At 37.9% G+C, this 104,988-nt stretch overlaps 2 protein-coding genes across 2 annotated transcripts; one reads left to right on the top strand and one right to left on the bottom strand.

Annotated features, from left to right (window-relative positions):
* The first annotated feature begins 50,262 nt into the window (after positions 1–50,262).
* On the top strand, positions 50,263–54,225 carry sp8a (sp8 transcription factor a). The gene is made up of 2 exons (XM_007260693.4): positions 50,263–50,490; positions 50,719–54,225. Exons 1-2 carry the CDS (start codon positions 50,470–50,472, stop codon positions 52,075–52,077), a joined length of 1,380 nt encoding a protein of 459 aa, XP_007260755.2. The 5' UTR covers positions 50,263–50,469; the 3' UTR covers positions 52,078–54,225.
* Positions 54,226–58,272: 4,047 nt separating this feature from the next.
* On the bottom strand, positions 58,273–95,572 carry itgb8 (integrin, beta 8). Its single transcript, XM_022668011.2, has 16 exons — positions 95,041–95,572; positions 93,741–93,826; positions 89,361–89,529; positions 88,278–88,524; positions 84,905–85,070; positions 79,222–79,380; positions 78,133–78,228; positions 77,127–77,216; positions 74,626–74,766; positions 71,276–71,471; positions 70,080–70,274; positions 69,075–69,297; positions 68,800–68,903; positions 67,621–67,731; positions 64,343–64,503; positions 58,273–63,010 (listed from the first exon to the last, which is right to left on the bottom strand). The coding sequence occupies exons 1-16, from the start codon at positions 95,264–95,266 to the stop codon at positions 62,885–62,887; spliced, it is 2,496 nt and encodes an 831-aa protein (XP_022523732.2). The 5' UTR covers positions 95,267–95,572; the 3' UTR covers positions 58,273–62,884.
* Positions 95,573–104,988: the final 9,416 nt, after the last annotated feature.

Genomic DNA, 104,988 nt, shown 5'->3' with positions numbered 1-104,988 from the left:
GTCCCCTCTCTCTTTCTTCCTTTACTCTCTCTCTCTCTCTCTCTCTCTCGCTCTTCTTCCTTTACTCTCTTCCTCCCTCTTCATCTTTTAGTGTCCCTCTCTCTTTCTAAGCTTTTCCTTTCCTTTCCTTTTCTTCTTCTTCTTCTCTCTCTCTGTCTCTGTCTTTACTCTCTCTCCATCTTCATCTTTTAGTCCCCGCTCTCTCTCTTCCTTTACTCTCTCTCTCTCCCTCTTCATCTTTCAGTGTCCCTCTCTCTTTCTAAGCTTTTCCTTTCTTATCCTCTCTGTCTCTCTCTCTCGTTTTCTCTGTCTCTTATTCTTTCTTTTCTCTTGAACGTTTTCCTTTACTCTCTCTCTCTCTTGTTTCTCTCTCTTCTTCTCTCTGTCTTGTTCCTTTACTCTCTCCCACCCTCTTCGTCTTTTAGTCTCTTTTTCTCTTTTTTCTTAATTGTGATGAATTCAATTTCACTTGAAATTCAATTTAACATCCTGTAGGGGGGATTCAACTCAAATTCAAATTCAATGATTGAATTGAAAGAAATTCTAAAATTCTGAATTTTGCACAGCCCTGCTATAATTCCACCCTTGGTTTTCTCTTCATCTCTTGTCTTTTGTTCTCTTATTGGCTGTAGTAGTCTCAAGCTGGTCTAGATGTCAAACCTGCTACATACTTTTTGAAGACTTGTGATGCATCAGCCATCACTCGACAAGCTTTCAAATTGTGTTGTTCAGCCTTTCATATATAGCAACTGAGTGAGTGAGAGTGATACATATGATTGCTATAATTGTTTCGAGGATTTTATTGATGATCTCTAAAAACAGTCGGCAATAGGACAATTGTTCTTAAATCGATTTAGAAATAAAAACGTGCGGGTCAGAATCTAAAAGCTCTGCGCTGTTAAGATATCGACACGCCAAAGACGGAGAGCACCTGGCTCTTAACCGGAATGATTTTTTTTTACATTTCACGTTATATATTTACATATTTCCTCATGGAAGAAGAGCAGAAGAAGGAGGTGTGGTAGAATTCTCTATTATGGACCATATCTGGCAAAGTAATAAAATAATATTGCTGTTTCATTAAGTGAGCTGATGGTGTATCTTCACAGCATAAAGATGCAGATAAGTGTCCTCTACTGGGACACAAAAGCCAAATTGCTGCGCTGTTAAAATATCGACACGCCAAAGTCAGAGAGCACCTGGCTCTTAACTGGAATGACAACTGGCACGCTTTTTTTGGGAATTCTTTTATTTTACGTTACATATTTCCATATTTCACTATGACAGAAGAGCAGCAGAAGTAGGAGGCGTGGTAGAATTGTCTATTATGGGCTATTTCTGGCACGTCCCTGTTAGCCTCTCTGACTTTTCCCCCCTCATTGCTAACTAATGTGTTGACCTTTTATAAACAGTAAAAGTGGACCTGAAGCTAAAGTGGATCTACTCCCGGCGTATTATTCGAATGGTTCAAAATGGGCCCAGAAGACACGGTAATTGCCGTCCATCACTATACTCAGCGTTTGTTTTCTGTACCGCGGGCGTCGGAGGCACGAGAGCGTGAACACATTTCAGACGCACTATAAGAGGCATTTTTTTGCCGTTTTTTTTTTGTAAAGCAGTGAAGAAGAAATGGCTGTGTAAATCTGCCCAGGCAGTGCTTTTGTTGCACAGTAGCGGAGGAGCTGCGGTGACAAGCCCGGCGCTGAGTGCTGCCGTGGTGTGGGCTGGGATGGATGGGCGGTGACCCCTGCTCCGCTAACCCATCCGTCTCTGGAGCGGCTGACCGTCGCCCCGGTCCGCGCCCCCAGCTTGATTTATCGTGGAGTGTAGTGTGGTGGTGGGGGGAGCGGAGTGGAAGGTGGTGGGGGGAGTGGAGGGTGGTGGGGGCTGCGGGACCCAATGGGCTTTTGATGAAATTGTTGGAGGGATCCGGAGCGATAAATCCACATCTATACATCCAGGTCACCGGCTGCTTCTGCCATTCTCCAGCCATCAGTAACCCCTCTGACACCACGCTACGGCAAAGTCATAACTTTACACTGCCGGGGGCAGGAGGGAGGAGGTCGGGAGGCATGTGTGTATTTACACCGGCTACACTGAAGAGCCTGATCGATACCAACATTTTGTGATCAGTACTGATGCTGATACCAGTTTTATAAGCTATAAATTAAGGAAAAAAATTAAGAGACCACTTCAGTAAAACCACTTGAGTAAAATGAACTACGAACATAAACATTTCCTCCAAATTCCAACTAAATATTTTGTCATTTAGAGCATTTATTTGCAAAAGATGCAGAGCTTTCAGACCTCAAATAATGCAAAAAAAAAAAACAAGTTCATATTCATAAAGTTTTAGGAGTTTAGAAATCAATATTTGGTGGAATAACCCTGGTTTATAATCACAGTTTTCTTTTTCATGCATCTTGGCGTCATGTTCTCCTCCACCAGTCTTACACACTGCTTTTGGATAACTTTATGCTACCCACTGCTGGTGCAAAACGTCAAGCAGTTCAGCTTGGTTCATCTTTATCTATAGAATATAGTCTGAGATTTAAAGACTGATATTATAAAGACTGAGATTTACTTATATATTTGGTATACTTATACTTATATACTTATATTTACTTTCCTTATATATAGGTATGATAATTTTCCAACATCTGTTTAATTGTTTATAAGAGGTAAATGACAACAACAACAAAAAAGGCTGTCATAACTAAAATGTTGTTGGTTCAATCCCCTCTATTGGCAGGAAATGGCAGTGGAGCCTCACTCCTAATATTCCCCACTGAAGCCCACCGCTCCAGGCGTATGTGCTCACTCTCTTCATAGTCTCTTGTGTATGTTGTGTATCTTGTGTATCACACTGTTGGTGTGCACTGTGCACGCTCAGTGCATGTACACTCCCACTCATTACACACACACATATCTCTGGCATGTTTTTCCTATTTTAATTTCAGAGGCATTTTGCTATTTTATTAGTTCAGTCTGTATTACTGTAAACCTCACATAAGCAGGTGTTTGGGAGGCGTATTTGTTTGTTACAATAAAAAAAGAAGCTGTTAATTATGAGTGCTTTATTGGCACAGTTCTGGCAATATCAATAAATCTATAACACTTTAATTATTGGACAGTTGATATATCAGTCAAGCCCTGGTACCATAAAGAGGAGCTGAGAAAGAAAGTCACCGAAGACAAAAGACAGAAAATATGGGAAATTTATAACAGATACATTAGGACAATTTTGCATGTTATAAGCAATCTGTGTAACAACTGCGAATGTAGTATTACATGTAATAACACCGTAGTGATTATAGCATTATAGTCACTATAAGTTTGATAAGATATTATACAGTATATTACTTGTAATTACTAAGTATTGACTTATTAGATACTGTACTGTAAAGAAATGTGACACACTGTATGTGACGCAATGTGATGTTATATATGCTATATACTGTGATGTGATGCAATGCAGTGTGATGAGGTGTGATGCAATGTGAATGTGAATGTGAGGTTCTCTCACTTTCTCACATTTCTTCTCTCTCTTTTTCTCTCTCTCTCTCTCTCTCTTTCTCTGTTTCTCTGCTTCCTGTAAGAAGTGTGTGTAAAGTTAGGGCACAGTGAGGTGGTGTAGCCCCCCGGCCGAGGGGGTTCAGCGGTCATTAACCCGGCCCAGCTGGGCTCTGGAGCAGACTGGAGTTTCTTTAGTTCAGAGTGAAAGAAGCTGCAGCGCCTCTAATCTGAGCTATTGTGTGTGTGGATCAGTGACAGGGTTAAAGCAGCACTGCACTGAGCCACACACACACACACACACACACAAACACACACAGGATCCACCACTGAGAGGCGCGAAACGCAGGGCTAATTTCTGCAGTGACCGCACACAGTCTCTATCTCTCTCTCTCTCTCTCTCTCTCTCTCTCTCTCTCTCTCTCTCTCTCATTCTCTCTCTCTCTCTCTCTCTCTCTCTCTCTCACACACACACACACATTTTAACCAAATTTTACCAAATTGAAAACCTCTGGAATATAATCAAGAGGAAGATGGATGCACTGCTTAAATTTTTGCACCAGGAGTATAAGCATAAAGTTGTCCAAAAGCAGTGTGTAAGACTGGTGGAGGAGAACATGATGCCAAGATACATAAAAAAAAAACTGTGATTAAAAATCAGGGTTATTTCACCAAATATTGATTTCTGAACTCTTTTTTTTGCATTATTTGAGGTCTGAAAACAATTTTTGCATCTTTTTTGTTATTTCGGCCATTTCTCATTTTCTGCAAATAAATGCTAAATGACAATATTTTTATTATTTTGAATTTGGGAGAAATGTTGTCTGTAATGAAACAACAAACATGAACAATGTTCATTTTACGCAAACATCTATAAATAGCAAAATCAGAGAAACAGCCTTTCTTACTCACTTTCACTCTCTCTCTCTTTCTCTCTCTCTCTCTCTCTCTCTCTTTCTCTCACAGTTCTTTCTCAGACTGGCTCCACCTGCACTCTGCATCTCCCCCTTTCATCTCCACAGCCTCAGTTTAACACACAAAAGAAGCAGCACAGGCCGGATAGAGAAACCATTAAGTGACTTAAGCTTCAAGAATGTCCAACAAATTAACACAATTAACACAATTAACACCAGTGTTCAGCGTTCGCTCGTGTCCTGCAGTTCACAGAGCGTAACACCCTACGTCCATTTTTAAACCATGTTTAAAACACATAAAAAACATAAAAAAAAAAACACATTCAGACATCAAATCATCAAATTCCTTCCTCACAAAATACACGAAAACCAATGAGGGAAAATAAATCACAGCTCCCGTTCCATAGGCTTTCTGGAATTTATTAACAATTAGCCGAGTTTCAATTTGCATAAAATCGCGGTAGCGTTTTTCCAGTCAATTTAACCGAATCACTAAAGCATCTATTAGCTCGAAGCCAACCCAAATGGGCCTAAACTGCAGCAAGACTCTCCACAGCCCTGCCTGGTCTTAGAAAAGAGGAGAAAAAAAACAAGCCTTTTACATTTCATCCCTCCAAAAACACATTCACAACTTTGTTGATGATTTAAACTGTGCTTTTAGTCAGATAGTGGAGAGCTGGCTCTCACAGTTATTTATATATGCAGATGTTCTTCTATAATTCATTAACACACATTATGTATTCTGAGCTCAGCATACAGAAAAAAACACCAGTATATTCAGGTAGTCCGTGCAAGAAATCCTAGTCAAGTTCAGGCTTTACAACATCTAAAATATTTAACATTAATAACTTTTTTTAGAGAAGTTTATTTAAAAACAAAATCTCCCCTATCACTAGTGATGCTCCAACACCATGAGGGTGAAGACTAGGACTCACCTCCTCCGATACATGTGAAGTCAGACTCCACCTCTTTTTGAACTGCTGCATTGTCGAGCATTGCCTAGTAGCATCACAGCGCTAATGCTCAGAGGAAACGCAGAGACTCGGTTCTGATACATCAGCTCACAGACGCAGCCTTGTGCTGATCCACATCACCCTAGGAGTTGAGGGGTACCCACCCAGAGAGAGCAATGACAATTGTGCTCTCTCAGGGCTCTGGTAGCTGATTGCAAGCTGCAAGTCCAGGATTCGAACCTCGGGATCTTCCAATCATAGTGGCAGCACTTAGCCCACTTGACCACTCGAAGGCCCCCGTAAAATTTTGTTTAGAAGTCTGAGAAGTTTTCTTTTTCCAAACTGAGCAAACGTTTACAAATGGAACATTTTTGATAAGTTTATTTGAATGTCTTTGAAACATAATTTTAAACGTCTTTTATTAGTTTAATTTCATGTTTTGACCAGTAAAATGTCAGGCACAACTGTTTAAAACAGTTTTAGCAAACTTTACATACTTTTTTTTCCAGATTTTTACATTTTTGTTCAATGAAATTAAAAACTTTTCTTTAAACCTTAGTTTTCTAAGATCTATTAGTTTAGTAAGTTTGATAGTAATAATGCAAGCTCAGCAAAGTTGGTGAAACTAGATATTTCTTGTTTTTGTTTAGTCGTGGTGTTAATTTTTGTGAAATGCAATTTGCTTTACATTTTTCTTTGCAATTTCCATTGTCATAAAATTTCCAACCTTATTGATTTAAAACTTAAAAAAAAAAATTAAACTAATTTCTTCAGTGTAATCATTATAATTATTACTCAACAATTTTTTTTAATTTCCATTCAGTAAAATCAATAGCTTATAATCAAACTCTGTCTGTAAAACTCTGTAAAAGTTTGATCATGGTTGAGATCATAAAACTGAAACTCCCCTCAGAGGTTTTTGAACTATTTCAACAAAACAAGACATCAATTTTTCAGCCTCGGCTGAGCCGCTGATATCTGGAGTTGAGGTATTTGTGGGGGCTGAAGTTGAGTTTCCAGCTATTCACTCTGGGGTTTTTTTGGGAGCCTATTGGGAAGAAGAGAACGGTCAGATATATCAGTGTCTACTTTCTCGGTGTTGATCACAATGAAACAAATCAATCAGCTTCTTCACTGTTCTGCTCCACAGAAACACTCTTACAGCAGCAGCTCTGAGGGAGAGATAGAGATGGAGGGATGGTTGAGATTGGAGGAGTTGCAATTTACACGTTTTACACGCAAGCACATTACACATCAAAACTCATCCACACAACGGTGAGAAGCAGCAGCCAGTAGAGCACAGCGTACTCTCAACCGGAAACAACCACGTCCACCTGGAGGACTGCGCAGTAGAGACCAGAGGAGGGAGAAAAACTGTGGAGAGACCGCCTAATCATTTAAATAACCCCGCCCCTAAGGGCTGCCTCCACAGAGCTACACACAGTCATTGGTCCCACCCCTAGGGCTAGGTGTAACCCAGCCCTTTTACAATAACCACACCTTTTTGAATAGAGCTGAAAAACGTTTTAAAAAATGAATTCTGTGGAGATAAAAAAAAACTTGACAGTATAAGCAGAGGTTACACTAGCTGTTGCATTTAAATAATGGAGGTACAAGGGTTGGTCAATAAAACTAAAACACCTGGTTTTAGCCCACAATAATTTATTGTGGTGACGGACAGTTCTGGTGGAAACAGGAGAGTTGAGGTGCACGTTGAATTCTGCCGTGATTTGATCAGCCGTGGTTTTATGTTTTTTGGATTCAATCCGGGTTAGCACCCGAACATCCCTTTCAGACAGCTTCCTCTTACAGTGTCCACAGTTAATCCTGTTGGATGTGGTTGGTCCTTCTTGGTGGTATGCTGACATTACCCTGGATACCGTGGCTCTTGATGCATCACAAAGACTTGCTGTCTTGGTCACAGATGCTCCAGCAAGACGTGCACCAACAATTTGTCCTCTTTTGAACAATTTGTCGCCCGTAATGTTGTGTGCAGTGCTATATTTAGAGCAAAACTGTGCTCTTACCCTGCTAATTGAACCTTCACACTCTTCACACTCTTACTGGTGCAATGTGCAATTAATGAAGATTGGCCACCAGACTGCTCCAAATGTGTTTCAGTTTCATTGTTCAACCCCCTGTAGAATTACAGTATTTTGGAACCTATGGGGATGGGTGGAGTTACACAGCTTTCTGCAACCGAACAGCAGGGGGCGCCCGACCTGTGGTGGCTTCACTTTTGAGAGGCGATGCTCTGTCCAGCTATACACAGTCTATGATTTGGCGTGTGGCGGTTGAGTCGATGAGGTAAGTTGGGGGGCAGCCAGGAAGAGATGGGGGTCCCTGACGGAGGAGTTTTTGGACCAGTCAATAATTATCCTCCCTATCCGAGCGCTCTGTGTCATCGGGATGGGGCCTTTGGGTCTCATATAAACCCCATTCAGACCACACAAGGGAGCAACACCCGGGACCCCCTTTATTACCCCCTCTTTGTTGAGCTGCAGTGAAACGAGTCTCTCTCGCCCTCTCGTTTTCTCTCTCTCTTTCTCTCTCTGTCTCTCCCAGTCATTACCATACATATCCATATGAACAGTCAGGCTGCGTCCTAAGCAGCTGTCCTCAGAAGTGCCCGTCCAGAAAGAGTCTCTGAATTCTTAAGTGATGAACAACAGAGGCCTCTTGAAGGGCTCTCTCTCTCTCTCTCTCTCTCTCTCTCTTTCTCTCTCTTTTTCTTTCTCTCTCGCTCTCTCTCTGTCTTAGTCTTTCTCAGTGATATACCTCACCATTTAAACAGTCCTTTCAGATAAAGAGGGCCAGAGGTGGGTGCAGGGCCACAGAAAGGGCCAAGCCCCATTCACCCGCACCATTGAGGACCACAGGGTTCACACTGGCTACAGTTTAAGGGTCACAGGGTGAGTTTTATACACCAATAGAAGCGCTAGCACATATTCATCGAGCTAGCGAGCATGATAACAATTAAGGACAATGCCCTGAAGCCTGTTTATTTGCAAATATATGCATATGTGTAGCGGAGGTTACATCCACTAAAATAGGCATACATGTTCTATAAAAACATTCAGGTATTGATTGGACTTTGTATACTTTTGCTTTGTATTTGTATTTTTAAATATATTGAACTCTTACTTATGGTGCTTTAACACCTATGTATCAATTCTTCTTCAAGTACATGGTAGATGATCACACAGATCGTGTGTGTTTGTGTTTATTTCACTCAATAGAGTTACCAGTTAAGGGGTGGAAATTAAAATTAATAAATAAAACAAATGTTTTTAGACTGTCATGTTTTTAGACTGGAACGATCAACTTCTATAACATTTCTATGTGGGACGGCTTCTGTTTTTGGAAATTATGCCTCAGTTCTATATAAAACTAAGAAGTTCCACTCCAATTCTAGGTAATTTATAATAAAGCCCACGTTTTAGAGGGTAATTACTGTGTACTTACAGAATAAGAATGGTAAAACACTGTACACTACATATTACACCTCGCTCTCTGTAGTTTCTGAGTAGAGTAAGAACAGTAAAAATCAGGTGAGGTGTGGGTTTATTAACCATTAACGTAAAACTGTGTGGTTTCTGTGTATTAATGAATACATTTTCTTTAATATCTCAGCATTCCTGATGGTGTTATTAAATATATATATAAATATTATTGCATTTTAGTCTTGACATTACAAACTATACGATTTCTTCCCACCCCACTTATCTTCTTTTTCAAACTTATAAAATTATTAGAATAAAAATTTATTTTATATTATTTTATATGAAAATTGCACCACAAGTTTAGAGAAATGGCAGGTTCTCCTGTGCTTTACTTGTATATACATTTAAGTACGAGTAGGAACCTATAAGTATTTCGTTTTTATTGATTTATAGAGAACAGTGTTGGGAAAGTACAGGGTAAGTTTCCTAGTTGTTACTCTATTGTTCCTGGTTGTACTTTATTTATCCCTACAGTTTAAGTACCTGTAGAACCCTGTAAGTATTTTATGTGTACTGGTTCATCCAGAGAAGTTACACCGTAAGTAAAAGTGAACTTATCCTCTAAAACACAGGCTGTATTATAAAGTCTATAGTAGCCAATTCTATAGTACACACTAAAAAAAGTAAGTACAGATTTGTACTTAAAAGAGTTCAAAGCTTGTCGCTGAGGCTGTACCTTATATTATTTTGTACCCATGTTTTTGTGCCAGTAATGATTATAAAGATTATAAACATTATCATCAACTGAATATGTGTCAAAAACTTGATAACCCAAAATTGTCTGGCTTTCAAAAAAAAAATGTGCAATTTAAAATATATTTTGTTTATTAGTGCAGTGATACAGAATACTGAATGCACCTTTTGTCTGGTTAAATGGTACAATTTTGTACTTATTGCTGTTAGAAAAGACTTTGTACTTCAGAGGGCTCAAATCTGACCCTGTAAAGACCAATATTGTACCTTTGAGGGTACAATTATGAAGAGTGTACCTTTGAGTACAGAAAAGTACTCATATCGTACCTCTGTTTTTTAGAGTGTAAACTCAGAACTTAATTCAGTTTTTGGGGGATACTCTGCCTACTTTTACTTGAGTACAGAGTTCTTAAGTACAAAGTACTTGAGGGTATTCCACCGCTCACGTCTACTGTGTCGTACAGATCATATCTTAAGGAGTATTAAAGTTATTGGTTAAGAAGGGCCTCGCATTTATATAAATATAAATATATATATATATATATATATATATATATATATATATATATATATATATATATATATATATATATATATATATTTTTTTTTTTTTTTCAAAGCAATGTGAGATCAACATCCTTGTGCTTAAGCTAAGAGCTGTTTGAGCAAATAATGGAGCTTTAGCGTTTTTTTTGTGTTTTTCTCTCGGAAGTCTATTTTGCCCCTCAGAACTGTCACTCCCCCCATTTACCCGTCGCCCTCCTGCTAGTGGACGATAGAAGGCTTTGGGCCGCATTCGGAGGAGATGAATGGGCGAGCCCGGCGGTGCAAAGCAGGCTAGTTTGTCACTTCACGGGCGGCCTTCCTTTCATACGCCCGTGGAAAAAAAAAGCGAAAGAAGGGGGGGGGGGAGTGATTGATAAATTCTCTCACCCCTGGCTCTTTTGCACCTCCTTTTATTGCCCCCCTCTGAGCCTGTGACCCATTACTCGGGGAGCACAATGGCACTTTCCACACTGCCGCTGAGTCAAACAGCACTGGGGGGATCTTGTGTCAATTATAAAGCTGCTGCTGCTGTTGCTGCTCTTTCAGATAGCAGATAGTTATCGCTAGTTGCTCTAGATAGTGGCTAGTGGCTAATGGAGAACTTAGCACTTAGCATTAGTACTTAGCACTTTGACATGCATCCAGCTGCTAACCTGCTAACCTGTCCATCTTTCTGTTCATCTATCCCTATATCCCTATATGTTTCCTTTAGCCCTCTTCCTCTCTTCATCAATGGCTCCTTCCTTTTTTTTCACAGCACCAAAACAGCTCGCTAATCCTTTCCCGTTCCCTCCCACCCCTCTTTGCTTTGTGGCTCTCTCTTTCTCTCGCCATCTCTTATTGTGCAACTCTCTTTCTCTCTTCCCTCTCCTCTGGTCGCACCTCTCCTAATCCCACTTGTTGCTTCCTGTCGCAGGGCGCCTCGGGGCACGCTAGCGCGCTAGCACCCGGAAGCTCCCTCGCGCTCGGCTTCGCTGCGCTACTAGCGCTCTTATGTTGTTACTGGATGATGCGAAGAACTCGAGTGTGAGTGTGTTCTCAAACCCAACTTTTTTTTTTTAACATTCAGTGAACAAGAGTGCAAAGAGACAGAGAAAGAGAAAAAGAGAGAGAGAGAGAGAGAGAGAGAGAGAGAGTGGGGGTGGGAGTGTGTATGGGGAGGTGTGTATAGTAAGAGAGAGAGAGAAAGAGAAAGAGAGAGAGAGAGAGAGAGAGAGAGCTGGGGGGGTGTGAGGGTAAGGGTAGTTGACTTCTTGAGCCTATTTTCCCCATTTTAATACCATTAAAAAAGAGTAGCTAAGCGATTAGCAGAGCGAGAGGGGAAAAGACACCCTCGAGTGTGAACAGGGTTAAAGTGGAGGGGGCACGCCGGGCCAACAATGAAGCAGCTCAGCGGCCTCAGAGTGTTTCTACTCGCTCACGCACACCATGGAGACTCCAGTCAGGGGGAACATTTAAAGTGCCAACTGCAGCCTCTCTCACTCTCTCTCTCTCTCTCTCTCTCTCTTTTTCTCTCTCTCTCTCTCTCTCACATCGACTTGTTCAACCCCCGCCGAACATTTCACATGATAGACAGATGCTCCCACCCAGTGTAGGCATGCGAAGAGAAGGGTATATATATATATATATATATATATATATATATATATATATATATATATATAAATATATCAAAAATGTGTAAATATATATTCTACACACAATCTTATTATTGTTATATAGCTTATAGATTATCTAAATTTACACCTAAACCTAATCTTAACTTGTTTTCTTACTGTTCTATAACATTATCTCTCTGTGCTGTTGTATCAGTTCTTCTTCGAGTACATAGTAGGCAGGTTGTGTGTGTTTGTATGTGTTTATTTTACTCAACAGTTTAGGCTAAGAGGTTCCACTGTGGTTCTATAGTCAACTTAGAACTTAATTCTAAGTTGGCTTGGCTAATTTTATTTTTACAACTGAACTGATCTGAACATGCAGAGAGAAAGATATGTATCGTTGCTGTCCATTGAAAAACAACAATTATTTTGTCGATTTTTAGTTCACTACATGATTTGAACAGACAAACTGGCCCTTACACTTTTCCAAAATGTATTGATAAACTGACCAATACAAATACTTCAAAATTACCTGTTTTTTTTTTTTTTACAATCACTTCCATTAAAAGTTTAAAAGGTTTTTTTTTCTCTCTGTTGTTTTGGAGATTAGTATCTTATCTCATCCTCAAACTTCCCAACTCATTCCAAAAGTATTGGATGGAGCACCATCGTCCCAGAGAACACAGTTATACCCCTCAGTGCTATCCCCTGATGAACCTCTAAACCTGATGAACTGAGATGGTGATTTGAGGTGATTTAATAGGGAGGAGCAGGAGCTTCACAGCGTGAAGGAAAAGCAGCAACTATTGTTCCTCCAGCACCTCCAGGAACTCCTTCCTTCAAGACGCTGAGAAAACTATTCCAGGTGACTCTCCCTCATGAGGACACTGAGATAAAAATCTCACCAAGAGTCTGCAGATCTGTTCTCAAAGATAAATGTGCTACTTAGAAGAATCTAATGAGCTTTGATATTTGATATATCTTTAATATTACTTTTACAACGTAAAAAATCATAAAAAGAGAGAAAAAACACACTGAATGAGAAAAGATGTGTCCAAACTATTGACTGGTACTGTATAACAGGCAAGCATGTACAATTTAAATACAGTAACAGATGAATAAATTGCTTTTAACTAGGTGTAACTCCTTCTTTCACTCTTTATGATTCAAAAAGTGAATTTTAGAGTGAATTATCTAAAGAAATCATGTGAATTTATTAATTTATTAATTGTCAGGTGCTGTCTGTGCATTACAGCTTCAGATGGCTGGAAGGCAATGGTCATTTCCCGTGGGTGTACTTCATCCAATCAGTCTCTATTATGTTAGAAACCTCAATGATCACTACAAACCTAATGCTTTCACACACACACACACACACACACACACACACACACACACACACACACACACACACAAATGCCACAGGTCTCTGAAACCTTATGGTGAGCGCAATAAGCCCATTGACTGGTTTGAGGAGCACTGGGGGAGGGGGTGTTATACCCAGGGGGGGGGGGGGGGGGGGTTCCTCATGGGACACGTATGGTACTAATGACCCCCCACAGGACGGGACAACAGTGCAGCAGGACAGCAGGACAAGATGACAAGATTAAAACAAAGTTCTGGGAAGAAAAATGAACCTTTCAACATTCTGTACCTCTTTTATTAAATCTCTGCAGTCGAGGCGTCTATCTATATACAGCTGTGAAAAAAAATAATAGAGAACTTCATTTTTCCTATCAGTTTCTCTGATTTTGCTATTTATAGGTTTATATTTGAGTAAAATGAACATTGTTGGTTTATTCTATAAACTACAGACAACATTTCTCCCAAATTCCAAATAAAAATATTGTAATTTAGAGCATTTATTTACAGAAAATAACAAAAAAGACGCAGATCTTTCAGACCTCAAATAATGCAAAGAAAACAATTTCATATTCATAAAGTTTTAAGAGTTCAGAAATCAATATTTGTTGGAATAATCCTGGTGGGTTTTAATCACAGTTTTTTTTCATGCATCTTGGCATCATGTTCTCCTCCACCAGTCTTACACACTGCTTTTGGATAACTTTATGCTACTCATCCCTGGAGTAGAATCAAAGAATCTAATTTTTAAGTGGTCTCTTATTTTTTCCAGCACTATATATGTATATACACTTTCAAGGAACATCTATTTTCTGGTCTACTTTTATACATAAGGAACACCGGATTATTAGGTGCACTGACGATTTTTGGTCAAATTAAAGGATTTTAAGTGCACTTTATAATCCGAAAAATACGGTACTTAATTTAATATACAGAATTACTGATAATAAGTATATACATATATATCCAAACCTGTTAAAATGTAAAATTCTGTCTAAATAAGCCACAGATGATAGAAAATTAGTTGAGTAAATTAAGGGGAAGGGGTCATGGAATCCTGAGAACTTCATTTACAAACCCATTAGCATTTCTGTTATTGAGTTTAATTAAGTTTTATTGTTTTGTAAATGTTTGAGTTGTATACTGTGGCAGTGAGGAGGAGGGGGAGATTGAGGGTCCGCCTCCACGGCATATGTTGATGGAATGAAGGTGGAAACCTTTTGATGTTAGCTCTGGGTTTCTATTCAGTAGTATAGTCCATGAATATTTTATTTGTCCCTATTCTGTGTGATAAATGTGATATTAATGTTCATTTTGATTAATAAGGATTGGATTTTTCTGCGGTAATAATATCTTGGCATGAAATTTATATTGCGACCCCCTACAATATACTACCTTTGCCCAGCTAGTGAATTGAGACATAGCCGGGAAAAGACGCCCTTATAAGGAGATCACAGGAGCGCATGAACGGGCAGAAAAACGAGAATGGGCGGAAGGAGACAGGAGAGGGATGTAAACAAAAGCTCTCCAGAGAAGCTTTTTATTTTATTTTTTTTTTCATTATCGTTTATTATAGTTCAAACTTCAAACTTCACAGGCCAGATGTTTCATGCTTGCGCGCCACATTCACGAAAATCTACAAAACTGTAAAACACACACACAAACACACACACACACACACACACACACAGGGGAAGTGAGGGGATCAGATAAAATGTTTCAGGTCAGAGAGTGAAAAATGACTGAGTCTGGACTTTGATTACTCTGATCTATCCAGCAAACACACACTCACTCACACACACACACACACACACACACACACTGTAGCACTGCCTAACAAATGACAAGAGCAAGGTTAAACACAATCACGGGTGAGACACGTATGTGTGTGTGTTTGTGAGTAAGTACGTGTGTGTGTGTGTGTGTGTGTGTGTGTGTGTGTGTGTGTGTTTAGAGGCAGATGAGAGCGGACGTGCAGGGCTCTAACAGAGTGCTTGAGAAAGAGGAGAGGCAGTGAATTAATCTCAGAGCCGGACGGCCGAGTGAAGACGCCTGCAGAAGCATGACCAGCGTTATTCCTCCAAACAAGCCAAAGACAAATGATCCCAACACACTCACACACACACACACACACACACACACACACACACACACACACACTCACACACACACACACACACACACTGCTGATGAAGAACCAGCAAAAGAAGAATACATAGACAACCCAGCTCCATCTCACACTTAATCAGTCAGAGAGAGAGAGAGAGAGAGAGAGAGAGAGAGAGAGAGAAGGGAAAGAGAGAGTGATAAGGGATAGAGAAAGTAAAATAGAAGGTAGATAGGTATAAATTCCTGACTGTAGCAATTGCTGGGCCCACCCTTGTGAAAAGGAAGTGTACTTAAAACCATCAAAAGTATGTTAAAATTAGGTAAAGAATACTAAAAGTGCACTATAAAAATGCATTTACATGAACTGTTGAAACTTTTAAAAACTGGGAATAAACCAAAAATATCTCGAATTCTGGAAAAAACAACAGGAAAATATGTTTTTATAGGATTCTCTGCCATAATTCAAAATTCCTCAATGTGTACACTACAGGGGAGGGCGATAAGGCGATATGGCTAAATGGCGCTAAAATAATATCAGGATATTTCATAGTATTTTTTTTCATAATAACGATATGACAAAGTACTGAATTAAAAAAAATCAAAAATACTCTACTAAAACAAAATGAGGATTACATTTCGAGCATCAAGGCCTTTAGAGGTGCTTTTGTAACCCTTTCCAGCTTCTTGCAAAGTCAACAATTCTTAAAATAATGCTTCTTAAAATCAGCAAACTCAAAACTGGTGTGTGTGGTTTTTTTATAGGTTAGGGCAGCTTTAACCAACTCATCTCAACACAATCTCATCCACTCACATCCTGCCTCCAATTAGCTCTTAGAAAATTCATTAGTCTAGGGGTTCACATACTTTTTTTTACCCTGTACTGTAAATGTTGACATGTTGTGTTTAATAAAACCATGCAAACCTTTTATTGTTTTGTGTGGTATTAGTTAGTTTAAGCAGACTGTGTTTGACTTTGTGTTTGTTGTGATTTAGACGAAGATCAGAACATATTTAATAACCAATTCATGCAGAAATTCTCAAGTAAAGGATCCCAAGGCAAACATACTGTATACATAAACAAACACCAATCAGCCGTAACATTAACACCACCGATTTAAGCCTCCTGTTATGTTACGAGTCAAATTAACCCGTTTTAAGGTTTGAAGATCTAGGAAAAATAGTTAAAAGTGTTTTTTTTTTCAGTTTGAAACTTTTTAATTTTGTTTTATTGATGGAAAATGTTTTAAAACTTTTAAGCTGCAGACTTTCTTTTTTTTAGCCATAAGTCTAATAATTGTACTCTCAAATCTCAATCTACAGGATCTACTGTACAGCAGAATTTCATCTGTTCTCTGATCAACCTTCACGCTCTTTTATAATAAACCCGTGGCCATTAGCAAGACGTTAGAGTTGGACCGTTCGAAACCATTCTAGACCATTCAGCTCAGTGAAAAGAAACACTTTCCATATATTAGATGACAAAACAAAAATATTATCCAGATATGAAAGGAATAAATCCACTGGACAAAAGGGTAATTGGTTGAGCAAGTGCTCACTCTCATTACCAGGCCCCACAATGGGGAGCAGGTCACCAATTAGGCCATTCTGAGGACCATGAAGGCCATTCGGCGGGGAGCCGCGGTGGAAGGAGAGCCGGCCAGGGGTTTCGATAAATTTGCAAGCAATTTACCTTTGCGCCGTGTTGGCAATCTGATGCAATTTGAGTGCAATTTGTCTGCTTTCAGCCTGGCTCTCAGCTGCCTCTGCGCGCGGCAAATGGCAGCGAGTGGAAAATATCAGCCAACTGGGAAACGGGCGACATGTGACCGCAACAATTAGCATAAGTGCTGCAAGAAATCTGCACCTCAAAATGTCAGAGAAAAAGACACAGGATCGCGGCGAGGAGACGAGCGGAGCCGGGAGGAGAGGGGAAAGATGTGCAGGCTGGGGCCGAGAGGTGGGCGCGGCATCCGCTCTGAAATTACCCGGCGTCCCCTCAGACCGAGCGCGTGGCAATTGCTCTGACATTTTCCCAAGTTTGCAGTTTGTGACGTCACTCGCCGAGACAAATAGCTATGCTGAGAGCTCGGAGAGTCCGCACGCGTCCTGCAGCGTTTGCACACTTACACTCATCGTCTAAATATCAACGTAATTTAAAAGTCGTCTGCGCGCAAAAGTGTAAATGGCAGCGCAAACTGGTGGGACTTCATAGAAAAAAAAATGAATTGGTGAGGATGAGATGAAGAGAAGGGCAATAAGTTAGTCTGAAAAAAAAAAACCATACGCATACACCGATCAGCTGTAACATTAAAACCACTGACTTAGTAGAAGTAAAGTGGAAACACTGCTTATCTGTTTACAATGGCACATTCCACTGCCTGGCCAAAAACAAAGTTGCCACCAAAAAGATACATATTTGATTGCGGTTTTACGCATTCACTGTGGCATTGTTTCAATAAACTTCTGCAATGTCACAAGATTCATTTATTTCAATCCAGTGTTGCTGGATTAATTTTTCACCAAGATCTTGCAGCAGCATTGATGATGGTAGAGTCTGACCACTGCTCAAAGCAGCTCTTCTCCATCCAGCACATCCCAAAGATTCTCAATGAGGTTAAGATCTGGATTCTCTTAATGGGCTTATATACAGCTCTGGAAAAAAAATAAGAGATCATTTATAAATAATGAGTTTTTTTTTATCTTACCAAATTGAAAACCTCTGGAATATAATCAAGAGGAAGATGGATGATCACAAGCCATCAAACCACCAAACTGAACTGCTTGAATTTTCGCACCAGGAGTAAAGCAGCATAAAGTTATCCAAAAGCAGTGTGTAAGACTGGTGGAGGAGAACATGATGCCAAGATGCATAAAAAACTATGATTAAAAACCAGGATTATTCCACCTAATATTGATTTCTGAACTCTTAAAACTTTATGAATATGAACTTTGTTTTTGTCTTTGCTTTATTTGAGGTCTGAAAGCTCTGCATCTTTTTTTTTTCATTTTGTTATTTCCTCCATTTCTCATTTTCTGCAAATAAATGTTGTAAATGACAATATTTTGATTTGGAATTTATCAATATTTTTGATTTGAAATGTTGTCAGTAGTTTATAGATATAAAAAGGTTAATTGATTACTAACGTTTTTGACACACCCAATTCATGACGCTACTTCCACCATGCTTCACAGTTAGAATTGTAGTATTGTTGATTCTCTGAGAAGGAATGTAGAAAGTGCAGAAGGTTTTGGGCAAAAAAGGTTTTAGTAAATTTAATTTTATCTGTTATCTTGATTGCATTTCTTTTATATATATATATATATATATATATATATATATATATATATATATATATATATATATATATATATATATATATATATAAAAGAGATAAGACGCAAGATTTCAAAATTATAGCACTGTCCAAATACTTATGGACCTGTCTGTGTACATTTAGAGGATTTTTTTTCCCGCAGTGCTTCAGAAAAAAAATAAATAAATAAAAACTTTGCTGTGACGGATGATGAAGGTGATGAAAGACTTCCATTGAAAATGTCCTGTTCCTCTGGGAAATTACATTACAATGCAATACAAACACATTGTCATATAATCATATAATTATTAAGTGATTCATTTCTCAAACCTGTACATACACTCACACACACTCACACACTCACACTCACACACACACACACACATATATATATATATATATATATATATATATATATATATATATATATATATATATATATATATCCATATATACACATGCTAAACAAAGACAGCTTTTCCACTTTTCCAAAGAGGACATCTCATCGGACATCTAATTTTTCACCGCCCTCCCTCTGTCGATACTTAATTACGCTCTTCAGGTTTATCAATTTCAACCGCTCATAATGTTTATAAGGGACGGGAGGAATTTTTGATTTATTGCCTATTTAGTCATTGTTGACTGTAATCACTCATGCATACCTGATTCATTTCTTTTCTTGTTTCCTGACTTCTTCAGACGGACCCAAGCTCACCGTTGGGGTTTCCGTGTCCCAGGAACCCACAGCAGGCCTCAACCAGTGAGAGGTGTGTGTGTAAGTGTGTGTAAGTGTGTGTGTGTGTGTGTGTTGGGGGGGGGTGGTTGGTTAGTGTGGTGGTGGTGGTGGTGGAGGAGGAGGATTATTGTGGACGGACCAGATGTTCTGTAATGGCTCCAGCTCTGAGAGGAAAAAAGAAGCGCAGCACAGACATTTTCCGCCCAATTTCACCATCTGAAAGGCCTGAAATACTTAACGTATTATAAGGGTTCCCACAGCTGTTTTTCCTAGGGTGGGGAGGGGCGAAAAAAAAAAAAAAGAAAAAAAAAAACATGTCAAAATGCTCCTTTTTTAACCACCATCTTTGCTTTTTTCCCCAGTTTTTTCTCTGCCCATCAAAAACCTGGCATGTTTTATGTAATAGTGTCAGACTGTTTATAATGCACTAATGGCTCTGAGGGAAGTAGCGTGTACCTGCCAAATGCACTTTCCTTGATTTCTGGTCATCTGACCACACGCGAATCGTTTTCATGAATTTAAAAATACATTTAAACTCATTTTTTAAACTTCCTTGTAATTCCTGTAATTGTACAAGCAAGACTTGAAAAATAGTATATATTTCAGACTAATTAAACAATAAACAATAACAAGTTTTTAGATGGAACTGAAAAAAAAAACATTTGACTGTTCTATGACTGTTCTAGTTGAAATGTTGGTTTATGCTTTGGTATTAAATTGAAGAACATTTATATAAACATGAAACAGTTGCAGAAAGAGTTGAGTAAATACTTCGCAATTACCTTTTTTGCATTTTCTTCTCTGATTCCTAATAAAGCATTCTTAAGTTAATTGACTGGTGTGCTTTGGGTCATTGTCTTGTTGCATCACCCAATGTATCTTCAGCTTGAGCTTACAGATTGCTGCCTGTAGCAGGCCAATTCATGATGCTCCCTCCACCATGCTTCACAGTTGGAATGAGGTTGTGTAAGGCGGTCTCTTTCACTGTGTTTCCAAATGATCTTGTGGGACATGATACTAGTTTCCGTCTTGTGTTGTTTTGGATGGCAGTGTATGTTTTATGATAGTTTTATTTTAGTGGTATTTGGTGGAAATAGAAATACATTTTGCCTAAACAATAATGAGCCATAAACTTATTATTAAACCTCCAAATACACTGTATCTACACTGTAGGCCTAGATAAGTACACTGCACAAACTATCTAAGGATATATTTTTTTAAACCACCAGACCTGGTTGCCAGTCTGAGCCTCTGAGCCAGCAATTTCTGTTAAATATATCATAAAGCAGAGAAACACAGGGATATTTGAGAAGTGAAATTAAGTTTATAGGATTTACAAAAATTGTGCAATAATGATTATTAACTAAATCAGGCAGGTGCATAAATTTGGGCACCTTTACAGAAAAAAATTGCATCGATATTTAGTAGATCGTGCTTTTGCAGAAATAACAGCCTCTAAATCCTTCCTATAGCTTCCAATGAGAGTTGAAGGTATTTTGGATTCTTCTTCTTTACAGAATTTCTCCAGTTCAGTGTTTAAAGTTTCGTGTTTGGGGTCGTTGTCTTGTTGAAGTATCCAACCCTGACGCTTTAACTTCAACTTTCTAACTGATTCCTGAAAACTGTTCTGAAGAATCTGCTGATATTGACTGGAATCCATGAGACCCTCTACTTTAACAAGATTCCCAGTACCTGCACTGGTCCCACAGCCCCACAGCATGATGGAACCACCACCAGATTTTACTGTGAGAAGCAGTAAAACGTTTATCTTGCTTTGAAATGCTGTGCTTTCTTTTTCTGTCATCCAATTTTATCCTAATTTATTTAAAGTGTATGACCTCCCACAGACTCAACAGACCAAGACGACTCCAACTCTTCTGCCTGTACAGAAACTCCAGCAGCAGCAGCAGCAGCAGGAGCCACCGGGTTCGCCAAACCAACCGGGGGCTCCAACTTCTCCTGTCAGCTCCTGCCTGCCATTTCCTCGCCGTTTTCTTTTCACGCTTTCATGCACACGCTCCACCGGCAAATAGCACATAATAACAGTTTAGACACCTTTCAATTTTAGCATCCTGCTCGAAGTTGTGTCCTTCCAGGTGCCATGACAACCGTGTGCAGCACGTCACTCTATTAGTCCACTTTTTGTGCTCGGCGGTGACGCTGCCATGGCAACAGCACACCTGCCAGTCAAAAGGTTTATATATATATATAAAAATATATATAAATATATATAATATAGATAGCTCTGAAAAAAAAAATAGAGACCTCTTAAAAATAATGAATTTCTTTTATTTTACCAAATTGAAAACCTCTGCTTAAATTTTTTGCACCAGGAGTAAAGGAATAAAGTTATCCAAAAGCAGTATGTAGGACTGTTGGAGGAAAACATGATGCCAAGATGAATGAAAACTCCAAATATTGATTTCTGAAATTTTAAAACTTTCTCTGAAAGCTCTGCATCTTTTTTTGTTGTTATTTCAGCCTTTTTTCATTTTGTTTGGAATTTGGGAGAAATGTTGTCTGTAGTTTATAGAATACAACAACAATGTTCATTTTACTCAAACATATATCTATAACTATCTATGTGTCCAAACTTTTGACTGGTACTGTATTTCAGTTTGAACAGTTGTAAAAGATACTGTTAGTTTCATGATTTTTCATGAAATCTGACCTGTAGAAATCTCTTATATGTCGATGACAATGGGTAACTGTACCGAGCATGAGGAAGAATCATTTTAAACTGGGTGGGTGTGATGCGGTCTCCTTTCAGAGTGGCTAAATCCGACTAAAACCCACTCCTAAACCTTTGATAACCATTAATAACTACTTTATAAACTATTTATAAACGCTTTATAAATTAGCTATTTTATAAATTAGTTATTTTTATGATTTTAAAATCAGGCCTGTTGAAAATCCCTTACAGTCGGTGACCTGTCTATTCGATGTCTTACGCAACACTGGAATAAATGATAAGAGAGCGTGTGATTGGGTGGTTTGGTCAGTCTGGTCTGAAGAGAGCGTCTCGCCGTCTTTTCCTCTCCAGCAGTGAAGCTCCTTCATGGCTTCTTCAGCAGGACCAGGCAGTGGAGGAGTGAGCCCGGTTTTCATCCCATCTCACGCCTGACAAGTAATCTTTCCAAGACCCCCCCTCCACCCCAAACACCCCCCCCAACCCCTCCAAAGACAGCAGCACACCCACGAACGAGAGAGCAAGAGAGAGAGAGAGAGAGAGAGAGGCAGGAGAGAACAGGCGGTTGATGAAATCTGAGTAGTTATCATGCTAACTATTACCTGTCAACTCTTCCTCGCTCCAATCTGTGGGGGCATCAATTTTGTGGAGTGGAAGTGAAGGGCGCGAGGGTGGCTGCGATGGGTAAACACCCTGCCAAAGGCCTGCCTCGCGCCGGCTCCTTCCTGCTCCTTTATATTTATGAAGGACGCCTGAGAGAGAGAGAGAGAGAGAGGGAGAGAGAGAGAGAGAGAGAGAGAGAGAGAGGCCTTGGGCGGCTGGGAGCCTTATCATAAAGCCGCTCTTGCAAACACACACACATACATGCAGTATATATGTCTATGGTCACAGTAAACCCACAATCTTAAACACACACTCAGGACATGCTAGTTTTTTTTCAGCCTCTCACAACAAGGTGAAGAAAATTTACCACCACTACTACTACAGTAGTACAGACAGGACTTTTTTTACATAAATATATATATATATATATATATATATATATATATATATATATATATATATATATATATATATATATATATATATTTACTGATCAGGAGAGTTAAAATCATTGACGCTTGCCATTGTCGTCAATGAGTGTCAATCTAGATAGATAGATAGATAGATAGATAGATAGATAGATAGATAGATAGATAGATAGATAGATAGATAGATAGATAGATAGATAGATAGATAGATATCTTAAACACACTACTACAGTAGTAGAGTAGTAGAGACAGGATTTCTTTTTACATTAAAACATAAATATATATTTACTGATCAGCTGCAGAGTTAAAATTATTGTCACTTGCCATTGTTGTGTGTCAATCTGGCAACCTGCAGTGTTTGGAAAGATAGATAGATAGAAAGATAGATTCCGAGCATGCACTCACCTTGTACTACCCTGAAACTGCTGATCACATGACGCTACGGTGTTCCCACTCTCCCAGTTACTAATTGTTTGCACCTGGTCCGTTTTGTATAAATACCCCTCTGTTTTTTCTTTCCAGTGCTGATTATTGAATCTAGTTTTGCAAGCTCTTCTATGATGCGTTTCATGGTTTTGCTTCACTTCTGACTCTATTGATTTCGTGTTGCTGACCACTTTTGTATTTTTGGACCTCTCTTTGAGATCTCTGAAAAAATCAAGAATTTTAAGAGCAGATCATCTTCAGGTGCTGTCACTGCAATTACCATCAAAATGCTGTGATGAAACTGGCCCTCATCAGGAATGAAAGGCAAGAAAGGAAGACCAAGAGTTAACACCTCAGATAAGAGCACCTAAACGCTTTACAGCGTATTTTGGTTTGTTTAACCCTCACTTTTTAATGTACTACATGATTCCTTATGTGTTCCTTCATAGTCAGAACAATGATTTAGATTAGTGCAGTTAGTGCAATTAGTGCAATTTGTTAATATCTGTAATAATGATCTGAGTAATATACTAGGTCTCACAGGGGTCTCATTGTGGTCATTTTGATCCACATTGGAGTTCCAGTACAGTGTTCACACCTGATTGACAACTGAATTGCTCAATCTTTTAAAAAATCAATGAAATTACCCTTCAGTATTGAGTAGACTAATTGAAAAAGAAGATATGACCCGTAGCCTGTGAGACTAGAGGCTGTTCTCTAGACTTGGTTCACAGTTTCTGGACAGAACAATTGTACAGTAGACTGAGGAACATCTCTGAAGATCATGATCTCACGAAGAATGCTAATAAAACTTTACGGCTCCGTCTACATGTTCTAAAGTCTGCTGACGACGCCAGTGTGCAGGTTGCATCAGCAGCTCCAATAACAAACACAGCACACACTTCTTCCACACTTCTCCAGAGCTCAGTATATGCAAATTCAGTTTACTGTTAACTCCAGAAATGACTCAATGACTCAACCATTCAGATTTACCCCCCAGAAAAAAAATCCAATTTTTCCACACCAAATCATTTATCTATTAAAGATATGATAAAATCCTGTATTTTGTTTATTGATTGTATTATTACTTGTTATTATACACACTGAGGCAAACATTTCCGCATCGTATTTGCTCAAATGCAATAGATTTATATTTATAATCATAATCAAATGAATTAGTCATGAATATGATTCCTAAATCCAGTGGTGAATAATGCAATTTATTTCAGATGCTGCATATAATTTCTACATATACTGAAGCTAATTTCCAAAATATTGCAATATTATACAGTACTAGACTAATATGTTTTTCTTTTTTCCTACATTTTCCTTCTGCTAAAATCCACTTTTTCATGTTCTTTTTCACTTTGTTTTACAATAGGTCTCAGTTGTATACCTCTGTGTGTAAGTAACTATAGGTTTAAATAGGATCTCCGGTGGATTTGGCTAGGTCAGTGGCTGAACTGCACTTAGCAGGTCATTATTACACATGTTGTAAATTAACATATATAACATTGCAAAAAATGTTATTACTGTAAAAAGTCTTTATTTTAAAACATTTCAAACTGCTGTCCATCTCGCTGGTGGTGTTAGCCAATCAGAGGTGATATGTTTGCATGTATGAATATTCATGAGCAAGAGACAAAATCCTATTGTCCCTCCCCACTCCTCCACCAGACTAAAGCAGCGTTATACTGGATCACTAGAGCACTTTTTTTTTTTTTTTAGTTTAGTTTTTATTTTTAGTTTTGCTCTATTAGTCATTGTAGATGATTAAAAGCATTACAACAAAAAGTGTTCGGCTGTTATAATAATATTTAATTGGAGCACAAATCTTTCAAAACTTAGTATTTAGCTACAATGCCACAATGCCTGAGTAAGATAACTCATGCAGCATGCAAATATAAAACCGGGTATCATTTTGATCCATGTTCCATATTATTATATTATTACCCAATTTTTATTACCTCCACAATTACTGATTTATTAATATTCCCATATTATTACCCACTTATTAGCGATCTGTAAAGTAACTTTCTTGATGTAAAAAAAAAAAATAGACAAATAAATGATCAATGTCTGTAAAACTGAATGCTGTATTTGTATTTTTAGCTTAGGGTTTATTTTTAGTTTTGCTCTAATATATAATAAAGACGTAAAAATGCTTCTGGATCATGTAATGTGTTTGATGACACATCATGTATTTCCTTGTCAGTGTAGATGATTAAAAGCATTACAACAAAAGGTGTACAGCTTTGATAGTAATACTCAATTGGAGCACAAATCTTTCAAAACATAGTATTTAGGTACAATGCCACAATGCCTGAGTACGATAACTCATGCAGCATGCAAATATAAAACCGGGTATCATTTTGATCATTTTGATCCATGTTCGGTTTCAATCTGCGGAACTTGCTCTGCAGTTTGTCAATCATCTCTAATGCTGTTTACTTTAATTGCTTGATGACAGATGCTGTCTGGTATAACAATAAGGCCTGTAAATATGGCGCTATGTTTATTCGACGGTGTGCTGAAATGCAGCCGCTTAACTCCAGAGCGCTGGAGCTCGTGTGGCCAGAGGACCGCGGGAACGCCCAGCGCCCGAAATAAACCCTCGGCGCGGTGAGTGACAGGGGTGATAGCACCCTGCCATGCCCATCTTTGATGCCTCCAATACTCTCAGCCAGCTGTAAGACTTCTCCAGCTCTCTATTCTGAACACTTGGCCAACGAAGCAAGGCTTCTCATTTACTGGTCACCACAGCCGCCCCAGCTCCGGCCTCCAGGCCTGCTTGGCTCTCTTTTTTTTTTGGCGAAGGGGGATATGAACCTGGAAGTGTCCCACTGAGTGAGGTCAAAGGGGACAATGTCCCTCGCTTCCACTCTGCATCTCCAATTGAAATGACAATAGGGCACGGTAGGCCAAAATAAAGGCCCTGTGGAAATGGCTGTGGATATTCTCAATTATTGAGGCTCACAGAGGCAGTGGATCACTACAAAGCAGCCGGTAATGAGGCAGATTCCTCAGGTCAGACTGGAGTCATGAGCCATGACTGGCTGAGAGAGAGAGAGAGAGAGAGAGAGAGAGAGAGAGAGAGCATGAACTAAAGGAAAAGAAACAGCAGAAAGCAACAGTAAGCTTAAAAAAAGAGTGGATCTTCAACTGTGAAGGAATATTTTAGGATTTTAGAGAAAGTTTAGTCTAATAAACTAATAAAATTATGTTATCTAATCAATCGAATTCTGAGCCACAAAGCAATTTAACCCCTTAAACCTCCTGTTAAGTTTATTTATAAGCAACTGCAATGACTGTGTTCCATTGCTGCACGTTTATTTATCTAAAAGATAAACCAAAAAAACATAAAACATCCTTACAAGCAGTGTGAATCTTTTATTAACTACCTCCATTGCTAATTATTCTATCAATATTTAGTGCAATGTTGTTCCTTCTATTACCTCTAACAGGTAATGCTTCATTAGGATAATTCACTCGTTTTTCACTACTTTATCACTTTTATGTTGAAAGACCAACATAAAAAACAGTAGTTTAACATAACATTAAAACATAACATTATGCAATTTTGTTTTAGTTTTAGTTTTTGCAGGGGGTGGTTGTTGCAAATATGTGAAAAGAACCATTTTCATATTATACTTTATGTTAATTACACTAATTAAGGCAAGCAGAAGAAAGTTCATACTTTAAAAAAATTATATATATTTTAACCATTTGTCCTAAATATTCAAACTTAAAAATGGGTCAATTTGACTTGGAACACAACAGGAGGGTTAACTGGCTTTAATGTTTGTCAATGTCTGCATAATACATTCCTAAATATTGAGGATTTCTATTCAAGCATTACAAAAAAAGGTTTCATGTAACTAAAAAATTATAATTGTCAAATAATGTCAAAATACAATGAATAAAATCATAAAATTTGCTTTCCCTGAACTTAATTTTAAAATCAATATTTTCCTGAATACAAATTAACCAGTTCATCTCCTCCAAACCTTTAGTTTCATTATATATTATTTGTCTAAATTCTACGTCTGTTTTCAAACCTCTAGAATTTGGGTTTGATTCCTGTTACTTCCCTGAAATTATTAAGCGAAGTAGAGAAAAAGTGAACAGGCAGAGTGATCTGGTAAATTGAATACTCTAAATTGATCTGGTGTGTAAGGTGTGTGGTATGTATGTAAGTTTTATGTATGTGTGCAAATGTATGTATGACTGTGTGCCCAGATACGGATTGGCACTCTGGGTAAAATGCTGTAGTGCTCTATGCAGTCCTCCAGGTGGACGGTGGTTGTTTCCGGTTGAGAGTACGCTGTGCAATATTGGCTGCCACTTCTCACTGGTGTGTGGATGAGTGTTGATGTGTAATGTGCTTGTGTGTAAAAAAAAACCATGTAAATTGGAAAGCGTCTTTAGGTTTCTAGAATATATATCTGTTACTCAACAACCATTAGTGTGTCTATTTTGCCGTCTTTCTCTTTTTGGCTTAATCTTAAAGAAATCCTGTAGTTTTCCCTTTCGGTTGTAACTTTTATGAAGAATGGACCAATTTAAAATATTTCATTATTTCTTCTTCTTCTTCTAGGTCAACTGACTTAAAAATCACTTTTTTTACAGTCTATTGTATGGTAACAAAAATAATAATATGTTTTTTAGTAAAGGAGGTTCTAATCAAAACATAGCAAGTCCAAACTTCCAACAACAATAACATAAACAACGTGTCATCGCTTTAAATCACTGTAAATAAAAAGAAAAGCTCCAGAAATTCCAGTTATGGCAAAGATGCAGACTAAAGTAATAAGGCTCTAAAAGTTAAGGATAAAGACGACAATGAAAAGCACAGTACGGTGTCACCTGTTGTTTTTGAGCTGTCGGCGAGTATTCACCTGAGAAGTCTGCCTCGCTTACTCACACACTCACACACTCACACACACTTAAAACGGATTACACACAAAGGAGACTAATTCCAGGGTATCAGATGGTGCATTCTTGTTGTTTTTTTTTTGGTGGGAATTGCTTCTATTCATGCACATAATCCTGCATTTCCCTTCACCGCCGCCAACTGGACCAATGCCTCGACCCTGTCTAAGACAAAAGCCCTTCACAAAGAGGTGCCGCCTGACTCAGAGGACGCCTCTTCAAAAAGCACGCCACTCGCTGAGAGCAGACAGACGAGGAAAATGATCCAGCACTCTTTACTCTCTGCTTTACACGTACTTTACTGCAGCTCTGCAGTTTTGAGAACCACTGGGAGAACATTACCGTGCTTTTCTAGTTCTCTCAACTCAAATTTCAGCAGCTGATCAAGAAAAACTTTAAGAAGAACTTTAAAAAGAGCTTCAAGAAGAGCGTTTATGTTGTTTGTTTTGTGCATAATCCCATTATTTCTGAATTATTTCCAAAGCTAATTATTTAATAAACTAAATAAATTTGACTGTTTCATTTGGAAAACAAGCCCAATTAGTTTGTGAAAAGATCCAGAAGACATTATTATTTGCTGGCTAATAAAAAGCCAGAAAAGCCTTATGTGATACACAGCTCTGGAAAAAATGAAGAGAGCACTTCAGTTTCTAAATCAGTTTCTCTGATTTAGCTATTTATAGGTTTATGTTTGAGTAAAATGAACATTGTTGTTTTATTCTATAAACTACAGAAAACATTTCTCCCAAATTCCAAATAAAAATATTGTCATTTAGAGCATTTATTTGCAGAAAATGAGAAATGGCTGAAATAACAAAAAAAAGATGCAGAGCTTTCAGACCTCAAATAATGCAAAGAAAATAAGTTCATATTGATAAAGTTTTAAGAGTTCAGAAATCAATATTTGGTGGAATAACCCTGGTTTTTAATCACAGTTTTTGTGAATCTTGGCATCATGTTCTCCTCCACCAGTCTTACACACTGCTTTTGGATAACTTTATGCTGCTTTACTCCTGGGGCAAAAATTCAAGCAGTTCAGTTTGGTGGTTTGATGGTTTGTGATCATCCATCTTCCTCTTGATTATATTCCAGAGTTTTTCAATTTGGTAAAATCAAAGAAATTCATAATATTTAAGTGGTCTCTTATTTCTTTACAGAGCTGTAAAAATGGCTGGCATTGCTAAACCATGTACAGAAAGCATACGCTATGTTCATACTGGCCTTTACTCCAGGTGATCCACTCTTTACTTTAACCTTTTTAAACCATATATTATGGGACGAGCAACATGCTCTTTGGACAATCCAGAGATCCCAAGACCTGGCTTGGGAGGCATCCATTAAAATATCTTCTTCTTTAGTCAATAAAAGATGATTTCTCTAGAGAATTCACTCAAAGAATTTTTATTTACGTAAGCGAGACGAAGACTAAGTGCTACTAAGTTGGCTGAAAGCCTAGAAGCTTAGAATGGACAGAAATGAGCAGGTCATAACGAGGCATCAGTCTGCAGGGGAAGTGGTTTTCTACTGTATCTGGTCTTTAATCAGCCAGACTCTAACCTTTTCAGGCTCTTTCCACCAGCTAATTGGCCTCCTCCCATCTGCTGGAAGCTCCAGACAGATAATGCTGTTTTATTGCAGCTGAGGTCACCAGGGAGCAGGTCTCAGAGAACTGTAGATACCAAGAATCCAGGGTAGAGACGGCGAATAATGTCCAACAGCTCCCAGTGGAGCTACAACTGTACCATCTACTCCAAATACCTACTGTCCTAACCAAATGTCAAATGTCCCAGAGGAGCGCTAAGGTGCCATGCGCTAATCCAGACCACTGTACCAACATGCTGTTCAGACATGAAGCGCTTCAAGCTAATTTAGAGCTTGACACCAATGATTGACGTCTCTGAATCTACTCGCAAACGGACCTCTTTGAAGGCGTCTCATTAAGCTTTGGGTTTCAAGGACTCTACAAGTGGCCAACTTGTAGGTTAAGTGGGTGAATCCAAACTCAACAGCTTGGGGTATTCATTCCAGGCTGCAGGTTGAAAGGGATTACAAGTAGCTTTGCTGAAATCCAACCATAGAGGAGAGTGGAGTTTCTAAACCCAACCCTAAACCTGCATTGTAAGCCTGGAGAAGTTAAATTTACTTTAAAAAATTGAGGAAACCGAGGAGTCCTTGAAAATTGGATATTTCTAAACAAAACTCAACTATTTTGAGTTAGTTGAACTCGGATTTGTGGGCACATATACTGTTCAATTCAAACTGAGATCTTTGTTGAGTTGAACCAACTTATAATAATAACTGAGTTTAGTCTGTTTTGCCATTAACAGCTTCTTTTCCATTGGCTTCTGTCACAATATATTTGCATACTGGGCGTGTCCAACAGTTTCTGACTAACACTCACCATCAGTGTGTAGTGATTCCCCCCTGGGCTACCTTACAAATAAATCAACTTCCCCTTTAGTCGTAATAACTTGATGTTTTAATTTATGCTAACTTAAGTCAACTTACAAAAATTGAGCAAACCGGCTGCTTTAAAAAAGTTAAGTAAACTCAACTTATCTGGTCTTACAGTATAGCAAAAAAATAAAAAATAGTTGTAATAACTTGACTTTTTAAGTTTAACTTTTTTAAGGCAACCGGTTTCCTCAATTTAAAAAAAATAAATTCAACTGATCCCGGCTTACAGTGTAAGGTAGCTCAGGGGGAATCACTACACACTGATGGTGAGTGTTAGTCAGAAACTGTTGGACACACCCAGTATGCAGATAGATTGTGATAGAAGCCAATAGAAAAGAAGCTGTTAAGTCAAAACAGACTTAACTCAGTTATTATTATAAGTTGGTTCAACTCAAAGATCTCTGTTTGAATTGTACAGTATATGTGCCTACAGCTAACTCAAAATATAGTTGAGTATTGTTTAGAAATATCCAATTTTTTAGGTAAAACAGACTTAAATCATTTGAGTTCAAACAACGTATCGGTTTACAGTGTAGACTCTCCAGATCCAGAGCACGCTGTGATAATCTGTATTAGTCGCTACTTCTTCTTTTTTTTTTTTTTTCCCCGAGGCACGGCGTTCACCCGTGGGCGAAAAAATTGAGCGCTAAACAATTACTCATGGACTGGCCACAATTGATGTTAAAATTGTCAGGCTCGTAGAGCGAGATGATGAATGATTACAGTGGTGACAAAAGTGACAAAACCGCTGTGAACTATTGCAGGTTTCAATCAATCCATCCAACCGGGCCGAAGTAAATAAAACAAAGTCTCGGGGGCAGGTGGAAAGGGGGGGGGGGGGGGGTGCTGTGGGCTGCTCGCGGGCATCGATCCAGATCTTCTACATACGAGACAGGGAGCCTCGCACCCGAATCAATAAAACTCATCCTTTCAGTCACATCCAATTAAGAGCGTGTGGAGTAAAGCAATGCTTCCGCTATAAATCAGATTACACAAATACACACAAATACACACACATTCTCATGCACATACACACACTTTGTCGAAAAAAGTGACTGGAACAGGACAAAAGTTTATTGCAATGCAAATAAGTCTCGATTCAGCCCAGAAGCAGGGCCTTAGATCTGCTCACTGTAAAGCCACTCTGAAGGCTGGACCTGTTTGTAAAGCTGTGCAGGCTAAACGCTAGCTGTGAGTATAGTTGTGGCTGCCAGGAGGGGAGGTTAAGGAATCAATGAGGCAAAGCGAAAACTGTGCCAATTAAACCAACCAAGGGTATGCATGAGACTGTGCTTCTGTGCTGGTTGATTCTGTGCTTCCAGATGTCTGCTCAGCTCCACCGCTGAGGTTTTTATTATTTTTTTAACTGTGCAAAAAGCCCATAAACAGAGCAGGGCTGCAGATAATTCAGTTATAGTTTCTTGCTTCAAGAAAAAGTCTTAAATGGGATTTATAAGTGAATAATTTTTAGAAATTGGTGAAATGGCAGGTGCATTGTGAATGTAACTTGTCTAATGCTATACAAATCTGAATTTCTAAGGTTGCAGGAGCTGGACATGCTTCTATAGGTCAAATTTCCTATTTGGAAAGTTGCAAAAACCTCACCAACCTAGTTTAGAATTAAGCAATAGAACACAAGAGGGAGTGTGTAATCGTGAATAACATTAAGGCTGTGATTTGATCATAGGCATGACCTGAAAACTGTGATGTTATTCACAAATAACACACTCCCTCTCGTGTTCTATTGCTTTTATACAACAGTTTTTTTTTTATTTTACAAAACGAATAAAGAAAATAAATCAAATAACATCAAGAAATTCATAAGAAATATGCTTTAATATGAACTGTGCCTTCCGCCGAAAAGTAGTTCCACAACTACAAAACGGCGTATGGTTTATTCATATTCTTTAGCATATTCTTTAGCAATCAAAGAAATCAAAATTGAGAAACATTGAAGAGCAGTGAAGGCACCTGCAGGACTGTGGTTAGGTAAGCATAGCTTGCTTTAGCTCTGCATTAGCTTAGCTTAGCCTAGCCTGGCTGGTTACCGTTCCGGCTATCAGATTACGGCCGAAGTAACTGATGGATTTTTTCACTGTCACTGTCATTGTCACAGTCAGTCTGCCTGCTCAAGGCTCTGAACTGTTTTGTAAAGACTCAACTTCCCAGCATGCATCCATAGCAGACTTCCCTGACTCCACTGAACACTGACCAAATGATGCTAGGTCGTTCCTGCTCTCCAGGTTACTAATTGGCACCACCTGTCCTTCCAAGTATATATACCCCTCTGTTTGCTCAGTACTTTGCTGAGTATTGGATCTAGTTTTCCTAATGCTTTTAGTACATGTTCCTTCGTTACTGACTCTTTTTTTGTATTACCTTTATTGTCTTTTGCCTTGCCCTACTTATTGATTACATGTTACCTCTTTTGCCTTCTCCCTTGTGTTGTTCAATGTAAAAAAAAGCCCCACCAAAGTTTTCATAGAGCAGTTTTCTGGCTCAGATTGGTAATTACAGAAAGGGTATTATCCATTTTACAATTCAGTTGAGCATCACAATGATTCGGAAGCTGTTATTTTTTTTGGTAAAATTACTATTTAATGTTAAAACTGCACAAACTCCAGTATTAAGTCTGCAGTGTTGAACAACAAGTGCCTGGATAAGATGTAACTGTTAATTCCAGCAAAGTCTGACATATTGAGTTTTTCTTTTTTTTTTAAAAACGGAAAGAAAACAGATCTTTTTTCTCTCGGCCGAACAAGCAAGTAATCTATCTGCTGTAATCCGCCCTCCTGTAAGTTTGTGTTTTTCATAATGCCATTTTTCCCCCACTTCATATTGACTTTTAAATGGATCTCAGAAGCATCCATTATTCATACAGAGAGCTGGGCAGCGGCAGACCCGACTCTTCCAGTGACAAATAGTTCCATCAAGCGTTCTGAGAGAACATGCTGTTTCATTTGAGGAAGCCAGACACCTTCTTCTTTCGATCATTCACTTTACAATCTGCCACGAAATTCAGGCAACAAATACGCAAATATTAACCATGGAGCCCACATGCTGAACATATTCATAGGGTTGCCAAAGAATAGGAGGAAATATATCAGTTGATGAGTTTGTTTGTTTGGAGCGTTTTTTTCCCCCCTCAGTTTGGTTTGTTTTCACACAGGCACAAACCTAAACCTACCTTTAGGTGGCAATTTCATTAATCTGCCAATAAATTCAGGCAACAACTACAAAAATATTAACTATGGAGCCCACATGCCAACGGAGGGGGATTCATAGGGTTGCCAAATAATAGGAGAAAATATATCAGTTGATGAGTTTGTTTGTTTGGAGTGTTTTTTTTTCTCTCTGTTTGGTTTGTTTTCACACAGGCATAAACCTAAACCTACCAATAAACCACGTGAGCACATTGTCTCCTCTGATATTATATCTTAAATATATATATATATATATATATATATATATATATATATATATATATATATATATATATATATATATATATATATATAGTTTGGAGTATTTTATTCCCTCTGTTTGGTTTGTTTTCACACAGGCATAAACCTAAACGCACCAAAATTCGCACCCATAAACCATGCAAGCAAAATGCACACCATGCAACCATGCATTCAGGCAACAAATACGCAAATATTAACCAGCCCACATGTTGAACATGTCTGCCAGTAGGGGGGATTCATAGGGTTGCCAAAGAATAAGAGGAAATTTTCAATATCCAGCAAACCACGGAGGCGCTGTAAAGTCCAGCGTTAAGATGACAAAGCAGCAGAAGTGATGTAAATTAAAGCCAATTGGCTCAGCAAATTTCAATCAGTGGGACTAGAGGCCCATACACACTACACACACTACACACACACACACACACACACACACATAAATAAACATCCACACACTCGTGCACAGCGCTCCCACCAGCTGTGCCTATCATTAATATTGCTCAGGCAGAGCTTGATGAAAAAAGTCATGTGTGTAATTGCAGTTAAATGTAATAATGCTGGTTGCTGATGCCATGTTTGTATGTAGTCATCTGTCATCTACCCATTAATCTGCTTCCTGGGATGCAGGGATGAGATGATTTAACACACATGCACACACACACACACACACATGCACACACACACAAATGCATGTGAACATACATGCGGATATAATATAACACACACTGGGAATTCTCTCAGATAAAAAAAAAAAATACCGTCCATCAACTTCTCAAATGTTACTTATTTAGTCTCCTTTCTTTTTTTCAATATTTTTTAGACAGATTTAAGATTTAAAATATAGCATCATGCTAATTACTGTATGACATTTACTTCTGCTTAAGGTATCACACACAATCTGCATTAAACAAATGTAATCAAAACTTATTCCGTTTTTTTTTTATTATGAATCAAATGCCTTACGTCAACAGCTTCATATTTTCAGTTAAAACTGAAATTTATCTGATTAATCACAACAAAATTCAGTGATTAACTGCGATAAATTGCACTTCATTCTTCATTAGACACAAGTTTTTTTTTAGTGGAGATTTAAATGTTTAAATAAAAGAATGAATGTAAGAAAAGTAAAATGCAAGTATATTAATATTAGTGGTGTCAATTAATTCTGCTGGATTTTCTCAGTCAGTTTTATGAGGTGGAGTCACCTGAAATTCAGGCTTTCAGTTAACAGCTGTGCTGAACTCATCAAGAGTTAATTTTTTGTCTCTTAATAAAGTGTTTGAGAGCATCAGTTAAAGTAGAGTAGTGAAGAGGTAGAGTTACAGGTATACAGTGAATAGTGAATATTTGAGTAATGCTCTAATCCAGATTATGAGAAGCAACAACTACTCAACTAAATAAATATAATTAGAATAAGTTAAGAAACGAGAAATTAGTGAAGGTCAGTCAAGTTTGAAACATTTTCAGAACCTAGAAAGTATCCTGCAGTGCAGTGCAGTCACCGCAAAGAGCATCAAAAACGTTAGGGATGGTAAAACTGGCACTCATCAGGACTGTCCCAGGAAAGGAAGAGCGAGAGTTTCCTCTGTTGCACAGGATAAGTTCATCAGAGTTACCAGCCTCAGAAACTGCAAGTTAACAAACAGCTCCCCAGATAAGAGCACCGAAATGCTTCACATTTACGAGTATTTTGGTTTGTTTAATACTATTTTTAAGTTACTACATGATTCTTTATGTGTTCCTTCATAGTCTGGATCACTTCAGTATTCATTTATAATGTAGGACAAAAATGTGAAAAAAAATATATATATAAAAATTGAATAAGAAGGTGTGTTCAAACTTTAATGACTGGTACTGTACATCACAGTGAGCTCGTTACCCTTGTGTGGTGTTCAGGTCTGTGGGACCCGTTTTCATTTTTCATCAAAAAAATGTAAAAAATATTTTTTCTAACTCAAACTCATTAGCATTGGCTCATTTTTTGTGAAAAACATATATCAAAACACATTTTCGATAAACACACACTGTACACCCCCCCCCCCCCTCCCCTCCACACACACACACACACATTTATATTACATACAGTATGTTTGGCCAAGGGCTAATAAACATTGCTTCATTTGTAAATTTGAAACTAAACTAATTTTCTACTCATATCTTGAGTTTAATTCATTTTCTTTTACATTTTATTAAAAAACGAATAAAAAAAAGAGTAGCACTTTTTAAAAGAAATGTAACATAAGAAAGGTAAAGGGCAAATATTAACCATGTAAGCTGTTTATATTGCTTGTAATTTAGGTGAAGCAAGCATGTGTAAAGCATTTTAATGTAAAACTGCTTAATTTTGCTGAATTAAATACAAGTAACAAAGTAAACGAGTAACAAAAATATGAACACCACACAAGGGTTAAAGGTGCATTACCGAATGCATTATCTCATGTTAGATAATGTAGTGCTTTACTGTAGATTCTTCTGTTCTTCTTTAAAATTGAATATGCTCACCAGCTGCAGTCTAGTCAGATTGTGTTCTGTTGGTTTTGTTGAGTTACGAGCGAAAAATAATCAAAAATTTCACCTTGCTTTTATTATTTCTGCCAATAACTGTGACTTCTACAAGTCCAGCGAAGCCCAGTCATTTCCCCGCAGTGTGTGTGTGTGTGTGTGTGTGTGTGTGTGTGTCACTGTGTCACTGTCAGCACCCAGATGGTTAGAGCGGGAGGTGAGTGACAGTCTAATGTACGTGATACACACAGGGGAAATCTCAGGATGCTCTTTACACACACATGTGCACACACACACACACACAGACACACACACACACACACAGACACACACACACACAGACACAGACACACACACACTTGTCTTGTTCACAAAAGTCCAGACATATTGAGCTGTTGAGTGTGTTTTTCATTAGAACTGTGGTCTAGCACGCGTGTGTGTGTGTGTGTGTGTGTGTACATGTGTGTGTGTGTGAGTGTGTGTGTGTGTACATGTGTGTGTGTGTGTGTGTGTGTGTGTGTGTACATGTGTGTGTGTGTGAGTGTGTGTGTACAGCAGACGTGTGTGGGCTTTGATATTAAACAATTAGTGTCAATTAACTGTGTCAAAATGATTCCATAAAAAACACTGATGGTGTGTCTAATTACTGCCCGTGATTGCGATGGCCGTCCTGCAATACACACACACACACACACACACACACACACTCACACACACACACACACACGCACACACACACACACACTGTAAAAACAAATGGCTCATGTAATAAACAGGGTGTAATAGCATATCATTATTTATATGAAAGTGGTGGGCAGCAAAAGTGATCAGACCTGCTGTGATTAAAATGGGTCGTTAGTGTGTGTGTGTGTGTGTGTGTGTGTGTGTGCGCGTGTGTGTGTGTGTGTGTGTGTGTGTGTGTGTGTGTGTAAGAGTGTGTAGGAAGGTAGTAAAATGCCCTCTGTTCCAGACTAAAGCAATACAAACTCAAAGTTCCTGCCAATGGAGTTGCCAATTGTTCATATACAGTGATTTGCCAAAAGTGATGGGACAGGAACTATTCTTGTGTCCCATGACTTTTGCCATTTGCAATGGAAGCTAAAGAATGAAGAACTCAGCACTGTCCTGTGGGGTATGTGTGTGTGCGTTCTCCTTCACTGAGCGTGCACTGAAAGCCCAGAGAAGTTGAACTCATTCCCCATTTCTTAAAAAAATTGAGGAAACCGGTTGCCTTAAAAAAAGTTAAGTAATGGGTAATGAAAACTTGAGTTAGAATAACTAAAAACATCAAGTTATTACAACTAAAATGGAAGGGAACGTTTACGTGACTTGTTTTACGTAACTTTTTAAGGCAACCGGTTTGCTCACATTTTTTAAGAAATGGAAATGGGGAATGAGTTTATGAGTTCGCATAAATCAAAATATTACATTATTATAACTAAAAGGGAAGTTAATTTAACTTTTAACTTCATCTTTGTTATACTAATTCATTTGCCCACAAATTCTACTTAGTATCTTGTGTTCCAAATAAATAAATATGTTGATTTCTTCTTACTTCCTTTTAAAATTCCATTTTACTTAAATATTTATTTGATAAAAATTCACACTGTAAGACTGGAAAAGGTAAATTTAGAGGAACAGGCAGTTAATCATAATATATAATCTACAAGTTTACCAAAGTTGGTACCGGGGGGGACTACACACTGACGGTGAGTGTCAAAAACTCCAAGAACTGGAGGGCACACCCAAAATGCAAATAGTTTGTCGCAACAGACTAAACTCAATTATTATACGTTGACTCAACTCAAAGGTCTCCATTTGAATGTATACGTGCCCATAAATGTTCACCTAATTTATAATAGTTGAGCAATGTTTGGAAATATCCAATTTTTCAAAGAAAAAAATGAAATATGTACTATTTTCTCAAATGTTGGTGAATATCCCTCCTAATTGTTAATAAATGCATTGAGCTACTTTAAGTTTAACCCATTGCTGTCACAGATGTGCAAGTGCACACACTATCTAGGCTGTGTAGTCCCTATAAAGAGCAGGGCTACTTCCACTAGAACATCCAATAGTTCTGGGAAATGCTCTTGTTGCTGAATGCAATCAAATCCTCACAGCCATGTCCCAAAACCTATTAGAATCAGAATAAACTATATTTATTAACCTTAATTACAGAAGAAACAATAAAACAACATGTGTTTTAATACTTCTGTTGGTCCCACTTTATTATATATTTAATAAGTGTCCCTAAGTACTATGTAGTTACACGGTAACAATCCATGTAACTACAGTGTAACTACTGATGAAGTACACATTGTTACAGATTAACTACAGAGGAACAGGCTATGTAGTTACACATGTGTATTAAGGTTAATTTTAACTTGTGTAAGTACACATGCGTACCAGGGGGAGTGTATTTACACATGTAATAGAGCAAGTGTACTTACACATGTGTAACAACGTGTGTGTACTCAATCAGCTCTAATTACATACTAGACATTTGGATAGCTATTGGATAAAACTTATCACACACACTATTACATATTATATGTAAGCACACACACATTGTTACACATGTGTAAGTACACTTACTCTATTACATGTGTAAGTACACTCACCCTGGTACACATGTGTACTTACACAAGTCAAAATTAACCTTAATACACATGTGTAGTTACATAACCTGTTCCTCTGTAGTTAATCTGTAACAATGTGTACTTCATCAGTAGTTACACTGTAGTTACATGGATTGTTACCGTGTAACTACATAGTACTTAGGGACACTTATTATAAAGTGGGACCCTTTTGTTCATATAGTGCATGATATCATTGTGTTACAAATTATTATTATTATTAAAAGCAGCCATATGTAACTAACACATCAGTTTAGATTATATCAGGATACTGTTATAGCGTGTGTGCGTGTGTGTGTGTGTGTGTGTGTGTTTGTGTGTGTGTGTCATGTTTTTTTTTTTTTACAAACAGTCCCAAAGCACCGTGTCAACACATATGAGAGAGCTTGTTAACGCGACTGCAGATAAATATCAGGACCTGCTGACAAGAAGGACCGTGGAGAAAATCTCTCTCTCTCTCTTTCTCTCTCTCACACACACACCTCCGCTGCCTCTTCAGACAGACACACACACACACACTGGGTGCAGGAGATGGGGGGATGAGAGACAGCAGATGTGATGACATGTTAAATTACCCCTGTGATGTATGGCTTAATGAAGCTCTTGTGTTGATCGCCCTCCGCATTTATCACAGGTCCAGTGAGAGGAAGCGTCTCTCTCTCTCTCTCCTCTCTCTCTCTCTTTCTCTCTCTCGTTTCATCTGTACTCTCATTTTTTTTTGTTTGCTCTCTTTTTACTTTCTGTCTCTCTCGTATGTTTACATGTCATTCTTTCATTTCATTCCATTTTTCTCTTCTCTCCTTTTCTCTTTTTGTTCACACTCTCTTTTTCATTTCCTTCTACATTTTAAAAAAAAACTTTTCTTACTATTTTGCTTTGATACCATCTTCTATCTCTCTAAAGATTAGCCATCTTTTCATTTTCTCTCCCTCTCGCCTGTCTCTTTCTTCTCTATAGTCTGGTTCTTTCTTTCTTTCTTTCTTTCTTTCTTTCATTCTTTCTTTCACACTTATTCTTTTCCTGCCTTTAAAACCGACTCTCTTTTTTGTTTTTTTATGTTTACTATTTCAACTCTTTTCACTCTTTCTTTCTCGCTTTCTTTTATCCTTGTATTTTATTTCATGTTGTGTCCAGTATTTCCTTTTTCTTTCTATGTCTCTCTTACTCTTTCTTTCTTCTTTCTTTCTCTTTCTCACATTTATTCTTTTTTGTCTTTTAAACCTACTCTCTCTCTTTTTCTATCTCTCTCTTCACTTTCTGTTCCTCTGTCCCATCTCTATCTTTTCCGTTGTCTTGTTTTTGTTTACTCCTTCCTTTTTTCTTTCTTTTTCTCTCTCTTTTTTGTGTTTATTAGTTCAACTCTTTTCACTCTTTCTTCCTTACTTTCTTTTATCCTTTTATTTTATTTCATGTTGTGTCCAGTCTTTCCTTTTTCTTTGTATTTCTCTCTCCTGCTTCTCATTCTTTCTTTCTTTCTTTCTTTTTCTCTCACACTTATTCTTTTTTCTCTTTTAAACCTGATCTCTCTCTATCTTTGTCTCTTTTTCTATCTTTCTCTTTACTTTCTGTCCCATCACTTTCTTTTATGTGGTCTTATTTCCTGTTCACTCTTTCCTTCTTTCTATCTTTTTTTCTCTCTTACTGTTCACTATATTTATTTATTTTTTGCATTTACTATTCCATCTATTTTCACTCTTTCTTTCTCTTCTTCTTTTTTTCAGTCTGTAGTCATCCAGTCTTTCCATCTTCATTTTATTTCTCTCTCTCTCTCTCTCTCTCTCTCTCTCTCTCTCTCTCTCTCTCTCTCTCTTTCTCTCACACTTTTGCTTTTATACCAGTGTTTTGTTTTATGTACTATTTACTTATTAATCTTTCTTTCTTCTATCTCTCTAAAGAGTAGCAATCTCTTTACTTTCTCTACCTCTATCCCATCTCTCTCTTGCTGTTCTCTTTCTTTCTTTCTTTCTTTCTTTCTTTCTTTCTTTCTTTCTTCTTGCTTTCTGGCTGTACTTTCTTACTGTTCACTATATTTCTCTTTTTGCATTTATTTTAACCCACTACCTTTTATGCTTTTATTTTATTTCATGTTGTATCCAGTCTTTCCTTTCCTTTCTCTCTCTCTCTCTCTCTCTCTCTCTCTCTCTCTCTCTCTCTCTCTCTCTCTCTCTCTCTCTTTCTCGCTCTCTCTTTCTGTCTGTCTGACAAACTGCAATTTCATTTAACCTTGGACGGGCGCTGCTAACGGCTTCCATGGGACGATTTTCAATAAGGGCCGACCGAGGGAAAGCTGTGATTAAACTAGAGACAAACACACATACGCACACACACACGCAAACACACACACACACACACACACACACCTTCACACTCATACACTCATACACACACACACACACTCATTCACACAACACCCCCCAGTCAGTCCTGGAGAATGCATGTGTTGCAACAGATGTGAAACAGTGTTAACCTTAGCAAATACATTTTACAAAAAATATATATACAGAAATCCTCTCATCTCTGATCAGGCAGACATTCATCCACCCCCCCCCCCCCCCCACCCCACTCACACTGTCTCCCCCTACCCCACCCCCCACCCCACCCTCAGACACATCACTTACCCCCTCCACTATCCAAACTCAATTGGGGCCTGTTGATGGGGACGCAGGCATTTGTTGGGCCTACTACTATACAAGCCCCTTGATTGAGATGATGTCCTTATGATTGGGTCTATGATTGTGGGAGCTGACCTGTAATTCACTGCAGCCGCGGACTGATTCACTCTGAATGAGAAGGGGCAGGTTTTCTCTGACACTTCTCTCTGATACACTGAGGTTAACTAGCTGAGCCGCGGGGATTACAAAGGCGTGGAGGGGGGAGGGGGGGGGGCAGCAAAGGCCTTGTCATTTTTAAGTGTGTGTGTGTGTGTGTGTGTGTGTACACACACTGCTGCAAACACCTGGTTTAGTGTCTCTGTATGAATGGATAGTGGCAATGCTTTGGTTTCTGGACATGGTCCTACACGTCCTGCTCTGTAAACCCCCAATTTGCTTGAACTGAAATACATTTCCAGGCATTACTCAACTACTTTGAGTTAGTTGAACATTCACAGTCACATACTGTACACATTCAAATGTGATATTTGAGGAAAAAAATAAAAAACTCTGGAATAAAATCCATAGAAAGATGGATGATCACAAGCCACCAAACCAAGCTGAACTACCTGAATTTTTGCACCAGGAATGAGTAGCATAAAGTTATCCAAAAGCAGTGTGTAAGACTGGTGGAGGAAGATGCATTAAAACTGTTATTAAAAACCAGGGTTTTTAACCTAATGAATATGAACTTGTTTTCTTTGCATTATTTGAGGTCTTAAAGCTCTGCATCTTTTTTTTGTTATTTCAGCCATTTCTCATTTTCTGCAAATAAATGCTCTAAATGACAATATTTTCTTTTTATTTGGAATGTGGGATAAATGTTGTCTGTAGTTTATAAATAATAAAACAGCCACATTCATTTTACTCAACCATAAACCTATAAATAGTCAAATCAGAGAAACTGATTCAGAAACTGAAGTGGGTCTCTTATTTTTTCCCAGAGCTGTATTTGCATACTGGGTGTGTCCCCTAGTTTCAGACACTCACCGTCAGTGTGTAGTCATTCCCCTAGGCTACTTTAGGATTACCTAAATTAATAGATCATATGTCATGATTAAATACTTGGTCTCGATGTTTTAGGTAAACCCTTTTATCATTCTCTGAGCTGCTAACTCGGTGATGGTTGTGTTATTCTGTTCATTCATGCATTTTCTTTCTCCATTTAATGTTTTATGAGTATTTCAGATCTATAGCTTATTAATTCAATTATAATTAGAATTTAGGTATAATTTCCTTAAGTCTTAAGTTTGATTAATGCACATTTTCAGTAAACATTGCTCAAAATTTCCAAAGCACCCAGTTTCCTCAATTTATTTTTAAATAAATTTAACTTTTCCAGGTTAACATTTCTACTGCAACTCATCAGCTAATTAGAGTGGTCCAGTGGGCTTAGGAGCTCGTCGGTTCGAATCCTGTTCATATAGCTTGCCATCAGCTACCGGAGCCCCAAGAGTGCACAATCGGCCTTGCTCTCTCTTGGTGGGTAGATGGCACCCTCAATGAACTCCAGGTTTAAATAAAGATTGGTTGATTGATTCATTGATTGATAAATATGATGAATAATAAAAAAGAAATTAAATATAATCGTTTTGAAAGTTTTAAGAGACCAAAAAGCAGAATGTTCTGATCATCTCTAATGTGAATGGCATTGTCCTTGTATACTGTATACTGTAACTATATTTTATCATATATCTACAGAGAGCTAATATATTCCATACTGATACCAGTATGTATCATTGTGTTCTTGAGAAGAGTGCAGGGAGCAACAAGAGGCCTGTAGTTGATGATGTATGCATGTATGTGTCACACACACCATTAATCTCCGGTCTGTGCTGTGTGTGAGTGTGTGTGAGTGTGTGTGTGTGAGTGTGTGTGTGTGTGTAGAACAAGGCTGATGAGGGGTAGTGATGTGCAGGAGACCTTGTCTCGTCTGTATGTGTGTGTGTGTGTGTGTGTGTTTATGTACATATATGCATGAGATTTGAGTAACTGAGATCACTGGCTGTCGCAGTAATTACATTACCCAGCTACACGCGCCCTCAGTGGGACGTCCCGATGAAGGCTGACCCCTGCGACCCCCGGGGGCTCCTCTGCGCAATTCGACCCGGATTAGCCACCTCCAGTCCCTGTCAATGCGGCATAAATTATCACCAGCCACGACGGCCACTATCTGATTAAAAACAATACAGCCCGGTTAATAAATGACGGATCAAACTGGGCGAGAGAGATAGAGAATGAGTGAAGGAGGAGGAAAGAGAGAGAGAGTCTTTCTCCTCTGGGAAATCTGTGGGTCTGAACTCTAATTAAGTCATTGTTACTCTCCTGCGGACGCCTGTTTATTCGCTCTGGGTCGACTCAGACGAGCCGCAGGAGGTTAGGGTGTTTCCCTTTCACTAATGAAATGACACAGCCACCTCATTCCATAAGGGAATAGAGCATGACGCAAATTAACCCTTTCACTCTGTTACTGTAAGTGACTCTCACAAACACACACAGGAGAGTCCAGATTTCCGCTCAATACAGCCTAGATTCAGGGGTTGAACAATGAAACTGAAACACTTGGTTTTAGACCACAATAATTTATTGTCTGGTGGAAACAGGAGAGTTGAGGTGTACATTGAATTCTGCGTGATTTGATCAGCCATGGTTTTATGTTTTTTGGATACAATCCGGGTTAGCACCCGAACATCCCTTTCAGACAGCTTCCTCTTACAGCGTCCACAGTTAATCCTGTTGGATGTGATTAGTCCTTCTTGGTGGTATGATGACATTACCCTGGATACCGTGGCTCTTGATGCATCACAAAGACTTGCTGTCTTGGTCACAGATGCTCCAGCAAGACGAGCACCAACAATTTGTTCTCTTTTGAACTCTGGTATGTCACCCATAATGTTGTGTGCATTGCAATATTTTGAGCAGAACTGTGCTCTTACCCTGCTAATTGAATCTTCACACTCTGCTCTTACTGGTGCAATGTGCAATTAATGAAGATTGGCCACCAGGCTGCTCCAATTTAGCCATGAAACCTCCCACACTAAAATGAAGACAGGTGTTTCAGTTTATTTAGGGAATTTAGGAAAATCTTTTTATTTTGGAAAAGTGTATCCTAAGACGCTAAATGATACAGAGCATGTATCAGAACTGGTCTTGGTACAGTGGTAGATATACTGTACATCACGTATAACAGATAATAGAGATGATCAGTTGCCAGTAAAGACTACAAAGGAAGATTTGTGGAATGAAATAAGTTTTAGGAACTGTCCCACAGCTGTCTGTTAGTGCTCTTCATACAAATCTCACCTGTAGCACCTTAGAATTACACTGAATTACCCTGTATTATAAATACTGTACCTGTTCATCACATTTCTACTGTGATAGGTAGCTTTCCTGAATAGTGATTTATTCGTGGCATCACACACTTGCTGCACGGTGAGGCTGACACTTGGTTTTATCTCTCATTTCATTCCTCGCTTCCTTGAACACCGTTCCCCCTCTCCGCCGATGATAGACAGCGAATAACTTCCACCATTATGTCCCTGGGACCAGAAACAAGGCCTCTCAGGAGGATAATTACAGGAAGCTGTCACTCCATCTCCTACACACACAACGCACCATACACTCGCTTACACACGCTGACACAGCTGCCCAACCTGTTCCTGCTGGAGAACACACACACACTTACACGCACTCACACACAAACAAAATTCCTGGATGGAGAGAGAGAGTAGGTGTCAATAAAGAGGTGAATATGGAAATCTGGCATCGATAATGTAATGTAATGCAAAACCCTGCTAAACAGCAAATTTAGAAGTGCGACTTCAGTATCATTCATTTATACTACATACTGTATTCCTACAAATATATGCATATATTTTATTTGTATTGAATTTGTAAAAAAAAACAGACATCACATACATTTTTTTTTTCAATTGCTATCGCGCTAAAATGGCATGTGTAGCACAAATCTATTTTAATGGACACACACATATGTATGTATAACCTCTTCTTAAGTCAATAAAACTCAAAAAATATTTTCTGCTATTTTCACACACATTTTGCCATTCAAAACAGCACTTTTTAACTGCACTAAACACATTTCTCTGCATCAAGTCGCGTTGTGTTTGCCATATCAAAACACTGGCATTCAATATCACACAACATGAGCTTATTGGCCAAACACCTCATTGGTCAATTGTTAGCACTCCAATCAGGAAGCAAAAAATGACCACAGGTAAGAACTATTTTTACATGGAAAACAGTAATTGGTTAGATAAAACTAATATATTAATGTTAATATATGAATAAAGTGTTTGATGCTGCTTGGTGCAATTTGATTTTGATAATGCTGTTTGTAGTTTGGATTGCAGTGCTTTATTTTGCAGAATACAAGAGGTATTTTGTTAAGTTTGGGTGTTTTAGGGTGGTTTTGTGAATCGTGTTTTTTTTTGTATTGTATTTTGATAAAACCAGCTCAGCTTACAAAATTGTGTTTTATCAATTGTAAAAAAAAAACTGTAAGTAGTAGGATGAGAGTAAAAACAAATACTAGTTAGCTATAGAACTAAAACAGATTGCATTTAATTACACAGATTTTATCAGTTTATCTTCTCTTTAAAGCTGTGCTCATGCAACACTTTTAAAACAAGGTTTAAATTTAAAAACTGAAACCTCTCAAAACCGGATTTTCATTTAATGAAAAACATCCCACATTACTATCTACTTCAGCACAGAAAAAAATAAATTAAAAAAAGCCAATAAGACAATTTGAATAGTTTTAACACAGTTTAAGGAAAGTAGGATACATATAAATAAACTGTTAATTTAACAATTAACAATACATTCAAATTAACTGCTGAGGTCATGCTGCACCTAGAGATTTACCAGAATATTTAACATGAAAGCTGGTTCTAAAGTAATCACTATTCTACTTTTATCTTGAAATGTTTAGCTTTCATTGTGATTTCACCAGTTTACTACTTCATTGCTTCACTTTAGAAATGTTTTTATTTCCATCCTTTTTTCAATGCCTCTACATTTTACCATTCCATCTCAATATTTTACTTTATTAGACTATTTACACTGTTTTACTACTTCGTTTCACTACTTTTTTGTTATTTTTACTGTATCATGTTTTCACTTTTCCAAATTTGAAAAAAAAATCTTAAGTTTTCTATATTACTATTTTATGTCTCACTATTCACATGTCTATCTAAGTCTCACTGATTCACTATTACTTACTGTTTCACTATTTGACTGTTAATCTCACTATTCCACTATCATTCTATTTAATTGTTTCACTGTTTAAATATTTGACTGGTTCTGGATCTCTCCCTGTTTTACTATGACACTATTTTACTGTTTCTCTAGCTCACCGGTTTACAGTTATACTCTTTGACTGTTTTACTGTTTTGCTGTCACCACTTAATTGCTCACTCTTTTTAACTGTTCCACTATTTCTCTAAGTCACAGTTTTACTGTTTGCTTATTTTATTGTATCACCATTGCACTGTACTACTACTATTGCTTCTGTAATTTAGTTATTTTAAAGCTTCATTGTTTTTTAATGTTCTAAATGTATTTATTAAATACATTGCAAACGTTTGCCGATTTACTTTTCGCTGCTAGACTATTTTACAGTTTCACTATTTCACTATTCTATCAGTTCATTTTCTCGCTGTTGCACTACTTCACGCAACATTGCTTCAGCTAATTTCTTTATGACGGGCGGCTAATTGCATGGCTGCATAATTATAGCGAGCGGGGCAGCTACAAGTACTCTTAAAAACCGTGCTTGAATTTTTTTTTTTTTTTTTTTTTTAGAAATATTAAAACAAACAAATTAAACGATACATTCATAACGATACATTCATAATCGTACCTAAAAAAATATAAATAAAAAAACAGTATATGCGCACAAACACACAAACAAATAAATATTTTTTTTTTGTTTTAGAGATAATAAAAATATTATATATTCCAATTCTATGTACTCTTACAACACACACAACCACAACAAAAATCCCAGCGTCAGAGGCGCGCGGGGTAATTGTGCTGCTGCTGGTGTGCGCGGGTGAGCGCGGAGCTGCACGCGATGCCCGGTGCGCTTTGTCCGTGTCCGCTGGTCCACATTAATGCGCTTATTATGGAGGCCAATGGAACAGGTTTGAAACGGGGTTTCACAAGCAACACACACACACACCATACGTGTGGGAAAGGAGCGCGTGAATAGAAGACCATCTGCTCTGAGGATCACACAGACCTGTAGAGCAAGAGACTGAGAGAGAGAGCGCGAGACTGGACACGGTGACAGTGTTTACATACAGAACAAACATGCGCACTTCAAAACACATAAACCAAACACTGACAAACATGATTCATTAAAGAGGCACGAGATCACACTTCTACAGTCAGGCAAACACATGCACTTCCATAGGGTTTGGGAAAAGTCTGTAAAAAAACAAAAACAAAAATGAAACAAAATTCGCATTATATGTAAAATAATTTAATTTAAAATTAATGACATTTTTTCAGTACATATTTATGATGGATGGATCCCTATCTGCTTCTTTGCCACCATGAATGGCTGTTTATTCAGAGTAATATGTATTTTTTCGTTTAAAACATTTTGTTGTAAAATATTTATCATAACACAAATGAAAATGAGCCGAAATTCTGTGTGCATATTATATTAAACAAAAAAAACATTTTTTATTGTAATGTGTATTTTTTGATAATTTATCACTCAGACTATGCAGCTTTGTTGTCAGAACTAAAGAGACTGAAATGGGATCCAATAGAGGTGTGATTTTCCAGCTGCAGGACAGGGGAGCGCGCATTCAGTCACTTTAACTTTTCCTCCTCCGTCCTCCAACCAGCACACAAACACTCACGTACACGCGCGCGCACCATATCATACAAATAAAAACTAGGCGCGATTGAAACTCCCCCACTTTATTAAATCTGAATTTCAAATGAAATGTACTGCGCGCGTGCACCGCATGCTAATGCGCGAGAGCGGGAGACAGTCCTGTCCTGTCATTAATCAGATTCAATTTCCTTTTATATTGTTTATCTATAAATCATAATGTCGGTAACAAATAAATAAAATCTATCATTTTTGCATAAAGTACATTTCCTTTGTATTCACACGTGTGTATTTCACAGTTCCTAAATTTAAAAACGGTTGTTTGTTATAGATTTTTTTTTTTAATCCAGCTTCACTTTTAGATGTTATAACTTGGTGTTTTAAGTTAACTTAAATTTTCATTGTCCATTACTGACTGTCCATTTTTAATCTATCTATAATCGATAACGATAATAGATAATGACCACATACATAAATAATTCAGTGCTTCTATAAAACCTCTGGCCAAAGCACACAAACAAACAGTGGTGTAAAAGAAAATGGACAGCGTTCACCTTTGCTGTGAATGAAGTGAAAGCAGAGGGGCAGTGAGGATGAAGTTAATTCCTTTTTTATTTGTGAAGCACTTGTCCCAGCACGTGCACACCCACTTCCTCCCCTTGGGCTGGTCTACCACGCCCTCGCGACACAAGGGCCCGCACTTCTCTGCCCCAGTGTACACATTATACTCACAAACATTTATATCCGCATGAACACTGGCATAAAAAAAGAGAAGAGGCAGCGCGAGAAGCTGCGGAAAATACAGCCTATCAAATCTGAGCCTTTTACACTAGTTTAGATCCAGTTAACAGTTAGTCCGGTGTTTACACCACGAATCACTGTGTGTGTTATAGTTATATGCTATCATTGTGACTCAATGCAAAGTAAATCTTACTGAACGCTCTGAACTGTTCATATTAATGCCTATTAATCATTAAAGCGTTTTAGCAGCTGGAAGAGGATTCCAGAGGCGGGTATCCCCCCATCAGAACAGTGATGAAGAGTTTACGCTCATCTCTGCCCCTCCCACCTGTAGCCTTCACCTCTTCTCGAGCTGCAGAAATCTCCGGTCGCGATTACGTCAGATTTGACAGCAGTTTCAGCAGATTTAATTGGCTAATCAGCGCCCACTGAGGAAGACCTTACAATAAGAATGGGTCTACTTAAATGTGATTGGTTAAACCGAACTCCGATGTGTAGGCACTATAGAAGTTTCGGCAAATCCATTCGGGCATCCAGGCGCCTTCCGTGCTCTGATTGGTTACACAAATGTCTGTAGGGGAAGACCTCGCGAGCAGTAACTTCAAGGAATTTAATTGGTTTAGACGGACCTCGCTTGGCATGACCTCACGAAACAACGTAGCTCAGAGGTAGCTGATTGGCCAAGTCGGATCCTGCGGAACTTCAAAGCCTGAGTGGAGCTACAACTGTGGCGAGGTGGGCAACAAACATCAGTGCAGTGTGTTCATCTCAAATGCAGGCGAGTTAACTCCTAAATGTGAAGCTATTCTTTCGCACACGGACACTTCTGGGATGGCAACTTCACTTCTAGGGGTGAGTAAGAGTTGCTTGCACGTTTAGACGCGCGTGCTCTTTTTCCAGAAGTTTGAGGCAAATTCGGAAAAAGCAGGAACAGTAGACTGTCAGTTGAAGGAGTGACGTTAAAACTCGTGCTCTCAACAAAACATTCCTCGTGCAGTTGAAAGCCGTCAGGTTGACTTAAGAAACTTATCTGACCTTCTTCTAAGCGCTTTGTGCCTTTGTCGTTTGTAACCCCTCCAGGAAGAGCCAAAGTTTGGATCCACGCCTCTAGCCATGCTGGCCGCCACCTGCAACAAAATCGGGAGCGCGAGCCCCTCTCCGGTGCTCTCGGACGGCACCGCGTTCTCCAAAGGCTTCCACCCGTGGAGACGCAGCGGCGCTGCAAACGGCTGCGGAGGTGGCGTCGGTGTCGGTGTTGGAGTCGGCCTCGCGGCAGGCTTGGTGCGCGCGGACTCCTCTTCCTCCTCCTCGTCGTCTCCGTTCGTCACGAGCGGATCTCCAGCCGCGACCAGCGCCTTCTCCCTGACCACGAGCGGCGGCGGTGCTGCTTCGGGAAGCCCCTTCGCCAATGACTACTCTGCTTTCCAGACATCGTCGGTGACTTCGAGCGCGAGCTCGCCAGAGCCCACCTTTCACCTCTCCAAAGTGCACGCTCCTGTGGACGGACTGCAGGGGATCTACCCGCGCATGAGCGTGGCGCACCCCTACGACTCTTGGTTCAAGTCTGCGCAGATGGGGGACGCCGTTGGAGGCACATGCGCGGGCGCGAGCGCAGCCGGAGCTGCGTGGTGGGATGTGGGCCCGGCAACGTGGATCGACGTGCAGGGCGCGAGCAGCGCCGCCGCCTCGGCGCTCCAGACTTCGCTGCACCACTCACCGCTGGGCGCCTACGGCTCGGACTACACGGCCTTGGGTCACACTGCGTTTGGCACCGGCCCCTCGCCGCCGCCGCACCTCTTGGGCGGGCAGCACGTAATGGACGGATTCAAGACGGTGCTTCCCGCCTCGTACCCGGACGCAAGCGCTGCTGCCAGCGCGAGCGCGGCGCTCAGCGCCTCTCCAGCGCTCCCTCTCGCCGGCTCTCCACGCTCATCTGCGCGCCGCTACTCGGGCCGAGCCACGTGTGACTGCCCCAACTGCCAGGAAGCCGAAAGGCTGGGGCCGGCGGGCGCGAGCCTCCGCCGCAAGGGCCTGCACAGCTGCCACATCCCGGGCTGTGGCAAAGTCTACGGCAAGACGTCGCACCTTAAGGCGCATCTACGCTGGCACACAGGGGAGCGGCCGTTCGTCTGCAACTGGCTCTTCTGTGGCAAGCGTTTCACGCGCTCCGACGAGCTGCAGCGACACCTGCGCACGCACACCGGCGAGAAGCGCTTCGCGTGCCCCGTGTGCGGAAAGCGCTTCATGCGCAGTGACCACCTCAGCAAGCACGTGAAGACGCACAGCGCGGGCGGCGCGGAGGCCGGGGCGCCGGGCAGCGGATGCAAGAAGGCCAGCGACAGCGAGAGTGATCAGAGCGCGCCGGGCAGCCCCGCGTGCCGCAGCCCGGAGCACACAGGAGCCATAAACGGCCACAGCTCCATCAGCAGGACTGCGTAAAAAGAAAGAGAGAGAAATAAAAAAAGAGGGGGAAATATTGCACATGGGGAACGGACACGAGCGCCGGGAAACAATGACAAACAACATAAAAAATAATAATAAATCAGCGTGATGAAACCTACAGTGCTGAATTAACGTCGAAAAAAAAAACTTATATCACCTCAAGTTAGTGTTGAACTTACTTAAGAAGTCTTGCAGAATTGCCATTTTAATTGGTTTATTTATAAGCTGTTTAAAGGTTCAAAGTTAAAAGTGCTGAAAGCTCTTCAAAGTGCTGAATTACCACTTTAAAGGATCATTTGCAAGTGATTTACAAGTGACTAAACGCTTGAATTAACATAAACAGTGAATGTAGTTCTAAATTGTAATATATTTTTTGATTTGTGATTTCTTCTTGAATAACCTGATACAATATTTAATTATGACCTAAAAATATTACACAATACTTAATGTAAGTATTGAAGCAACATAAAAAAGTAGATTGACAAGATAAAGGACTGAATTCTGATTTTAAATTAGTGTTGAATGACCTGTTATGATATGCTAAATTATAACTTACTTTTTTTATTATTATTACACTTGACATGCTAAATTCACATAAACAGTCCTGAATAACGTATTAAAGTACCTAATTATTTACTAATTAAGTTATTTAATACTTAATTCAAGTGTTTAAATTATTATAAAAGGTACTGAAAAATCTAAAGTACGGATTCTTTACTGTAACGATAATTTAATACTTACGATGCTGAAAACCTTGTTAAAGCGCTGCTATATGATTTACAACCATAATTCATACAAAAATGCTCAGTTTCGCGCATTTATTTTATTTTTATTGTAAAATGTAAAATCTACATTAAAAAATGTTGTGTAGTCCAAGGCAAATTCGGGGAAACAGTCCAAATGTGTTGTAATTCGGATTCTTAACTATTTGAAGGGCTAATTTGTCAATCACAGCGTATAGGCTGATATTCGTTTCTAGTTCTAGTGCTAAAAGTGTTGAATAACCAAACACAAACGTTAATTTACTCTTAATAAAAAGTATTAATTTTTTATGGTTAGACTAATGTAAACACTGTAGGGTAAGTGTTATTTCAGCACTTTGACATGTTCACACTGGGAGCTATTTTATATCGGAGACGTTCATTCAACTAATTTAATATTATTATTTTAAGTTATTTAGGCGCATTTATGCTTAAATAAAACAAACAGTGTTGCGTTTTCTTAAGAGTTTGTATGTAGTTAATTCAGTACTGTAGGGGTTTTGCTGTGCAACAAACAGTGATTTGGTCACTTGCCGTATTCAAGCCAAGGCTGTGTCGGTTCTTTTATGAAAGGTATGAACGGTATGACGTAACTGTCAGAGAAAAACTCTTAAAAAATGTTAACATGTCTCAAGTTAGTCAGTTTGTCTCAGGTGTATTCAGTAACAAGGTGTGGATCAGAGACACTCCTCTTCCACCGAACCGCACAGCCTATACACGTCCATCAAGGAAACTTTAGTAAATACGGATGTATTTCATGTTTACATTGTATTCTATTTTTGGGGTTTACCATGAAATGTCTTAATTGATTGAATTCTGTTTTCTCTTTCTGTGTGAACACAAACAGCGGTTTACTTGCAGAACTTTTGATCCAAAGCAGGATAGCGCTGAGTGAATCAGGAGGAGAGTTTCTGGAGATGTGTAAACTCTAAAAAATCCCGTTTTCTTCGTTTTTTTTTAGCGATGCTGAACTTACCGTGGACTGATCTGTGGCTTAAACACACCTGTAAAATGTTGTACTCAGCCAGTGTCGAAGGGTTCAATGGTTCCCGGTGTGGTTTTGTACTGTTATTTTAATTCCCTCTGCCGTGGATTGAACTAGTTTATGTTGTGAGAGAGCGGCGGACAGAACGAGCTCTCAATCCGGTTTATTTATCCACCAATTTGTGCTTTGAAGTCTATCAGAGTCGCACTTTGAATTTATATTTATGATTTTAGCATAGAGGCATTTCGATCAGGTTGTTAATCTTTTTTTCTTTCTTTCTTTTTTAATTTAATCTTGTTTTTTTTATTTAATTGCGCATGCGTGTTTGCAGTTACTGACGATTGATTTTAAAGTTTAATTCCTCACAATAAAGTTACATTGAGACTGACTACAAATGCAGTTTGTTTGGTTTGGGTTGTTTTTGTTTATTATTCAATAAATATTCAATTTTAGAACCTATATAAAAACGCGATTATTAAACCAGAATACTTACATTACAGGAAATATTCTTTTTGAATACTGTTGAATTATCATCAACAATGATGATTGATTTTTTTAAAGTACTTATTTTTTACTAACAATGATACAAGAGTACTTTTTAATTTAATGAAAGCAAATAGTATTCAACAAACTCTTAAACTACTGAATTCTCACCGTGAAAAGTTCTATATTAAACGTAAGTGCTGGCTCACATGTGGATTTTTTAGTTTAAAGTTTTAAAGTAAGTAACTATTGGACCTAAATACTTGGAACCTAGATATTAAACCGTCTTTTAAATAAATAAATAAATAAATAAACAGTATATTTCATTAATTATTTGTAGGACATTTAGTATTTAGAAAACTAGCTTTCTGCGAAGTTTTTTTAAGTAAAAAGACAAATTCACGTACTTTTTGTGCTTTCTATAACTCTTTGGTAATTGTACACGTGGGCGGTGTACTTAAACTCTATGAAAAGACAGTTATTTATAAAATTATTTGAAAGTTTAATCAAAAAGTAAAAATTCCCGCATAAACGCCAAACTCATCGAGTCAGGACATGTTCGGTGCCTGAAGTTTGCTTTCTTTTCTTTGAACTGAAATTACGATACTATACTACGATTACTATAAAAATAAATAAAAATTACTTCTTAAAAGTTTCATGGAGCATATCTTCACAAATACAGTAAAAAATGTCATTAAGTTCAAATGCACAGTACATTTACTTTCCCACATCTCATGGAGCAAAAGAAAAAAAAAAGGACATGTTGTATGGGGCAGTGGTAGTGTAAGTAAAGCAAGATGTACTTTTTAGGATACCTCTTTTATCTGGTCATATAAAGATAATGTACCCACCCAATAACGTGAGGGGTAACATCCCATTTACAATCTGATACCATTTTTTATTTCATTGCATACATTTTACCTACTCAATATAACTTAAATCTTACATAGTGGATTGTTATAAGGATAAAGGGCATTTTGTGAACTGTAAAATACATTCATTTCATATCCAGCCGTAGGGTCCGTTGTATATAAGTAAAACTAAAGTAGCCTTTAGGGAAAAAATGGAAAAATACATATTACACATTTTCTACATAGTGCATTTTTGGCAGCTCAACACATTAATTTAACTAATTTATGTCAGCAATAATAGATTTTTATTAATGATTTTTGCTAGTAAAACTTCGTGTCATTTTATAATTTATGTAGATAACATAAATACAGTAAACAAAAATCTAATTTCTAATTTTGAAGAAAGTATTTGTGAACTAGTTAAAAGAAAACAACTTACTGCTACAGTCCTTCAATTGCACTACCAGCTAACCTGATTTAACATCATTTAACCCGGATTTAACAAACCAGGCGCTGGATGATAATAACTCTAGTCTCATACAAGGAGAGTTGCGCCATAATATCAAAGATATCACTCCGTTGTATGTGTGTTTATTCCAATATTAGTGTTTTACTAAGTAAATAAACACGTACTGTTAATTTTAGTGTTAATCTACAGCTCTGGAAAAAATAAGAGACCTCTTAAAAATCATGAGTTTCATTACATTTTATCAAATTGAAAACCTAATATAATTGAAATATAATCAAGAGGAAGATGGATCAAACCAAGCTGAACTGCTTGAATTTTTGCATCAGGGGTGACATAAAGTTATCCAAAAGCAGTGTGTAGGACTGGTGGTGGAGGAGAACATGATGCCGAGATGCATGAAAAACTGTGATTAAAAAACCAGGGTTATTCCACCAAATATTAATTTCTGAACTCTTAAAACTTTATGAATATGAACTTTTTTCTTTGCATTATTTGAGGTCTGAAAGCTCTGCATCTTTTTTGTAATTTCAGTCATTTCTCATTTTCTGCAAATAAATGCTCTAAATGAGAATATTTTTATTTGAAATGTGGGAGAAATGTTGTTTGTAGTTTATAGAATAAAACAATAATGTTCATTTTACTCAAACATAAACCTATAAATAGCAAAATCAGAGAAACTGATTCCGAAACTAAAGTGACTAACATTTAACAATAGCATTTTCACACGGATTTACTGGATGTTAAAGTTCAAAACAAGAGGCTGTAAAGTATGAAATTTGTTGTAAAAAAAAGGCAACTGCAGATACTTCCAAATATACAAGAGTGATGTCATACTGACAAACTTTCTTTTTTTGGTATATTTATAATTTAATCACAGTTTGAACCGTTTTATTTCAGATCTGGGTTTATATTTTAGATACAATACAATTAAAATAAAGAGGAACAATTGAAAAATCAAATATATACAATTAACCCCTTCTTCAGTTGTAATCAATCAGCCAAGATGTTAAGTATATTAAGTTTGATTCTATAATTTTGTGACCAACATAGAAACGAATCATACAATCATGTAAATATGTATATGTAAAACACATTTAAAATATAATGCAAATATTTTTTTATTTTAAAATGCATTTCAACCAATTGCAGCATAATATGGAAATATACATTTTTGGCTACGTGTTTTTTCTGACAGAGATTTGGGCTGTTTTCTGAACTTCTCCACATACCACATTAAGTATTACGCTAAAACATTCCTTTAATGATCACAGTGCTTTGCGGAAACGTTCTCCTTTCTTCCACGAACTTCTAGCGCCCCCTAGTGTCTCAAACAAAGAATGGCAACAACGAAAACTTGTCAAAACAGAGCAGTAGGATACAGTACATTCTACTTGAGTAAAATATCTGCAACTTTTATGAGCACGTGATCAGAAATTTGATAGATTAGGCTTTTTGGAAAGCGGTCTGACTAAAATTAAATGCTAAATCTTTAAGTCAAAAGTTTTAACAGAAGAATAGCAGAATGAACAAAAACACATAAATTAGGAGCTAAATGTAATTTTACAAAAAAAACAACACATATATCCTAATAAAATATATGTTACAAACTCTATAAGCTTCTTGCAATCTTAGATAGATAGATACTTTATTAATCCCCAATGGGGAAATTCAATCATTATATACTATTATATTAAACTAATAATAAAATTAAGTATTAGTTGATATAAAGTTCATACCTTAAGCAAGATTTCTATTTTATTTACAGCTTTAAAATAAACAGAAAAGTAGGCAATTCTTGTTTGCTTTTTTTATGTCTATTCATTGCTTTTTTATTGTCTATAATTTTTTTCAGCAATGTTTAGATCAATCAGTTATATTACTTAAAACCATTCTATTTTTTGCTTCTTTAATCAATCAGACTTGTTTTCAAAATGTAATCAAGAGGGAGATGGATGATCACAAGTCATTAAGCAAAGCTGAAATGCTTAAATCTTTGTGCCAGGAAAATAAGGCACAATGTCACCCAAAAGCAATGTGTAAGACTAGTGGAGGAGAGCATGCAGGAGTTAAGGCATTATTATTGCTGTTTCTAAATGAATATGAACTTGTTTTCTTTGCATTATTTGAGGTCTGAAAGCTCTGCATCTTTTTTTTTTATTTCAGCCATTTCTCATTTTTTGCAAATAAATGCTCTAAATGATATGAATGATATTTTATTTGGAATTTAAAAGAAATAGTAGTTTATAGAATAAAACAACAATGTTCATTTTACTCAAACATAAACCTATAATTAGTAAAATCAGTAAAGTGTAATATTTCAAGATCTACATCAAATGCCTATATTTAACATAAGCAATATTTTAAATAAACAATGGACATTTTGGTTTGTATAGCAAAGTGTTATTTAAAAATAAAACAAAAACATGGTTAATTTAAACAAATATATGTTTATCAGCAATTAACATTTAATTGTCACAACGATGTGCTGAACCATCTTCTACACTGTATCAAAATGTCTTGATGAATGGACCAATAAAAATCCACAAAATTGACCTGAAATAAACTTTTACATTGACTTCCATTAAAAGTTAAGAAAGTTTTCTCTCTCTACTGTAAATGTTTGATGTTATTTGACAGCAACGATTCATTCTTTAAAACTTTTATTTTGTCATTTGGCTACAATGGATGAAACAACACAACACAAATTGAAGACATTCTTTAGATAGATTTTTTTTTAATTGAAAATCAGCAAATTTCCCACATCGAATGTCAATAGAAAAACAAAAGTGCTGTTATTAAATATAATGCCCAATTATTCAGTGATTTTGGCTGCGACAGATCATCACTGGCTGTAGATGATTCAGTGGAAACAATGATCACAGACAGCAGTAAATTCACACTGAGCTGAATTAGTGCTTAAGACCTAAATCTGCTAATATTAACGTTGCGTACCAAGTAATACCATTGGATTTCTTAGTAACGTTCTAACAGACAGCATCGAAACATCTAACATCATCGGCAACAACAACAAAACAGAAAAAAAGAAAAATGCAAAATCACAAAAAACTAACAACAGACGATTTGATTAAGGAAATAAATAACCTTTTCTTTTTTTATTATTATTATTCGGAAGCATGTTTCATGTAAACAGTGGTAAAACTGGTACGAAGCGCCACTGAAATCACAAAGCAGGCCAGAGACAGAATCCACAGTCCGTATTTTTCAATCTGAATCAGCCTGGATCCACTTCGCTTCCAGTATACGTGTTTCTATATATATATACCAGGACCATTGCTGGACTTCAGTAGTTTGACACAAACAAGTGCAAGAAAATAAAGACAGTGACCCAGGTGAGGAACATGGGTTCAATTCCAGTTTCTGACTGCACACCTTTAAAAAAGTGAAAAAGTCATTATTTGAGATGGACAAAGTGCTACTTGCTGCTGTAAATATGGCCCCACTGTTCCTCATACCATAATTTTAACTCATTCAAATGTACATCTTTACCTTCATCTGCTTATTGATGCCCCCTACACAATGTGCTAAAGGATAAATGAGGAATGTTTCCGATCATGCCCCCTGTTGCCCACTAGGTGGCGTCAGAACCCCAGTAAAGAAGGGACTGGATGGTCATTGAGGTCTTTATGGCTATGGCTGAGTAGTGTGGGCTCCTTAAATAACTGTAGTGTTCTGTTTCAGTTTTAAATCGAGGTCTAGATCAACATAAATAACATAAACTCACGTACTCGCACATAAATAAAATAAAATAAAAATAATAAACTACAGTACCTTCATCTATAAGTGTAGGAGGAAGCTGGTATAAACTGTCCACTCTCTAATCTGTTATCTTGTCTAATCTGGAGAGATTGAAGCTGCAGTCAGGAATTGGCATGTTTTTTAAGTGATGTATCAGAAGAACCACTTTGTTCATAGAAAGAAGAACCATGTTTTTTATAAAGATCTGGGAGTTTGTGAGTTTTGTGATGCTCATTGCTATCTTAAAAACGTAGGTTCAAGGCATAAAAGTAGACTGTTGACGTGGTTTAAAATAGCATTGGAGTTTACGAATATATCTACGTAGACGGATGGTGTGTTCAGGTAAATTTCTGGCATGTTGCTATCTTGGCGGCGTAAAACACAAAACAGTGCACCACTGACTGGTTAAAACCCTGACAACAGTCAACAGTCAGACGTTCATACCTATCTTAGCTAAGCAGGTGCCTCACGTACAGCAATGCTTTTTACATACATACACACATGGACATGCCACAGTGCACAAACCCTTAGTAACTTTCATCGACAATAAATCCGTAAATGTAAATGTATCTCCACAGGTCAGCGCAAAAGTGCTGCACCGTTAAAATAGCAATCCTTCAAAGTCAGAGAACACCTGGCTCTTAAAGAGAATGGCAAGTGACACACATCCATGATTAATTAAGAGAATTAGTACATGCATGCCTTTGGTGCGTTTTGAGTCGTGTAAGGTGTACTTTTCCCATCGTTACGATAGCAAAGACAAACTGACTAAAATGCCCTAAATCAATAGAACGACAAAACAGGGCTTTTCATGTTTCGTCACATTCAGTCATCTCTATGATAAACATGGTTCTTCACTGAAAGAAAAAAGAATCAAAAATGTGTAAAAGTGTTTTTTCTAAGTCCATCACTCAAAGAAACATTTGAAAAGCCTTAAATTTCAAGAATGTAAGACTGTAAAATAAAGAATACACAGTGTTTCTTTGCTTTGCTGTTGTTTTGGGGCCATTCCTGACTTTCATGATTGCTGACCAATTACAGGACATTCAGACAGTCCTGATCAACTGGTGAGTTGCTGAGTTTACTGCAGGAAAGCTGCATTTGAATGTCTTAAAAATCCAAAAAGTAATTGATACAAGTGGTAAGTTCAGGCTTACAAGTTCCACGTTACCTAATGTCACCTTAGTTTAGCAGCTGTGGCAAATCAGCAGCCAGTACATTCAGTGTATATTGCCTGAAAAACGATGTACCAAAGGAAAATACACTGGTGTTCAAAAAGAATTGCCCAAAAGTATCTGATACTCCCAAAATACACAAAAATACACAAAAAACATACAATTAAGTGTTTGCCCTCAACTGACTAAATAATGGCTACTCTTTTTGAGTAGCAGTGTATATTTTGTAGGCACTCACGTAGTAAAGAAATGTAACATTAGGCCTTCGACTTCATAAATAAGCAGGTCACTCCAGAAAACTTTATAACCAACAATAAATTAACATTAATAACTGTTCTGCTGTAATGCGAATGTTATTGGTCCATTATAGTGGATCTACACCATCCAGAAATAGCATTAAACCACTGACATCTGTCGAAGGGTGGGATGTATATAGTATTAGGCAGTAAGTGAACAGTCAGTTTTTGAATTCATCTATTAGAAGCCATAAAATGGGCAATATTAAGGATTTGAGCTGGGTTCTTTTGCAAAACATGGAAGTTCTACCTCACAGGTTACACTCTTAAAGGATCTGCTGCTGATATCTTGATGTCAGATTCCATAGAACACCTTCAGAGGTCTGGTGGAGTCCATGAAAAAATGGGTCACAAAGCTGTTTTGATAATATGGCAGCAACCTAAACTACCTAAAATTAGGGAGGTGGTTTTAATGTTATTGCTGATTAGTGTATACACATTCACTTGCACGTGCAATACTTTCAAATGAGAATTTTCCCACTCAAGTTCACGAGACCTGTCCGAATGCCCCATAAAACATATATCATATTTTTTGCACTATAAGGTGCACTTCAAATGCTTTAATTTTTCTGAAAAAAATCATCAGTGTGCTTTGTAATCTAGTGTGCTTTATGTATAAATTCTACCAGTCAGGTATTAAGGAGCAGTAAAGCCTCCAGTTTAGTTCTCCAGCACAGAAACTGGAGCAGTATTAGCATTAGCTGCTAACCGCGCTAAGCGCTAGCTCTTTTCACATTCAGAGGTAAGCATTTCGAACTGCATCTTGCATGTTTACAGTGTTAAAACAAGCTATGTGGGACAAACCGCTAGCTAATATCACCCTGGCTTACTGGAACACCCAGGGTTCCTCAGTGTAGCGCTGTCGGGTTAGCCGGTTAGCCGCTAATGCTAATTCTCCAGCTTTAGTGTAAATCCCTAAATCTAAGCTTACTGTAAATAAACGGAAGCGCTTTACTCACCCAAATAAACAGTTCTCAGGAGAGAAATCTATGCAGATTAACATCCCGCGCACGTTTAACTTGTCTGAACTGTTTTTATAAGAATTACAGTTTTGTTTACTTAGCTTAGCTTAGCTTTACAGGTCTCGCCACCCAGGGAATTTAGAAGGAAAACATGGCGAGCCACCTGTTCCTACTAATAGTTCATAGGGTACCACTTTAAAATAAGGCTTCTTAATAAATTGTTTATCAAGGCGTTTATATAATGGTTATAAATTCATTTACAAATACTTTAAAAACATTAATAAATAGTTATAACACATAAATAGAAAGAACAGCAGTGAAAATAACATTTTAACATATCTAATAAATAATATAGAAAGTCAGATTAGTAATTTAATATGTTTTCATAGTTAAATGAATAAAGTTATTAACAGAAATGTTGATGCTGAATGATAAGAAAAAGTAAGATTTTAGTTTTAACAGTATAAAACGAATGTAGAATCACTATTTGGTACACGACAGGCCACTGTTGCTCTTTTTTTATCTGTTGTAACTGCTTATTAATGGATTAATAGTTCATAACCAAATTAATAACCAATTATAAACGCCTTTGTAAACTATTTATAAACCCTTTATAAAGGAGCCTTATTTTAAAGTGGCATGAAATGCGCCTTATAATCTGATGCGCTTTATGTATAAAAAAAAATATTAGACCAGAAAATAGATGTTGTCAAATGTATTGATTGTGAGCCTTATAATCCAGTGCGCCTTATAGTGCGAAAAATATGGTATATTTTCAGGTGCAGCCACTCTCCCAGATATACTGTATATTTCAGACCTGTTAATGTCCTGTGGTCCAGTTTCCACCACATCAGTCCCTGTAATCAAGTACCATATTCTCTAGTAAGTACCGTAAAAAAAAAGTACCATTCTTTACTGGCCACAGAAGGGAGGAGCCAAAATGCCACCCAAAGTAACATAAACACAAACATGGCAACCACAGAAGAATGGAGTGTGCTTGTGAAAACAAGTGTGCATTAATTCACTTATTGCTCTCGTTTGCTCTTCTCTTCTCGTCCTCGGCCTGTCATGGCCAGATGTCGCTGAGGGGCATCTTGGGAACGTGGACGTGCATCTCCACAGGGTGCTCCTGGAGGTGGTCCCGTCTGTAGGTTATGGTCTTCTCACTGGTGGTGGGTGCGTACGATGGGCTCTGCGTTGTTTAATAATTTAAGGACACATAAAAAACATATAAACTGATTTACTTGTTTGTACCACATTTTTACTTTACTAAATCTGCACAATAGTGTCTTATGTTTACACTGTTTTTTATTGTTTTATCGGTTCTGATACATCAGCTCACAGACGCAGCCTTGCGCTGATCCACATCACCCTAGGAGTGATGAGGGGGAAGAGCGCCATCTACTGTACCCACCCAGAGAGAGCAAGTCCAATTGTGCTCTCTCGGGGCTCCGGCAGCTGATGGCAAGCTACATGAGCGGGATTCGAATCAGCGATCTCTCTACTTTAAACTAAACTTTTATATGAGTAGATAATAAATGAATGAAAGAGATTAGGGGTGTGCCAAAACATATCGTATCATACGCAATAATATCCCCAAAATATTTTAATATTGTGAACAATATTATATCCTGCAATATCGTATTATTACTGATATTATTTTAGGGCCATATCACCCACAGCTAAAAGGGATAAATGTAAATATCAGTATTTAAACTGAATAAGGGTATTACAGGGGTTGGACAATGAAACTGAAACACCGGGTTTTAGAGCACAATAATTTATTGTGGTGACGGACAGTTCTGGTGGAAACAGGAGAGTTGAGGTGTACATTGAATTCTGTCATGATTGGAGCAGCCGTGGTTTTATGTTTTTTATTGGATACATTCCGGGTTAGCACCTGAACATCCCTTTCAGACAGCTTCCTCTTACAGCATCCACAGTTAATCCTGTTGGATGTGGTTGGTCCTTCTTGGTGGTATGCGGACATTACCCTGGATACCGTGGCTCTTGATGCATCACAAAGACTTGCTGTCTTGGTCACAGATGCTCCAGCAAGACGTGCACCAACAATTTGTCCTCTTTTGAACTCTGGTATGTCACCCATAATGTTATAGTGTGTATTGCAATATTTTGAGCAAAACTGTGCTCTTACCCTGCTAATTGAATCTTTACACTCTTCACACTCTTCACGCTCTTACTGGTGCAATAATGTGCAATTAATGAAGATTGGCCACCAGGCTGCACTAATTTAGCCATGAAACCTAAAATCTCACACTAAAATGATGACAGGTGTTTCAGTTTCAGTTTCATTGTCCAACCCCTGTATTTTTAATATGTTGTATAGTTGTAGTAGGGAAGCACCATGCAGTCATTTGGAATTTGTTCCACAAGCTAAGCTGATGTAACTGAATAATAAGTCTGGAATTTATGGGGGATTTAAAGAAACGGTAATCATGATCTCATGCTATCATTAGCTAAGTGTTCCCCTTACTGACTCACACTGACTCTGAATATACATTACCTTATTACTGTCATCAAACTGCTCACTGCTTTCTTCCCCCAAGGTCCAGCTCTTGTTCCGGAGGAGCTGGCGGATGACGGCCAGGATGCCCAGGCCCAGCACTAGAGTGAGGAGGAAGATGCTGAGAAAGGTCTTGAAGTACCGCTGGCTTAACACACACTCTGTGGGAAATAAAAAAATGGAAAAAAAATAAGAGAGCGCTTAAAAATGATGAGTTTCCTTGATTTTACCAAATTGAAAACCTCTGGAATATAATCAAGAGGAAGATGGATGATCACAAGCCATCAAACCACCAAACTGAACTGCTTGAATTTTTGCACCAGGAGTAAAGCAGCATAAAGTTATCCAAAAGCAGTGTGTAAGACTGGTGGAGGAGAAGATGATGCCAAGATGCATGCATGATTAAAAACCACCAGGGTTATTCCACCAAATATTAATGTTTTGATGAACTCTTAAAACTTTATGGATATTTTTTTGCATTATTTGAGGTCTGAAAGCTCTGAAACTTTTTTTGTTATTTCAGCCATTTCTCATTTGCTGCAAATAAATGCTCTAAATATTTATATTTTAATTTGAACTATATTTTTATTTGGAATTTGGGAGAAATATTGTCTGTAGTTTAAATTAGTGTAATAATAAACTTATTGTTACTTAATTCCACTGATAATACACCATTTATAATACACCAATTAACATTACATAATTTTACAGTGCAATTAAGTTTTAATTAACAATAGTTTTGGCCAGGGCTAATGTACCAAATCGATTAGGCATGTGTGTCACTCATCATGCGCTCTGGCTTTGGCGGATTGCTATTTTAATGGCGCAGAACTTCTGCACTTCTCAGCAGAGGAAACTGACCTGCACTTTCATTTCTCTTTTACAGGAACAGCAATGTTCATTTATTGTGAAAAATTTAAATAAAGTAAATTTGGTTTTGCACACTGAGCAGTGTCAAAATAACAATGGACGTCTGATGGTTGACTGTTGTTAAGGTTTGAATCGGTCTGTGGCGCACCTGTGTTTTCCGCTGCTATGCATGCATCTATATAGTAAGTAATACATAAGTTCAGATCTGCATTACTTCTCATGTCCGTTTGCTATCACTTTTTATCACTAACAGTATTTCATAATCTTTCCCTTCGTTTTATCCTTCATGTTCTGTGTTCACCCACAAATTCGCTTACTCAAATGTCACAGCGACCGCACCCCACACCCCCGGTTTGAGTTTTGGAAACAGTGCAGGCCATTGTGTGTGTGTGTGTGCATCCCTGCTTCCCTCATCTTCACTCCCCTTGCCTTCCTCAGCGTCCTTTTCCTCATCTCCTCTGCCAGATTGCCATGGCTACTCTCTGAAACGTCAGTACAGCTCTTTAGCCTCTTTGTACTGGGAGTGGTGGCTCGGTTCCAGATCTACTGGATTTCACAAGCAGAAACACTCAGAGAACCACAGCTTCAGATCTGTAAAGCGGCTGGATCTTACTCCAGCACTCTCTCTCCAGCAGGAGGAGTCGAACAGCTGGATTTTAGCTCCATCCAGGCAGCTCTCAGCTCGGCACAAGGCCCACTAAGGCTGCGGGGCTTCGCTCTCCAGCTGCTGCTGCTGCTGATGTCTTCACTGAAGCTAGCATAAACATCTGCTTGATTAATGCCTTGTTTGTGAATGGGTGTTTTTTTTTTGTGCAGTTTTTTTGCATTCTTTTGTCTTTTATTGAAATAAACACGAGTACAGGTGCATCTTAGAAAATTCGAATAGCATCGAAAGGTTCATTTATTTCAGTAATTCAATTCAAAAAGTAAAACTTTTATATATGTATTATATAGGTGTTTTAAACACATAGCAGTGGAAAACTCAAGTGCGCCACTGACCGATTTAAACCTGAACAGCAGTCAATCATTAGGCGTCCATAATTATTTTGACAATGCTCAGTAATCAAAACCAAATTTACTTTATTTAAATTTTTCACAATAAATGAACATTGCTGATCCTATAAAAGAGAAATGAAAGTGCAGGTCAGTTTCCTCTGCTGACAAGTGCAGAAGTTTAGAAGCCATTAAAATAGCAATCCGCCAAAGCCAGAGCGCACCTTTTAACCATCCTGTTACGTTCATTTGTCAGGAACAGTAATGGGTCAATTTGTCTGCAAACAAAAAAAATCTTAGCAAGCACTGTTGCTATTTAAAAGATGCTAATGGAAAAAGTGAAAATAGGTTGCTGGTAGAGTGTAAGATAGCAATAAACAGTGTGTAAGATCTTGAGGATGTGTGACACGTGACCACAGCATCTCAACACTTGAATAGGTTGGTTATCTACAACAAGACAAAAGCAGGACCTGCCATTAAAGATGACCTGCTGCCATTCTGAGTCACTCCATGACAGTCTGGCACAAATACCCTCCAAGTTTCATTCCTATCGGTTGATTCCTTTTGGGTGCAACTACTGTTTTGACCATGAGTGTTTTTAAACACATGCAACTGAAGAAATTACTTTTAAAAATGCACTTAATGGATAAAAGATAGAACACTGTGTATTTAATTCCCTCAGTAAACAATGCAGTGATTGGTAATGATCGTAACCAGCAGCGTCTGGCCAAAATTGTCCATATGAACAGAAAAGCGACTCTGGTAGAAAATCACATCCACATTCAATGCAGCGCAGCATTTGTTAGCTTCTATGGGATTTGGCAAAAGTCATGGCACAGGTTCGAACCCCCGCTCATGCAGCTTTGCCATCAAGCTGCCGGTGCTCAGAAGGAGCACAATTGGCCCTGCTCCCTCCGGGTGGGTAGATGGCGCTCTCTCCCCACATCACTCCTAGGGTGATATGGATCTGCACAAGGCTGCATCTGTGAGCTGATGTATCAGAACCGAGTCGCTGCGCTTTCCTCCAAGCACGCTGTGATGCTGCTCGGCAATGCTGCTGCATCAGCAGCAGCTCAAAAAGAAGCGGTGGCTGACTTCACATGTATCGGAGGAGGCATGTGTTAGTCTTCACCCTCCTGGTGTGTTGGGACATTACTAGTGATGGCGGGAGTCCTAATGAGTGGGTTGGGTAATTGGCCGTGTAAATTGGGGAGAAAATGGGAAAAAATTGAAATAAAATTTCCATTTTTTCATCACACATGCATATAAACACCCCACCCCCGACAAATATGCATATTCTGTACCAACATCTCAGCTATATAGCAGCACATGAAGCAGCTCTGTGTTTGGCCAGAAGCTCTGAATGTGTGTGTGGGAGGAGAGAAAAAGAGAGTGTATGAAGCTCCGAGCCTCACCGGCATGTCTGCTAATGTGCAGCTGGGGTCCATGTGTTTCCAGCTCCATGTGGAATCTGAAGAAGCACTGCTCTCTGCTGTGGTACAAACAATACTTCCCTCTGACCAGCTCTGAACAACACAAAGCACAACAACACCAGTCTATTAAACACAGTGTTTAAGGGGTGTAATACTATATTGATATATTGAAGTATTGCAATATTGTGTTTTGCCATACTGTACTGATTTTCAAAAACAAATAATTGATTTTTAAGTATTAGTTTACATGTAAAGATTGGTGTTAGACAGCGATTAATTTCAAGACACAATAAAATGAGAGTAAAACTAATACAGAGTGACCCACTGTTCAGCCTAGCATTCACCCCAGATCAGTTTATAATTCAATGAAAGTCCTATGCTGGATTTGTTTCCAATTGTAAGCTATTTTATTGCTGCTACAAATCGAGAAATTAATTTTGGACACAGTGAGAAAATCTCTGTTGTTGTTAAAAATGTACTTTAGCCTTGTGCTGTATTTAGGTCTGTTTTGGCTGTTATGCTGCTTCATGATTAAAATAAGTACATATTTAAATTTTCAAATAGGATTTAGTTTATACTACAATATCACTTCTAGCTCTTGTTTACCAAAACTGCTAAAAATAAAACCTTTCTTTTTTTCCACCATTATGAAATTTAAAATGTAGCATAACAGGCTACCGTATTTTTCGCATTATAATGCACACCGGATTATAAGGCGCACTATGCGACACTAGTAAGGAACAGGGGTGTCGCCATGTTTCCATTCTAATTCAGCAGGTCTTGCAGCAGGGTGGTGAGACCTAAGATGTTAAGCAGCATTAGCGGATATCCGCTACCGCTAGACGCCCAACAGAGCTACACTGAGGAACCCTGAGTCTTTCGAAATGTGAATAGTGAATGCGCAGGCTACAGTTCAATCAAACGACAAAAGAGCTGTGGTTAGCCGCTAATGCTAATGCTGCTCCAGCCTCAATGTTGGAAAACTAAACTGAAACTCCTGTATAACTCTGTACTTCAGTGGAGTGTCTTTACTGCTCCTTAATACCTGACTCGTAGAATTAATACATAAGGTGCACTGATGCTTTATAGTGCATAAAATAAGGTATATTACAAATGGCTACTCAAATATACAACTCATCACTCAGAAAATCATCAACATACCAGTGATGTCATCAACATAAGCCACCAGTGAAGTGCAGCTTTTATTGCACTGCTGTGCTTCGTCCCGCCCAAAGCCTTTAGACACGTGGCAGGACACACAACTCCTGGGGTGGGAGGAGGAGGAGGAGGTGGAGGAGGAGGAGGAGGAGGGGGAGGAGAAAGACCCAGAAAAACACATAAAAACACAGAAAGAGAGAATAATAGAGATTCAGTCAGATAAAGAATAAATTCACAGCTACAGCAACAATATAATACATGAATTCAGGGCTGTTTACCAGTGTGATTGACAGGAGTTGGAGCAGGTGGGACACTTCTCACAGAAAGCCCCAGAATGCCGCGGGTCATCACACACACACTTGCCGCACACACACTTTCCCTGACCGCTGCACACCGAGCCGTCTCTGGACAGGCAGCTTTCTGACGACATCGGGCAGCCGCAGCTCTCACCAGACCAGCCAGGCTGGCACAAGCACTCCCCTGAGACACACTGACCATGACCTGTTACACACACACACACACACACACACTTCACAGGTTAGCTTCATGTGGTTAAGAAATATAACGTATTCTTTATAAGTAAACTTAATACAAATATATACAAAAAAGTAAAGAACTGTTGATTTGAATGTTAATACTGAAATTAAATGCAAGAATGTATCGTTGCTGTCCAATGAAAAACAAGTATCTCTATTTTTGTGCATTTATAGTTTACTACATCATTTGAACACACAAACTGTGCTTACACTGTGTCACTGTGTCTCGATGAACGGACCTATAGAAATTCTCCAAAATGGCCTGAAATAAACTCTTTTTACATTGACTTTGACTTCCATTGAGAGTGAATTAGTTTTTATCTCTCTCATGCAAAGTTGCCATATTGGAGATACTTCATTTTTTCAGTTTTTCATTGGACAGCGACGATTTACACTAAACTCGAAATAAATAAAAAAAAGTGTAAAAGTGGTGATTTAAAATAATTAATTATTTTGGAATATGGAAGCAAATTAGAATTAATTACAACCATAATAATTTGGGACCAATTATAAGAATAAGGTACAAATTCACAAAAGAGAGAAAATTCTTCCTAAAATGTGCTTATGATGTGCTGTGATTCTTCTAATGCAGATCAACTAAATTAACTAGATTAGTTCACTTATGAAATAGTTTAGAGAAAATATATAGAAAGCAATTACATCCAAAAAAACAAAAAAAACAGATCACTCTGTTTGCAGAATACAAAGAAGGATTATGCTCAGTTAATTGTGCTCATTGAGACGCACCTCCACACACCAGACCCCCCTCATACGCGCAGGAGAAATCATCCTTTTCACAGAATTGTCCATAAATAGTGCCGAGGCTGCTCTGATCACACACACATCCCCCACACGAGCAGATTCCCCGACCAGAGCACACCAGACCACTGCGCTCCTCCCGACAGCCGTCCATCAAAGCCCTCTCAGCTGCAGGACCGCCTCCTGAGACGAGAGGTAGGGTGTGGTTATTGAAAAAATTCAATCAAAGCAATCAAAGCTAAAGACTAAAGACGGTCCAACCAAATATTATTAGTTATTAGTTATTATTATTATTTTAAATCAGCACGTTTTACTTTAAATTATGAATTATGTATGATTTATCATCCATATTTATCTTCAGACCTTAGAACTGTTGTCAGCCTATGCTTGAATTTCTATCAGTAACGGCTGCAGCTCTGTTGTATTCACAGAAATGTAAATATGGGTCACATGACAGCAATTACAGCAGACTAATTGGTCCGCTGGGCCACCCACACATTCCCGCCTTCCTGGTTTAAACTGCAGACATAGGCAGAGGCGCAGCACACAAATGCAGAAGTATATACGTGTGAAGCTGCATAGGGTGCTCTATAGACAACACATTGACTCAAACATTTGTTTTGGTTACCTGTACATCTAGAAATAAGTCTAATGTAATTCATTTAATACATACAGCTCTGGAAAAAAAAAATAAAAGACCACTTAAAAATTGAGTTATTTTTATTTTACCAAATTGAGGAAGGCGGAAGATCACAAGCCATCAAACCACCAAACTGAACTGCTTGAATATTTGCAGCAGGAGTGAGTAGCATAAAGTTATCCAAAAGCAGTGTGTAAGACTGGTGGAAGAGAACATGTCAAGATACGATGTGATTAAAAACCAACCAGAGTTATTCCACCACATATTGATTTCTGAACTCTTAAAACTTTATGAATATGAACTTGTTTTTTTTTCTTTGTATTATTTGAGGTCTGAAAGCTCTGCATCTTTTTTTGTTATTTGAGACATTTCTCATTTTCTGTAAATAAATGCTCTATAAATGACGATATTTTTATTAGGAATTTGGGAGAAGTGTTGTCTGTAGTTTATAGAATAAAACAACAATGTTAATTTTACTCAAACATAAACCTATAAACAGAAAAATCAGAGAAACTGATTCAGAAACGGAAGTGGTCATATTTACCAGACATGCAGCTGGAAGGTTCTGGTTCTTCATGGTAAGGTCCGGCCTCACCACAGCTACACCCACAGGCCTGCTGGACTCGTACAGTCACCGACTCATTAAACCCCACAGGCCTCACCATCAGCAGAACCTCCTGCCCACTCCTCAGACCCTCAGCAGGACACGAGCGCATTCCCACTGTGATGTTGAAGAAGACCTTGAAGAAGAGCAGAGAAGATAAGAGTGGAATCTTCCCAAAGGACACGTAGCAGAACTGAAGCACTGAAGCACTGAATAACAACCTTTTCCAGTCACAATCTAAAAGCACACAGCACAGTTTAGTCTGGTGTTTTTCCAAATAACTCCTGATTAAACTCCTGCTAGAAAAGGGAAACTCTAACTCAGCTCAGTCACACGGCGCGTTAGCGTCATTTATTCAAGTCATTTATGCTAAAAACAGCAGCAGAAAGAAAGATATACTCACTCCCTGCTTAGTTAGAAATCGTTATCTTGTCTCTTTTTCACAGTTCTAGTGATAAAATAAGCATTTTATTCTAAGAATAAATTTCTTCTGGAAACTTTAACATTAAATAAAAACTTTCTTAGAACATCCAGAAACCTTGACAGATTGAATGTTACCTGTATAATTCAGGAAACTTTCTATTAACCTGTAACACTCGTTAGCTAGGAAAGCATTAGCGATTTTAATTAGCATTATTGACATAGTGCTGCTACGCTCAAGTTCAGAAGGTAGATTACACAAGGTGCTCGTCTCGTGTGCATATTCATGAAGCACATGCAAAACAGATAGGTTTCTGATTGGCCTGTTCTCTACAAAGAGTCTGAGTCAGCCAATCAGTTTTTAGTGTGGGCGGGCAGTGTTTTTTTATTTTTTATTTTCCCCTTCTAGATGGGATGCGTTCAGGAGCATCATGGCTCCCATCAAAACTCATTTCACCTCAGACTGTTCTAAAGTATATCCATGTCTGGTAAAAGTAAAAAACAGAAAGTTTCACCCACTGTACAGTTATAAAAACTTTCTAAGAACATCCAGAAACCTTGACAGACTAAATGTTAACTGTAAAGTTCAGAAAACGTTCTATTAACCTGTAACACTTGTTAGCTAGGGAAGCATTAGCGATTTTAGTTAGCAATATAGACATAGTGTTGCTACGCTCAAGTTCAGAAAGTAATTACTTTTTTTGCTAAAATGTATGCTTTCTCTCACACACAAACACACACACACACACACACACACACACTCTGATTATATGTTACCCCTTTCCAAGTTATTGAAGGTGGAATATGGAGCTAAACTAGCGTTCATTACCTCAATTAAAGCTGTGTGTTGTTGAAAAGGCAACTTTACAGGAGAAAAAAACGTTAAAATTTTTGAGGCAGAATGCAATATAACACTTTTTGGCACCACTTTAAAATAAGACTACCCTTATAAAGGGTTTATAAATGGTTTACAATAAGTTTATTAATGGTTACTAATTAGGTTGTAAATGCCTTAAAAATCATTAATAATCAGTTAGAACACATAGAACACGTAGAAAAGGCAACAATGACCTGTTGTTTGTCCAATAGTGAACTATATTACACAGCCATCTATACTGTTGCCCCTTTCTACGAATGTTTTATAACTGATTATTAATGATTTATAAGGCATTTACAACCTAATTAGTAACCATTAATAAACTAATTGTAAACTATTTATAAATGCTTTATAAAGGTAGTCTTATTTTAAAGTAGTGGAGTTTTGATGAAGTGCAAAGAACAGCTGGATTAAACAGATCAAAACAAAAAGCGATTTTCTATTTAGACATTATTAGTATCTGATACACATGATTAAAATGAAATCCTTCATGAATACAGTGAGGTGAGCTGGAAAATAAAACAAAACACTATTCCAGTCCAACACTCCTACTCTATATACAGCAGACGGGAAGAGTGTATAAATATTAAAAGCTGAGTCACTGGATATCATGAAAGAAAGAATACTTAATGAAAAAACGGCAGTTTCAGAACAACTCATCTCAGATTCCAGCTCTGAATAAAGTCCTTGAACATCAGTCCTACGTGTGGTCGTGCCTCAGCTTTGATAACATTGCCTATTGTAGCGGCCGATTGTATCAGAGTTTGTTTCAGATTAAATGGCTCTTTGTCACAGCGAGAGCCTGTATTACATAAAGGTCTTGTGATTCCAGCATATCAGGCTGTTTCCTGTAAAGTGGATTGTAATAATCTGCTCAGCGGAGTCTAATCGCCTCCTCAAGTGGCCTTGGAAAAAACAAAACACTATAAACGAGCACACTTTCTCTTTTAGGCCCCGTAAGATAGAGCTTCCCTGTTCCGGTATCTGATATCTCGTTTTGTGAAGGACGGGGGTTTTAGAGCTTTGGGAATATTAACAAAGAATATCTTGTGCGCACAAAGTCCCTCTTTCTCCTCACACTTTCAGATAAAACAGTATTATTTATATATTTTTTATCCTCGACACTTGTAGAAATAAAAGTGATAAGGATATTTGAGTGATCTCATAGAAAAACCCACTAAAGCTTATAGGTTTATTGTTCAGTTATTAGTTAACACATTATTCAGGAGATTGCCAGTTCGAATCCTGTTTATGCAGGAGCCCTGAGAGAGCACACACACCAATGGCATTGCTCTCTCTGGGTGGGTACTCTTTCCCCTCAACACTCCTAGGGTGATGTAGATCAGCACAAGGCTGCGTCTGTGAGCTGATGTATCAGAACCGAGTCGCAAACTATAACTAACTAAAAAGGAAACAATTTTTCAGACTATAGTTACCAATGAACGTCTATTTTCTGGTCTATTTTCATACATAAGTCGCTCCGGATTATAAGGAGCATTAAGCTACACTACTAAGGATGCCTACATTAAATTGAGCAAGAGAAGCGCCTTATTAAAAAAAACTGTAATTCTTAAAAAAACTGGATGTTAATCTACACAGATTTCTCTCCTGAAAACTGTTTATTTGGGTGAGTAAAGCGCTTGAGTTTGTTTAATTTAATTTATTTAATTATTTAAATCTTTAAGATGCTTGTTTTCTAAGGCATCACTCAGAGGAAGAACCCTGTAAAACTGCAGATAAGACAAGTAGAACTGTTTTGCAGTGTGTTATACCAGGTTTTTCGGGTTCTCACACTGTAAGAATGAAGAACAGATGGCTGGTGCCGCTGTGTGGCGTGTTCTCTGGCCGTCTGAAAGGTTAACTATTGACCTGCAGGGTTCTAGGGAAAATGATTTACATTCATAAGATCTTATTCTTCATTACAGCATTAAAACAACCACAGAAACGGGTCTGGAACTGATGAGCGTGTTTAGAGGAGGAGAGTTTTCCGTACTGTTTGTTTGGGCTGAACGTTGGAGCATCTGCCGTTCGTCTCGGTGGATCCGTTCGGGCAGATCGCTGAGACTCTCACCCAGAACCTGTGAGCTTCACTGTCCTCCACTCCCACCTCCACCCCGACCTCCGACAGCAGCTTCTACAGGAGGAGAAGAGAGGAGATAAGAGAGAAACTGAGACCTGCAGAGACATTCAGACTGAAAAGTGACAGAAATGTTATGGAAACTGAAAGGGAAGTTGAAAAGGAGACTTTGATAAAAAGGAAAATTTAAAAAGGAAAAGGAGAAATTGTGAAAGGTAGAGAAGAGGATTGAATAAAAGAGACAAAAAGTATACAATAAAAGAGACTATAAAGAGAAATTGTGAAAAAAGGAGAGAGGGGAAGAGAGATACAGAGAAAAGACAAAAAAGAAAGAAGAGAAAGAAAGACAGAGATTAAGAGAGAGAGAGAGGGAGGAGGATTTAAATAAAAGAAAGATGCAGAAATAAAAGAAAGAGGAAGAATGAGAATGCCAAACAAATAGAGAAATTAAGAGAGTGGCAGAGAAATTGAAAGAATGAAATTGAATGTGAAGGAGAAATTAAGAAAGGGGGAGAAAGGAGGGATTGAGTAAAATAAAGATACAGAGATGGAGAAAAAGAGGAAGAATGAGAATGCCAAAAGGAAAGAGAAATTGAGAAAGTGACAGAGAAATTGAAGAGAAGCGAAAGAAAGAGTTGAGGTTTGATCAATACTGAAACAGAGAGACAGAGAGAAAGCATGAGATAACGAGAGAGAGAGAGACAGGAGGAATTGAATAAAAGAAAGAAACAGAGATAAAGAAAGAGAAAGAGTGAGAATGGCAGAAAGAAAAAGAAATTGAATTAGTGGCAGAGAAATTGAAAAGAAGAGACAAAAAAGAGAGAATGAGAGAAAGAGAGAGAGAGAGAAAGAGATGGGGAGGAATTGAACAAAAGAAATATACAGGAATAGAGAAAAAGAGAGAGAATGCTAAAAGCAAAGAGAAATTAAGAGAGTGGCAGAGAAATTGAAAGAATGAAATTGAGACAGAGGGAGAGATAATGGACTGAGTAAAAGAGAGACACAGAAATTGAATTAGTGGCAGAGAAATTAAAGAGAAAAGAAAGTGTGAAGTTTGATCAATTCTGAGAGAGAGAGAGAGAGAGAGAGAGAGAGAGCACAAGAGAATTAGAAATATAGAGAGAGAGGAGGAATTGAGTAAAAGAGAGATACAGAGATAAAATACGTCTTTAAAATAAATTGAATTAGTGGCAGAGAAATTGAAGAGAAAAGAAAAATTGAAATATGAGTGTGAAGTTTGATCAATACTGAAACAGAGAGAGAATGAGAGGGGGAGGAATTGAATAAAAGAGAGATACAGAGATAAGAGAAAGAGAAATTGAGAAAGAGGGAGAGATCAGAAATAGGGGTGGGCAATATTATATCGTATACAATATATTGTGACCGAGAAATATCATGATATTAAAAATCCATATCGTGATAATAGGGCTGCTCTGTCTTAAACGTAGTCTATTATTTACTGTGAAGCTTTTTAAGTGTATTTATTGTATAATTGTTTTAGTTTGCAGTTTATATGCATGCACTAAATATTCTACAATATTTCTTTGCTGCGATATATTATTTTATGCTATATTATTTATTTTGCCACATTATGATTATTCTGTTATACTGTTACACTATATTCCTGAAATGAATGAATTATTTTTCTGTTTTCCTATATCGCCAAGTATATCGTTATCTCAAAAATACCCTGAAATATCGTGATATTATTTTAGAGCCGTATCGCCCAGCCCTAATCAGAACAACAGATAAGCAGAAAGAGAGAGGGAGAGAGAGAGAGAAAGAAAGAGATGTAGAGATCACAGTGTTTCTCAGTGTCAGGGTGTCAGAGAGGTTCTATTGTTCCAGGCTGTAATCAGGCTTGGTGAGGGCAGGTTGAGTTGTGTGTGGGGGAGGATGGTGCAGAATTGGCTCTAAAAATAGCGGTTTTGTGTTTGCCGGTTGAGCGGGACACGGTGGAGAGTCACTGCGGCGATCGGAGCGCTTTAATAATGCAGGCCTCTGTTCGGCGGGGTCTGTGGGTTTTTTGCAGATTCCGGGAGGAGGACAATAGATTTCTGTGCCTCTGTAGAGATTATGGCCTTTACCCGGCCGAACAGCACCAGAAACATTCCCCCTGTTTCCACCTCAGATCACCCAGCCGGTGTTTTTCCACTCAGACACTCAGGAGTTACGTCCATGAGTCAGATCAGGAAACACTGAGCACCTTTATGAGTACAGCACCCATGTGTGTAGTTTCCTACTTGAAAATGAAAGGAAAACAGTAGCCACCCACGGTGGGTGGGTGGGTGGGTGGGTTGAGTGAGTAGAAGTGGGCGTTTGACACATATAAAAACTGAGACCTGCACTTGAATAAGTTTAATAAGTTAAAAGGCATAGAGAGTAAAACAGAAACAGAAAGAGATGCGTTAGTTTACCTTGTAGGCGTCCACCACCAGGTTGGTGAGATTAGAAGCTTTGGGAAGCAATTTCCCCAGGTAGGTTCCTGGAAGAAAGTCCACCACATCCTGTTCAGAAAGAGAAAGAGCAAACACAAGAAGAAATCTGCAATAAGGAAGAGTCATCCTGGTTCTGCTTGTTCTGAGGGCACACTGAAAGCTTGGATCAATTGAATTTACTTTAAAAAAATTGAGGAAACCGGTTGCCTTAAAAAATAATTTAAAAAAAGTTAAGTAATGGGGAATGAAAACTTAAGTTAGCATAAATTACGACATCAAGTTATTACAACAAAACAAAAATTTAACTAGAAGATTTAACTTTTTTTAAATATTTTTGTTATACTGTAAGACCAGATAAGTTGAGTTTACTTAACTTTTTTAAGGCAGTCGATTTGCTCCAAATTTTTAAGTAACGGTGAATGAAAACTTAAGTTAGCATAACTTAGAAAAATCAAGTTATTACAGCTAAAGGGGAAGTTAATTTAACTTTTTTTCTGTTATACTGTAAGACCAGATAAGTTGAGTTTACTTAAAAGAATTTGAGGAAACTCGCTTGCCTTAAAAAAATCAAATAAAAAAAAGTAATGGGGAATGAAAACTTAAGTTAGCATAAATTAAAACTAATTTAGTTTAGTTATTACAACTAACGGGGAAGTTGATTTATTTCTAAGGTAGCCAAGGGGGAATCACTACACACTGATGGTGAGTGTTCAGAGTGTCAGAAACTGTTGGACACACCCAGTATGCAAATAGATTGTGACAGAAGCCAATAGAAAAGAAGCTGTTAATGGCAAAACAGACTAAACTCAGTTATTATTATAAGTTGGTTCAACTCAACAAAGATCTCAGTTTGAATAGTACAGTATATGTGCTCACAAATCTGAGTTCAGCTAACTCAAAATAGTTGAGTATTGTTTAGAAATATCCAATTTACAGTGTACCTAATAAAAACACAAATCCATAATCTTGGTCTGTGAGAAATTACCTCATACCACTTATATTGCATCTGATCCACAGCAAAGATGGAGTAGATGTTGTTTTCCAGCAGCTTCTCTGCCAGCTGACCGATGGTCGGGTGCTCCTAAAGGGAAATGAGAAATCCAATAATTCAGTTCAAAATGTGAAATCTCATATATATATATATATATATATATATATATATATATATATATATATATATATGATATTTCACATTTTGAACTGAATTATTGGAATATATATATATATATATATATATATATATATATATATATGAACCCAAATATCAGTTTCTCAGAAAATTAGAATTTTATATAATAAGACCAATTGGTACTTTTGGCAGTGTGTCCTGCTGGAAAATGAAATCCACATCTCCATAAAACTTTCACAGCAAAGGGAAGCATGAAGTGCTGTAAGATTTCCCGGGCTCTCCAAACCATCACTGATCATCAGTAAATTTAACATTTTATTTAAAGAAAATCAAGGGAGCAGAGTCTGGAGGAAGAGTGGAGAGACACACAGTCCAAACTGCTCAAGGTCTAGTGTGAAGTTTCCACCAATCAGTGATGGTTTGTTTGGAGAGACATGTGCAACATCTGCTGGTGTTGATCCACTGTGTTTTATCCACATAAGTCCAAAGTCACTTACAGCACTTCATGCTTCCATCTGCTACTGACAACTTTTATGGAGATGCAGATTTCATTTTCCAGCAGGACTTGGCACACTGCCCACACTGCCAAAAGTACCAATTGGTCTATATATTATATAATATTCTAATTATCTGAAACACTGATTTTTGGGTTTTCTTTGGCTGTAAGCTTCATAATCGTCAACAATAAAAGAAATAAACGCTTAATTATTAATGCATTATTAATATTTTGTTATAAATTCACTTTAATCATGCATACATTATGACTGACTGTTCTTTAATTCTTTAGACAATGGTTCTACATCCATCTCAAAGAAACCTTAAGAAGCTTAAATGAATGAATAAGGGTTCTGCCCATTCTATGAAGCACCAACAAGCTTTTCTCAATGGTTACCAATCAGAGAAGCCTTTATAGTAATATATGAAATTATTGGTGTGTACTCTTACCATGTTGGCAGACTGGGAGTACATATTGTCCACTAGATGGCACCGTCCATCATGGGGCACCACAATGCCCGCCAGTTTGCTGTCCAGGGCCAGATGGGATGGCTGGTCAGTCATGACCAGCAGAAGATGCTTCGCCTCGGGACGCCAGCCAATGTCCTTCTGCAAAAATTAAACCTGATTTAAAGACCCAATAATTTGGCGCTAAAGCAGGAATTTGGTGAACAATTCAAAGTTAGCGATTTCTACCTTTGCATTATTTTAAAATAACAATAAAATCTTTAATAGAATTATTCCTGAGACAATATATCACTGATAAAATGTGGTTATTGTGACAGACCTAGGTGGCATGCAAAAGTTTGTGCACAATTAAACAAATGATTATAGAAGATGCACTAATTTACAAACGGTGAAACATTAAATTAAATTAAATATTTTTTTTTTTTAGTCTACTGTTTTTGGGTTGCCATGGGCTCCTCTAAGCAGCTGCCTAGCACTTTTCAAATAGCCTAGCCTTTTTTATTTTTATATTTTTTAAATGATCACTTGTAAATTTGTAGATTTATTTACTTATTTTGTTTAGATAATAGATTGTTTTTTATACTCTTTGCACTTTTTATTCTATCGTTTATACTGCTGAAACGATACAAATTTCCCAGAGTGGGATAATAAATCTTATCTTATCTTATCTTAACATTATTTTTTATATAAAGAAATGGCAGCTGGAAGGTCAAGTTGAGACCACAATTTCCTTCTTTCTCAAGTTAATAAATAAATTTAGTTCAGTGTGCATAAATAACAAAATTATCTTTCAAGCTACAGTATTATTACATTTAAAATGCCTATAGTTACTGCTCTTTAAGTTTATTTATTTATACGTTTTATCTCTTAGCTGAATAAATTATTCTGTACCCAGGATTGTTTTCTGGGCTCGTCATTCCTCTCTTTTCTGAGTGAATAATTTCTGTTTGCTGTTGTTTTTTTTTTTTTTTTTTTTTTCATTTTACTCGGATAAAAACACTCAAAAAATGAGGAACAGCAGCAGGAGCTCCTCAGATAAAGTGCTGTTCTCATTTATCTCCAGATAGGACAAAGCTGAGCTACTGTTATTCCAGGATGTTAGCTTGTAATGCTAACTGGCTAGCGTTAGCTTCTTTGGCATTGCAGGAACACTCGTTTTAATTTCCCCTCGACCCAGAACTAGTTATAAAAGGTACAGTAATAAAAGTTACCTTTTATATTTTTTCATAAATCATTTAATATCAAAAGTACAGTACAGTTCCTTTCACAAAAGTAAAAATATCCTTTTTGTAGAGCTCTGTGTGAGAATTTGGTCTGTGTGGGCCTTACACAAACAAAATCTCACCATATCTAAGGTCAGTGTTAACAATTGAGTTTTTGGTTAGGGTTAAAATAAGGGTTTGGTTTAGGTTTTATGTTTAAACGCTGCGTTATCTCAGCAGAGGTTCTAAAACGCTGGCTCACTAGCATTCACCACCAGAGCTATAATTACACTGAAGACTATGAGCTGCTTTTAGAAGCATGTGGGAACCCCTGGCAGGCATTCAGTGATTCAGTGATCTGGTGCAGTTTTTATTTTTCTGTGCTTTTTTCCTGCAAAGAAAAAACATTACCCAGAGCAGAATGAACTGAAAGATAAAGAAGACTTCAGGAGATCCAAGCCCAGCATTAAAGTCCAATATTAACCAGGGCTTTAGTTATTTAATCACAGCCCTGCTAATCTGAGTACTCCATTAATCACAGCCTGGTTCCACTTTCTGTTCCAGAGTGGCTGCAGTTATCTCGCCTTTCTGCAGATTCAAGGTCAGGCTTAGGAGGGCTGTAGCAGATTCAGCACAGGCAGCATGCAGTGATTCTATGGAGGAGCAAAACTGACTAAATTAAAATAAATAAATAAATAAATAAATAAATAAAAACGTAAGTAAATCACTATGGTAATTAAAACGGCAAAGAATAATTATGATTAAAATAAAAAATATATATATATACATAAAAATAACTTGTTATTAATGGGTTTCTTTATTACCATTGTTTAATTTTTCTTTTGATTCATTTATTTCTTTAGGTAACTATTTTAGTTTCTGCATTAATTTATTAAGCAATTTATTTATTTCTGCATTCACGTATTTACCAATTTATTTATTTATGGATTCATTTATTTACCAATTTATTTATTTCTACATTCACGTATTTACCAATTTATTTATTTCTGGATTCATTTATTTACCAATTTATTTATTTATACATTCACGTATTTACCAATTTATTTATTTCTGGATTCATTTATTTACCAATTTATTTATTTTTGCATTCATTTATTTACCAATTTATTTATTTCTACATTCACTTATTTACCAATTTATTTATATCTACATTCTTTTATTTACCAATTTATTTATTTTTGCATTCACTTATTTACCAATTTGTTTATTTCTGCATTCATTTATTTACCGAGTTATTTATTTCTGCATTTATTTATTATTTACCAATTTATTTATTTCTCTTTTTCCTTGTTTTCCTAAGTTATGCAAGTAAATAAACAAATGAATTTGTTAATAAAACTTTAACAATGTTAATTAGGAAACCCATAAATAACAATTTATTAAGATATTTATTTTTATGTATTTTTATGTTTTTATGTATATGTTTATGTATTATTTTTATATTAATTATAATTCTTCTTTACCTTTTTATTTATTTTATTTTGGCAGTTTGGGTCTTCCATATGATTCATGAAGCAAAATAAAAAAATAAATAAAAAAAAGGCTAAAAAACAAAAATACTACTCTGTTGCTACTCTGAGCCCAGTCAGTCTAAAAGCATCTGCACAGCTATTAGTGTGCAGAGTGAATCAGACCTCATGCACTGTGTGTGAAGCTGAATAAGGATAATTAAAGCTGGCACAGGCTCCCCGGGTCTTCCCCATGATATCTGTAAAAAGCACGGCCAGATTCAGTGACACAGACTGATTCAGACCCCCCCGGCGTAACGGATGAAGTGGCAGTTTCTACTTGCATTCTTCCTTCAGGTAGGGGGTAACTTTATACACTCATTCCCATGCGTTGTTTGCGAGCTTTTGCAGTGACTGAGGTTCTAAAATAGCCATTATTACCTAAAGCGAGGGTTTGGATAAATATCACATCCAGGATTTACAAGTTTTGCTTCTTACTCAGTTTTAAAGTATTTACGGCACTCAGCAAAGAATCTTTTTCCAAAGTAACAAAAGCTACCGAGGTACACTGTTACAGGTTATCATGTCCCATGACTTTTGGCTAGGCATTTCCCTTGATCCTTTTTGGCAATATATTGTCCATTAAATAATTGCAATAAATAATACTGCCATCTTTTAAAGAGCAATTCATTTTATAAATAGATTTAAGTATCAACTTTTAGCATCAAGAATACTTAATTATTGAAATTTCAGAATATAAAAATGTTTGAGCAATCTAAATAAATAAAACAATAATACAAAAAAAAAAAAGATCACGGCAAGCTGCATAACCAGGATTCAAACCAGCGATCTCACGATCATAGTGGAAGGAGTGGCATAAAGTTATCCAAAAGCAGTGTGTAAGACTGGTGGAGGAGAACATGATGCCAAGATACATAAAACTGTGATTAAAAATCAGGGTCATTCCACCAAATATTGATTTATGAACATTAAAACTTAAATTATGAATATGAACCTGTTTTCTTTGCATTATTTATCTTTTTTTTTTTGTTATTTCAGCCATTTCTCATTTTCTGCAAATAAATGCTCTAAATGACAATATTTCTAGGCTGCTAGTGCTTAAGCTTAGTCTTCACTTTAAAGTGAAGGTCTTACACTAAAACACAAGCCTAGCCCGGGATCAGCCTAAATCATCACCAGAAGGCCAAATCAAAACGTTCAGTCAACCACAATAAAAGGCTGGATTTTTTATCCCACACTAAAAAAGGATTTCTAACATAGAATCTGCATTAATCACACAGTCTGGCTCAGGACTAGTGGATTAACTGCACAGTCAGAGGACTGACCCGTTACCAGGGCCGCCGACCGCAGGATGAGTGTGTACCATTCTAAAGGAATCCCACACACTCAGGGCATTCAGACATGCTACTGAACCTGTGTTGATAGGAGCGTGCACAGAAACCTCAAGAGCCGAGATAGCCGAGATAGTCAGTCAAGGGATGAAGGTAGAAAAAGACAAGAGCCTGCCTACGCAGCATAGTTCAAATCAGTAGTGGCGACTTTTTTTACCTTGGCATATCTGCAGACATCACTATTACCAACTGTACAGAGGGCAAGACTTTCAATGTTTTTTTACTTTTACCAGACCTGGATATACTTTAGAGTAGTCTGAGGTGAAATGAGTTTTGATGGGAGCCATGATGCTCCTGAACGCATCCCATCCAGGAGGGGTAAAAAAAAAACACTGCATTAAATGACTCATAGACTCATAGACTCTTTGCAGAGAACTGGCCAATCAGAACCCTCTCTTTTTTTGTTTTGCATGTGCTTCATGAATATGCAAACTCTTAATTAAAAAATCAAACTTGTGCAAAAACAGATATACAGCACGAACTGGGAATCCACTTAAATAGATTCCTCAAGGACCATGTAAGAGATGGGAAACACTGCATTAAAGAATAATATTTGCTTTCTCAAATTTTTTTGAAACGTGTATTAATTTAGGAATGCTACCAATGCTAATAAGCAAAGCTATGCTAACTGTTCAGTTTCCATGAGTTGTTAGCTACATTACCCTCCTAAACAGCAAGAGCATCCCGGATGATTATCTGTGTAATTAGATAAGTCAAGCATCCCATGCATTCTTATAGAAACATTCCTGCAGGGAATAGTGAATAGTGGGAATAGTGCTAAGAAATGCAGCTTCACTGAGTGTAGGAGCCCTATTTTATCGATCTATAGCACACGGGTCAATTGTGGATTGTGCAGTAGGATTTAGGGATTGAGGGCGGAAAAACTAAGCCTTGCACGGTTTGAAACATGCAAAAGGCTGAACTAATTATCTATCTATTCATGGATGTGGTTAATTTTGGGCGTAACGTGAAATAAACCTGTGATGATTGACTGTTGTCTGGGTTCACTTCAGTCAGTGGAGCTCCTGTGTTTTCCCCCACCGAAATACTGTAGCAACAACACCATATATACATGATCAGAAAAAAAAATCTGCAAGTGCCTTTGTGTTGAGTCCAGAGTTTTAAAAAAAGCTGAATTAATGTAAATGTTACTTAATATTTAATGTTTAATTATGTTTAATATTTAGTGTAGTTTTCTCAGATCCCACAGAGTCCCAGGTTGGTTGTACTTTATTTGTTTTAGTTATTTAGGATATTAAATTAGTTTTATATTGGAAGCCATTAAGTCTGTTCTTAATAATAAAAAGTTAGTTTAACTGTAAACTGATGTAATAGTAAGTAGTATTATGCTAGTATTTTATTACTGTGGAACACTACCTTAAAGCTTCTTTGGGAGCCCAGAAACAGAAAAAAAGCTTTTAGTGTAGTGGCACTTTAAAATGACCATATTATCGTTTATCGCAATAATTTCTGGCGCAATATATCGTCCTGAAAATGTTGTTATCGTGACAGGCCTAGGTGTAAGATAGCAACGAGCTTCGTGTTTGCTAGGGCTCTAAGACTGAAATAAGATGTTGTATACCTGACACACAGCCGCCTGCAGCATGGCGTCAAAGCCTCCCTCCGGCGTGTCCATGTTTCCAGAGATCCTCTGCTGCTGGATCACCTGCTTAAAGTCCGTCATGTTCTCTGTGACGGGAAGGACATGGATGAAGCCGTGAGCCGGCCGACAGTGAACATCATAATCACTGCAAAGAGAGAGAGAGAAAGAGCAGAGGAAGTGAGAAGATACAGGAGCATCCGACACTCCACTACTAGACTCTGCAACAGCTTCATCCACCAGGCAGTCAGACTCCTCAACACACAGAGACAGAGCTGAACCCCACCCCACTCACCAGTATGTTACACATCTCTGCACCTTATCCCCACTATACACTTTATTATACCGTATCGGTACTGCACTGTCCTGTCTTTAAATTGTCTCGTCTTTTGTATTTATTGTATTTATTGTTATTTAGTGTTATAGTTTTATGTTGCACTGTCGTCACTCCTGCACTTTATGTTGTCTATTGCTTGTGGTTCTATGTTGCACCATGGTTCCGGAGGAACGTAATTTTACCTCACTGTGTATCTGTACTCAGATGTAATGACAATAAAAGCCTCTTGACTTGACTTGACTTGAGAGGAAAAATGGACCAAAAAGGGGCAAAAGGGAGCAAAAAGAGAGAGAGAGAGAGAGAGAGAGAGTAGACAGACTAAAACGACATAAACAAAGAAAAAAAAAAGAAAGACAGCAGAGATTACACGAGCCTCTCTCTGGATCAGATTCCCACATTACGATGAATGAGATCACCATGGAATGTGCTGGTGTTCCCCGGCCTACTTCAGCGAGTTCACAGGGGTTAGTCAAGTGGCTTTTCTCTCCAGTGCTTCTCAAGGCAATTATGTCGTTTTTTTAATATGATTTATGATTATTTTAAGTGAAAAAAAAAGCATTTAATCAAACTCACACGTTATAAACACTGCATTATTTTATTTATTAAAAGCCTTTCTGTCTGCATTGTTGGTCTGTACAGTGAAACGTCGCTTATTCATCCACATAAGAAACTCATTAGTCACTCACTCCGTCAGTGCAAGAAAGAAATCAAGAAAATATAAAAAAAAAAAAACTGCTGACAAAAGAGCGGCAACAAAAGCTGGCCTTTAGCAAAATGCCAAGAAATGTATCATTTTCAGAGCTTTCTCCACAGTCTGACAAAAAGGTCATTGTCTGAGGTTAAAAAATAAGATGGTAATTTCTGGGGGATTATCCCTCACACGGCTGCCACCTCACAAAGTCCATTTCTTATGCAAGTCACTAACAAACAGACTCAAACAGAGTTCAGATTTACGAGAAAAAAATGCCTTTTCACGCTTCTTCTACTAGAATAAAAGTAGTAAAACTTTCAGTTCTAGGATGATATTTTGTTCTAATTACTGACATAATGATAATAGAATAAAATATAGCATAACAAAGCAATTATACACTTTTGAAAGACAACAACAATTTAATGAATCATATTTAGGAAAATATATACTTTTGTACATAAGAGAGCACTTAAAAATGATGAGTTTCTTTGATTTTATCAAACTAGAAAACTCTGGAATATAATCAAAAGGAAGATGGATGATCACAAGCCATCAAACCAAGCAGAAGTCGCATAAAGTTATCCAAAAGCAGTGTGCAAGACTTGTGGAGGAGAACGCGATGCCAAGATGCATGACGACAACTGTGGGTTTATCCATTAAAATCCAGGGTTTAGCCACCAAATATTGATTTCTGAACTTAAAACTTTATGTATATGAACTTGTTTTCTTTGCATTATTTGAGGTCTGAAAGCTCTGTGTCTTTTTTTTTTGTTATTTCAGCCATTTCTCATTTTCTGCAAATAAATGCTCTAAATGACAATAATGTTCATTTTACTCAAACATAAACTTTTAAATAGCAAAATCAGAGAAACTGATTCAGAAACTGAAGCTCTCTCTTCATTAAAAAAAAAAAAAAAACAGCTGTATATACTGTAAATAGGTGGCAGCTATCTCTACTCATAGGGCATCCCAGGATGCATAGTGTTCTATAGTTTTACAATATTTACAGCATGGTTTTACTGTAAAAAATAAAAAAACAGAAATGTATTATAGTGTATAGTAACAAAAGTTGGTCACATTTGCAAAAAATGTTAATTTATTGGTAAAAAAATAAGCATTGGTTATGCCTAATCGAACAGTTTAATAAATTATCACTCTAATAATAAAGCCAACACATATTTACTCTATATAAACTGTATCTACACTGTATTATATAAGCATATTATGATGGAATGCCCCCTTCCTAAAATGACCAGCTTTAAATAAACTGGTAATTTCTGAGGGATTATCATTACTATTATCGCTCACACATCTGATCCCTCACAAGGTCCAATTCTTTTGCAATTCACTCGTAAACAAAACTACAGCTCAGATTAACAAGTAAACAGCCTTGCTGGGGAACTTTCACCTCACTGAACCAGCACTGATATTACCAGTCATTTTTTTTCACAGTTAAAGATACTTATCATATCTGTGTATTACTGTATGTGTTCAGTTCATAGGACTATGTATCTATGTTTTGATTCAATAACACAGATACAGATAAAGTATTCTTTGTTTTTAAGGAGAGGAAACTCAAAAGGAAACTCAAAAATTACATTAAAGGGGAATTCCAACAAGTTTTACATTTTTTGTATAATTTAATAATAAAGAGGAAAAGTCACTAAAAGTGGTTTGATAAAAACTGTGGCTTTCTAGAGAATTCCTAGAGAGTCCAGTCTGTGCAGAGCAGTAGGATAGAATCCAGATGTACACAGCACAAATTCACTGGCATGCCAAAAGTCATGGGACAGGAGCTAATATATTTTATAATATACAAAACAAATAGAGTTACTTTGATTTTACCAAATTAAAAACCTCTGGAATATAATCAAGAGGAAGATGGATGATTACAAGCCATCAAACCACCAAACTGAACTGCTTGTTGATTTTTTGCAACAGGAGTAAAGCAGCATAAAGTTATCCAAAAGCAGTGTGTAAGACTGGTGGAGGAGAGAACATGATGCCAAGATGCATGACGACAACTGTGGGTTAATCCACTAAAAATCAGGGTTATGCCACCAAATATTGATTTCTGAATTTAATACTTAAAACTTTATGAATATGAACCCGTTTTCTTTGCATCTTTTTTGCTATTTTAGCCCTTTCTCAATGCTCTAAATGACTATTTTTGTTAAATTTGGAAGAAATGTTAATTTTACTCAAACATAAACCTATAAATAGCAAAATGGTGGAAAAAGTGAAAAGTGGTCAGAGCTGTATTTGACACAAATTGGTGTAACTAATTGTGAATAATTACAGAAAACAATGTGATTACAGTGGCTTACCTGCAAGGGTTGCTAATTTTAGAAGGATTCACGTCAATATAGGGCGAGACCGGCTTGTCCACGAATGATCCGAACCCCACTCTGAAGTCGCTGGAATGTTCCTTCATGCGGTGAGAAAGGGTCACTCCCACAGTCTTTAGCCGATCTAAGTTGTCCTGCATGGAAGCCGAGACGTCCACCAGGTAGTACAGGTCCACAGGATACCGCTCCAACTGCTTCACCTCCACGATGAAGCTCGCCTCGCTCCCTGAGAGGAGAAATTATTTTATTATATACTTTTATAGGTTTATGTTTGAGTAAAATTAACATCGTTGTTTTATTCTATAAACTACAGACAAAATTTCTCCCAAATTCCAAATAAAAATATTGTCATTTAGAGCATTTATTTACAGAAAATGAGAAATGGCTGAAATAGCAAAAAAGAAGCAGAGCTTTCAGACCTCAAATAATGCAAAGAAAACAAACAAGTTCATATTGATAAAGTTTTAAGAGTTTAGAAATCAATATTTGCTGGAATACCCTTATGGTTTTTAATCACAGTTTTTTTCATGCATCTTAGCATCATGTTCTCCTCCACCAGTCTTACACACTGCTTTTGGATAACTTTATGCTGCTTTACTCCTGGTGCAAAAATTCAACCAGTTCAGCTTGGTGGTTTGATGGCTTGTAATCATCCATCTTCCTCTTGATTATATTCGAGAGGTTGAGCTGCTGAATTAAAAGGAAAATATGGCGACACCCCTGTTCCTTACTAGTGTTGCATAATGCGCTCTATGTATGTATTTAGACTAGAAAATAGAGGATTATGGATAGTGCGCCTTATAGTACGGTGCATCTTATAGTGCGAAAAATATGGTATATTTATAAGCGATGTTGCTATTTAAACAGTGCAGGCAGAAGGCATGAAAATAGACTGCTGGTGGGGTGTAAGATAGCAATGAGCCTCAAAAGGGCCTCAAAGCTTTATAGTCTAAGCTTTGCCCAAAAAACCCTAAATCCTACCAATCGAATCCCAAGGGCAGAACTTAAATTATACTGTATTTACACTAAAATGAAATTAAGTTAAAGTCTATTCTTTCTCACCTGGCCTCAGTTGGATGGAGATGTCTCTGGGAGTCACCTGGGAGCTGCTCAGAGTGGTGTTCTCCACCTTCACACTGGGATTCTCAACAAACTCCTCTCCACAGCCTTTCAGCAGCAGCCGAGCAGCAGAACCACATCTTTCACCTACATGAGCTCCATCCATAAAACTCTGTTAGAATAGCAAAAAATATATAAAAAATAATCGGAAACAATCCATAATGAATGCACAAAGGTTTCCAGACATACCGTCTAATTATTTAATTCAGATATATAAACAAACGTATACATGTATAAAAAATAGAAAAAATACAGAATAATAATACAGTATAACACAGAATACAAATACAAATACAGAATAATACCAAAGCAAAAAAGTGATCGTTATGGTCTTATTGTCTCAAGTTCATAAGGTTTTGAATCATGCATAATTTTCTTTCCACTTCAACAATTGTATACCACTTTGTGTTGTTCTTTCCCATTAAATTCCAATTAAATATATTTAAGTTTGTGGTTGTAATGTAACAAAATATGGAAAAGTTCTAAGGGTATGGATTATTTTGTAAGGCACTTTATTTGCAGTATTTTTTAACATGTTACTTCAGTAAACATATTTAATATCTTTCACACAAACTAACATGCTGGCCAGTAGTTCCGTGAGGAAGAAATATCTTAAAAAAAAAAAAGAAAAACAGCAATAAATTAGTACTCTCAATCAATAAAAAAATTATCCTATTAGTCACAACAATATTCTGTGATTAACGGTTATTAATCACACTTATTCTTCTTTAGACACATGCTATTTACATTTAAATAAAATAAATAATGTAAGAAATGTAAAATGCAATTGTATTTATATTAGTGGTGTTGATTAAAATACTAGTATATACTTGTACCCCTAATTATCACATCAGGGTACCTCTTTTTTTTGCTGTTTCAGAAAAAAGAAAAATTCACAATGTTCTCAATTTATATTATATATATACACTAGAGACTATTATTAGATATTATATATATATATATATATATATATTTTTTTTTTTTTTTTTTTTTTTTTTTTCCAGTGTTTTGTCATATGAAATGCCATGAAATATTGTGATATTATTTTAGGGCCATATCGGCCACCCCTAAATAGTGTTAGCAATAAACTCTGCACAGTGTTGACCTATAAAAGCATGGTAGTCAGTAGATGATCAGTTTTATTATCAGTATCAGTATTAGTTACTATAGTTTAACCTTCAGAAGGAGAAGCTCAGCTCAAACCGTGTTCTGTGTTTATCTGATCACAAATCCAGGCAGCTAAACCTGCCAGACAGGACTGTCGAGTGTAACAGAACACAACCGCTGAAGACTCAATTACCATGTGACCAGAGCCAGCTGGCAGGTACAGAGCAAAGTGACTAAGAGACGAGACGAGCTGTTCCTACTCGATTACTATAAATCCACAAAAGACCGCTGAGCCCTAAAACCAGAGGAAAACAGCAAAACAACAGTAAATCGGCCCTTTAATTAGGCATTTAAATGTTTTTTAAAAGGCAATTAAAAGAGTTTTTCTGGAATTAAAAGCGTAAATTCAGCTGTAACCGGAAATATCTGCGCCTTAAAACTGTGCTGGATTGAGGTGCACAGCTTTCAACACGTTCTCACGTTTACAAGCACGTGCCCAACCATGTGGATGGAGGCCATGCAGTTATCTCTTGTTCAGTCCTGCCCCTCCCGCTCACACTTCTTAGGTAGTAGCAGCATGTCACTCACACAGACACAGAGACAGAGCTGTGTATCTACTTCTCGTGTCAAGAATCAAGACATTGCAACATGACGTGTTTGATTTAATTTCCCTAAAGTGACATCGCACGTCCTTAAAAGGCTTAAAAGATATATCGTGCATCCCTATGCTTTATTACCAATTAATTCAGCTTCTTGCAATGCCTTCAGTTCACAGCTTGCATAATCTCATTGTAAATATTAATACTAAGGCATCCAAATTATGAAGAAAAACACATGGAATTTGTAATTTAGTAAAACAGAATATGTTTTTATTTAGATTCCTCAAAGCAGCAACTCTTGCTTAGATTAGACAGTTTTGCACATCTTGGCTTTTGGAATTTCTCAGTGAGTTTTATGAGGTAGAGTCACCTGGAATTAAGGCTTTCAGTTAACAGCTGTGCTGAACTCCTCAAGAGTTAATTACTTGAATTTCTTGTCTCTTAATAAAGTTAGTTTGAGAGCATCAGTTAAAGTAAAGTAGTGAAGAGGTAGAGTTACAGGTATACAGTGAATAGTGAATATTTGAGTAATGTTCGAATCCAGATTATGAGAAGCGAGAACTACTCAACTAATTAAGGAAAAATAAATGACTTTAAGAAAAAAAATGAAGGTCAGTCAATTTAAAACATTTCAAGAACTTAGTAGAGGATACTAAAGTACACTCGAATGCAGTCACCGCAAAGACCAAAAAATATGTTATGACGTAATGATGAAACTGGCACTCACCAGGACCACCCCAGGAAAGCTAGAACATGATAAGTTTATAAGAGTTACCAGCCACAGAGACCACAAGTTAACAGCTCCCCAGATAAGAGCACCTAAATGCTTTTTCACAGAGTATTATTTAGGTTTGTTTAACACTTTTAAGTTACTACTACTACTACTATGATTCCTTATGTGTTCCTTAATAGTCTGATAGATCACTTTTGCACAAATGCACATTGATGTAACAATGCTGAAACAATTGTTTTGTGCAGCCCCAGCCCAGGCTTCCTTCAGCATCAGTGATATAAGACATAATTCTAGCCAGATGATGGAACAACACACTGCCAAATATTTTCCATCACAGACCCAAGCTGTGTTATTGATCGGGTGGATGTGTGTGGGAGTTGAAAGGTTACTAAAAATAAGCGCTAAGTGAGGTTATGTCTTTCGTCATGGCTCTTCTCTGGAGGTCAAAACATCTGTCAATGTGTGAAGCCCCATCTTCCAGCTACAGATGAGGGCAGTCATGGTCTGTGTGTGGGCTGGGAAAGCACCTGACACTGCAGGCTCTGTTTGTAGATCTCTAGATCTCTCAGCCTGGCTTTTTTATGGGTTCCCACGGCCACTCCGGCCCTAAGCGGCTTGTTAAGAGGGTGCTGGAGCTTAAGGGGGCCCTGTGGATGCAGACGGAGACCAGGAGTCCAGCAGATGTAAGGAGGGGTGCTTGGGAGGGGGTGGGGTCAGTTAGGAAGCTGGGGGGTGACGAGAGAGGGGGTAGCAGGACTTCTACAGGTCAGACTAAACACGACCCAAATCGTGAAAAGGAATGCTGTGTGTTATTATATATACAGCTCTGGAAAAAAAAATAAGAATCCACTTCTGTTTCTGAATCAGTTTCTCAGATTTTATAGTTCTATTTATAGGTTTATGTTTGAGTAAAGTGGACATTGTTGTTTTATTATATAAACTACAGAAACATTATCCTCAAATTACAAATACAAATATTGTCAATTATAGAATTTATTTGCAGAAAATGAGAAATGGCTGCTTAGAGGTGAGTATTATCGGCCTGTAGTCTGCTGCTAACCCCGGCTACCACTGCTGGAGCAGCATTAGCACTATCTGCTAACCGTGCTAAATGCTAGCTCTTTTGTCATTCAGAGGTGAGTGTTATCGGCCTGTAGTCTGCATGTAACCCTGGCTAGCACTGCTGGAGCAGCATTAGCATTATTTACTAACTGTGCTAAGCGCTAGTTCTTTCGCTGCTTAGAGGTGAGTATTATCGGCCTGTAGCCTGCATCGAACCCCGGATACCACTGCTGGAGCAGCATTAGCATTATCTGCTAACTGTGCTAAATGCTAGCTCTTTTGTCATTCAGAGGTGAGTGTTATCGGCCTGTAGTCTGCATGTAACCCTGGCTAGCACTGCTGGAGCAGCATTAGCATTATTTACTAACTGTGCTAAGCGCTAGCTCTTTCGCTGCTTAGAGGTGAGTATTATCGGCCTGTAGCCTGCATCGAACCCCGGATACCACTGCTGGAGCAGCATTAGCATTATCTGCTAACTGTGCTAAGCGGTAGCTATTTCGCTGTTCAGAGGTAAGTATTATCGGCCTGTAGTCTGCGTGTTTACTGTGTTAAAACAAGCTATGTGGGATAAACCACTAGTGCTGTTGGGAAATCTGGAATTCTAAGCTTACTGTAAATAAACAGAAGCGCTTTTCTCACCCAAATAAACAGATGTAATGGGATTTGGGAGGGGGTGGGGTCATTTAGGAAGCTGGGGGGTGACGAGATGGGGTAGCAGGACTTCTACGGGTCAGACTAAACACGACCCAAATCGCCCGGTCTGTTGGAGGGAATGCTGTGTGTGCACCAAGGCAAAATGCACAGCAAAAGCCTCCACATTACCTTCTGAAAGCACCAGGCACATTCCGGTCCACGGCTCAGGCATTCTTCGCAGGATGAGACGAGGGGTGACGCACAACGCTTCTCCGCTGCGACACAGAGGAAAAAAAAGAAAACAGAGCGACGTGATTTACACATGAATGAGGAGCAAGTCTCTATCAAGCCACTACCCTTTCTGCACTCTTCTCCAGCTGCTACGCTTTCCAAAAACATCACGCACACCCCCTCCTGAGAAACAGCCCGGCGTGTCGGGGTTTCAGGCGGTCAGTTCGAGCGCACAGCTCACTGAAGAGGAGGGGAAGCAGTGTGAGCAGTGCACCTGCTACGCTCCTGCTAAGTGAGGCATCAGATGTTTAGTGATCTGAGTGATGGAAGTCTACTGATAAGCAGAATTAAATATACTAAATTGCATAGTATTAGCTAGGGAATATAATATAATAAAATAATATGGGGATTCTGAGATAATGCAGACATATGATACCATGTTCCCCAATTTCTCATACATACCTGATGATGCTGATACTCAAAATTGAGAACAAAGATAAACTGAGAACAAAATCGACAAGTGTGATGCAGGTTTAAACAACCTGTCAGACCTCACAGTACCAAAAAACCACAAAAAAAATAAATAGAACACAATTTATCACATTATCACGTTCGGTTTCTTTGCCTTAAGAAGCTCTTGTGTTCTTTTATCATAAAGTATTCATACAGTATTGGGCGGCGCGGTGGCGCGGTGGGTAGCACTTAAACCACTATAGGCTCAATTCATTTGACTGCTGTTCAGTTAAAGTGCAGGCTCACCACAAGGCATCACCAAACTTACCTACACTGCCTCCACCATGTTTGACAGATGATGCGTTGGCATGCTTCAGATCAAGAACCAAGAAATTAACCAATCAAGTCAGGCTCAACACAAAGCATCACCAAACGTGCCTACCTACCTACCAACAGAACAGTAGCATGTGCATATATAGCCCCTCTGCTCTCCAGCCAATAACACTGCCTTCACCATGTTTGACAGATGATGCGTTGGAATTAACTTGAACTCTAACTTTTTTTCTATGAACTCAAGGTAAGTCTCAGGCTCAACACAAGGCATCACCAAAGTTACCTACCTACCTACACTGCCTCCACCATGTTTGACAGATGATGCATTGGAATGCTTCAGGTCATGAACCCTACTTTTCCTTCTCCATACTCAAGGTGACAACTAAGTCAGGTTCAACACAAGGAATCACCAAACATCATCCAATCAGTATCACACTCACAGTCATCACGCTGCATCATACATCATACTCACCCAACTGACAGGACGCAACAGCGAACAGAGTGATGATGAGGATGATGAAGACCAGCGCGCTCCGGAGGGTAATGTTGCGCTCTTCACGCGGCCAGGACGTCATAGCAGCATCGAGGGAATCAGGAGCAGGAGAAGCGGCTCGAGCGTGCAGGTCGCGGGGGGAACGCTGAGAGCTCTTCACAGCCGCGCGCTCCCAAACAAAAGAGAGCTTAAAATCCCGCCGCATTCACACACACGCACACACATACACACACACACACACAAGCGCGCGCACACAAACCCAAGCAGCAGCAGGATAAAGCAGTCAGATTATCACCGCGAGCCCCCCCCGGTACAGAAAGCTGCTTTGCCTGTGCAGGAGGGAAAAGCACGCGCGCTGCGGGCCGCAGGTAAGGCGGCCATGCCGGGGCTTCGCTACGGACATTGTCGGCCTCCGGTGACCGGAACTGTCGGTGAGGCGCTGAGGGACGGTCCGGCCTGCGGACGCATCAGTCCGGTTTATGTGAACGCGCGCCTACCGGCCTGCCTTTATCCGGGAGGAGGGGGGAGAAGAGGGGAGGAGATACTACTGTATAAACAGTGCTGAGATCAGCGAGGGGGCGGGGGGACACCGTGCGGGACTTTTCTCTCTTTATATTCACCTCTCTCTCTCTCTCTCTCTCTCTCTCTCTCTCTCTCTCTCTCTCTCTCTCTCTCTCTGTCTGTCTCTTTTTATATCTCTCTCTCTTTCTGTATCTCTATCTCTCTGTATCTCTTTCTGTTTCTCTCCTTATATTTCTCTCTCGTTTTGTAGTTTTCTCTCTCTTTCACTACCTTTCGTTATCTTTCTCATTCTCTTTCTTTGTCTCTCTCTGAATCTCTCCCTCTCTCTGTGTATCTTTTTTTTCTGTATGTCTCTCTTTCACTATATTTCTCTCTTGTTCTGTATCTCTCTACACTCTAAAAAACAGAGGTACGATATGAGTACTTTTTTGTACTCGAAGGTACACTCTTTATAATTGTACTCTCAAAGGTATAATATTGGTCTTTACAGGGTCAGATTTGTTCCCTCTGAAGTACAAAGTCATTTCTAACAGCAATAAGTACAAATTTGTACCATTTAACCAGCCAAAGGGTACATTCAGTATTCTGTATCACTGTACTAATGAACAATATATATTTAAATTGCACATGTTTTATTTGAAAGCCAGACAATTTTGTATCATCAAGTTTTTGAGCCATATTCAGTTGATGATAATGTTTATAATCTTTATGATCTTTACTGGCACAAAAACCATGGGTACAAAAAAGGACTTTCACTGAAAGGTACTTTTTTGTGCCTCAATATAAGGTACAGCCCCAGCGACAAGCTTTGTACTCTTTTAAGTACAAATCTGTACTTATATTTCTTAGAGTGTATATCTCTTTCTATACCTCTCTCTTTCATCTCTCTGTATCTCTCTCTTTATGTATGTCTCTCTTTCACTATATTTTTATCTCTTTATCTCTCTTTATGTATCTCTTTCTGTATCTCTCTCTCTGTCTCTCTCTGTGTATGTCTCTCTGCCTGTCTTTTTCTGTTTCTCTGAATTTCTCTGTCTCTCTCTGTAGCTTTCTCTTTCTCCTTCTGTATCTCTCGGTCTCTCTCTCTGTTTGTGTTTCTCTCTGTCTCTATCTCACTATCTGTATCTCTTTCTCTGTCTGTATCTCACTCTCTGTATCTCTCTCTCTCTCTGTCTGTGTCTCACTTTCTGTATCTCTCTCACTCAAATTCAAATAGCTTTATTGGCATGCATTGCAAACAACAACTGTTGCCAAAGCAAACATTTCAATAAATACAAAAATAATAAACAAATTATGACAAAAGTGAAGGATAATAAATAAATAAACCCTCTGTATGTATCTCACTCTATGTGTCTGCATCTCTGTTTCTGTCTCTTCCTGTATCTGGTTAACCAGTCCACAAATATGAATTCTAATTAATAATATATAACATAAAATACTTTGCAACAGCATATCTACACATGGCTTCTGAGAAAAAAAATGGTGTTGTATACACTGCAGCCACCATTACTGTAAATAAAGTTATATATGTTAGCGGCTAGCAGGGGGATGATGTGGGACTTTTCTCTCTCTCTTTCTGTTCTGTCTCTTTCTCTCTCTCTTTTTACTACCTCTCACACGTCTCTCAGTCGTCCTCTGTGGTTTGCAGTGTGTAGGTGTGGGACGTTTGTGACTTATTTCCTCTTCCATTCATAAAAAATAGGTTGCAGCCTACCTCTATTGTTAGCAGCAGTTAGCTGTGTTTCAGTCACTCACTCTGCTGTTTACCTCCAGAGCTAAACTAAGTAGCATGTTAGCTTAGCTAGCTGTTGGTAGTAGTAATAACAGTCATTAAACTGGAATTCTGTTGTGAAAATTATCTTCATTGACCATCTTAGATTTCGACCAGCATTAGGTTTGTTTTGTTTCTGATTGAGTTTAATGGTTTTTAGATGGTCTACAAGCAAGATAAGCATGACCAAGTTAGATAACAAGTATAACCAAACTTAACTTATGTAAGTGTGTTAGCTATTTAGTAAACTTAACTTAACTAACTTAACTTTTAGTTTTTTGTTTATAATTTGGGTGACTTCAGTGTTAATCTACAATCCAGACTTAATTTTAAACTAAAAAAAAAAAAAAAAAAACATAAAAATGGGTGTCCCTATGTTTCACTGTATATGTTACTGTACATTATTATATTAATAATTTGAAAAGTCATAAAACATAAATTTATTTTTTCTGTTGTTTGTTTTCTGTAAATTTCAGTATATACTGCTTACTGTATGTAAGTTAACCCTTGTAAAAGGAAAGTGTATTAAGTATATGTTTTAAAAGTTAACATGGAAAAGTACATACTTTTGTAAAATAAAATAATTATATACTTAATGCACTATTTTGGAACAACTTATGGCAACTTAGTTGTAATTGTTGTAATTAATAATAAACTTCTGTGAACTTTTTTAATGCACTTAAAGTATATTGCAAATGTACTCCTTTGCGTATAGATGTATATATTGTGTACACCTTAATGCTACTAGAAAAAAGTACGCCGTATTTAAGTATTGTAAGTTTATTGTTAACACTCTGTTAACCATAGGATTCTCATTTTAATGAGCTATGGTTTTTTTAAAGGTTAAACGTATGACGTTGATTCAGCCATAACATCTACGTTGATCAACGTTTATTCATTTGAAGCATATTGCTTAAAAATAAGTTTTATGGAAAACTTAAAGTATATTTATTTTTTTATTAAGATAAAAAAATATTCAAAAATATAAATATGGCTGTATTGTTTATTTTTCTTGTCCGACGCAGAAAGTCTCATCTTCAGTGAATGTGATTTATTCATTACTTTAGCTCCTATAATCATAAACCATTCACATCATACATAAACATAAAGTTTAACCCCGTGACCCCTGCAGCACACATACTGTAGCTGTACAGCGCCTATTGTTTATCTGTCCACCAACAAACTCAGCGTGAAGCATTCATCCAGCGCCAGCTACCTTAACACCATATAATTTATGTAGCACAAACCTTTTTTTCACTAAGTGGGAAACCGTCAAGCAAATGCGCACGAATGAAGCTTCAGGGCCAAGATGAGTCCTGCACCACGCAGGGTGGAGACGCAAGACAATAGTCTCTCCTATTCCCCATGGAAACAGGCCTGAATGGAGGAGCTGGGGAGGGATTTAGGAATGGATCCAGCCTCGGAGCATGCGTCCGTATTGGGGGAAGAATGCAGGACGACTGAGAGATGGCCCCTAATGAATAGAGGAAAAAGAAAACTGAGCGAAGGGAGGCTGCTGTACTTTACCGCCAACATTAATGAGGGGGTAATGTAGGTCATTGCCCTGGAGCCCTACATTAATTGTATAGGATTTAGCTTTTTTTGGATTTTTTTTTTTTTTTTTTGAGAGTAGGGGGGTAGTAATGCTTACATTGGAACAAACTTAGCATGACATAGTTACCCAGGTCTGAAAACACTGATTAAGGCTACTCTTTGTTTCCTTTGTAGTCCGAGACTAGGCTTAATCTGCGTCCAAAAAGCAGCTCTAGGGATTTGAGTCTGTTTGTGAGCCTGCGAGGCAGAAAAGTATTAAGTTCATAAACTCGGAACTTGATACAGATAGTTGCTGGACTCTAAATGAGACACACTTTTACAAACAGAGCTTTCTAAATGGTTCTTGGCTCAGAAAAAAAAAAAAACATTATTTCCAATATTGAGCCTTTATAAAATAACTTGTTAAAGATTTATGAACTTTTAAAAGGTTCTTCACACTCAAATATGATAGAAAAAACATCATTATGCAACATACTGTATTCTTTAATATGAGGCTCTCAATTCATTTGCATTTTATTGCATAAAATAGAATTAGTTTTTCTTTAAGAAGTCCTCCAATTTTGCAGTCATTACCTGTATTAATTGCACCTCTGTTATCTGTATAAAAGACACCTGTCCACTCAATCAATCACATGGCCAACAATCACAACCTCCTTTCCTCAGTAACAGCATTGAAGATGTGGCTGGGTCTTCCAGCATGACAATGACCCAAAACACACAGTCAGGGAAACTAAGAAATGTATGCATAAAAAAAAAAATGAAATAAAGTTGAACAAACAAAATAATTTATTCCTTAGGTTCATACTCTCTGCAATGAAATAAAATACTTTTTTTAGTTTTCCGAAACACTGCATTCTTTCCCTTTCTGTATCTACTTGTTATTTTTTTCTCTACCGACCCTTTAACCATATTTAATCATATTTTTGTACCTTTATGTTAGGGCTGTGCGATACTGCAAAATTTGGTATCAATCCAATACCAAGTAAATACAAGGCAAATACTGCTGATACTGATACAAATACTGATACTTTTTACTACTCCCATCTTTCCCATTTTGTGTGGGGGAAATCAATGTATCATAAGTTATTAAGTGAATGCATCATCAATATGTTTATATATTTTTCATGAATATTTAATTATTTTGTAAGTTTTCCTTTAATGTATCATGTTTATGATGATGATAAAACATTACATGCCATCCATGTGTTGAGACAATGTAATATGTGTGTTTTAACTAAAAATATTAAAATTTCAGGAAATTGTATATATTATGTATCATAAATTATTTGAATAATATTCTATAAATGAAGTAATTGTAATTAGGTAATATTGTATGCAGAAATTAAGGAAAGTTTACTAAAAGAAAGGATTGACTGAAGTTTAGTTCACTTATTTACTCTACGTAACATTTAAGTCTTGAAACTGTGTTTTGTAATGCAGAAAGTTGCAAAACTTTTTTAAAGTAAATTTTATTCATCATTTTTTTTTTGTGTACTTTATGTTGAAGAAAGCAGAGATAGCTTGGGCCCATCTTCACTTCTAAGACCCCCCAACTCCCTCCCCACCGTGTCTGTCTCCTCTCTCTCTGTTGTTTTACTGGTCGGCTGGGCTTAGAGCCACTGCTGGTCCTCTTTAATCTCCCTGCCACTGTGCATCACATTCCCCCGGCCTGCCTCACCATACATCTCCCCTGCCGGCGCTGCCTGTTGACCTGCCGGGCCTTTCTCCACCGTCCAAACATGCCGACCTTTAAATGGATGGCATCTGAGCTGTCCACTTTGTCTGCTTAGTATTGTGAGTTTTGCTAAAGCCCTTAAAAGGCCTGTTCAGAGGCTTGGGTGTGTGTGTGATTTTTGTGTGTGTGTGTGTGTGTGTGTGTGTTTGGTGTTGGGTGGGTGTGTGTTGGGTAGGGGTGGCAAGTTGTAGGTGTGAAAAGCCGATACCCAAAAAACACAGTGGTGTAGACAGATAGATGTGTACATAGTCAAGTCCATGTCAGTGCAGTGCGAGATGACCAATCCTGTCGTTCAAGGTCAAAGGTCAGCGTGAGACTGTCCAGCCGTCCCCAGTCGTCCTAAAAACTCACATAACCCTGCAGATAGAGGTCAGCACCAGGGTGACTCCATTATAGCAGTGATGATACACACACTGGCGTCTGGTCTCTTCCCTTTTTTTATGTTTTTTTTTTTTTTTTAAGTGTGAGTCAATGCATTATGCACAATGACATCAACCATTATAGAAAGCACAGTAGCAGCAGTGCCCTTAAATGGTCCATAAAGACGTTCTTGGGTGAGACAGTACTTAAGCCATATCAAATCCTATTGAATCCACCAATATTATGACGTCATAGATATTTAGCTTTAGTTTATTTCAGTAATTCAGTTTTAAAATGTGAAACTCATATATTATATAGATGTATTAAATACAGAGTGATCTATTTTAAGCATTTATTTCTTTTATTGTTGATCATTATGGCTCAAAGCCAATGAAAACCCAAAAATTAATGTCTCAGAAAAAATAAATATTATACAATTTAAGACCAAATGATTTTTTTTGCCAGTCCTGCTGGAAAATGAAATCCGCATCTCCATTAAAAAAAAAGTTGCCAGCAGAGGGAAGCATGAAGTGCTGTAAGATTTTGTGGGAAAACAAAACTGAACTGACTTTACACTTGATAATAAAACACAGTGGATCAACACCAAGCTGCTTGTTTATGCCGAGCGTTCACCATCTCCCTCATCTGCTGACTTGCCTCAGTAGGTGGGCAGTAGGTGCAGATCCCTCCCTCAGACGAAGTCTGGCTAATCCTGCTGTGTACTGTCCGACATTCTCAACCAGCAGACCGAAATGGTACATCTTAAACTGATCTTAAGTTTGGGACTCTGGTGGGTGTTGATGGGTGAGGGGTGGAGCCAGGGTGGTTCTAGGCAGGTTTTCTTAGTGTGATGTCACAGTAAGGAAGTCATTAAAATAGCTCATAGTAGCACATTATTCCTGTCAAATAGCATAGAAAATATCCAGCTGCTTTAGGTCTAGTGTGAAGTTTCCACAATCAGTGATGGTTTGATTATGACCAGCAACATCTGGCTAGAATTGTCTATTGGAACAGACAAATGGAAATGCCATTATCCGACTTTGGTATGACAGTGATTTAACAAATTTAAAAGATAAAACTCACAGTAGATAAAACAGTGCATGGTAATAATTAATAATAATTAATAATTATGACGGCAACATAACGATGGCTAAAATCTCTGGTAGAAATCCCATCCATATTCAATGCAGAACGGTCTAATTTTCACCATATTTTCATATTTTCAGTATCATAACTGAACCTCCGTGAACGTTTACACAAAGCAAAGGGCAACTGGTGGTTTCAAATGACGTAGAAAGGAATGGAAAAAAAAGAACAATTTGCAGTTTTGCAGTAAGATATTTAAGATATTTTTCAGTATGACAGTGATGACATTTAAACAGCAAATGGAAATCATAATATTTAAAAGATAAAAGAAAGGTCTTAAAATAGATTCCAAGCATTGAATTTGGTAAATGATGGAAACTCATGAGAAACGTATTACGTGGTCCAAAAAAAAAAGGTTTCGATGGAAGTGACGCAAGACAAATAAACCCATTATAGAGAGAGAAATTAACAACAAAATTTGGTACATTTCAAATTTTAAAAAGATATACGATTCATGATCCAAAGGAAGAAGAGCTATACAAAATATATAAATAGATTCAATACCACACAAAGACGTGAAAGGGAAAGCAAGGGCTATTTATAGTACAGGGACCAGGTGCTAGCAATCTCTGTAACAAGGTGAAGCGGAAAGCTGATGTGTCACGTGATCTGGCAGGTCTGGAGAAAGAAAGAGCGCTGGTGCATTCTGGGAAGTGGAGTCTTTTTTTCGGGAGAACTAGAGTCACAATGCAGTGATGGGTCTGATGTAAGGAGTTTAGTGAGATTTAATGATTGAGTTTAAAAAGTTTTAGAGTTTCCTGTAGTGAATTCCATTTTTATTAAAAAACTCTAGGAATTTTATTAAAAACTCTAGGAACCTGACAGGTAATCCAGTCACTAGAGAGAGTCTGATAAGTATTTTTATTTTTTTTTTAGAATTAATTGATGAGATATAAGATGGCATATGGCTGGAATTAAAGCAAATTAAAGTAAAAAAATTCAGAATGACAGCGATGACGTATAAATCAGTAATTGAAAATAATAAACTCATTCAGTCGTACATTAGTAAAATGACTGGCACTGAACAACCGCTAGTATTTATTTTGGTGGCTTGTGAAAGTCCCAACCCGTGTCAGGCCACATTCATAAAATTCTTTCCAGAGAAACAAACCCCGCACTGCTATAACTCTTGTGGCCTGTTTTATGGTACTTTTTTTCACTTGTTATGTACAGTATGTAGGTCTTGACATAAGTCAAAAGCCTGATCATATACAGTACTTATCGTCATTAGAACGTAATATGTAAATTTCCACCTGATTTAATCTCGTGGAAAGACCATACAGTAACAGAAATCCCCTCGTCACATGAAGGTAAACGTCTTCAAGACCTAAAAATAGACTAAAAGTCTTAGAAATACAATATTAAATAGATTCTAACTAAAAATGAAAATGTGCCCACACACAGTATACAGGGTAACAATGCTCTCTCGTGGTGAAAAGGCCTGCAAACACACGCTTAAAAATAGCACCGAATGCAGAGTCACCAACTGTGGTGTGCTGGTGACACATGTCTTGTATGTGACTTAAGTAGGTCATTTTTCTATTTATTGAAAACTCTTTTAAAATTCCCTCTTCCTGCTTTTTCAGAAGTCATGTTCAAACTCATGTTAATGTAACAGGAACAGTACAGGAACATTTTTATTCATGAGGGCCACCTTTCCTAGTAAAATAATTTTATATACACTGTAAATATAATCCAAACAGCAACAATAATATATATTTTTTGTTTTTTATTTTGTACCTGGGAGTTGCTCTTTACATTATATCAGAATTTCCTGCCTCTGCCCCTCTATCTGCTGCCTGTCTTATCCTTTGTCTGCTGCCTCTCTCCCCCCTCTATCAGCTGTCTCTATCTGCTGCCTATCTCCCCCCTCTTTCAGCTGTCTCTATCTGCTGCTTCTTCCCCTCTATCTGCTACCTCTCCTCCTGTATCTGCTGCCTCTCCTCCTCTATCTGCTGCCTCTCCCTCTTTGTCTGCTGCCTCTCCCCCTCTATCTGCTGCTTTTCCTCTTTTATCTGCTGCCTCTCCCCTTTTTTCTGCTGCCCCTCCCCCTCCTCTATCTGCTGCTCCTTCACCTCTGTCTGCTGCCTCTCCCCCTACTCTATCTGCTGCTTTTCCTCTTCTGTCTGTTGCCTTTCCTCCTCTATATGCTGCCTCTCCCCCCTCTATCTGCTGCCTCTCCACCTCTGTCTGCTGCCTCTCTCCCCCTCTATCTGCTGCTTTTCCTCTTTTATCTGCTGCCTTTCCCCTTTTTTCTGCTGCCCCTCCCCCTCCTCTATCTGCTGCTCCTCCACCTCTGTCTGCTGCCTCTCCCCCCTCTATCTGCTGCTTTTCCTCTTTTATTTGCTGCCTCTCCCCCTCTATCTGCTACCTCTTCCCCCTCTATCTGCTGCTTTTCCTCTTCTATCTGCTGCCTCTCCCCCTCTATATGCTGTCTTTCCCTTCTGTCTTTTGCTGCCTCTCCCCCTCAGTCTGCTGCCTATTCCTCCTCTATCTGCTGCTCCTCCTCGTCTATCTGCTGCCTTTCTCCCCTCCATATGCTGCCTTTCCTACTGTATCTGCTGCCTCTCCTCCTCTATCTGCTGCCTCTTTTCCAAACCAACTTCTACAGTAAATCGCAATATCTTTTTTTTGTCTAAACCCTAATAGTTGCAAGAACTTGCTAGGGTACGTCCATGTCTATGTTACCTTCTGGCCGGAAGGTGTTTTGCCTGATTTTGAAGATGTTTTGACGGTTTCTGCATGAAAACAATGACTCAGAAATGCATTGAGTCATCATACAGTCCATCTATTTACGTCATGCTGTATAACTATCTCATTTCTATTGCAAAACAGCTGA

Source organism: Astyanax mexicanus, chromosome 3, assembly GCF_023375975.1.
Source record: "Astyanax mexicanus isolate ESR-SI-001 chromosome 3, AstMex3_surface, whole genome shotgun sequence".
Lineage (NCBI taxonomy): Eukaryota > Metazoa > Chordata > Actinopteri > Characiformes > Acestrorhamphidae > Astyanax > Astyanax mexicanus.
The sequence above is the reverse complement of the archived record's forward strand: the minus strand, read 5'-3'. Positions and strand labels throughout refer to the sequence as shown.

Bases quoted from the DNA above. Each gene is read 5' to 3' on its own strand.
- sp8a (XM_007260693.4), top strand. From the start codon at position 50,470: ATGGCAACTTCACTTCTAGGG. The intron at 50,491-50,718 runs GTGAGTAAGAGT...TAACCCCTCCAG, and splicing joins TGGCAACTTCACTTCTAGGG to GAAGAGCCAAAGTTTGGATC.
- itgb8 (XM_022668011.2), bottom strand. From the start codon at position 95,266: ATGCGGCGGGATTTTAAGCTCTCTTTTGTTTGGGAGCGCGCGGCTGTG. The intron at 69,298-70,079 runs GTGCGTCTCAAT...TGTGTGTAACAG, and splicing joins GGGGGGTCTGGTGTGTGGAG to GTCATGGTCAGTGTGTCTCA. The intron at 67,732-68,799 runs GTATGTTGATGA...TGTGTTGTTCAG, and splicing joins TTATGTTGATGACATCACTG to AGCTGGTCAGAGGGAAGTAT.